The 144179-nt window shown below is 44.8% G+C and overlaps 2 protein-coding genes across 3 annotated transcripts; one reads left to right on the top strand and one right to left on the bottom strand.

Annotated features, from left to right (window-relative positions):
* Positions 1 to 31729: 31729 nt before the first annotated feature.
* On the bottom strand, positions 31730 to 65769 carry SEC61B (SEC61 translocon subunit beta). Its single transcript, XM_068236489.1, has 4 exons — positions 65657 to 65769; positions 62590 to 62687; positions 40817 to 40918; positions 31730 to 32654 (listed from the first exon to the last, which is right to left on the bottom strand). Exons 1-4 carry the CDS (start codon positions 65657 to 65659, stop codon positions 32567 to 32569), a joined length of 291 nt encoding a protein of 96 aa, XP_068092590.1. The 5' UTR covers positions 65660 to 65769; the 3' UTR covers positions 31730 to 32566.
* On the top strand, positions 65748 to 91231 carry ALG2 (ALG2 alpha-1,3/1,6-mannosyltransferase). Of its 2 annotated transcripts, none has more exons than XM_068236488.1 (3): positions 65748 to 65946; positions 69986 to 70317; positions 90177 to 91231. In XM_068236488.1, exons 2-3 carry the CDS (start codon positions 70006 to 70008, stop codon positions 91083 to 91085), a joined length of 1221 nt encoding a protein of 406 aa, XP_068092589.1. In that variant the 5' UTR covers positions 65748 to 65946; positions 69986 to 70005; the 3' UTR covers positions 91086 to 91231. The 2 variants fall into 2 exon arrangements, with proteins under 2 accessions (XP_068092589.1, XP_068092588.1); XM_068236487.1 differs by lacking the exon at positions 65748 to 65946 and adding an exon at positions 66012 to 66126.
* The last annotated feature ends 52948 nt before the right edge of the window (positions 91232 to 144179 follow it).

Below are 144179 nucleotides of genomic sequence, written 5' to 3'. Positions count from 1 at the left end.
GGTCCCAACCGTCGCTACACACACTTCCTCTATAGTGGCAGGAGCTATCTCTCGGTCCCTTTGGGGAACGATTATCTGCCGGTCTGTCTCCTCCACTTCGGACAGCTCAGAGGGAATAACTTCCCAGGACCCTCTCAGCCCGCCCCTCCCAGCTGGTGACCTGCTAGCTAGCCCCCTGAGCCCTTCCGGGCTGCTGTCAAATCGAACAGCCCCAGAGAGCTCAGTGCTGCCTGTCACACATTCCAGGGAGGCTGCAGACGGAGAGGCTCCTGGGCCCTCCGGGCCAGGTTCCGAATTGGATGTGGCTGACCCAGCAACATTTGCCACTTCGGTGGACAGTCCCTCTGCTGTAGACCCGCTAGCGCTGCGGGTTACCACTGCAGCTGAGGGAGTGCCCACATTATACACATCATGAATCACATCACATTTGGTCTTAAAAACATCTGAAGGGGAAAGATCTGGCCTGGTGCCGTCTGCCCCTTCAGTGGGCAATCCATCTGCTGCAGCCCAGCGAGCCCGGCTGGTTACTCCTGCAGCCGACGGAGTGTCCACCTGACACACAGCATTATGTAGCACAACACATATGACATCAGCATTATCCATCTTACACATATTGACATTTAGAACATTACATTCCACATCAACATTATCTGCTGCATTATACCCAGTGCTACCCAGCACTTCACAAGTAGCATCACTAGTTCTTGCTTCGATCGCCTCGATAGTCCGTGCGTCCCAAATGACATTATCAATTTCTGCATTCTTTGTATCAACATGTCCCACTCCAGGCCTAGGCACTGGAGACTCACTAGGGCTGGCTCCTAGTACACAGTCCATAGCCCCTGGGGCCTCGCCAGCATTCCCCACTTGCACAGCATTATCAAACAGTACCTTGCAAGAGTCCTGAACTTCTGCTGGGGATGCAGGCCCCACAGGGTTTGGGGTAGGCTCATACCGGGCCACTAACCGTCCCAGGTCAGTACCCAGCAAAACGTTGGTGGGGATTTTGTCAGTTACCCCAACTTCTTTCAGACCACTGCCGGCCCCCCAATCCAGGTGGACCAAGGCGGTGGGTATTGCTGGGGTGACACCCCCAATTCCTCTGACAGCAATCATTTTCCCAGGTATGTACTGCTCCGGGTTCACAAGCTGGGGATGTATGAGAGTCACTTCTGCTCCAGTGTCTCTCAGCCCAGTGGCAACTGTACCCCCAACCGTGACAAGCTGCAGATTCTCTGCATAGCCAGTGGCATTCCTGGTAGCACACAAAGCCGTTGGGACTTCACTGGGGTTTGAGACCTCACTGGATTTTGGGGCCTCCCTCTTCCTCTCTGGGCAAGTCGTGCTGATATGACCCACCCTGTCACATACAAAGCATTTCCGAGTGTCAGGTTGCTTGAATCCAGGAGACAGCGGTGCTTGCCTCCTCTGGGTGCTGGGTGAAACAGGTTTAGCCATCTGTTCTCCTCTCCAGCTGGGCGTAGTAGTCCTCCGGGACTCAGGTGCTCTATGGGCGGTGTAGGCATCGGCCATTTCCGCAGCCTCATCCACTGTCTTTGGTTCTCGATCCAGCACAAACAGCCGGACCTCAACAGGACAGGTGTGTAGGAACTGGTCTTTTATCATCAGCTCCTGCAGGGCATCCAAGGTTTTGACTGACAGTCCTTTTAACCACTGCTGGAAGGCAGTGCGCAGGTTGCAAGCATGATCCAGGTAACTGTCATTAGGACCTCGCTGCACTGTCCTGAAACGTTTGCGATACACCTCTGGCGTGAGGTGGTATCGCGCAATGATGGCTTTCTTAATTGCCTCAAAGTCTGTTTCTTCCTCCTGGGGGAGACTCACAAACGCCTCCAGGGCCTTGCCTCTCAGCCCTGGGGTGAGGTATCTTGCCCACTGCTCACGGGGCACCCCATACTGCCGACAAGACCTTTCAAACCCCTGTAGGAAAGTGTCTATGTCAGAGTCCTTGTCCATAGCGGGGAACTTATCCAGGGGGATTCTGTGGACTCGCTCACCTTCGCGTTCGGCGGGTCCAGCAGACCGGTTCTGCTGCTGAAGTTTAGCCAGCTCCAGCTGGTGTTGCCGTTCAGCTCTTCCCTCCTCTGCCTGTCGGTGCAGTAGGATCAGCTTTAGGCGCAGTTCAGGATCAGCCGAGTTCAGTAGCTGTAGATCAGCTTCCAGAGATGGCATCTCCCTGCTTGGTGGATCGTCCAGGACATCGTCTCCACTCGCATTCTGTGGCGGGAGCGATTCCTCCTCTGGCGTGTCGTTAGCTGCATCCGCTGACGTTGAAGCACGGGCTCGCTCTGCCTCATCATACTCCTCGAGCGCACGAACTAACTGCTCCTTAGTCTGGCCGCTCACCATCTCGATGCCTTTGTGCTCACACAGGTTGAGTAGTATCTCTTTGTTTTGCCTTGCATAGCTGGATGCTTTCTGAGCCATCGTGTTGCAAAAAATAAAAAGAAAAAAAAAGGGGGGAAGGGAAAGCAAATACCAAGTGTGTATCTTTGAACCAAAAAAAAACATATATAGATTCTGCACTGAGTAGACTTCTGTAGGCTAGTTGCTTCTAGCAAGCTTCCAGCCTTTAGTACTCAGAATAGCGAGCTAAACTGCGTACTAATGTACTAAACGATCCCACCACTGCCAGCCAATTATGTCAGGAACCGGCCCGCGGCACGCCTGCGTATACGGTTCCCGACTGCGGGTTTGAACAGATTGAGAGGGGAAGCAGCCTTAGTCAAGCTAAAACACGGCTGGGACCCCTCAGAACACCTCTCACTGCCACCACTAGCGGTTCGCTAGACACTTCCACTCTGCTGTCGAGTCCGCAGCGCGCACTCCGCGTTTTCGTATTTGGGTCAGCTTTGCGCTTAGGCCAAATACGGGAACGCCACGCACCCACACACACAGTTGCAATCTTACACTGTCGTGAAGCAAAGACCCACTAACAGTCGTTCCGAACGATACTGTTAGCCACTCTGCTGTCGCTACTCGCACTGGCGTTGTTCGTACGTTGGGTCAGCTGCGCGCTTAGGCCAACGTATGACAAACGCCCCCACACACAATGCAATTACAATTTCATACGGTAGTGTTGCTCAAGCGTACAATTAGGCATGAACTTATACACGGTTACACTTCAGTCTCTTCTAGGCTATGAGTGTTAGTTTAGTACGGCAGAAGTCAAACTTATTAAATAATAATTTAATATTCTAGAAAAACATAGAACAATGCAGAACTTAATATATACAAAAAGATTACAAAAAACTAAGTAAAAATGTTACAAGATAAAAGTTACAAAAATAACACACACGGATATTTGCATAAAATAAAAATGGGGATTAAAAAAACGTTACCAGCTTAGGTTAGAACGTTGTTTGACGGGAGGACGCCGTTACGACCAGGAGTCGCGATCCTCCCTAGCTATTCGCTACCTCCGAGAGAAGACCCCGGTGGCTGTCCTGGGCCACCTTAAATAGTCCGAAGTGTCCCCTGGGGCATTTAATGTCCAGCCCCCAGGAACTAATGCAGTTTCCCCGTTTGTGACATCACCGAACGCTTGTCATAATCCTTCTTGTGATATGCACTTCAAAGGGGGTTCCTGTTTTAGGTTCTTGAAGTTTGGCAGGACACAATGTCACCCATTGAACTCTGCAGACATCAAAAAGCTTCCTCCACATTATTTCCTTGGTTAAAGTGTATTTTAGCACATCCATGAAAAGATCGAATTTTGGTTACAGGTAGCAGTTTGCCTGTAATCCTGTTTACACTTACAGATTTCAAAGCAATTCCACTTCCGTTTTTAAAGTCTGTAGAAATTTCCAACGCCTTCCATGTAAATTTCCAACCTTCAGGTGTCCGCTTCCCATCCCCAACACTCTGGCAAGCTTGCTTTGTATGATGGGACAATGGCTGATTCCAGTTCAAAAGCCATGCTGACCAGCCTATTCTTCCTCAATTGGCCGCTAATTAGCAGTACACACAGTTTCCCCGGCTGGACAATGAGGGCAGAGGTAATGTACATTTACATGCAGACTTACATTATCCTTCAGATTACTCTGGCCAGGTGGCCAATTACTACCAAGCACAATACACATCTGAGGTTTTACCCAGTAGACAGAAAAAAAGACAGAAATATGTTCTGTTATTATCCTTAACATTATCAGCACCCCAATATATCACCACACCTCCCACCAGCTGCTTCCGTGCACGGCGCCTTGTGCACAGCTGTGACATGGGACGTGGGATCCCCCCAGCACATCCTCCCCCCTGCCATCGGGGCGTGCCTATCAGTGGGCGCTTCCCGCCCCCTCCCCTCCTGATACATCATGCAGATGGGAGTGGCTTTCTCAGAAACCTGACGCCATGTTGAATCATGGCATGCCAGCCAAGATGGCTGCTATCAATCTCCCGTAGCAACCTCTTAATCCTATACACATTAGGAGAAAAAACAGTTAGAACATACATACAATGTATATGCACACTAAACATTTCAGCAGAAAAAGCTCTTCCCCAAGCTTAGCATACCACTCTATACACTCTCGGATGGAAAAACATCCCAAAAGAGAAATACCAGAAATTCCACCGTGGAGTCTCTTATCTCTGAACCACAGACTCTACCCTGCAGAACATCTCCCCCCCCCCAAAAAAAAACGTACGTCCGAGCCCCATACAGTAGCACCACCCACTATCTCAGCTGTGACTCTAACCGTTGCATACCTTCAAAGCGACCCAGGGACGTGTGCTGCATGCATCTGTATAGCTCCCCGAGAAGAAAAAAACATACTTCCAACAGCTAACACAGTGCCACTGTTATAAACTGTTCTAAAAACGCACAGCTATCTCTCTCTCACTTTTCTCACTACCAGTCTCCTCTCTCTTCCCTCCCTCTCCTTCTCCTCTCCAACTCGAAAGCCTTAGCCCCCCCTTATCTCTCCTGTGGGGGACACCCATATCTGGCAAACCTCCCAGCCTCACGCTGTGACACACGGGAGAAAGAGAAAGAAAAAAAAAACCTGAAACTGCACGCAGCAGCCACTCGCACAACCCGAGAGAGAAAAAAAAAAAAAACAGTAAAAACACACACTTGAAAATTTAGAGAGAAAACACTGCTGGAACAAACTGTCAACATGTAATACCAAAACACTTGCATTATAATTAAACAAATGAAACACTATACTTGCCTGGCTCTACAGACTTGTACCGACTTCCAATCCGATCAGCTGACGGCAAGTTCTCTCCACGAGTCGATGGACCTCGGTGAGCGTTTACTGAGCGTTCTCTCAGCGGATTCTCCGGTCCCGAAGGTAACTTGCTCAAAACCTCTGCCTGGGATACCTCACCACGGAATCCTTTGTTCGGCTAGATTGCATGTACATTACAATCCAAATAAAACAGGTCCATGACTCGTCGCTGATCATCACTCGGATTGCAGTCCGTGTGTTGGCCTCTCTAGCGGCCTCCCACACACCACTTATCCTCTTGATAAGCATTCCAGTCCGCGTCAACTCCGCTTGTGTCGCTGTGGAATATCTTGAAAACTAGATAACAGACTGACATCTGGCCCGGTCCTTGCCTGCCTTTCTGCTAGACAGCGCAGCTGGGTTCACGGCACCAATTGTAATAACCACCTTTTGCTCCAGCACCAGCAAATTCATCAGCAGGAGTTTGCAAACATGACTCCTCACACAGCAAGCAGGAGATAGACTTTTCTCAGGCTTCTTCAATGTTTACGGAGTTTATTCAGAAAACAGATATACAGATAGATACAGTTCATCTTATCCTAGCAAGCAAAGCAGATCTTCATGTTTCTTGGCGTTACCGCTCTTGCCTAACCCCCTGTGGTAGTTAGTCAGGTATTCTTATATCTACTCTATGTTACACTAGACTACCTATGTACAGCATACATCATATCAGATTACAGAAAGGAATGAACATACTTAGAGAAATAATTGGGTTCCAGTCAGCCTTTAGATCTAGTGGGAAAGTCAGAAGCAGAATGAGCTCTGATCGCCCACCTCCGTTTTAATACCGACTAGGAAAGAGTTAAATGTGACATCATATTCGCCCTCCCCTAGACCAGACTATTGGTTGGGCCACCTCGTGGTGTCATAATACCCACCCACTCGATTAATATTTAATGTCACCTTTCCTTTACTTACTGGAATGTGGATGTTTAGTAAATATGGCTGATGTTTATTGTTCCAGTGGCGTACAAGCTGAGGTCAGAGAGACCTGCGGCCTTGTCCACAGAACAGCTTCTTGGTATGTTCTAGGTCTGCTGACAGAACTGCAGATTTTCTCTTTAAGAGAAAATCCCTTAAAGGGCAGGTCTGCTCATCAAGCCTTTTTGACTAACTCAGTCCAAATAACTGAGGCCTACTTAAATTATAACACCGATCACCTCCCCAGTGCATTGATTGCATCTATTTTCCCCTCTAACCACCCCCTGAGACACCCATCAATCACCTCCTGTCACCCTCCCCTAGCACTCCTATCCATCAGATCAGGCCCAATACAACCTGTCATCTAAGAGGCCACCCTGCTTATGACCGGTTCCCAAGTGCAGTGTTTACATCTGTTCTCTACCCTAAACACCCACTAATTACCCATCAATCACCCCCTATCACCACCTGTCACTGTTACCCATCAGATCAGACCTAATCTGCCCCTTGCGGGCACCAAATCACCCGCCTACACGCTCAGATTGCCCTCAGACCCCCCCTTATCGATTCGCCAGTGCATTATTTACATCTGTTCTTCCCTGTAATAACCCACTGATCACCTGTCAATCACCCATCAATCACCCCCTGTCACTGCCACCCATCAATCACCCCCTGTCACTGCCACCCATCAATCAGCCCCTAACCTGCCCCTTGCGTGCAATCTGATCACCCACCCACACCAATAGATCGCCCGCAGATCCGACGTCAGATCACCTCCCAAGTGCATTGTTTACATCTGTTCTCTACCCTAAACACCCACTAATTACCCATCAATCACCCCGTCACTGCTACCCATCAGATTAGACCCCTATCTGCCCCTAGGGCACTCAATCACCCGCCCACACCTTCAGAACGCCCTCAGACCCCAGCCCTGATCACCTCGCCAGTGCATTGCTTGCATCTATTCCCCCCTCTAATCACACTTCGAGACACCCATCAATCACCTCCTGTCACCCCCTAGCACACCTACCCATCAGATCAGGCCCTAATTTGTCCTGATCACTCGGCCAAACCCTCAGATCCCCCTCAGACCCCCTTCCGATTACCTCCCTACCTTTCCCCTCTAACCATCCCCTGAGACACCCATCAATCACCTCCTGTCACCCCCCTAGCACTCCTATCCATCAGATCAGGCCCAATACAACCTGTCATCTAAAAGGCCACCGTGCTTGTGACCCGTTCCACAAAATTCGCCCCCTCATAGACCACCTGTCATCAAAATTTGCAGATGCGTATACCCCTGAACAGTCATTTGAGACATTTGGTTTCCAGACTACTCACGGTTTTGGGCCCGTAAAATGCCAGTGCGGTATAGAAACCCCACAAGTGACCCCATTTTAGAAAAAAGACACCCCAAGGTATTCTGTTAGGTGTATGACGAGTTCATAGAAGATTTTATTTTTTTGTCAAAAGTTAGCGTTTTTTTTCACAAAGTGTCATTTTTCACTAACTTGTGACAAAAAAATAAAATCTTCTATGAACTCGCCATACACCTAACGGAATACCTTAGGGTGTCTTCTTTCTAAAATGGGGTCACTTGTGGAGTTCCTATACTGCCCTGGCATTTTAGGGGCCCTAAACCATGAGGAGTAGTCTAGAAAACAAATGCCTCAAAATGACCTGTCAATAGGACGTTGGGCCCCTTAGCGCACCTAGGCTGCAAAAAAGTGTCACACATGTGGTATCGCCGTACTCAGGAGAAGTAGTATAATGTGTTTTGGGGTGTATTTTCACACATACCCATGCTGGGTGGGAGAAATCTCTCTGTAAATGGACAATTGTCATTTACAGAGATATTTCTCCCACTCAGCATGGGTATGTGTAAAAATACACCACAAAACAGTACCTTTAGGATTTCACAGGTCATTTTGCGACATTTGGTTTCAAGACTACTCCTCAAAGGTTTAGGGCCCCTAAAATGCCAGGGCAGTATAGGAACCCCACAAATGACCCCATTCTAGAAAGAAGACACCCAAAGGTATTCCGTTAGGAGTATGGTGAGTTCATAGAAGATTTTATTTTTTGTCACAAGTTAGCGGAAAATGACACTTTGTGAAAAAAAAACAATTAAAATCAATTTCCGCTAACTTGTGACAAAAAATAAAATCTTCTATGAACTCATCATACTCCTAACAGAATACCTTGGGGTGTCTTCTTTCTAAAATGGGGTCATTAGTGGGGTTCCTACACTGCCCTGGCATTTTAGGGGCCCTAAACCGTGAGGAGTATTGACCTGTGAAATCCTAAAGGTACTCATTGGACTTTGGGCCCCTTAGCGCAGTTAGGGTGCAAAAAAGTTCCACACATGTGGTATCGCCGTACTCAGGAGAAGTAGTATAATGTGTTTTGGGGTGTATTTTTACACATACCCATGCTGAGTGGGAGAAATATCTCTGTAAATGGACAATTGTGTGTAAAAAAAAATCAAAAATTGTCATTTACAGAGATATTTCTCCCACCCAGCATGGTTATGTGTAAAAATACACCTCAAAACACTATACTACTTCTCCTGAGTACGGCAATACCACATGTATGGCACTTTTTTGCAGCCTAACTGCGCTAAGGGGCCCAAAGTCCAATGAGCACCTTTAGGCTTTACAGGGGTGCTTACAATTAGGCACCCCCCAAAATGCAAGGACAGTAAACACACCCCACAAATTACCCCATTTTGGAAAGTAGACACTTCAAGGTATTCAGAGAGGAGCATAGTGAGTCCGTGGCAGATTTCAATTTTTTTGTCGCAAGTTAGCAGAAATGGAAACTTTTTTTTTTCTTTTTTGTCACAAAGTGTCTTTTTCCGCTAACTTGTGACAAAAAATAAAATCTTCTATGAACTCACCATTCCTCTCAGTGAATACTTTGGGATGTCAAAATGGGGTCATTTAGGGGGTATTTATACTATCCTGGAATTCTAGCCCCTCATGAAACATGACAGGTGGTCAGAAAAGTCATAGATGCTTCAAAATGGGAAAATTCAGTTTTTGCACCATAGTTTGTAAACGCTATAACTTTTACCCAAACCAATCAATATAGGCTGAATGGGGTTTTTTTTAATTAAAAACATGTTTGTCCACATTTTTCGTGCTGCATGTATACATAAATTTTACTTTATTTGAAAAATGTCAGCACAGAAAGTTAAAAAAATTATTTTTTTGACAAAATTCATGTCTTTTTTGATGAATATGATAAAAATTAAAAATCGCAGCAGCAATCAAATAGCACCAAAAGAAAGCTTTATTAGTGACAAGAAAAGGAGGTGAAATTCATTCAGGTTGTAGGTTGTATGAGTGAGCAATAAACCGTGAAAGCTGCAGTGGTCTGGATGGAAAAAAAGGGTCTGGTCCTTAAGGAGGGGTAAAGCCCACGGTTCTTTTGTTAGTGGATGAGATAAGTAATGAATTTTTGTTTTACTCTACTTGTATTTCAGTAAGTTAGCCAAGTATTTGCCCGCTTTATTAGATTGAGAATAGAAATTTAATTTGGATTTCTGAAGAATGTAATCATAGTGAAAAGCTTTATGGAGATGAAGATTTCATTTTTCAGCACAACCTGGCACCTGCTCACAGTGCCAAAACCACTGGTAAATGGTTTACTGACCATGGTATTACTGTGCTCAATTGGCCTGCCAACTCTCCTGACCTGAACCCCATAGAGAATCTGTGGGATATTGTGAAGAGAAAGTTGAGAGACGCAAGACCCAACACTCTGGATGAGCTTAAGGCCGCTATCGAAGCATCCTGGGCCTCTCTAACACCTGAGCAGTGCCACAGGCTGATTGCCTCCATGCCACGCCGCATTGAAGCAGTCATTTCTGCAAAAGGATTCCCGACCAAGTATTGAGTGCATAACTGAACATAATTATTTGATGGTTGACTTTTTTTGTTTTAAAAACACTTGTCTTTTATTGGTCGGATGAAATATGCTAATTTTTTGAGATAGGAAATTTCGGTTTTCATGAGCTGTATGCCAAAAACATCAATATTAAAACAATAAAAGGCTTTAACTACTTCAGTTGTGTGTATTTGAATCTAAAATATATGAAAGTCTAATGTTTATCAGTACATTGTAGAAAATAATGAACTTTATCACAATATGCTAATTTTTTTAGAAGATCCTGTAATATATGAGCCTTGACGGATTAAAATGCCTCGAGTAAATGCTTTAAGGGCTGACCAAATAGTTTAAACACCAACCTCAGGGGTATAGTTCAAATGTATAAATTCTTTAATCTCATTGGAAAGTTTAGCCTTGAAGGAGGCGTCGGATAGCAGAGACCCATTTAGTCTCCATAGGGAAGGCTTAGAAACTGATAATTTATCTTCCAACACTAAATGAACAGGAGCATGATCCGACGATAATTTGGAGCCGATAGATGTATCCATAACTTTCTGCAAGAGAATTTTGTCCGTTAAAAAGAAATCTATTCTAGAGTATGTTTTGTGTACTCCCGAAAAAAACGTATAATCGCGTTCTGAGGTACGATGTATCCTCCAAGTGTCATACAGATTAAAGCAGGACATTTGCTTATCTATAAGGGTGGTTCTTTGGGTAGTTTTAGAGGATGAATCTAATCTAATATTGAAGGGCAGGTGTTGAAATTGCCACCTATAAGGAGCTGACCTTTTTCAATAATTTTGACTCTTGCACAAAGTTTTTGGAAGAAAGCTTGTTGACCAGAATTTGGACCATAAAGGGCTACTAGTGACAGCGGTTGTCCATTGATTGTACCAAAAAAAATGATAAATCTTCCATTTGGGTCTGTAATCACCTGAGTAGTTAAGTTACGGTAAGATCTCTGTGGAAGGCCATTAAAACGCCTCTTTTCTTTTTAGTAAAGGTACTGTGGTAGATCAAAGGAAACAGAGGATTAGAGCAGAGGTGGGTATCTCTTTCCAGAAGGTGTGTTTCCTGGGCAAAAATTATCTGGGAGTTATACGATCTAATTTCCTTCCACAGTAAGTGTCTTTTATAAGGGGAATTTAAACCCCTAATGTTTAAAGATGTAAATTTAATAGGCATGGGTAAACCTTAATAACTGCTTGTAATAGGAGATACATACTAATGTGTGTGAAAACATTAAGAGCTAGATTGCGTCTATACCTGAGATTAAAAAACGGATTGCATACACAAGTAGGACATTAATGATAGAAGGGAGTGAAAAACATAACATCAAAACATTGAACACATTATCTAAAGTAGAACATATAGAGTGAAACATAGTTCAGGGTAATCACTCAACTGCGGGACAGAAGTACTCTGTGGTTAACACAGAAAATGGGCTTCTCTAGAGCAGAGGAATGGGAATATGCTGTCAGCGTTGAATGTTTCAGCTGTGCTTTTGTCGGTGCCAGTCAGTAGAAAGCTTGGAGGCAGGGCCAGCTGTAGCAGTAGACGAAGGGTTATCTGGAATTTGGATTTTTAACTGTTTGAAGAGCTTCAGACCGTTTTCGGAATTGGATATCACATAATGTTTATTCTGGAAAGAAAAAAATCAGTTTTGTGGGGAAACCCCACTTATAAGGAATCTGTATTGCTCGAAGTGCTTTAGTGTATGGCTGTAAGTCTCGCCTTTGATTTAACATAGAGACTGACAGGTCAGAGTAAAGCTGGATGTGGGAGTATGGGTCTGGTAATGATCCTGCTTTCCGTATGTAGCTCATCAAGTCATCTTTAATGTGATAGAAAATAAATCTTGCCAGAACATCCCTGGGAATCGTATCCGGAAGGTGAGCTGGTTTGGGGAGGCGGTGGGCCCGATCAATTGAAAGCTCCAGATCAACGGAATCAGGAAGGACAGATTTGGCCAGTGCTTGTAAGTATTTCTTCAACTCAGATGTGGGTATCTGCTCTGATATGCCCCTGAATTTGAGGTTATTGCGGCGACTTCTGTCCTCCAAGTCAGCAGCTTTAGATTTCAGCCATGATATATCCTCTGATTGAGCAGCAGAAGAGTCCACCATGACATTGTGTTCCCTGGTCAGCTCACTGATTTTGTCTTCTGCATAACTTACTCTGTCCCCAATAGAGGTCATCTCAGCTCTAATATCTGCAATTATAGATGTAAAGTCTGCCGTAAGGGACGAGCGAAGTGAGCATAAAATCTCTTTTATAAAAGATTGAGTAGCAGTATAGTCAGAGGCAGGAAATGACTCCAATGAAAGTGGGTTACCCCCCAGGTACTGGTCTGACTGCTCCCCTTGGCTTACCGCATCGATGAAGTCTCTTCTTGGCCTGGATTTAGCCGGGCTGTCTGATGGGGAGGAATGGTGGAACTGTGCGGTGGCCCCTTCTGGATCTTCTGTGTTGCGCTCATTACCGCTGTCATCCTGTGGGAGGATGGGATGGGCGGCGGCGCCATCTTGGGCCTGTTTGTTGTTGCTGGGAGTGCGGGCCTGGAAAAAGTCAGTGACTTTCCTTGGCTGCGGCGGGATTCGCTTCCTCCTCCTCGAGGTGTCGGACTCCTGGGGCATCTCTTCTTCAATTCTGTCGGTGCTGGCTGGACAATAGCGCTTGTTTTGAGCCGATAAGCTGCTCGATCAGCGGGAGCTCAGCTAGGCTGCGTCTTTCCTCCTCAGCACGCAAGCCACGCCCCCCTACCATCAACTAAAGCAAAAGGTAGAATATCAAGGTTCTCACATAAAGTTATTCAATGACTACTCACTTGAGGGTTCGCACCAGAGGCAAACCTTTAATAAAGCCTGTGCAACTTGCATAGATAAAAAATTACGCTTCACACTAGTTTTTCCGCGGTGTTAAGAACAACGGATCCAAGTCGAAAGCAACACAACTTCAGGGATGCAAGGGATGCTGAAACATTTCTTTCACAATACAACCCTGAGGAGCCTGAAAATGCAGAGGGGGCTGAAACAAATACTCAAGAAACCTGTGACTGATCCACTTCAGTAGGTACTGAATACAGTTCATTTTCTTTGCCCAGATACTGGGCCACAATGGCCTCAAGTGTGGAGCTAAACTCTTAAGCGAGTAAGCTATGAGTTTTTATCATAGCCCCAGGAAAGAAGAGAAGTCTCATTGTTCAGTTAAACCCTGGTTCTCTTTTATTTTGTGAATTATATTTGTGTTGCAAGTTTACTCCGAAAATGTAACAATTCATGTTCGATTTATTTACATTTGTGATTATCAGGGGATGAGGGGAAGGGAGGGAGGGATACTATTGCTGGCTCACGGTTTGCTCTCACATGATTTACTCTCTCTGTATGCGCACGTGTTATATAAATCCCCCTGAATCTGCATTATGACTATACGAGTCATCTCTTGGAACATTAAAGGGTTAAGATCTCCCAATAAGAGATCCATGGTGTTACGTCATCTTAAAAAATTGAGGGTTGATGTTGCTCTTCTCCAGGAGACACACTTAGATGTCTCACAGGCAAATTATTTGAAGAAGTGGTGGGTTGGGGCGGTATTTTGCTCTCCAGCTCAGGAGAGAAAAGCTGGCGCTATAACGTTTATTCACAAAAGGTTAGTACAAAGGGTGACAGTCGCCAGTCATGATGCAGCTGGCAGATGGGTCAAGGTCACTTTGAAGCAAGAGGCCGATGCTTTAGACATTTTCAATATCTATGCCCCCAATGAGGATAATGCTGATTTTTTGCAAACCTTAAACCTAGCTATAAGTGCATCAGCAAACACAAATTGCGTTATAAGTGGAGATTACAATACAATTCTCAATCTAAAAGAGGATAGATCCCAAAAACAAGGTCTGAGCTCTTTATATAAGAAAAAAGCCAAACAAATCCTGACTTTTAAAGAAAATTTGAGTTTACAAGACGTCTGGAGAATATTCCATCCCTGTGATCACCAATTTACTTTTTCTCCCCTCCACATGACATGTGGTCACAAATTGATTTCTTTCTGATATCGGCCCCTTTACTCAACAGGATAACTGATGCTGATATCCAAGATCTTGTACTATCTGATCATGCGCCAATCACTGTAGATATCACTGAAACAATCTCTAGAGGTAATGACATTCTTTGGAGGTTCCCTTCTCAATTATATGAAGATGACGAATTCAGAGCCATGATAAAACAGTGGTGGAAGGAATATTCTACAGATAATAGTTCACATGCCAACCATCAATTTTTATTGTGGGAGGCCTCTAAACCTGTTATGAGGGGTAAAATAATATCAATATATTTATCAGGGGAAAAAAGCAAGCACAACATTCATACTTAGAAGCTATTACCAAACTGAGAGAAGCCAATTCTACTTTTCAAGCACATCCCTCAGTAACTAATAAAAACAATTGGCAATTAGCAAAAATGGAGTTTCATAATTGGCTAAAAGCCAAAGAAAGTCTACATAAATCTTACAATACCTTAAAATTCCATAAATTTGGAAACAAAGTAGGAAAGCTATTGAGCAGATTGACAAGAGACTCCAGACAGATAGTGGACATCCCTGCCTTAAAAGACGAACTTAACAATATAACCCACGAAACCCCAAAAAATAAACCTCATATTTTACCAGTTCTATTCACAACTATATACAGAAAAAAACCCTAATCCAGATCCTGATAAAATTGCATCTGAAAGATGCTAATCTGCCATCTCTCTCCGACACAGATCTACAATTCTTAAATGCCAGCATCTCAATAGAAGAGATAGAAATCATGATTAAATCTCTCTCCAATGGAAAAGCACCTAGCCCTGATGGTCTGAGCTCTGAATATTATAAACGTCTACGCTCAGAAATCGCCCCTTGTTTACAAAAATTCTTCAACTCCATTTTGCAGACAGGTTCACCTCCAGATACAGCAAACAATGCCTATATCAAAGTACTGCCTAAATCAGGAAAAGACTTACTACTACCGGGCTCTTATAGGCCCATCTTCCTTTTAAACCAAGACCGAAAACTGTTAATCAAAATCATGGCAGAACGCCTAGCACAACTTATGCCAAAACTAGTAGGCCCTCATCAATCAGGGTTCATCAAACATAGGTCAGCAATATCAAACATTAGAAAGGTGCTCTTAACCATGGACTATGCAAAACTTTATCAGAAATCAACAAAAATGATGCCATTGTATTGCTTGATGCTGAAAAAGCATTTGATAATGTTAATTGGTCATGGTTAAGGGCAGTCTTATCTCAAATGAATTTTTCAGGCCACGTTGTCTCCCTGATCAAAACCCTACACCACTCTCCAACAGCACAAATATTCTCACAAAACTTCTTGTCTCACAGGCAGTGGCGTAGCAATGGGGATAGCCGCCATAGCGTTGCTATGGGGCCCCACGGCAGCCCTACGTCACAGGGAGCCCGCGGCTACCTGTCCTGAGGTTTGTTTTTTTTTGTTTTTATTTTCGCCGGCCGGGTCCCCCCCCTCACCCTGGCGGCGCCCCCGCCGCCTCACCTCGGGTCCCCCCTCAGCGGCGAGAGAGCGGCATATCCAGGAAGCTCTGGCGGGGTAATCAGCCACTAGAGGTTCAGCTGCCTCCGGGCTACTGTGTCCCCACTGTATTGCTGCTCGCACCGCTTCTATTGCGAGCAGCAATGCAGTGGGGACACAGTAGCCCGGAGGCAGCTGAACCTCTAGCGGCTGATTACCCCGCCGGAGCTTCCTGGATATGCCGCTCTCTCGCCACTGAGGGGGGACCTGAGGTGAGAGGGGGGGGGGGGGTGGCCGGCGGGCGGGCGAAAATAAAAATATTAATTATCCTCTCAGGACAGGTAGCTGTGGGCCCCCTGTGACGTAGGGCTGCCGTGGGGCCATCTCTCGCCGCTGATGGAAGGAGGGGGGACCCCAGGTGAGGCAGGGGGGATAAGGGTCGGGCCCCTACCCCACTAACTACTCAGCTACCTCCCCTCCCACCCGGCTACCTAACTGCCCACCCTGCCACCTAAATGAGGCTACCTAACTGCCCACCCTGCCACCTAACTGAGGCTACCTAACTGCCCACCCTGCCACCTAACTGAGGCTACCTAACTGCCCACCCTCCCACCTGGCTACCTAACTGCCCACCCGGCTACCTAACTGCCCACCCAGCTACCTAACTGCCCGCCCGGCTACCTAACTGCCCACCCAGCTACCTAACTGCCTACCCTGCCATCCAGCTACCTAACTGCCCACCCAGCTACCTATCTGCCTACCCTGCCACCCAGCTGCCTAACTGCCCACCCGGCTACCTAACTGCCCACCCTGCCACCCGGCTACCTAACTTCCCACCCGGCTACCTAACTGCCCACCCAGCTACCTAGCTGCCCACCTGGCTACCTATCTTCCTACCCTGCCACCCAGCTACCTAACTGCCCGCCTGGCTACCTAACTGCCCACCCAGCTACCTAACTGCCTACCCTTCCACCCAGCTACCTATCTGCCTACCCTGCTACCTATCTGCCTACCCTGCCACCCAGCTACCTAACTGCCCACCCAGCTACCTATCTGCCTACCCTGCCACCCGGCTACCTAACTGCCCACCCGGCTACCTAACTTCCCATTTCCCACTGCGCACCCTTCTACCTAACTTCCCACCCGGCTACCTAACTGCACACCCATCTACCTATTTGCCTACCCTCCCACCCGTCTAACTATCTGCCTACCCTCCCACCCAGCTACCTAACTGCCTACCCAGTGCAGTGCCTGCACTGCGAATAGTGTGCCAGCCTGCTCAACCACCCTCCCTCCAGGTAATTAATGTTAGCCCACTATAAACCTAACTACATATACTGCATTTTGTGGGGAAATCTGGCGACAATCTGATTGCATTTTGTGGGGAAATCTGGCGACAATCTGATTGCATTTTGTGGGGAAATTTGGCGACAATCTGATTGCATTTTGTGGGGAAATTTGGCGACAATCTGATTGCAATTTGTGGGGAAATCTGCCAAAAATCTGGTTGCATTTCGTGGGGAAATCTGCCAAAAATCTGGTTGCATATTGTGTGGAAATCTGCCGACAATCTGGTTGCATATTGTGTGGAAATCTGCCGACAATCTGGTTGCATATTGTGTGGAAATCTGTCGACAATCTGGTTGCATTTTGTTGGGAAATCTGCCAACAATCTGGTTGCATATTGTAGGGAAATCTGCCGACAATCTGGTTGCATATTGTAGGGAAATCTGCTGACAATCTGGTTGCATTTTGTGGGGAAATCAGATTTCCCCACAAAATGTTTGGGTGGGAGGTCCGAGGTCCGTGGGGTTGGGAGGTCGTGGGGGGGGGGCATAATTTTTTTTTGCTATGGGGCCCAGTCATTTCTAGCTACGCCCCTGCTCACAGTTTTTAATTATCTAAGGGAACCAGGCAGGGATGTCCACTGTCACCTCTCCTCTTTGACTTGCCTCTGGAGCCTCTTGCCAAAAAAATTTCTTCTATATTAGAAGGTATCAAGATAGGATCTGAGACTTTGGTACAAACAATGTTTGCTAATGATGTACTACTTTTTCTTTCCCACTCCCAATCGCAGATTCCAAAAGTGTTCCTGTTGCTTGGAGAGATAGGAAAATTGAGTGGATTCGTGATTAACAAAACTGAAAGTGAACTGCTATGGTTATCAAATTTAGCAAACCAACACATTCCTTCAGGATGTTCAGGCATCAAACTAGCAAATACAGTAAAGTACTTAGGAATCACATTATCCAGAGATTCAACAACTACTTATTCGCTCAATTATAAACCCCTATTATCATCTCTTAAACAGCAACTGAAGCACTGGGAATCTTTATCTATCAATCTCATAGGAAGAGCAGCTTTATTAAAATCAGTAACCTTTGGTAGACTTCTATATCCTCTTCAAACTATTCCATTATTAATTAGTCATAAAGATACAAAAGACCTGGAGAGAGCAATAACGAGATTTCTCTGGTCTGGCAGGAAACCCAGGATAGCATTTAACCTGCTGGGCGTTTCAATTCCCGATTTTTTTCCCCTATAATGTAGCTAGCCTAGCGCTAGCTAAATGTTTCTCCCCTTCCTCCTCTCTCCCTACCACCCTTCTGATCGCCGCCGGCGATCACGCCCATAAGGAAATCCCGTTCTGAACGGGATTTCCTTTGGGGCTTCCCCCGTCGCCATGGCGACGAACGGAGTGACGTCATCGACGTCGTGCCGTCACTGGGACTCCCGATCCACCCCAAAGCGCAGCCTGGCGGCGATTGGCCAGGCTGCGCACGGGCTCTGCGGGGGGACCCTCTTTCGCGTCGGATAGCGGCGGATCGGCGGCGATCGGGGCAAACACGCAGCTAGCAAAGTGCTAGCTGCGTGTTTGAAAATAAAATTTATAAAAATCGGCCCAGCGGGGCCTGAGCGGTGCCCTCTAGCGTCTCTGGATGAGCACAGCTCGTCCAGAACGCTAGGGAGGTTAACAAACTAAAATTACCAAAAGAACGAGCAGGTTTGGGACTTCCTAACATCAGAAGCTATAATTTGGCATGCCTATTTTGTCATGCCGGGAACTGGATATGCAGCACTAATTCCTTTTCAAATACCCAACTAGAAAAAGCATTTACAGAACCTTGGTCGCTACCAGCAATCTTTCATACAAAATTTACTTTACTACCGTCATAAATTAAACATAGTAAAATCATAAAAGACACATGGGTCGATTGGAAAGAGATACAGAAGAAATTTAATTTACCAATGCATATTTCTAAATATATGCCTCTTTGGGGGCCATCCTGGGTTTCCTGCCAGTATATCTCATGCCGGTTTCGGTATCTGGGAGGATAAAGGGGCCCATTCACTGAGCCGATTTTCTGGCCGACCGATCGATCCAGATCGATCGATCGATTGAAAATCGGTTGGCCAATCGACCGATCGATGGCCGATTTCGATCGATTTCGATGGATTTCTGTCGAACTGGCAGGATGGAAAATTAAGGTCGATCTGATGAGATTGCTAATCATTTTGCATTGGCCTTAATGGAAATCTGATGGCAAAAAAATGCCATCAGATCGAATTTCAATAGATTTCAAACTGAAATCTATTGGAATTCTATCCTGGTAAAAAATGTTCTAAAAACGCATCAGATAGATCATCAGATGCATTTCTTATCTATCTGCTGCCAATCTGACGAGTGTATGGGCACCTTAAGGGTTTGAAAAGTTTGGGGCAACTGTTTGACCTAAACAAAGTATCTTGGAAACCTTTTCACCTACTTAGACAAGAATATAATCTGCCTAGACACCATTTTCTGTTTTATGCTCAAGGGAAATCTTATGTTAATAAACAGGTAAAGGATTTGTTGAAGATACAAACAAGCAACAACTTTGAGTTTTTTTAACTTAAACTTAACCAGGAAAACTTAGAAGAAATAGCACTTCACAGCTTCAAATCCTGGACCAAAGACAATGGAGACCAATATATCTCTAAACATGACATTACTGGCAATATCAGCTTTAGGAAAATAATCAAAAACGAAACATGGAGAGAATCACATTTTAAATTCATCAACAAAGCGAAGTATGCATTCGACATAAAATATACTCATCTTCCACAGTATTACCAACCACTATGCCCAAAGTGCCAAGCCCTCTCTGCCAACCTTTTTCATTGTGCATGGGACTATCAGACCATCCGGTCATATTGGATGAAAGTTCAACAATTCATCAAGAAGCTAAGTAAAAAAGACTTACCGCTTTCTCCACATCTTTATTTGTTCAATTCAACTGAACCTCTTGATCAGTCCAACACTTCTGATCTGAGTTTAACAGATACCCCAGCCACACTATATCACTTTATACTGGCAGCTGCCAGAAAAGTGATCTATCCACCATCCATCTGGGACCTAGACCAGGAACTTCTCCACCTATTTAACATAGACAAAACAGATGCTCTTCTACAAAAAGACAAGCTCTCAAAACCTTTCTTTGGAAAATGGAAACATTTTATTGGTTACCATTTTAAGACCACCGAAATACAAACTGATGAAACCCTTCCAATACACAGAATGGTATGCCACAATGGAGTATTTGGGAAAATTGGGCCCCTTACAAATAACATGATACGTTACTAAAGTATAGGTTTTCTTTTTTTCATTCAAATTCATGCAGGGAGGGGAGTAAAACCATGAGCCAGCAAATCTTGTTTAACCATTTACCGACATCCTAACGTATTAAAACGTCATGCTTACCTCTAGTAATGGCAACATGACGTTTTAATAAGTCGCGCATTCCCGCTGCTGCTACCGCCGTGTGCGCGCCGCTACCGCCGCTGTTTCCGTCGGGATCCCGTGCTGGGTGATTGGGGAAGAAGACCGAACGGTCCTCTACCCAATCGCAGTGCCTGGAGTGAATGGACGTGACCGCGAACAGCAGCTACGTCCATTCACATACACAGGAAATGTAACAATTAAATAAAGTGTGTAAAAAAAAAAAGTGAACACTTCCTATAACGAGTGTTCACTAGTGCCATCTTGTGGCCAAAAAGTATATTACATCTACAAAATACATACATTTTCAAGTACATACACTTCATTAATAAAATTACACTTCCAACCCTCCCCCCAAATAAAAAAAAAAACACTTGTAAAAAAAAAATCAGCTTAAAAAAAAAAATAGTTGCCTTAGGGACTCAGCTTTTTTAATCTATATTTTATGGGGGAAAATTAATTTTAATTTATTACATAGGGGCTTGTAATTATGGCCAGAACAAAAAAAAAACAGAACAGAAAAATAACACTTATATTTCAAAATAATATACTGTCGCCATACATTGTGATAGGGACATAATTTAAACGGTTTAATAATCGGGAAAACTGGGCAAATAAAATGTGTTTGTTTTATCCACAGGAGAATGTTTAATTTTAAAACTATAATGGCTTAAAGTGGAACTGTCCTTAAAATTTGACACTGTAAAAATATCTGATGTGTTGCTTAATACTGCTTTAATTAATAAAAATGTATGTTTGCTGTAATATACCAGTCAGATGTCCTTATTTCTGTTACTGCTTTCTAGTGCAGTGTGTGCAGCCATATGTTGGTTGGCAAGTTTACACTGCCATCCAGTTGATTTCTACTTCCTCCAGCCCCTCCTTCCTCAAGCAGCTCCTTTCTCCAATCACATGCAAATTAGCCTGTGATAGTGTACAGTTACAGTGATATCTGGCTGTGCCTGTGTATGTAATGTCTGCTGTGTTTTCCAGCCTGTCATTTTTTCTGCTCTGTATTATTGTCTATCCTCTGTCAGCTTTATACTCTGCTTTTGTGTGTGCTCTGCTGCCAGTGTGATTTTTACACTGTAATCTGCCCTTGGCAGTGCTAGGTTTCATTGTCCATTGAGATCTATTACCTGCCCATACACCACAGGCCAATTCCCGACCAGATTTCAGTACAAAATCTTAGGAAAACATGTTCAATCATGTCGGCAGATTTGACCAGCAAAGACGTTCAATCATGTCGGCAGATTTGACCAGCAAATATGTTCAATCATGTCGGCAGATTTGACCAGCAAATGTGTTCAATCGTGTCGGCAGATTTGACCAGCAAATGTGTTCAATCGTGTCGGAAGATTTGACCAGCAAAGACGTTCAATCGTGTCGGCAGATTTGACCAGCAAAGACGTTCAATCGTGTCGGCAGATTTGACCAGCAAAGACGTTCAATCGTGTCAGTAGATTTGACCAGCAAAGACGTTCAAACGTGTCGGCAGATTTGACCAGCAAAAACATTCAATCGTGTCGGCAGATTTGACCAGCAAAGACGTTCAGTCGTGTCGGCAGATTTGACCAGCAAAGACGTTCAATCGTGTCGGCAGATTTGACCAGCAAAGACGTTCAATCGTGTCGGCAGATTTGACCAGTAAAGACATTCAATCGTGTCGGCAGATTTGACCAGCAAAAACATTCAATCGTGTCGGCAGATTTGACCAGCAAAGACGTTCAGTCGTGTCAGCAGATTTGACCAGCAAAGACGTTGAGTCGTGTCATACACATATGCTCTGTACACATACATACATACATGCTCTGTACACATACATACATATATACACACACGCTCTATGTACATACATACACACACACACACATGCTCTATGTACATACATACACACACATGCTCTATGTACATACATACACACACGCTCTATGTACATACATACACACACACACACACACACACGCTCTGTACACATACATACATACATGCTCTGTACACATACATACATACATACATACCTGCTCTGTACACATACATACATACACACACACGCTCTATGTACATACATACACACACATGCTCTATGTACATACATATACACACACGCTCTATGTCCATACATACACACATGCTCTATGTACATACATACATACATACATACATACACGCGCTCTATGTACATACATACACACATGCTCTGTACACACACACGCGCGCTCTATGTACATACATACACACATGCTCTGTGTACACACACACACACACACACACACACACATGCCCTGTACACATACATACATATGCTCTGTACACATACATACACATCATACATAAATACACACATGCTCTATATCACATACATACATACACACATACATATACACACTGCATGCACACACAAACACAGCACCTCTCCTATAGCAGCAGTCAGCAGCATTTCCTGTCATCCACCTCTCTCCAGCGTCTTCAGTCTCCCGGAGGAAGGGGGGCGGAGACTGACATTCCTCTCCACACTGAGTGCATCAGTGTGTAATCAGCCCCGGGGAAGCAGAGAGCTCACAGAGGAGGGAGGGGTGAACAGGCTGTAAACAGCCCAAAACAAAGTATCCCAGTGTACTGTGCTTCAGTGCCGCGGCAATGAACGTCATAGAGGGAATGGGGGAATTCATGTATGTTATATTATAGAGTTTATTGAAATATTGGTTGCCATATATACTAATGTTTTTGCCTACAGTTTTAAACGAGGTTTGCAATGGTTTAATTTGATATTTAGAGGTCAGGTCCACTTTAAAACTGTGAAATAATGATTTTTTTCTTTTCTGTTTTTCTCATTAAAACTCATTTAGAATAAAAAAATTCTTAGCAAAATGTACTATCCACAGAAAGCCTAATTGGTGGCGAAAAAAACGAGGTATAGATCATTTTCTTGTGATAAGTAGTAATAAAGTTATTAGGGAATAAAAGGGAGGAGCACTGACAACTGAAAATTGCTCTGGTCCGTTAGGATAAAAACCCTTGGGGGGTGAAGTGGTTAAATTGTTCATTCCATTTAAAAAAAAAAAACTTTGACAACAGGGGAAATGGGGAAGAGAAAAGGGGAAAAACTAAGATAAATAGGTAAAATATAAGAAAAGAAAAAAGTCACCACATCTGTTTTATTATCATAGCAAGTCTATAAAAATACAGCGGAAATACATGGGCACAGAGTTTCATCAAGGTTGATTCAGAATAGTATATTTTCAACAAATATTGTTCAGATTTGATATTGCTCTTTGTTCTACTGTCTAATGTATGACTCATGTATAAGGATGATATTTTTATACTGATTGCTGTACTTGCTACATTTTTGTGGTTATATCCTGGAAATACTCAAATAAAATGTGTTTCAAAAAAAAAAAGAAAACCGTCCAGCAACCAATGCCCAATTACTTAAAAAGTAACGAGGCCACTTGGACAAAGAGCGGTTTATCCGTTCGAAACGGCGACAGTCCGTTGTGACTAGAATTGGGCTGCAATGGAGGCGTAACCTATTTTGGAGGAAGTCCTCATGCCATTGTATGCAGCTAAGAGCTAAACTTATTACCAAGAGCTATAGTTACATTCTGGGAGTCCGGATGTCATGGCTATTTTTATTCACTCTTTTTCGTGAATAAATATTCTGCTTTTTAAGAATTGGCAAGTGCTGGTCATCTTTACTTTTTTGCATGTTTCACAATGCCGTGAGGTGGGAAACTTTGGACAGACACCTGTGGCTGATATACAGTAGCAATCAAATTAGGCAGGCACTAAGTTTGGTGAACTGGGATAATGTACTACAAGGGAAGGACACTGAAGGGAAATGGCAAGCTTTTAAACGTATTCTCAATCAATATTGTAGTATGTATATCCCATATGGAAACAAAATGTCTAGGAATAAAAAAAGGCCTCTATGGATGAATAGAAAGGTTAGGGATAAAATGAAGAGGAAAAAGAATGCCTATAAGGTCCTAAAACAGGAGGGGACTGAGGCTGCACTAAGCAATTATAAGGAGTGCAATAAAAATTGTAAAAAAGAAATTAGGCTGGCAAAGATCGAAGCTGAAAATCAAATCGCTAGGGATATCAAATCTAACCCAAAAAAGTTTTACAAGTACATCAACTCTAAAAAAAGAAAGGTTGACTGTATAGGAATCCTAAAGGATGAGGGTGGGAACTCAATGGTGGACGACCAAGGTAAGGCAGAGTTATTAAATGCTTTCTTTGCTTCTGTCTTCACAAAGGAAACAGCACTGTTGCAAATTACAGAGGCAGAAGAGTCTCAATCTTCTAACTGTAATATTAAATACTTAACGCAGGAAGAAGTAAAGGCAAGACTAAATAAATTAAAAATAGACAAGGCACCTGGCCCGGATGGCATGCATCCTCGGGTCCTAAGAGAATTAAGTTCAGTTATAGCTAAGCCCCTTTATCTTATCTTTTGTGACTCTCTTGCAACTAGCAGAGTCCCAGTGGATTGGCGTACAGCCCACGTTTTCCCATTATTTAAGAAGGGCAAAAAATCTGATCCAGGAAATTATAGACCTGTAAGCTTAACATCAGTTGTATGCAAACTATTTGAGGGGTTACTAAGAGATACTATACATGACTTCATAGTAGAAAATAATCTTATTTCTCAGCATCAACATGGGTTTACTAAAGACAGGTCCTGTTTGACTAACATGCTCAGCTTTTATGAGGTAGTGAATGCCAATATGGATATTGGGAATGCTGTAGATGTGATATACTTGGACTTTGCAAAGGCCTTCGACACTGTTCCCCACAGAAGTCTGGTGCAAAAGTTGAGGATGCAAGGACTGGGGAAGAGTTTGTGTGCATGGATAGGGAACTGGCTAATGGACAGAAAACAAAGAGTTGTGGTCAATGGATCGTACTCAAAATGGGAGACTGTTAGCAGTGGGGTCCCACAGGGGTCTGTACTGGGTCCAGTGCTCTTCAATTTATTTATTAATGACCTAGTAGATGCAGTAGTGAGCAATGTTGCTATTTTTGCAGATGATACAAAATTGTGCAGAATCATCAACTCTCAGGAAGATAGTGTCATATTGCAACAGGATCTGGATAGGATGGCTATATGGGCACATACATGGCAGATGAAATTCAATGTTGACAAATGTAAAGTCATGCATTTTGGTCGTACCAATGGTCTAGCACCATACAAAATAAATGGGATACAGTTGGGAACATCAAACTTGGAGAAGGACTTAGGAGTACTCATCGAAAACAAGTTAAATAATCATACTCAATGCCAAGCCGCTGCAGCTAAAGCGAACAAAATTTTGGGATGCATTAAAAGGGAAATAAAAACTCGAGATGCTAGCATAATATTGCCCCTGTTTAACTCTCTAGTAAGGCCACATCTAGAATATAAAATTCAGTTCTGGGCACCACATTACAAAAAAGATATTGCAGTTTTAGAGCAGGTGCAGAGACGAGCTACAAAATTGATACGTGGGATGGAAGGTCTCGCTTACCAAGAAAGGTTAGATAAACTGGGTTTATTTAGTCTAGAGAAAAGACGCCTTAGAGGAGATCTAATTAACATGTATAAATACATCAGAGGGCAATATAATAGCTTGGCGGATGAGCTTTTTGTCCCTAGGCCTTCTCAAAGGACTAGAGGACATGAGATGCGCATGGAGGAAAAACGTTTTAGCCATTTATTTAGGAAAGGGTTCTTAACAGTAAGAGTGATTAAGATGTGGAATGCATTGCCACAGGAAGTCGTTATGGCAAACTCTATACCTGCATTTAAAGGGGGCTTAGATGCTTTCCTTGCGTTGAAAGACATCCATGGCTACAATTACTAGGTTATGCCTAATGATGTTGATCCAGGGATTTTATCTGATTGCCATCTGGAGTCAGGAAGGAATTTTTCCCTTTTGGGGCTAATTGGAGCATGCCTTGTTGGTTTTTTTTCGCCTTCCTCTGGATCAACAGGGGTATGTGGGGGACGGGCTGGAGTTGTACTTTGTACTGGTTGAACTCGATGGACGTATGTCTTTTTTCAACCAAAATAACTATGTAACTATGTATGTGAGCCCTTTGGAATTATATGGATTTCTGCACAAATTGGTCATAAAATGTGATCTGATCTTCATCTAAGTCACAACAATAGACAGTCACAGTCTGCTTAAACTAATGTCACACAAATAACTAAAAAGGTTTCCATGTTCTTTATTGTAAACATTCTAAGTGCAGGTGGAAAAAGTATGTGAACCCCATAGAATAATGACATCTCCAAGAGCTAACTGGAGTGAGGTGTTAGCCAGCTGGAGTCCAATCAATGATATGAGATTGGAGGCGTTGGTTACAGCTGCCCTGCCCTATAAAAAACACACCAGTTTTGGGTTTGCTTTTCCCAAGAAGCATTGCCTGATGTGGATGCCTTGCACAAAACAGCTCTCAGAAAACCTAAGAATTGTTTTTGAATTGACTTAACATAAAGCTGGAAATGGTTATAAAATGATCTCCAAAAGCCTTGCAGTTCATCATTCCATGGTAAGACAAATGCTGTAATTATATGACTGATGCAAAACGTTTCGCTGTAACTGCAAGCTCCAATTGAACTAGGATGTATGGCTCTGGATATCTGCACTTTTGTTCTATCTGCTGCACTTTTTATTACAAAATAAAATTTCATCTATAGTACAACCGTTTTGCGAAGGCACCTGATCTCCCATCACAAACGACAATGGGAGCAAAACATAAGCAACACACAAAGTCAAAGCCACCCTGCTCCTGGTCCAGCTTCTTCAGCCACGTCAACATCTGCTGTCCTTTTCCATTCTAAACCACCCCCCACTCCACCTCTCACCTTAACCAGTTCCTGCTCATCTGCCCACAGTCAGGATTATTTGAAGGATATTTTTGAGCAGAAGAAGCTGATGTCCCGAGTCACCCCCGTGCCCGGTGTCTGACAGCTGGCTTGTCGGAACTCTTATCCCACCAGCTGTTACCATTCCAGTTGGTGAACTGAGGCATTTCAAACATTTGTTGCAGATCAAAAAGAGAAAAGCTGGTCTGGCACTGTAGCTTTAATGAATATCAACAAGCGTACAATGGTGGGAACAGTGATGTAGCAAAAAGTAGTACATAAATCTCACAAGTACTTATCGTGCTGCTGCTGAGGTGAGGGAGACGTCTGTGGGCGCCAGTGGGTGCACGGCCTTACGACCGTTTCACAGTGGGGTGAGCCTTGCTTCTTCGGAGGCCTATGTGCACCGAAGAAGCAAGGCTCACCCCACTGCGAAACGGTCGTAAGGCCGTGCACCCACTGGCGCCCACAGACGTCTCCCTCACCTCAGCAGCAGCACGATAAGTACTTGTGAGATTTATGTACTACTTTTTGCTACATCACTGTTCCCACCATTGTACGCTTGCTGATATTCATTAAAGCTACAGTGCCAGACCAGATTTTCTCTTTTTGATGTTCTATGATACTGCTTCATTACGGTCTAGAGCACGTAGCACCTGCTGAGGGGTTACATTACAGCCAGCTCGGGAATTCTTCAGCATCCACGGGCTCACATTGAGTGCCTGCCTAACTTTTTCTTGCATTGACAAACATTTGTTGCAATTGGGCCACTGCAAGCACTCCTGTCCGCTCTGAATTCACAGGTTGATCAGTGGCTGACCCCGCACCAACTGGAGATTGGAAAAGTAGTGTGTGACAACAGAAGCAATTGATGGTTGCATGGAAATCGGGCAAGTTAACACGTGCACTGCATGGCACATGTTCTCAATCTTATTGTCCAACGATTTGTCTCTAAGTACCCAGGCTTTTAGGATGTCCTCTGGAAGTCCAGGAAGGTGTGTGGCCCTTTCAGATGTTCATACACAGCAATGACGCACCTCGCTAAGATTCAGCAGCAAAACAACACGTCAGTGAGGCGCTTGATTTGTGATAGCCAAACTCACTGCAATTCCATGCTCATCATGCTGTTTGAACAAGAACAAGCCATCGATAAGTATCTGTATGACCTGGGTGCTAGGACAGGCCCTGCGGAGCTGGGGACTTTTTAGCCACTTTACTGGGCGAACTTCATAAACTAAAGCTCTTTGCGGTTGTTTGTGGTGTGGTAAATGTGGCGTTGGTCTGTCAGTGTTAAATGGGCCTAACCCTTACACTACCTGATGGACATGTACACATACCGGACGTTTTAAAGCAGCAATTTATTCCACAAATGTAGCAATGTACTGTGATTTCTGCCCTTTAGTGATTGAAATACGACTTTGCATCAACTACATAATTTTTGGTGGGACTTTTGCCATGGACCACCCTCTGACATGCCACGGTCCAAGTGTTAGGCTCCTTGAAACAACTTTTCCATCACTTTTGTTGCCCAAAACAGTAGCTACAGCTATATCCTAAGTTTAGTTAAAATGCACCCCTAGTGTGCATTAAAAACAAACAAAAAAAAAACCACAGGTACACGAATGCTTAAAAGTTAAAATATCCCAACACTATGGCCTCGATTCATAAAAGTGCTGTCGGTAAAGTAAATCCGTGCGGGGAAACACCGATGTCGGTATTTCAGCCTTCCGGGTGGTCATTCATAAAAATGTTTCTAGTTGGGATAGGAGTGCGGAGATATCCCGCTGTAGGCTAGCGTTAGGCTGTCGGAAACATGAGAAGCTGGCCGAGTCCCTCCGTGCGGTGTTCTCTCTGCTGCTGCTTGGGAGGTCTGTCCCATTCACTTGCATGTACTCCGCACACTTCTGGCCACATCCGAGGTAGCGGTAATCCCTGTCTGCATACCGCTTCCTCTAATCTTTATGAATTGACATTTTGTTACTTTTGTTAAGATAATCACCGCACAAGGCGGTGATTTATCACTCTGCTCAGGAATGTCGGCTTTTCATGCGGAAAAAGCCTTTATGAATACAGATCTTGCTATGTGCTCGGTAACGTGAGCGGTTTTCAGCATTTCCGCATGCGGGAATGCTTTATGAATCGAGGCCATTGTCTGTTTAATGAGATTCACTGGAACCCTGTATCAGCTGGGTTCCAGTGCACAGTTCTGCACCCTTGCAGAAAATGGACCTGGCCTTTTCTATGCCTTTTTCTGCAAGCTGGCAGAGCTACACAATGAAACCTGGCTGATATGGGGCTCTGGTGAATCTTAGACAGCTTACTGGGGCAATCACGTTGGCAATGACAGGCTGAGATGGCTGAAATGCAGTGCTAGATCATCCATAAGGCAACTTAGGCAGTTGCCTAGGGCCTGGAGAGAGACTAATTTCCAAGTTAATGCTAGCTCCCACCACATCTTACCAAGAAAAAAGGTGGCCATCAAGGATGGGCCCAAAGTTGTTACTTGCCTATTTCACCTTAATCTGTCTCTGGGTTAGAGTTTTACATGTACACACCCTTAGCTCTTTGTAAAATGGCTCCAGGCCAGGATTACGTTTTTTTCTCCGCTGATCTCCACTCCCACAGAACCTTATATCAAGCTTTTTATTTTCTCTACCACTTTCTTGCTCCCTTTTCTTTCCGCTATTTGTTCCCTTTGTATACCTTCTTTATTTTCTCCCATGTCTCCTCCAAACAGAACTGTTTTGCCAAAGCAAAATCATGTATGGTTAAGGGGCCCAGTTTGTCACCCTGCCTAGGGCCCTGCTTGGTCTTACTGAAATGGGTAGAGTGTCCGCTTTCTGGCCAGGAGCTTTTTGTTCCCAAAAGCAGATGCCATCTTAATATAGCTTTAAAATTCCTAAGCTTTGGCAGAGATGAGATGTCTTTTATGTTACATATTTTCAATCAACAAGATTGTTATATGCAAATGAGGAGTTGGAGTCAAGAAGTCCGTGGAATCAGAAACTGAAGAGTCGTGTTGTATGATTTTTGTACCGACTCCACAGTACTTGCACTGCTTGTAGTTTGTACATAATGCTGCTGTCAGTCTGCTAATGAACCAAACCCACTACTGCAAGATAATAGTGCTCAATCTACAGGTTAACCCCCAAATTGAGAATGCTCTTCAAGACTGCCCTAATGACATTCAAATCCTAACACATTATAAAGTTCTGAACCAACGGATTTATTGCAACTGCATCATACCTCCCAGAACCTCAAATCACTGGGATTGATACTTTGGTCATCCTGTGACAACCTCAAAACCTTTGGGACCAGAGTCTTATATCATGCCATTTCTACTCTTTTGGTCTCTCTCAGGACTCATAACTCCTACACACTCCATATTTTGTGCGTAGGGAGGAGACTCCCTCAAATGAAATTGTGCCAAACTTCAGCCCCACAACCCCGTGGTTCCTGAGATAGGGTATATCAAGGCTGTACTTCATTGGAGGGCTGCAATTTGGCACAGAGATGGCTCAGGGGGTTCCCTCCCTAACCTCAAAATTTGGAGTGTGTAGGAGCAAAGAGCTGACTTGAGGAAGACGCTGTGCATTGAAACATGCGGTCAGACTAAGGTTTACAGAGTCGGCTGCACAAGAGGGAGACTTCACTTTACGCCAGGCGGTGGGGGAAAAAAAAAAAATTTCACACTATCCTAATGGCCACGGTTGATTGCAGAGGTGGAAGGAATTCCCTCAACTGAGTAGATAAGCCTAAATACGTTTTATATCTTATACGTGCAATACTTTAAGAGACACTAAAGCAAAAAGAAAGTTACGATATTATGAATTGGTTGGTAGCAAAGAAAATATTCTCATTTTTATTTTCAGTTAGCGTTTTTTTTTTTTTTTTATAACATTGCATCATTCTCTAATATTTGCAGTTTACACACTACTCAGCATTCTAAATGATTTTACAGAGCAAGCCAGTGAACTATTGACCTGTCCTCTAGAGAGAGAAAAAGGAATTACAGTGACTGACAGTTGAGATAACAAGCTTCTGAAGACAGAGCTCTCTGCGACTTTGAAAGTGGTGGAGCTCAATGGCTCTTTTGCATAGATAACAACTGGAGTTTAACTCTTCCTGTACTGTATACTGTAAACAATATTAGACTTATGTCTTTGCTCCTAATGTTTTATTTTTTAGCTGTACCGATCGGCGTTAAGTCCTGGGGCTTGCTTTTGCAGGAGATCGGACGCACATCTCCGCTTCAGTCTCCCAGCGGCCATCACTGCTCGGAGACTGTTAAGACGGCGAAACCGCCGTCTAATTACCCCGTACAGCTCTGCGATCTCAGGCAGCGCTGTACTAGGGATAGCCGTGTGACACGGCTGTCCCCTCCCTAGGCTGGGAAGTGATCGGCTGTCATAGGCTGAAGACTATGAATGCCGATCACACTGATTGGTTGGCGGGGGGAGGGAGATTAAAATAATAAAAAACATAATATACACAAATGTAATCTAAAATCAGTAACAAATATTTGTTAAAAAAATTATAAAGTAAACCTGGTGCATCCATGTTCCAGGAGCATCTTGTGCACGTTCTACACCAAATTGTGTCCTCCTGTATCCCCCATGTCTACCCGCAGGCCATCGTGATTGCTGCCTGTGTCACTTCCCTAGTTACAATGTAGCAACACATTGTTTCCTATGTAGTGTACATATTGTACGCTAATAGGATTTGCTCAGAGGGGACATAGGGGACATTAGGGGGAAAAAAAAAAAATTAAAGTATGTGTATGTGTGTGTGTGTGTGTGTGATGATTTTTTTAAAATTGTTTTCTTAATTATTCCCATTAAAATGCATTTATAATAAAATAATTCTTAACATAATGTATCACCCAAAGAAAGCCTAATTGGTTGTGGAAAAAACAAGGTATAGATCATTTCTTTGTGATAAGTAGTGATGAAGTTATTGGGGAATGAAAGGGAGAAGCGCTGAAATGGGAAAATTCCTCGTTCAGAAGGTGAAAAATAACTGTGGGCTGAAATGGTTAATCTTTTATCAGTTATTGAACAGTTACCAGCTTATTTGTATACTTGAAGAAGAAGCCATTAATATATTGCATATTTAATGAATGTCCACAGATTCACATTTCTATAAATCATCCAGATGGATTAGACAGTTACCAGTTTATTTCTGTACATATCAGAATAAACCATATTTTTCTTATAAAATTCTTCAGGTCTCAAAAAAAAAAAAAAAAAAAAAAAAAAATATATGTGCTGTGACCACATATCACATATCTTCATAAATACAAGATGGTTGTTCTCTGAAGAAGTCCAAAGCATATTTGGTCCAAAGCAGGCTTGAGCACATGAAGCTTTAAGATCGTGTGTATTTCCCCCAGATATGCAGCATGAAAACAGAAGCAATGAAAAGAAGACTCATCACCAGTACTGGAACAGGTCCCCTGTTAAATACATATAAAAAAAAAAAAAAGTTATCACTTGTGTTTTTCAATTGAAGGTGCTGAAAAAAATAAATAAAAATAAAATACTGTGTAGTCACACTTCCTGTGATGGGATGTCATCAGTAAGTTATTAGGATTCTGTTCCTTTCTTTAGGTTTTGCAGGCCACTGAGTAACAAACTGAATATAGATGGCTGATATCAGTGTCATTACCCTGAATTCCCATACAAATCCATCTAGCACTACTTTTTTTTTAGCCAACCCTTGATTGGTCACCGATACACCTCCAGGACAGCAGGGCTGCTGCTAGTACTAAGATGGTGCACAAAGAAAATGGGCGAAAAGGCGCTCCACAAGATTGCTAGCAAAGTACTTCTTGACAGCCACCTCCGCTGCCGTGACCAGGATAGATCCTTTTCACCTTTCAGATAGCCAGTCATACAGTGTAACGGCGCCAGGTTTTATGCTGTTTCAGGCAGTCAAGCAATTCACTTTACTCCACCTCCAGAGTTGTACTCAAATCTGCATACTTCCTGTGTGACTTGTTTCACCAGAAAACAGAAAAGCAGAAGGCCGAAACTAGTCGTGACGAGAGCGGGCTGGGCACCAGTGATCGATTGTTCATGTCCTTAGTACCACAAGGGTGGGAAGCGATATGTCCAGAGGGGGTCCTATACTGGCATAGGACCCTCTTGATGTAAGAGATTTTTATTCCGATTTTTTCGTGCCTTGTATGGAAAATTAAAGTGTTATTGTTACCCACTGAATTGCTTGACTGCTTGTAAAGTGAATTGCTTGACTGCCTGAAACAGCATAAAACCTGGCGCCGTGACACTGTATGACTGGCTAGTACTAAGATATCAAAATAAAATGACGTGGAATCCAAAAGCCCTCTGAAATCAGAACACAAACAGTTGCTTTACTTTGCACTGCTAGACTTAAGGTGAGCACACACCAAACAATTTTCATGCAATCTGATTGTACAATTTTGATACAATCTTACCAACATCCATGTAGTATAACAGCACTAGGTGATTGATTTTACAGCCAGATTGCATGAAAATTGCATGGTGTGTGGTCACCTTTATGGTGCCCATACATAGTACAATGTTTTTGATTAGATAATTTTGTTCGATTATTCCGTTAGATGGAATATAAAGATTTTTCCAACTTGTCAGTTCAGATTTTTATTGATAAAAAAAAAAAAAAAAAAAAAAAAAAAAAAAAGGGATAGCACCTTTAGAGTTTGCAAGTGGATGAGAGTTTAAAGCTAAATGCGGTCTTCTGAGATTTTCTTTTACCGTATTTTTCGGACCATAAGACACTCCGGACCATTAGACGCACCCAGGTTTAGAGGACAAAAACCAGGAAAAAAAATGTTTTACTAAACCTGGTGCATCCATGGAGCAGGGGCATCTTGTGGATCTTCTCCTTACCTTAACCACTTCAGCCTACAGCTTCGAAAATCTTATGCATCCAAGCAATGTTCACCTCCCATTAATTCGCTAATAACTTTATCGCTACTTATCAAAATTGATCTCTATCTCGTTTTTTCCGCCACTAATTAGGCTTTCTTTAGGTAGTACATTTTGCTAAGAGCCACTTTACTGTAAATACATTTTAACAGGAAGATTAAGATAGAAATGGAAAAAAATCATTATTTCTCAGTTTTTGGCCATTATAGTTTAAAATTAATACATGCTACAGTAATTAAAACCCATGCATTTTATGTGCCCATTTGTCCCGCTTATTACATCATTTAAATTACGTCCCTATCACAATTTATGGCGCCGATATTTTATTTAGAAATAAAGGTGCATTTTTTCAATTTGCGTCCATCACTATTTACAAGCTTATAATTTTAAAAAATTTAATAAGATACTCTCTTGACATGTATATTTAAAAAGTTCAGACCCTTAGGTAACTATTTATGTAGTTTTTTTTTTTTTTAATTGTAATTTTTTTTATTTATTTTTTTAATGTAAAAATGTATTTGGGTAATTTTAGTTTGGGAGGTAAATAGCCAATTTTAGATGTAATATAATGTATTTTTTTATTCAATACAGGTATGTGGGTGCAGTTTACTATTTGGCCACAAGATGGCCACATTCAAAAAATTCCTGGATGCGAACGATGTCGCATCTAGGAACTGAAAAGAAGAGAAGAAGTTTCCTGGGGGCAGAAATACCACGCTCTCTGATGAGAAAGCGTCGGTATTTCTGCCGGGGACTTAGATTGGTGAATGGGAATTATATTGCCATTCACTGATCCGGGAGGAAGCGGGAGCGCGCGCGGGCGCGCGCCCGATCGCGCGCACCACACGGCTGCAGCACCAGTGCCTATCTGGACAGATATATGCGTCCAGATATGGCGAAGTGGTTAATTATGTCCCCCTTTTGTACTTTGTGTGTCTCCTTTCTGTCCTCTTCTGCCTTGCCTGTGTCCTCTGTCCCCATGTCCTCATCTCTGCCTCTGTCCTTATATGTGCCTGATGTTTTCCTATATGTGCCTGAGATTTCCTCATCCCTGCCCCCTGCGTCATTATCTCTTCCCCTGGTGTCCTTTATATTTGCCCCCAGTGTCCTTATAGCTGGTCCCTGTACTTATAGCTTCTCCCCCTGTACTTATAGGGGGTGGCGGACAGCGTGCGTGCATGCATGCATTGTGCCCGGCGCCGCCCCCAGCTATGACGTTGCGGCTTCTGCCTCCTCAACTGCACCGCCTCTCTCCTCCCCTGCCTTTTGATTCGCCAGTGGCCGGCAGCAGAATCTGATAGCTGCCGGCCACAAAATTTAATGCGATGCGGCCACTTGGCTGCGATCTACCGGTAGATCGCGATTGACCTATCGGGCACCCCCGCTGTAATTATTCACAGCCGTTGCCGTGAAGCTCAAAATTGAGATCAGGTGCATCTCGTTTCCCTTGATCGTTCTTGAGATGTTTCTGCAGCTTAATTGAAGTGCCCCTTGGCATATTCAGCTGAATAGACATAATTTGGAAAGGCGCACACACACCTGTCTATAGAGTATAAGGTTCCACAGTTCATGTCAGAGAACAAACCAAGCATGAAGTCAAAGGAATTGTCTGCAGATATATGATTGTGTGGAGACTCAAATCTGGGGAAGGTTACAGAAATATAGTTTTGCTGCTTTGAAGTTCCCAATGAGCACAGTGGCCTCCATCATTCAGAAGTGGAAGAAGTTCAAAACCACCAAGAGTCTTCCTAGAGCAGGCTGGCCATCTAAACTGACCGATTGGGAAAAAAGTGCCCTAGTCAGGGAGGTGACCAAGAATCCGCTGGTCACTGTCAGAGCTCCAGAGGTCCTCTGTGGAGAGAGGCGGACTTTCCAGAAGGACAAAGGAGTGGCTTCAGGACCACTCTGTGAATATCCTTGAGTGGTCCAGCCAGAGCCCAGACTTGAATAAGATTATTCATCTCTGGGGAGATCTTAAAATGGCTGTGCACCAACGCTTCCCATCCAACCTGCTGGAGCTTGAGAGGTGCTGCAAAGAGGAATGGGTGAAACTACCCAAGGATAGGTGTGTCTAGCTTGTGGCAGCATGTTTAAAAAGACTTGAAGGTGTAATTGCTACCAAAGGTGCATAGACAAAGTATTGAGCAAAGGCTGGGATTATGGGTTTTTTTTTTTTTTTTTTTTTAATAAAACTTGAAAAAAACCACAAGTAAACTTTTTCATGTTGTCATTATGGGGTGTGTAGAATTCAGAGGAAAAAATAAAATTTAAACCATTTTGGAATAAGGCTGTAACAGGAAATGTGGAAAAAGTAATGTGCTGTGAATATTTTTGGATGCACTGTACATTATAGCCATGCCCTAGTCCCTGCATCCACAGCTTCTGCACTAGGCTACTGTAGGAGAACATAATCCCTTTGCAAAGTACACCAGGTCTATTACTTTCCCAAGATCTATAATTGAATTCACCACTTCATAAAGACTGACAATATTGGTCATACAAGACTTGTTTTCAGTAAACTCATGTTGACTATTTGGAACGATATGAAATGATTATTCTAATTTTGTATAGTATCCCTTGAGACAATTTCAGTTTATAAGCAACTGATGTTAACTTTACAGGTTTATAGTCTCCTATACACATACTCGTGTTTCCCTGGAAATGAGACAGAGATAGATAGATAGATAGGACAGACATATATATATTACAGACCAAAAGTTTGGACACACCTCATTCAAAGAGTTTTCTTTATTTTCGTGACTCCAAACTATGAATTAACACATGTGGAAGTATAGTACATAACCAAAAAGTGAGAAGCAACTGAAAATATGTCATATTCTAGGTTCTTCAAAGTAGCCACCTTTTGCTTTGATTACTGCTTTGCACACTCTTGGCATTCTCTTGATGAGCTTCAAGAGCTAGTCACCTGAAATGGTTTTCACTTCACAGGTGTGCCCTGTCAGTTTTAATAAGTGGGATTTCTTGCCTTATAAATGGGGTTGGGACCATCACTTGCTTTGTGGAGAAGTCAGGTGGATACATAGCTGATAGTCCTACTGAACAGACAGTTAGAATTTGTATTATGGCAAGAAAAAAAGCAGCTAAGTAAAGAAAAACAAGTGGCTATCATTACTTTAAGAAATGAAGGTCGGTCAGTCAGTCTGAAAAATTGGGAAAACTTTGAAAGTGTCCCCAAGTGCAGTCTCAAAAAACCATCAAACGCTACAAAGAAACTGGCTCACATGCGGACCGCCCCAGGAAAGGAATACCAAGAGTCACCTCTGCTGCGGAGGATAATCGCAGGTTAACAGCAGCTCAGATTAGAGACCAGGTCAATGCCACACAGAGTTCTAGCAGCAGACACATCTCTAGAACAACTGAAGCATGGAGGAGGTGTGATGGTGTGGGGGTGCTTTGCTGGTGACGCTGTTGGGGATTTATTCCCACAACATCTTGCAGCGGCATGCTATTCCTTCTAGTTTGCGTTTAGTTGGACCATCATTTATTTTTCAACAGGACAATGACCCCAAACACCTCCAGGCTGTGTAAGGGCTATTTGACCAGGAAGGAGTGATAGGGTGCTGCGCCAGATGACCTGGCCTCCACAGTCACCCGACCTCAACCCAATCGAGGTTGTTTGAGCTGGACCGCAGAGTGAAGGCAAAAGGGCCAACCAGTGCTAAGCATCTCTGGAACTCTTTCAAGACTGTTGGAAGACCATTTTAGGTGACTACCTCTCGAAGCTCATCAAGAGAATGCCAATAGTGTGCAAAGCCGTAATCAAAGCAAAAAGGTGGCTACTTTGAAAAACCTAGAGTATGAAATTTTCAGCTGTTTCACACTTTTTGGTTATGTACTCTACTTCCACATGTTTTAAATCATAGTTTGGATGCCTTCAGTGTGAATCTACAATAGTCATGAAAATAAAGAAAAAAAAACTCTGAATGAGAAGGTGTGTCCAAACTTTTGGTCTGGTATGTATGTATGTATGTATGTATGTATGTATGTATGTATGTATATTTTCAGAGAAATTTGGGGAATCTGGAGTCTGTTTCATAAACTGAGGAGTCGGGGTTGTATGGTTTTTGTATCGACTCCACCACCTTCTCTGGATCATCATAACTTGCCATACTCTTAATTCCAACTTCATAATTGACTCCATTTCTATTTCATTTTTTACAACTTACATTTACCAAGAGACTGGTACTTACCAACCCTTAGGGCCCATTTCCACTATCGCGAATTCGCATGAGTTTTTCGCATGCAAATTTGCATAGCAATACAAGTGAATGGGACTGTTTCCACTTGTCAGGATTCCTTTGTGTTTTTCTGTGCAGAAAAAAATTTGCACGGCAGAGCCATCATAATTCGCATACAGCTATGCGAATCGCATACAATGTATTTAATAGGAAATTCGCATGCGGTTTGGGTATGCGAATTTTCATGCTAATTCGCATGCAAATTCGCATAGAAACAATGGAAAACAAAAAAACTCACCAGCACTGCCATGGTTAAATTCGCATACATCGTCATCCATGCGAATTCGCATGAAAATTCACAGACCCGCATGCGAAATTCAGATCCGCATGCAAATTTTTCCCGCGATGATTCCCACTGCACAAGTGGAAATGCAGCCTTATAGTTCTGGGTCTCGTAGCATCTTTTAAAGGGATCCAAGCAGCTCTTGGCTTCAAATAGCTGCAAGGGCTGCAATTGTTCAGAAGCTCACTCCCCTGCTATTTTACAACTGCTATTATCCAGGCTAGGTGTGAAATTCTTCAACTGTAACTGATGTTTTCTGTTTGAAGTACAATGGGGGTTTGTTTGTGGTCAATTAAGTCTAAAGAGGTGATTTCTTATCTGTCTTCCACCATCTCCTGCTCAGGGACCGCAGGTCCTTTGCGGACGGACAAAGTGGCTATTTAACCCTTAGGTGTAAAAAAAAAAAAAAGAGGTAAAATTAAAGTTTTTTTTAATAAATCACATTTTTAGAATGCATTTTTATTTGCTATAGAGCTGCCCTGGGTGTTAAAAATGATGCTCGGTTCACTTTAAGTGCAGTTCTTTTGGGGGTGTCTGTTTTCATTAGTGAAAGGTGTATCTGCCCTGCTGCTAGAGTTGGGCGAACTGTTAGCGCAACTGCAGCCGAACTGTTTGGCTGCCCAACCTGTCATGTGGCTGTGGCTCTTACTACTTCCGGGTCGCAATGACCCGGAGTAGTACGTCTGCGCTGGCCCGGCGGAGCGCGTCCTAGATCGCGCTCCCGTTGCCGGGCACTCTCTGTGCATGTGTGTGACGTCATGAGTGACGTCACACACATGCGCAGAGAGTGCCCGGCAACGGGAGCGCGATCTAGGACGCGCTCCGCTGGGCCAGCGCAGACGTACTACTCCGGGTCATTGCGACCCGGAAGTAGTAAGAGCCACAGCCACACGACAGGTTGGGCAGCCGAACAGTTCGGCTGCAGTTGCGCTAACAGTTCGCCCAACTCTACCTGCTGCATTCTATTTTCAATTGATTTTACATGTATATTGTAGCTGCCAGAACACCATTTACATTGACTTTTTATGAACTGTAAATAGGGCTTATTTTTGGAGTAGAGCTTTTTATTTCAATCATTGAAAATCCTGAAAAAAAAAAAATATATACTAGGGCTCATTTTGGGGGTAGGTTTTATTTTCAGGAAAATGGGGCACTCTGCAAAAGCATCTGAAATGATCATTACTTTGCACCATGAGACTAACTTTTCAGGGGCAGAAAAGCAATTTCAGTGAGGTTTAAAAGCGGATTGTAAGCAAAAAGAAAAAAAAAAGTGCTTGAAAATGACCTGCATTAACTTCTATAGCTTAGGGTATACCTTTAATTCATTGTGGATTTTAAATTACACCACAAATTTTCATTTTTTGGCCTGTAGGAAGAAAAGTCTTGGAAAAGTAATACCTTTTAATGACTAACTGATAAAGTTAAATAATGCAAGCTTTCTGGGATCTAGTCCCCTTCTTCAGGCATATTTCCAGATGTAAGCTGAAGTAAAAAACACTGATGCAGGTAAATAGTAAAACACAAAGATGGCAGTTGTGCTGGTTACTGTTTAGCAGTTAGATGTCAGGAGATCAGCAGGCTGGAGCCAGTGAGCTCATGCAAGCAAACATGAAATCTAGCAGGTTTCTGAAGATCATGAAGCCAAGTCAATCATGTTGCATAAGGAGTCATCAATCCCATTTCATTTCATTTTTTTGCCTGGACACTTTAAGCCAATTTGCCCTTCATGTATTTGAGACAAGAAGCGTCTCAGGCACCATACTTACCTAGGCCTTCCTTAAGGCGCCATTTCCTTGGGTGGCTCCTGTCCCCCGCAATTCAGCTCTGAAAGCCTGGCCACATTGCGCCTCGTCATGCATGCACAGCCTGACCAGCCGCGCTCCCGGTCTCGCTCCCGCGGCCGGGAGTGTTCTGCGCAGAACACTCCCAGGGACGGGAGCGTGCCTGGCCGCGCGATAAAGCACAACTCGGCCAGGCTTTCAGGCTGAATTGCGAGGGACAGGAGCCATCCGGGGGAAACAGAGGAATAAGCGGCCTCAAGGAAGCCAAAAGGTAAGTATTGAACTGGAGGTGCTTCTCGTCTCGGGTTCCCTTTATTAAGCTATAACATTCTTAGTAAGTTCTACATTAAAACAAAACCACTTACACTTTCAGACCCGGAGAGTCTTCTGTATAGAATCGCCACATGCCCCCTGTTCCAGCAGATGTAGTCCGTCCAGAACTCCTTGCACTACTGCTGGTAGTTTTTCTAAAGAATATAAATAGAAGGAGCAGTGATTATTCCACAGCTCTAAACTTAGAAGGAAAAACTATATAGAGCTATAGATTTGCATGAAAAACATATCCAGTTGCATGGTTTTCTTTTTTTAGAGTAGTGATTGTCAATGCAGATAATTCCTAGTACAAATTTATGCAGCTTGAAAATAGACAAACCTTGGTTGGAATTCATTTGGTCCACTTTCAAGCGGCATTAATTTGTACAATCCTGCATCAACTTAAAATTATTAGCATCTCATTGACCATCCCTAAAGAGGAAATTATTAAAGAGACTCTGAAGCCCCGTTAAAAATCATGTTTTTATATTAAAAACCTCTTAAGCATGTTTGCCCAACCTAAAACGACGCATCCTCGCGGCTGAAAACTAAATTAAATCACCCCTAACACCCCTGGTAAAATCCACGACTTTCTTGGTCGTGGATTTTGCTGCCCTAAGGAGGCAGAGCTTCCAGCTGCAGCTCTGCCTCCGCGCGCATCAATCCACGCGTATCTCCGCCTCTCCCCTGCCCCTCTCAGTGAAAGAAGACAGAGGGGCGGGGAGATGCGGAGATCCACCGCACATGGCCGTGTGTAGAGGAAGAGCTACAGCCTAAAGCTCTGCCTCTCAAGGAAGGAGCCCCGCAATAAGACCCAGGGAGTTTAGGGCGATTAATTTAGTTTTCAGCCGCGAGGTTTCAGCATTTAAGGTTGGGCAAACATGCTTAAAAGGTTTTTAAAATAAAAACATGATTTTAAGAAGGCTTCAGAGTCTCTTTAAATCCATTTTCCTAAAGCACTCTGTACCTTGAGGCTGCTTACACACCAAGACGTTACAGGCGCACGTTAGTGCGCCTGTAACGCTCCCCCAACGCACAGCAATGTAACACAAGTGGGCTGTTCACACAGCCCACGTTGCGTTACATGTAACGCTGCACGTTCTGTGCAAAGTGCAGCATGCTACGGCGTTGGAGCGGCTATAGCTGCGTTAGACTGTTTGCACATGCGCAGTGGGGGGAGGAGAGGAGGCGGGGAGAGCCAGCTACAGTAGCCGCGCACATGGCTACTTAATATTCACTGCACTGGCGGGCGCTGATTGGCCGGCGGGACCACGTGATGCGGAGTGTCTCGCTCCGCACCACGTGGTCCCGCTGGCCAATCAGCGCCACTCTGGGAGACATTATAGGACTCGAGCCGCCTAACGCGGCTCACTCTACCGTCGGCTCTTGCAGCACCATACGTTGTGTTAGGTGCACGTTATGCGACCTTAACGTGGCACCTAATGCAACGTCTTGGTGTGCAAGAAGCCTAAAACAAGACAAGACAAGACAAAAAAAAAAAAAAAAGTTAAAATTTTCTTGCTGAGTGGCTCAATGTATTATAAACACAACTATGTTAACTCTTTAAATCATCACTCGGGGCTGTGTTAAAAACGTATCCCCCTCTGAGTTGTTGCAATTTGGGGAGTAGATGGAGATGTTTAAATCGTGCACCAGGTATTGCAGGAGGCCAAATTAACTTTTTTCTAATTTGAGCTCCAGCCAATTAGTCACCCAAGTGCTGCTATAGTCCTAATTCTCATTAAAAACTATGGCGGCGCCCAATTGATTGGTGCAGTATTGCGCCAAAATTACTTATCCACTTCTTAAAGTGCCTCAATGATATTAAGGTTAGGAGACTGAGATGGCCACTCCAGAACCTTCACTTTATTTTGCTGCAGCATATGTCCCATGCTCAGCTTCCTGGCTGTTAAGTGCAAATTTTCCTACAGGTTTTTGACAACTTACTACATTCATAATGACATCATTTCTGACCAAAATTCCTGTGCTTTTGCAGCTCATACATTCCCAAAACATCAGTGATCAGCCACCATGTATTGCAGTAGTAATGGTGTACTATAGGCCTTGTTGACGTCTCCAAATGTAGAGTTTATTGTTGAGGCCTAAAAGTAAAATTTTAGTTTCATCACTCCAAATGACTTTGTGCCAGATAGTTTGAGGCTAGTCTGTGCTGTTTGGCATATTGTAATTGGGATTTTTTTTTGTGGTATTGGCATAGTAATGGCTTTCTTTTGGCAACGTGACCATTCAGCCCATTTTTCTTCGAGTGCCTCCTTTTTGTGCAGTTTGAAACTGCCACACCACCTTTTTTTTTTTAGAGTCCTGTATTTCACCTGAAGTGATTTGTGAGTTTTCCCTTGCATCTCAAAACAGTTTTTCTAGGAGCCCATAATTTTCAACGTCTTAATTAGAGCTTGAACACTGCCAAAGCGGATCACTGGCGTTTTGCCGATGGCTAGTGCACCACGATTTACATGCAAAGTGCAATGCACTTTTCCATTAGCGCATTTTGATTTTTCAAAAATAGCAAACGTTGCACTGCATGCAGCAAATGGAAAAATAAGCTTTGGCAATTACAAATGCATTAGCGATTGTGCTTGCCGGTGGAAAAGGGCCCTTAAAACCATTTTATGTCAAGTTGTGTGCATGTTATCAGGCTAAATCAGACGGATCAGTTCATTTCGGAGCGCGGCTCTGAGAGCAGAGCGCCGAAGCTGGGCGCGCCATAGCAGCAATGTTATGCTGCGCGGGGCGCGTAGTAGTAATTCGGGGCTCCGGCGGCTGCCAGACGCCGCATTACATCGCGCTCTGAGTTGCGACAACTCATAGGGGGAATAGTATTTAATGCCGCCTCTGAGTTTTGCGGCAGCAGTGAGAGCCGTCATTTGGCTCTCCCCGGGCCAAATTGAGCGGCGCCGAGTTAATATGTACTCAAATCAGAGGGCATGTAAATTTTGATGAGGGCCATTTGGGTACTTTGTGTAGCGATTTTGATTTAAAATAGAGTAAACAGTTTGCCAAACCGCTTCAGCCAACCACTAACCCCCAAAAAAAAAAAGTTTGTGTCTTCTCATGTTCTATGAAAAATGGTTAAGGGCTCTTTCACATCAGAGCTTGCGTTGGAGAACGCTCAAAGCATACGTTTTGTTGTATGCGTTTTAATGCGTTTTGATATGCGTTGCACTGCAGTGAGTGTGCGTTTTTAATCCGTTTTCAATGCGTTACAGCACATAGAAAAACGCAGGTAATTTTTTTTTTCTTTTAGGTTTCAACTTTCTACATTGTTCCTCTGTTGCATTCTGGGACTGATTGCCTGCGTTAACGGATTAAAAACGCATAGTGTGCGTTTTACATTGACTAACATTGTAACGCATAAAGCTAGCGTCGGCCGAAAAACTGCGCCTGGGTGCAGTGTAACGCAACGCACAAAAAGGCTGCGTTATATGTGAAAGCTAAAATGAAAGTCTATGGGCTTTCATTTCACCTTGGGTAACGCAAACTTTACCCTTTGCGTTGAAACGCAGAAAATCTGCCCTAATGTGAAACCAGTGTTAGTTACCTGGTAACATCCTTTTTAGTAACCTCCAGGACAGGTCCACCATGAGACGACATAGGCTCCTCCCAGGAACAGGAAACGTTCCATTTGAGCACTCTATAAATTTTAAACCGACCCCTCTAACCTCAGTCAACCACAAGAACTGTTAACCAAAAAGAGGGTCATTATACCATGTACACATATACATAACTACATACATACATACATACATATACACATTTTTATTGTGTATGGAAATGTATTTATATATATATCCCGTTATCCGGGTGGGTTACGGACCTGTCCTGGAGGTTACTAAAAAGGATGTTACCAGGTGACTAACACTGGTTTTTCCAGTAACCTCCAGGACAGGTGCACCATGAGAAGATGAGCAAGAAGATCTTACCAATTCTAGGGTGGGCCGACTGCCTGTAGAACTTTCTCCCCAAAGGATTGTTGTCTTGCAGTCATCAGATTCACCCTGTAATGTCTTGAGAAGGTGCCCATACTTGACCACGTAGCGGCTCTACAAATTTCTTCTGGCGTAGCACCCGCTCTGTAGGCCCATGATGTGGCAGCTGCCCTAGTTGAATGAGCCTTAACTGTACCTAGCAGTGTAGATCCTGCTAACCTATAGGCCTCTTCTATACATATTTTTATCCACTTGGCTATAGTTCTTTTAGACATCTTTCTACCCTTTGTAGCTCCTGTGGTATTGATAAATAGAGCTCTTGATTCTCTGAAATCTGCTACTCTATCCAAATAAGCTATAAGGGACCTTCTGACGTCCAAGGATGGTTCTTCATTGAATGATGGTAGTACAATTTCCTGTGACCTATGAAATTTTGTAGCTACCTTAGGAAGGAATTCCTCACATGTTTTTAATATCACCTTGTCCTTAAACATTAGACAAAAGGGTTCGTCACAGCATAAAGCTTCCAGCTCGCTCACTCTTCTGGCTGAATTGCTACTAAAAAAATTACTTTCATTGTCAATTGTCTTATCGGAATTTCCGTTATAGGTTCAAACTGGTCTCCCTTTAAAATTCTTAATACTAAGGATAGATCCCAAGAAGGAACCTTCCTATTGATTATAGGCTTCTTTCTTTCTATAGACCTAAAGAACTGAATAATAAGGGGATCGTTTGCTAACTTTATGTCCAGATAAGTAGATATTGCCGTCACCTGTACCTTCAATGTACTGAGAGCAATATTCTTCTCTACCCCGTCCTGCAGAAATTCTAACACTGTGGGTATCACTCCTCCGGAAAATCCTGATTGTTCCTTCTACATGTTGAAAGTCTTCCAGTACTTTAAGTATATTTTCCTGGTTATCTTCTTTCTACAGTCCAGAAGTGTACTGATAACTCTTTCTGAAACCCCTCTCTTCCTTAAAGGAGACCTCTCAGAAGCCAGGCAGACAGGTTTAGATTTGGTATGTAACTTACACTTCCTCTCTGCACCTGAGACAGCACTTTCTTGTGAGGGAGTCTCACTGGTCCCTCCAGCCTCATCTTCAGGAGAATTGGATACCAGCTTCTCCCTGGCCAGTCTGGAGCTATAAAGATTAAAGTTGCTCTGGTCTGCATTAATTTCTGCAAAACTCGGGGTATCAGTTGAATTGGTGGGAACGCATATGCCTTCTTGAAGGTCCAACTTTGACTGAGCGCGTCCACTGCCTCCGCCCCTTCTCCTGGATTTAAGGAATAAAATCTTCTGCATTTTGTGTTTCTCTTGTTCGCAAAAATGTCCAGCTGGGGCCGACCCCATCTCCTGACTAAGGTTCTGAATACCTTCCTGGATATTTCTATCTCGGAATTCGATAGTCTGTGTCGGCTTAGAAAATCCGCCTTGTAATTCAAGGAACCCTTTAGGTGGACTGCTGATAAGGATAGGAAATTGTCTTCCGCTATCGTTAGGATTTCTATTGCCAGGTCTAGAAGCTTTTTTGACCTTGTCCCCCCTTGGCGGTTTATGTAGGCTACTGTTGTCGTATTGTCTGTCCTGATCTGCACATGTTGCCCCTTCAGTAACTGTACTGTCCATAATAATGTCTCTTTTACTGCTCTTAGCTCTCTGTAATTTGACGACTGGTGCCTTATTAGTCTTGGCCAGAGACCCTGGAACATCTTCCAGTCTAGATGAGATCCCCATCCTAGGAGACTTGCATCCGTGGTAATATATCTTTGTGTTGGGATTGTCCATAATCTTCCTTCGGTTAGAATCTTTTCTGACGTCCACCATTCTAATGACTTTAATACTGTCTCTGGACATGTTACCTCTGTTTCCAAATCCTCCTGCTTCTTGCTCCAGACTTCCATCATCCAATATTGGAGTTGTCTTGTGTGCAATAACGCCCACTGGATTGCAGGGGATGTTGACGTCAGAAATCCTAGTATTCGCATGACTTCTCTTATTGTTAGATTTGGATATGTTATACAATCTTGTATTATCCTCTTTAACTTTGTCATCTTTTCTTCTGTTAAGTACAGCCTTTCTTTTTCTGAGTTTATGACTACTCCTAGAAACTGTATCTTTGATGTCGGTTCCAATACCGACTTCTCCCAATTTATCAGCCAACCGAGAGCTTGAAGTTGATCCAGCACCTTCTTCGTGTCCTCTTTTGCCTGTTGATAAGAGTCTGCCACTACTAGTAAGTCGTCTAGATAGGGAATTACCAGAATTCCCTTTACGTGAAAGTCCTTTATCACCTCCCCCATTACTTTCGTGAATATGCGGGGTGCTGATGAAATGCCGAAGGGCAGGACTCTGAACTGGAGGTGCTGGATTGAATTTTTCCGTTTTACCGCAAATCTGAGAAATTTTTGTGATGACTCTCTTATTGGGATATGCCAGTAGGCGTCCCTCAGATCTATATTCGTCATGACGCAGTTGGGGGTTAACAAGTTTCTCACAGAGAAGATCGATCCCATCCTGAATCTTTGATAAGTCACAAACGGGTTTAAAGGTTTTAGGTTCAAGATTAACCTGAATTTGCCCGTCGGTTTCTTTACTAGAAAAATCGTAGAGTAAAATCCCTTGCGATGTTGATCGCAAGGAACCGGAACAACCACTTTCTCCTCTATCATCCCTTATGATGCCTTGTAAGGCCTGACGCTTTTGTTTGTCCCTTGGCAGAGGAGTGGAAACAAACCTGTTTCTTGGAAGTGATTGAAATTGGATCTTGTACCCTTGATTTACCAGACTGAGGATGAAATAGTTTCTGCTTATTTCCGTCCATTGATAATTAAATTGTGTTAGACGACCCCCAACTCCTTCTTTGGCGTCACTTTTTCTCTTGGTTTTCTGGGTTCCGAAAAGGAAATTTCCTTTTCGTTCCCTCTCTATTGATAGCCCAGGGTTTCCTTTTCTGCTGAGGTTTATCCCTGCTTTCCTGTCTATTTCTTCTGAAGAACCTCTTATTCTGTATAAATTTCTTTTTCTTTGGGAATCCCTTCTTTCTATCTCCTGTTCTCTCCAGTATCTCATCCAGCTGGGCCCCAAACAACAGGTCTCCATCAAAGGGTATGTTACACACCCTTGCTTTTGAGGCCTGACTGCCTTCCCAATTCCTTATCCATAAATTACGTCTTGCGGAATTAATTAAAGCAGAAGTTCTTGCATTCACTCTTATGTTTTCTGCTGCTGCGTCTGTTATGTAATCCGTAGCCTTTGACACCACATCTAATGACTCTAGGTGTGCTGTCACAACAGCCTCCTTTAATGTTATTTAACATTATTTATATTCTTTGTATTAGTATATTCCAGTCCCCCTGCAAGATTTAGTTATTTAGCATTTCCCAACTGTAACTCCCTGCTCAACAGCCTTGTCTAGATGTTTCTGCAACAGTTGAGTTCAGTTAGTGAGGAGATCCTGCTGTGCTTGTAGTCGCATCATATTTTTAACTATGAATATGCTCTAAAAAACATCTTTGTATGCTTTCAACGCAAGTAAAGATACTACAGATTATACTTGGGAGTCATTATTTCATCGCGTAAACTGCCTGTGGAGGTTTCCAAATCAGTGTGGAGTTGTACTGCTATACAGACTGGGTCTTCTGGAGTATGCCTCACACATAAAGCGGGAATTCGAAACAGAACAGTAAAAATATGATATCTGCAAGAAGGTAATGGGATTTCCTGTCAACTCATCAGTAAAGGACTGATCTGCAATACGATAAAGGATTACCTAGCTACACATCAAACACAAATCTACAAAGAGTAAATAGACATTCAGCAAAAAAAGTACAAGAATTGCCTGTCTGCCTTCCTACAGTGAATACAGTGAGTACAGACTGCTTCAGAAATTGTACATTTCTTCTGTTTGGGACTATCGCTATTAAGTTTAAAAAAAAAAAAAAAAAAATCACCCAGTGATAAGATTCATAAGCATCATATCTGCAACCATAGAGCATGTCTATTTCTATGCATTCTATTAACATGGAAGATGAATTAATGCTCGGTCAAGATGATTCAGATAAACATGTTGTACTACCTGAGAGACCAAGGCGGTCAATACATCTTTCTCTAAAGGCAAGAGAGAGGTATGAAGCAGAAAGTGAAGGAATGTTCCATAGTCTGTCTGAATTGTGGATAAAAACGCTGCAACACATATCTGATATTGAGAAGACTGGCAGTAATGGAGAGCAATTAAACAATGCACTTACAAGACTTAAGAAGACATATGAAAATTACAGGAAACTCTCTGAAAAATATTCTTCCTTTCTATCGCAAGTTAGTACAGAACAAGCGTCAAAAGAGTTGGATGACTTTACCACTGCTGATCAACAGAGACATGTTGCGTTTATGGAAGCCAAGTTACAGTTAGAGAATAGGATAGCAAATTTGATCGAAACTACATCCTGTACCTCTATTTCTTCTAGACACTCAAAAAAACTGTCAGTGCAAGCAACCTCTCACAGATTTACTAGATCAAGCAAATCGCTGCAGTCACTCTCCCAGAGGTCAGCATTAAGCATTCAGTTAGTCAAAGCCCGTGCAGAAGCAGAGGCTGCGAAAGCACAATCTTATTGCTTTGAACAAGAATCGACTCTTAAAGCGGACGCAGCACGCAAACAGGCAGAAGCAACACGTGTGCAGGCAGAAGCACAGGCAGAAGCAACACGTGTGCAGGCAGAAGCAACACGTGTGCAGGCAGAAGCAACACGTGTGCAGGCAGAAGCAACACGTGTGCAGGCAGAGACAGAGGCCCAGTTAGAACTTCTGCAAAAGAAAAGAGAAGAAGCAGCAGCTCTAGCAAGGTTAAAGGTCTTCGAACAAGCTGTGGAAGAGGAAGAAGGAATTAATTACCCTAGCCTAAAGTCTGCTGACGATCCTGCTAAACGAACTTTGCAATTTGTTCTGAACCAGAACAATGGATATACTCCCCTACTTACAGCTGAAGTCTCTGCACCTACCTGTTCAGCAAGTAAACAGCCAGAATGCATATCGTTAAAACATGAATCTCAGTTTAACACTGTACCTTTGAAGGATTCTGCTATGCTGTCCAACACTACAAGTCCAAGAGAACAAATCTATACACCTTGTCAGACCTCAGCAAGATATAATCACAAAGAAATATCACAACCAATTGGAACAAATCCTATGAATTTCATAACACAGTCTTTTTCAAGCTCCCATGCTCCAAACATTACACAGATCAAACCCTCGCCTGGAGTAAACGCATCTGCATCTCCATTCTCTACATCACCACTGGAACAGCACAAGCCACATACTGTCTGCAGTGGTGACGCATTTCCACGTACAGAAATAAAATCAGAAAAGTCTGAAATTGAAGAAGTTGGCAAGTATATGATTCGCCGAGAGCTTCTTAACTCTGGACTAACGAAATTTGATGATCAACCAGAAAACTACAGAGGTTGGCGAGCTACATTCAAGACTATAATCCAGAACCTGGAGATTGAACCTATAGGAGAACTTGACCTACTTATCAAATGGTTGGGACCGCAGTCATCAGAACAAGTTAAAAGACTGAAATCTGTTCATTGCGATGATCCAGCAACGGGTCTTAACATAGTTTGGGAGAGATTAGAGAGAGTTTATGGATGTTCTGAAGCTATTGAGCTTGCCTTATTCAAGAGACTTCGAAACTTCCCAAAACTGTCTAACAAGGACAACCACAAGTTTCAAGAATTAAGCGACCTTCTTCTTGAAGTAGAAAGAGCCAAGGCAGACCCACACCTTCCAGGTCTTGTCTACTTGGATACAGCTCATGGTGTAAACCCAATTGTACAGAAGTTGCCACCGAATATTCAGAGTGAATGGGCAAAGAAAGGATCTAAATATAAACAGGACTATAAAGTATCCTTTCCACCTTTTTCTTTTTTCTCCAAATTCATTAGAGACATAGCTACTGTAAAGAATGACCCAAGCTTTTTATTTTTTGATACTACAGTTCTTCCTTCAACATCTTTAAATTGCGATACTCAAGGCAAGTTTAAGGACTCACGGAACTCTGTCTATGTCAAGAATACTGGAATCTTCTCAAGTTCTCAAGACTCTGATTTTAAACCACAGCAAGTCAAGGAAAATGATCCTAGGTATCAATGTTCTATTCATAACAAGCCACACCCTCTTAGAAATTGTCGTGTGTTTAAACAAATGCCCTTTGAAGAGCGCAAGTCTTTCCTCAGAGAACACGATATTTGTTATAGATGTTGTGCATCTACAGACCACTTTGCTAAAGACTGTAAAGTTCCTGTCAAATGTTTTGACTGCAACAGTGATAAACACATAACGGCTTATCATCCTAGTTCTCCCAAAGAAGTGCTTCAAACTGCTCAAGCCTCAAAGACCACACCAAGTTATGGCGGGGAGAGTACTGAGGAAATGACAGCATCTGTATCCACAAAATGTACTGAGGTATGTGAAGAAGGATTCCACAGAAAGTCATGCAGTAAAATATGTCTGGTCAAGGTATATCCAGAAGGACGACCACAGAGCGCAGTGAAGATGTATGCTATCCTTGACGACCAGAGCAATCGTTCATTAGCAAGTCCAGAATTCTTCAACGTGTTCAATATTCAAGGAGAAACCTGGCCCTACACTTTACGAACTTGCTCAGGCCTGGTTAAGGTATCTGGAAGAAGAGCACATGGTTTTGTGGTAGCATCTGAGTATGGAAACACAGAATTTTCACTTCCAACACTTATCGAATGTGATCAGTTGCCAAACAATCGAGAAGAGATCCCTACACCAGAAGCGGCTCTTTATCATCCTCATATGAAACACATAGCCAGTTACATTCCACCGCTTGATGATGATGCAAAGATTCTCCTTCTTTTAGGCAGAGATATCCCAAGAGTCCATAAGGTGCGACAACAATGCAATGGACCAAATGATGCCCCTTATGCACAGAAATTAGATTTTGGATGGGTCATAATAGGAGATGTTTGCTTAAATACATTTCAAGAGTCTTATGATGTGTTCTCATGCAAGACCAGCATCAGAGAATCTGAATGCACCTTTCATTCACTTAAACATCCTTTTAACTTTCAAGTTCAGGAGAGTTTCAGTTTAAAGACTTCATGCGATCTACAAAAGCAAATCAGTTGTAAGAACAGTTCTCATCAAGACTTTGGTGACACTATATTCCAAATAACTCGTGATGACAATAAGACAGTTCCTTCCATTGAGGATAAAGAGTTCATAAACATCTTGAATAATGAATTCTTCAAGGATGAAACTAACAGTTGGGTAGCTCCTTTACCGTTTCGTTCACCAAGAATTAGGCTTCCAAATAACAAGAAACAAGTTATTTCTAGGCTAACTTCACTTAAAAAAATTCTGAAGAACAAACCCGATATGAATGATCACTTTATAAAGGCAATCACTAGCGATGATGGAAAGGTTCGCAAGGTGAAAGTGAAGACAGCAAGAAATGGTAGTGTTAAGACTTTGTTTAGACCCATCACGGAGACAGTCTTACTCCTGCCTTCAAATGAAGATGTCTTATCTACTCGATCCAAGGGAACAGCCTGATATGCCTTCGAGTCTACTGAGTTACATCCTTTCTCCAGTGATGGAAGATTCTTCAAAGATCTGCATTCAAGAATTAATGTTTATGTTTTATGTTTTCTCTCTTCTCTACAAGTCTTAATTATACTTATAGTTTTCAATGTTAAATTGTATTATATATAGTGGTATCTACCGATACCAAGCGGGGAGTGTGCTGTCACAACAGCCTCCTTTAATGTTATTTAACATTATTTATATTCTTTGTATTAGTATATTCCAGTCCCCCTGCAAGATTTAGTTATTTAGCATTTCCCAACTGTAACTCCCTGCTCAACAGCCTTGTCTAGATGTTTCTGCAACAGTTGAGTTCAGTTAGTGAGGAGATCCTGCTGTGCTTGTAGTCGCATCATATTTTTATCTATGAATATGCTCTAAAAAACATCTTTGTATGCTTTCAACGCAAGTAAAGATACTACAGATTATACTTGGAGTCATTATTTCATCGAGTAAACTGCCTGTGGAGGTTTCTAAATCAGTGTGGAGTTATACTGCTATACAGACTGGGTCTTCTGGAGTATGCCTCACACATAAAGCGGGAATTCGAAACAGAACACTAGGATCGCCTCTTTAGATGCTCCTCTCTCTACTTTTTCTTCAACGTCTTTTACCCATAAGGCTAATACCCTGGATACACATGTTGTTGCAGCTGCTGGTCGAAAATTTGCTCCTGCTGACGTCCATGCTTTCTTAAGTGCAAACGCCACCTTCTTATCCTGTGGATCTTTAAGATATCCCAGATCCTCAAAAGCTAATTCGTTATCCTTATTAACTTGAGAGAATTCTGCATCAAGTCTAGGACATCGATCCCATACTTTGGCATCCGCTTCAGCGAATGGAAACCTCTTAATAAACCCCTTAGACATGAACAACTTTCTATCTGGGTATTTCCATTGACTAAGAATAGTATTCTTTGTAGATCTATGTACCGGAAATGTAAGTGGCTCATCCGGTTCCATTTCCTGGTACAATCTATCATGTAAAAATATCTCTTCAGATTTCTTTGGTTCAATTTTTAAAGTCTTATTGATCGCCAATATCAGTTGATCAGTCTCATCAGCCGGAAATCTGAATCTAGACACCTTCCTTATATCTGATATACTCTCCATACTCCAGGCTGAAGATATTTCAGATTCATTATCCTCCTCCTCCTCCCCTTCTTCAGCCTCTTCATCTTCAGAGGAAGAAATGATAGGTCTTTTGGTGGAGGATTTACTCTTACTCTTTGCTGGCTGTTCAGACCTTGTTTCACCAGTACAAGGTACAGGAGTTGCCAGTGCAGCCGTACTAGCGCTAGCACTAGACGTATCTGTAGGTGGGGTCATAGCAGCAGAAAAAACTTCCTTTAAGGATTTAATTGTATCAGACATTTCTTGTTTAACTGCTGTCATAATCTCCTCTTTCAAACCCCCTGATTGCTCTTGAATTAATTTTACAAAACAAGGTTGGCAGAACTGTTTAGTGTACGTATGGGCAAGTTTTGTGTCACAGAGCGGGCAACGCCTCCTAGGCCTTGAAGGGTCAGTAGACTGTGCCCTATAATAAAACACAATAAAAAAAACCAAACGTCAATCCTCTGCCTACAACTTTAGCTATAATGACACCCAGGTGCATAAAATTCTCAGAGCGTGATTAGAGTAATCATCCGTTCACCAGAATGAAAAAAGGTACATGTATATCAATAAACAATACATAAACCTTAACTGAGGTACTCTGGGGAAAAAAAATATATACAATATATGCATAGACAAAAGGCTTTCTAAATTCGTAATAAGACATCTAGATGAATTAGCAACAAAGTGACTGCCAGATGTCCCAAAATATATGCATGTATATACATACTAAGCCCTGCATAAATTCAAACCTCAGACAGACGTAATATATACATGAATAAGTATCCTCTGTCAAGTAAGAGACCTCAGATCAGACGCTTAAGCAGTATCATATGCTATCTGTCGTAATATCTATAATCAGATCAGACCTCAGCATAGACGCGGTATAGGGCTCCTCGGCTCATACCATAAAGGTCACCAAGCCTTCCGCCCATCTTACCTTTCCCGGCTCCTGCTTAGCATCCATCCTGCTCCGCTCGCACAACGAAATGCCGAGCCATGCAGGTATCCGGCGTCTCTTCACTCACGCGACCGGAAGTGACGTCGCGTATGGGCGTAGTCCGCTCTACGAGCGCCGCCACTGAGGGCAACCCGATTGCCAATCCCTCCGGACGCCCAGGATTGCCCCACGTCACTTCCGGCGCGCCACAGCCTCCGCCAAGAGAGAATCATGGACGCCGTTCGCGTCCTCGGAACCACCACCACCCGGGCAGCCAAGACGCATCATAAGAAGGTAAAACAGCCGACCTTCTTACATCGGACCCCCATCCTCTCCAGGCAGGTCCACCATGCGTCGCCAACCAAAGGTCCCCAGCACACCTGGCTAGACGGACCGGCGAGCGACATAGAGTACTCTTTTCCTGGAACAGGAAACGTCAACTGAGGTTAGAGGGGTCGGTTTAAAATTTATAGAGTGCTCAAATGGAACGTTTCATGTTCCTGGGAGGAGCCTATGTCGTCTCATGGTGGACCTGTCCTGGAGGTTACTGGAAAAAGAGCCCTAAGAACATCATGAATTCTGCAAGGACATGCAAACGTATTAGCACAACTGTATAACCTGTGGATTCCCTTCAGTGTAAGCAAAGCATCTAAGCGGATTAGCGAATGCAAAAATAAAAAATTGTCATAACTTCTTGCAGTAAAGTATTCCACACTTTAGAGCTCTAGAATCTTTTCCTGTTTTCTGTAAGTAAAAAAAAGGTAAACAGGGGCCTGATTAGGCACACGGTGAGGGAAATAAGTATTTGATCCCCTGCTGATGTCTGCCCTCTGACAAGAAATGACCATTATAATTGTAATGGTAGGTTTATTGTAGCTGTGAGAGATAGAACAACAATAAAGAACCCTCAAAACGCATTGTCCAAAAGTCAGAGCTTGAGGTGCATTGTAATGAGTGAAAGAAGAAGTTTATGATCCCCTATCAAGAGGACTTGGTTGTTGGTAATAACAGAGGTCACATGTTTCTTGAAGTTGGCCACCAGATTTGCAGACATCTTTGGAAGGAGTTTGCCTGTTGGAAACACAAGTTTTTTTTTTTTAGGCAGATTTACTTTCCAATCGATTTTCCGATCGTGTTTTATTCACTTGGCTGGTCTGCATTTTTTTAAGTGCCCATTAGGGAGTACATTTAGAAGAGGCATACCGTATTTTCTGTTGTATTATGCTGGGAATACATGATAAGTCTTCATCAGATTTACAGGCCGATACATTTTCAGATTGATTTCCATTCACTACTATGAGAAAATTGATCATAAAAATCAGATTGGACCTGTTGGAAATGATCTATCAAGCCATCTATCTGCAAAAAAAAAAAAAAAAAAAAAAAAAAATCCTCATGGTATGAAGGATGATGTTTGGAAATTTGAACCTTCAGTTCCCTCCACAGATTTCCGATTGGATTAAAGGACAACTGAAGCAAGAGGCATATGGAGGCTGCCATATTTATTTCTTTTTAACCATTTAAGCCTTTTAGACGTATAGGCTACGTCCAAAAGGCCGCATGTGTGCTCCCGCAGCCGATCGCACGTGTGAACGCGCGCTCCCAGGCCGCAGTTTGTTAGCCCAGGGATCAATGAATCGGGACATGGTGCCTGATCCATTGATCCCTTTCTCTAGCAGAAAAAGCGACGGCTTCTCTCGGAAGCTTCACTCTTTCTGCCTCTTACGTCCCCCTAAGCGTAGTGACGTAATGTAAATAAACTCATGGTTGCCATCTTGTGACCAAATAGTAAAACTACATCTACATGTAAAAAACAGAACAAAAACACATATTTACATAAAACTTTTTTTACTATTTACATCCCACCCTCCCAAAAATACCCAAATAAAATATTTAATTAAAAAAAATAAATAAAAAAAAAAAAAAGTAAATATTTACCTAAGGGTCTAAACTTTTTAAATATCCATGTAAAGATGAAATATTTCTATTTTTTATTATAAGCTTGTAAATAGTGATGGATGCAAAATGGAAAACATGCAAATAAAATATTGTCGCCATACATTGTGATAGGGACATAATTTCAACGGTGTAATACCCGGGACTATTAGGCAAATACAATACGTGGGTTTTAATTATGGAGGCATGTATTTTAAAACTATAATGGCCGAAACCTGAGAAATAATTAATTTTTTTCTTATTCTTCTGTTAAGATCGGGAGACCTTGGGGGCCACCGGAATTACTGCATGATGATGTGTTTCCCTCTTCATGCACTGAAGCTGGCATGTTCCCTGAGTTTTTCCAGCAAGATGGTGCACCATCACATTATAGGTGTCAGGTATTCCTAAATGAACAGTTTCCTGGAAAGTGGATTGGTCATCGTGGGCCAGTTGAATGGCCCTAAGGTCTTCCAATCTGACCCCCTTAGACTTATCTTTGGGGGTCATCTGAAGGCAATTGTCTATGCTGTGAAGATACGAGATGTGCAGCACCTGAAACTACGGATACTGGAAGCTTGTGCTACCATTTCTCCTGCGGTGTTGCTCTCAGTGTGTGAAGAGTGGGAGAAGAGGGTTGCATTGACAATCCAACACAATAGGCAGCACATTGAACACATTTTATAAGTGGTCAGTGTCACGGAACAGCCGTGAGAAACGCGGGCGAATTGGAAGGATCCGCACAGTCCAATTTCTGATCGCTCTCTGGCTAAATTTGTGCAGCCATTGCAGTAATCAAACAGACATCCCTGGTTTTTCTTTTTTTTTACTAAAGACAGTCCTTTCCCTCCTCCCCCCCCCCCACAAAGGCAGGAGCCTGCTGCAGCTGTCTCCGGCATCAAGCTGGGCTGATGGCCCATCCATCAGATGAAGCTGATAAGCAGGATGGCAGAACCAATCTAGTTGGGAAAGGTTAGACACTCTGGCTACAATCCCAGCAGGGGAGCTGACACGTAGCTTGCTGCCCCCAAACTTCAAAGGAGCCTTCGCCTGGGAATGACCCGCTGTAAATCACAGATGTATATCATATTCCATAAACTGCTATATGTGTCATATTTTCTGTGTTGCCAGGCTGGCAGACCCTCCAAACTAACAGAGCATGATGGGCCCTGTCTGGCGCTGGTTCTGGGGAAGTTTCAAAACATTCTGAGGTAAAGACTGCCAGTTAGGCAGTTCGAAAGTGCCCTGATAATACCACGGGGGTCCAACCCCTAATGTTTGGTATCAGGCTGCTGGGTAAATCGAGACGGACCTGAAAAGGTTAGTAAATCTGCCCTGACCTGTACAGTTCTGTGAGATAGAGCTCATATATGGTTAGATATGATTTCTGGTCCCCAGGACAAGGGGAGGACTCATCTCATATTCTAAGGGGGTGTGTGGCTCCCGCCCTCACTCCCTCCTACTGGATCAGGGGCATAAGAATGGCAGAGGAGCCAAACTCAGTGTCCTCCACCTTGAAACACCATCTTGATCACATCTGTGCCAGCTGGAGGATATGCCGGCATCCACCTGGTCTGAACTCTGAACTGAAACAAAAGGACTTTACCAAGGACTTTATGATTCTTCCCACAAAAGGACATCTTTCCATGAAACTAAGTATTTTTTCTCCTTTTTTGTTTTTCATGCTGGCTATTGTTTCAATAATTGTTGATTTTAAGAATAGTCTGTATATATTAATTATTTATATTGCCCGTGAATAAAGACTTTATCAAAGTCATTCACTGTTCCGCTACCCTGCTTCTCAGCCGCACAAACAACCAGACTTCTGAAGAGATGCTACTGTTGTTACTAGCCAGACAGAATAGAGTGTGTTTAACCGTTTTTATTTGCAGGACTAGTCAGTCAGTCGGGTCCACTGGCCCATACCAGTGGTGGTGGCAGATACCCTGAGATAGTGTGTAAGTTGTAATTACCGTAACTTCACAGGCTCCCTTCTGGTCGGGCTGATGCCCAAATTCCTGTCGGTTTCTGCGCAAAGATCGCGACCGCAGCTTGCATGGTCTGTGTGCTGAAACCGATTGGAAGGCAATTTGCGGTCTGACCACTAGGGCTCCTGTGACAGTCAGAAACTTGTTAATAATCCATGAAAAAATAAAGTTGTGTTAAAACCAAGCACACCATTGTTTTTCGTGTGAAATTCCCAATAAGTATGATGTGTCACATGACCCTCTTCCTATTGAAAAACAAAAGTAGGATTAAAAATGGCTGACTTCTTTATTTTCATGACTATGAACATTGTAGATTCACACTGAAGGCATCCAAACTATGAATTGTGTGGAAGTATAGTACATAACCAAAAAGTGTGAAACAACCAACAGAAAATATGTCATAGTCTAGGTTCTTCAAAGTACCGTATATACTCACATATAAGCCAAATTTTTGATCCCCAAAAATGTGCTCAAAAGTCCCCCCTTCGACTTATATCTGAGTCATATGCAATTTAGGTGTGCAGACCGACTGCTGCGGGGGCCCCCGAGTGCATACTTGTCAATTTCCGGAAAGCTGATCAAGCGTGGATTTCGCATCAGGCAGCGGGGATGAGCGAGGAGAGGAAAAGGTCAGATGGCAGGGATGAGCGGGGAGACATGTAGAGCTGGAGCTGTTGCGGTGGGATGAGCGGCTGTCCAGCGGACACAGCAGGCTTCCGATATTCTGCAGCGGCGGGCGGAGAAGAGGCGAGCTGACACGCATAGAGCAGCATGCACACAGGACGTGCAGCGCTGAGCGGCCGTAGCGAAGCCTGTGTGACGTCAGCTCTGACTGTCTCATCCCTGTGACACCCTCTAGCAGCGTCTTGAGACGTGGGAGAGAAGCAGCCTGCTACTAAGAGAAAGCTAAAGCAGGCTGCTGCACAGAAGGGAAATTTTTTTTTTTTTTTTTTTTTTTAAACCCGCTAAGGGGAAGAGGGGAAAAAAAAAAAAAAAAAAAAAAAAAAAAAAAGCTGGCACTTGAGATTACAAAATTACTAAAAACGTCTGTATGCAGTACATGTGCTCACTGTAATCTTAAAGAGAACATGAGGTGTGTTTAAAGAATGTTATCTGCATACAGAGGCTGGATCTGCCTATACAGCCCAGCCTCTGTTGCTATCCCAAACCCCACTAAGGTCCCCCTGCACTCTGCAATCCCTCAAATCACAGCCTGTGAGGCTGTGTTTACATCTGTAGTGTCAGTCTCAGCTGCTCCCTCGCCTCCTGCATAGCTCCGGTCCCTGCCCCCGTCCCTTCCCTCCAATCAGCAGGGAGGGAAGGGATGCAGGCGGGGACTGGAGTTCTGCAGGAGGCGGGGAGAGCAGCAGACTGACACTATAGAGATAAACACAGCCAGCTCTGACAAGCTGTTTGTTAGCAGCGTGGCTGTGATTTATGAGGGATTGCAGAGTGCAGGGGGACCTTAGGGGGGTTTGGGATAGCAACAGAGGCTGGGCTGTATAGGCAGATCCAGCCTCTGTATGCAGATAACATTCTTCAAACCCAACTTGGGTTCTCTTTAACAGTGAGCCTATGTACAAGTTCTGCATACAGCCGACTTGCAGATTGTCCTGGAGATTTATCCTGCCTAACAAGATCTGCCTGCCATCAGCCCAGTATAGGGTCACAGATTTAGATTTACATTATTATTATGCAAGATGTCTTTTAGCTGTTCGGTGCCACTGTCATCTTTACCCTCCTGCCTAGGTCTCCAATTTTAGGCTGTATTGCATGTTCACATTTATAATTATGTAATGTATACATACCGTATACTGAAGTGATGTCTAAATTAATGTAATTTTATTGGCATTTACTTTGATTTTTGACACTCAGGAACCACTGCATTCCCCATCCTCGGCTAATATGAGGGTCATTCATTTTTTCCTGATTTTTGAGGGAAAAGTGGGTACTTTGGCTTATATGCGAGTATATACAGTAGCCACAGTTTGCTTTGATTACTGCTTTGCACACTCTTGGCATTCTCTTGATGAGCTTCAAGAGCTAGTCACCTGAAATGGTTTTCACTTCACAGGTGTGCCCTGCCAGGTTTAATAAGTGGGATTTCTTGCCTTATAAATGCGGTTGGGACCATCAGTTGCGTTGTGGAGAAGTCAGGTGGATACACAGCTGATAGTCCCACTGAATAGACTGTTAGAATTTGTATTATAGCAAGAAAAAAAAGGAGCCAAGTAAAGAAAAACCGAGTGGCCATCATTACTTAAGAAATGAAAGTCAGTCAGTCCCAAAAAAATTGGGAAAACTTTGAAAGAGTCTCCAAGTGCATTCTCAAAAACCATCAAACGCTACAAAGAAACTGGATCACATGCGGACCACCCCAGGAAAGGAAGACCAGGAGTCACCGCTGCTGCGGAGGATAAGTTAATCCAAGTCACCAGCCTCAGAAATCGCAGGTTAACAGCAGCACAGATTAGAGACCAGGTCAATGCCACACAGAGTTCTAGCAGCAGACATCTCTAGAACAATTGTTAAGAGGATACTGTGTGAATCAGGCCTTCATGGTAGAATATCTGTTAGGAAACCACTAAGGACAGGCAACAAGCAGAAGAGACTTGTTTGGCTAAAGAACACAAGGAATGGACATTAGACCAGTGGAAATCTGTAGTTTGCTCTGATGAGTTCAAATTTGAGATTTTTGGTTCCGCCCACCTTCTCTTTGTGCGACACAGAAAAGGTGAACGGATGGTCTCTACATGCCTGGTTCCCACCGTGAAGCATGGAGGAGGTGGTGTGATGGTGCTTGGCTGGTGACACTGTTGGGGATTTATTAAAAATTTAAGGCACACTGAACCAGCATGGCTACTACAGCATCTTGCAGCAGCATGCTATTCCATAAGGTTTGCGTTTAATTGGACCATCATTTATTTTTCAACGGGACAATGACCCCAAACACACCTCCAGGCTGTGTAAGGGCTATTTGACCAGGAAGGAGTGATGGGGTGCTGCGCCAGATGACCTGGCCTCCAAATTCACCAGACCTGAACCCAATCGAGATGGTTTGGGGTGAGCTGGACCGCAGAGTGAAGGCAAAAGGGCCAACAAGTGCTAAGCATCGCTGGGAACTCCTTCAAGACTGTTGGAAGACCATTTCAGGTGACTACCTCTTGAAGCTCACCAAGAGAATGCCAAGAGTGTGCAAAGCAGTAATCAAAACAAAAAGGTGGCTACTTTGAAGAACCTAAAATATGACATTTTCAGTTGTATCACACTTTTTGATTATGTACTATACTTCCACATATGTTAATTCATAGTTTGGATGCCTTCAGTGTGAATCTACAATGTTCATAGTCATGAAAATAAAGAAAACTGTTTGAATGAGAAGGTGTGTCCAAACGTTTGGTCTGTGCTGTGTATATATATTATACTTCAAAGCATAAAAGAGATCCTCGCCTCTATGCAGAGAGCGGCTCACCTTATTGGATGGCTGAAAAGGCCAATATTGACAGCTCAGCACACAAGCGTACTAGTGGATAAACCACTATTGATCTATCCTCTACTCTCACATCTGTGTGGAAGCACCGTCCAGGGATCTAGTATGGAAGCTGTTGAAGAGCTCTGCAAATGAGTCCTCGGCCGGATCAGGCCATTTGCACCAACAGGTAGGTAACAAACCTTTATTGGACAAAAAAATAAAAAAAAAAATACATGCAGTGGCCTGACAGCCAGGGATCACCCTTGTTTCATCAGAGGCAGTTTCACAATGATTCCTTGTCATCTTTACCAAACTGCCTCTCCTCCTTGGAAAATGTCAGACCATTGCATGCATTCAATTTTTTTTGCCCAATAAATGTTTGTTACGTACCTAATGGCAAAATAGCCTGATTTACTAATATCCCGATCCAGACGTGGACTTATCTGGAGAGCTTCAGCAGCTTCCATAGACGGTGCTTCCACACAGACGGGATGATCGAAAACCGATCAACAGTGATTTATCCACTAATACGCTTGTATGCTGAGCTGTCAATATTGGCATTTTCAGCCATCTAATAAGGCGAGCCGCTCTATGCATAGAGGCGAAGAACTACAGTATTCTATACTTTTAAACAGTAATAGCACTTCCTTTTTTTTTTACAATTTCCCAGCTGTATTGTGGTACTCTAGGGATGAACAGTTGCATACTTGAGATTTTAACCTTGGAACTATTTAGAGTGTGCTCCAAATGAGCTCCCCCATGGACTAGGGGTTTGATATACAATTTTACCTAGATAATGTATTTGCCTTACCTTTGTCTCACAGTAGATCCTGCAGCTCTGGGTGAAACTGCTTTGCTTGGGGATCGACTAGAAGCACCAACATTTGTAGAACTTGCAGCAGGTCCAGGCTGAAATATAAACAAACATTAAGAGAATTTCAGCTGTATTTAGGGGTTTCACAACTAGTTGGTGGGTACATCAAAGTTTTAATGCATGACTTATTAGTAACAGGTGAAACTATTGTCATACATTTAATGCACACTTTAGGTGCTCTAAATAAATTCACTGCAAAAAGCTCAAGTACCCCACAGCCCAATCCAAGTACCTCTGGGGTAGCTGTACCACGAGCTGAAAATAACTGGTTACCACTGAACATTGGTCATGTGACCAGTGCCCAGATTTTCAAAGCCAATTTATACAGCTACCAGAAAAGTAGCCTCACCATTTAAGCAAACTGCAACCCTGCTCCTTTTGACTGTTGGATATTAAATACCTTCTATCAGTGGCTTAGCTACAGGCCCTTGAGCCCCAGAGCAAATGTTATACTAGGTCCCTTTAGCACTGTATGTGAGAGCCTGTTTCCACTAAGTGCGGAATGCATGTCAATGGAGTCATTCCCATCAAATGTGAATTGTCAAATGCGGCGCAATGCAGAAAAAATATGAACTGCATGCTACAGATTTATGCACCACGCATTCATTCCCCATGTAATGACTGTTAGCTACATACTAAAACACACACAAAAAACAGTAGAGCTATAAATAGAATAAAGCTGCCATGGATTACAAGCATGCCCAAAAACAAACAAGAAAAATAATCCACGTGGCATACACAACTATACTCCCTTCACAATTGAAAACATGTACTAAAATCAAGTTTATTGGAAAAATTTCAAACTGGTATAAAAATAATTAAAACCTAGTAGCCAGGACAGGAGATGTGATACAGTCACCAGTAAATAAATGTAAATACACTTGGCAATCAAAAATGCCAAGTAATAACCAGGAAACAGAAGATCAAAGGGGTCTGACTTCCTGGACTCCTGCATATTACTTGGCATTTTGGCTTGCCCCTTTGATTGTCATGTGTATTACTGGTGACTATGTTAAATAGTCACAGCCCCTGTTCTGACTACTAGGTTTTAATTGTTTTTATACCGATCTGAAATTTTACCAATAAACTTTATTTGTGTAAATTTATCATTTGTGAGTGTGGTATAGTTTATGCTAGATGGATTTTTTTTTCTTGTTGATTTTGAGCCATATATGAAAAGTTGCATAAAAAAAAAATTGCATACAGAAAAAAACACATGTGAAATGTAATATGCTAGTGGAGACAGACCCTAATAATTACATGATAAAGATGATAAAAACCAGCTGTCCATGGACAACCACTTCCTGAAAGGTGCAAGAAGAATAAAATGAATGATTTGTTAAATGAACCGAGCACCAAGGGGAAATTTATTTTCAAAATGAACCTCCCCATAAGAATGTACTTGCATCAATGGACTACAACTTCCGGTATGCATTGCAGCACACACGCTCACAACACTGGCTGTTGATACAAACTGCAATCGCTGAGGCCAATCTGAACAAAACATGGCGAAACACAAATGGAAAGGGCGGCCCAGAGGAGCAGCACCCCGTAAGTAAAGGTGCTCATCCAAACGGCATAAAGCCGGACCCTGAGCAAATGATAAAAAACAAAATTTACAATTACCTGGGGCTTCCTCCAGCCCACCTTAAGTCACGAGGTTCCCCGGCGTCCTCCTGGCTCCTTCTATGGTCCCGGTCCGGTTACAGGACGACTTCGGCCTGAAGTTGTCATGTCTGATTCCCGCAGGACTCACACCAGCCGGCGTGATGGCGCTATACACGGAAGAGGGAACCAGAAGTCGTCCTGAGACCTATGCGCCCTGTGTAAGCTGCTGCATGATTAACTGAGGGAATGGCCTATCACCTGTGACTTGCTTCTGCATAGCTGCAACATTACAGAATCATACCGCTGCACAGAAATGTGAAAATGAGGAGCACACCATCAGTACTGTACCTGCATTAACTTGTGATAACTACGCTTCTTGCGCAAGCTCTTGCAGGATTATTTTATGAGCATTGTTCATTTTGATCTAGCTTAGACACTGTATGTGTCTGCTTACTGAATCATTGAAAAGAAAAATGACTCCAAATTATTACAGTACTATGGTATTCTCTATGCACTTGAGTATGACCATTTCTGATATACTGTCTTTGTGATAAAGTGGCTTTTAAAAAAAAAAACTAATATTCATCTGATCATTCTGCACAATTACCGAAATACTATGTAAATGGACACCACGAAAACCAAAGCCACAAATGTAGCAAAAACACAGGTCACTGACACAATTTCTGGTCAACACTACAAACTTTGTTATGTACTACTGCATCACAATGCATCTGTAACAACCTACAGACAGTGCATTTGTTTGCATAACTTGCAGATTGGAGTCAAATATAGGAAGAACTATAGCATATAAGCAAAGATTTTTTTTTTTTTTTTACATCTGAAAAGGACACCGAAAAGCAAATCTTAATTTATCATCAGTTCCGTCCACCGGTTCCCACACCACATACAGAGTACAACATGGGCGCGCGCACACACACACACACACACACACACACACACACACACACACACACACACACACACACACACACACACACACACACACACACACACACACACACACACACACACACACACACACACACACACACCAGCTATACTGTTTAGGACATCAGTAACCAGCCTCAATAATCTATTTTGTCATTAGATAATAATCATTCATCCCTGTCTTAGGTGGTTTCCAGTGTATTCTCTCTTTATTTCACCATAGAAAATGGCAAACTCACACTAATCAAGCATGGCTAGTACTAATCAAACTCAACAAAGCTTGATCGAATTGTCTCAACTTTATTATGTATTAGCACGACAGCCCCCCTTCCTTTAATATATCGTTATTCGCCCACCAAAATGAATAAACCTCCTATTTTAACGCCAACACGGACAGAACAATGAAGAGAAAACTGCTGTTGCAAGAAAAAAAAATCGAAAACTTTACCATTTTGCTAACGTTTCCAAAGGACTAGCCACCAGATCAGCCTGAGGATAGAAGAAATGTATCACAGCCGCGTCACCTCACTACAGAAAAGAGGCTACGTCTCCGGAAACCTATGTCGGCAACCAATCACTTGCTTCTATTACCAGTTCCAAGAGCGCTGTCGTGCTTCCGTTCAGTGAACCTATATGATAGAGGGAACCTGAAATAACGCTCAGCTCGTCTCCTTCTAATTCTTTCAATGTGAATGACGGCAGCCATTTTCTAAAGCACAAAAGTTCACATTGTTAATGGTAAGTTACTCCACTAAGATGGCTCTTATATTCAGACAGCAGCAATAGCATAGGGATGTGTCAGACTGGAGTAAGGGACACGTCAGCGGTGTGGATGAGTGCACTGCACAAAATGAGACGATGAAATGAGAGCCGTCTGCATGATAGATTACTAATCAACTGAAGCAACACAAAAACGTGGTAGGCTGGCTAATTATACAAATCGTGAGGAGTGAGATTGGTAACTTATCAAATTGTGTTCCAAATTGATGTATGTGTCTGGCAAAAAGTTTGCCTTTTGGCATAGCTCCCAACTGTCCTTTTTTTGGAGGTACAGTCCTTTTAGCAAGGAAATCCCCGTTCTTTAGGGCTTAATTTCACTGAATGCACTGTGAGCCGCATTTTGGATCATATGATTTTGGCATATTGGAGGAACACTGCAAAATGTAAATTGCAATGCCCCTTCTCCACTACTGCATTTTTGTTTCCGTGCATTGCCCCGGAGCAGTGCTTTTCAGCGCTGCTACCTTTGGGCGCAGCCAGCGCCGCCATAGACTGTAATGGGAATCAGTCTATAGCGGCGCTCAGTGAGAAAGCGGAGCCGAAGTTGCTTAAAAAACATAATAATTCGACCTCCAGCAATCGCTGGAAGCCGAATTATTTCATTCCCCCACTATCCATGGCGGCCTGGAGGGGGAATAGTAACTTAAAACGCCCCGGACTTGTGCAGAAGCAGGACCAGCCATATAACAGCTGGATCCTGCGCCCAAGTGTACCAGCGCCAAATTCACATGTACGCGCATTGCCCTGCATTTTCTAGGTAAAGCTATATACTCACCGCAGCGATGCAGGAAGATGGATCTAGCGATGTCCCTCCACAACGAGCGCTCCCCGATCCATTTACCTGCCAGCAGGGCCGAGGCAGTGGCGAGAGAGGCTCCAGCATCAGGGTGCAGTGTAGGAGGGGGCGCACGACTCAATCAGCTATCATTCCCCTATTGTGTTTGGAGCAGAGATAAATAAGAAAAGGGGATACATGGCAGGGACTGCAAGCCAGATAACTATTGATTAAGGTGTTGGGGGCCCTGGGGATGGAGGGGCACACTTTGGTGTCTCAGCTTTGGGTGCTGGAGGCATACATTTGAAATCGGCGCAGGGCACAGGATACAGCAAGTATATGGCTTAGCCTGCTGCTGCACAAGTCCTGGGCATGTTAATTACTATTCCCCCTCCAGGCCGCCATGAATAGTGGGGAATGATATAATTCGGCTTCCAGCTATTGCTGGAGGCCGAATTATTGTGTTTTAAAAGCAACTTCAGCTCCGTCTTCTGATGGCGCCGACGTTACTCACTGAGCGCTGCTATAGCTGTAATTCATATTACAGTCTATGGTGGCGCCGGCTGCGCCCAAATCTTCCTGCGCTGAAAAGCACTGCTCTGGCTGAAGGACCTTGTTCCGGCTCTGCCTGCCGGCAGTTATGTGCCACATCACACAATAGGTGCAAACGAGACTTCAAGCAATCACGGTACTTTGGGCGGAGTTGTCAGGGATCTTAAAGATCAAATCCGCTGTGACAATCGTTATCTGTGCGCGTCGCTAAAAGTCATTAGGCTCCCTGCACACCGCAATTGATTTGCGATTCCGATTTGCAATTCTGATTTTTCCCTGAATGTTATAAACATAAAAAACAAAGCATGCAGCAACGATTAAAAATTGGAATATAAATCGCATGTAAAAAAAGATTAAAAATCAGCATTGGAAACGCATGCTGTGTGCAGGTAGCCTTAGGCTCCCTGCACACTGCAAATCCGTTTTCTGTTTCCGATACCGATTTTCAATTCCGATTTTTCCCTGAATACATTCAACCGAAAAACGGATTAAAAAACGCAGCATGCGGTAAAGAGTAAAAATCTGAGTCGGAGGTAAAAAGAGAGATAAAAAGCGGAATCGGAAATGCATGCAGTGTGCAAGAGGCCTTAGTGTGATTGCGCGCCTGTACCCATTTTTCAAGATTGTGGAAACGATCATCAATCAAAAAATTGGCAGGAAAATCACTGAGTGGGTATGGGTCTTAATAGTTCTTACCAGCAGGTCTGTGGGGAAATACCGGTAGTTGGGATCTCCCAGGCTACCTACTCAATAACTTTTTCTGTAGTATTAAAAATGTATCAGGTGACTATAAACCATCCCAATCCTACCCACAATGCACAATGATTTGAGGTTTTACACAGTAAATTACCATATATTGGGTTCTGTAGAAAAGTTCCAAAGTCCAGCAAACAGAGTTCAAAAGGCTCTAGACTACATGTAATTGGATGTGAAGTGAAAAATAGCACCAGGTACTTATAGGTAATAATAATAAAAAAAAACGTAATAAACGATACATCAATGCAATCATTTAACGATAAATCAACGTTCTCTCTTTTCATTTTGAATTTGCAAAATTTAAGTCTAAAATAATGTTTTTTTTTTTAACCGCCTTGTTACTGTACTTTTATTACAGGCAGAAAATATTGCAAGTTTCTTTCTGTTTTAAGAAGGCAAATTTCACCAAGCATTGCTTATTATTAGGAGGGCTTTTCGGTCTCTTTTGTCCCCCTATACATTCCTAGTGGTTTGGGTCATGCTGAGCTGCTTCGTTACTCTGTTGTACTGGTCCAAGCCCTATCCCATACAGCCATATCAATCCCTGTCATGTACTAATGAGGACCAAAAGCCAGAAACGGGCTGTCTACATGTGGAGTTGATGTGGCTGTGTAATATTAAAAGCTATAGGCTTGCTATACACCCGCGGTTCTGGATGCTTGCCAGGCTTACGGGGGTGAAAAGATAATTTGCATATTCAGTAGTGGTGCATTGTGGGTAACCACAAATGTTCACTGTTCACTTAAAGACAACCTGTAATGAGAAAAACATCTCCTGGGGAGTACTCACCTGGGGTGGGGGAAGCCTCCGGATCCTATTGAGGCTTCCCCTGTCCTCCTCGGTCCCACGGCGGCAGGGATAAAGTTCCCCGAACAGGGGGGTGTAAATATTTACCTTCCCGGCTCCAGCGCAGGCACAGTATCGGCTCTCCGCTCGGTGATAGACGGAAATAGCCGATCGCTGTCAGGCCGCTCTACTGCAAAGGCGCAAGTCTCCTGTGCCTGCGCAGTAGAGCGGACCTGACAGAGATCGGCTATTTTCGCCTATATCTGTGCGTAGAGCCGCAACAGCGCCCCTGCTGGAGCCAGGAAAGGTAAATAAATCAGCGCTTGTCGAGGGAGGATTGCCGGGCACTTCGGGGGAGCCAGTGCTGGATTGCCTGCAGCTATAGGGGATTGGGAAGCCTCATTGGGACCCTGAGGCTTCCCCCTCCCGAGGTGAGTACCCCCCAGGGGAACTTTTTTTTTTTGTTACAGGTTCTCTTTAAAGCTGAATTACTGCAAGTTTCTTTCTGTTTTAAGAAGGCAGATTTCACCAAGCATTGCTTATTAGTAGGAGTGCTTTTCGGTCACTTTTATCCCCCTATACATTCCTAGTGGTTTGAGTCATGCTGAGCTGCTTGGTTACTCTGCAGGAAACATTGTGAATTTGAGCAGTTACTTCAGTCATTAACTCGCTGCCATTTTGCTACTGAATAAAAAAACCATCAATACAATCGTAAACCTTAGCCAGTAGATTTAAACTAGCTACACTAGATTAAACTTAGCCGAGAAGGCTGATGACGACCACCTCTACTGAGAATCTGGCCCATATGTAATTACATTTTTCTCCTGACTTTTTTCCAAGGTGGTAGTTTCAAACTTGTCAATCGAGGGCCCTTTAAACCATCATCAAGCAAAAAAAAATACTCATTAATTTTGATAGTACTCTTTCATTTACTTTTTGGTACAGATACAGTAATAAAGTGTAACACCACACTGTTCCACAATCCTTTACTTCTGGTTATAGCTCATTTCAAGCACTTCTTTTGTCTTTGTATCATTTGTTTTGAAAAATATTGTCATGCTCATGTTAGAATTGTTTTAAAATTCATTGATTTAAACAAATGTTTTTTTTACTGTGTGTTTCTTCCAGCTTATGTGTTATCAGTAGTTATGGGACCAACTGTGCTCTTCATTCATCCAGACCTAGGGATTGGAGGGGCTGAGAGACTGGTTGTAGATGCTGCTCTTGCCTTGAAATCTTGTGGCTGTAAAGTACAGGTGTGGACAGCCCATTATGACGTCAATCACTGTTTCTCAGAAACCCTGGACTCTGGGATACCAATTCAGTGCTGTGGAGATTGGCTTCCTCGAAGTATTTTTGGAAAGTGTTTAGCTCTATGTGCATATATTCGCATGATATTCCTGGCCTTTTATATAGTATTTCTCAGTGGTGAGCAGTTTGATGTAGTGTTTTGCGATCAGGTATGTTACAGTTTTCTTGAAATTTTATTTTTCTGTTTTTTTTTACTTTTGTTTACTGTATTTTTCGGAATGTAACACACACTTTTTCTCCCCCAAAAATGGGGAGAAAAAGGTCCTGCGTCTTATATTCCAAAGGCAGGGAATCCCCGACTTCGGAACCGCCCGCTGATAGGAACCGCCGATCCGCCGCATTGTCTGGGACTCCCTGCCGTGTCCCCCTGTGTGGTCCGCTTGCCCCCCGCATGTCTCTGCTCCCCCTTGGCAACAATGACCTTCCTATGGATTCCAGTGCTGTGTGGCCCTCCTCCTCCAGGATGTCAGCGCTACACCTGTAAAAAAAAAAGTTAGCGGCAGAGCGGCTCACCTACCCAGATGCTGCGATCTGCAGACATCTCGCGTACCACGCGGCTTCCCCTAGTGACAGCTCCTGTTAATGACTCATTGAGTAATGGGGAATCACTCATTGATTTATTAACAGGAGCCGTCACTAGGGGAGCTGCGCGGCTTCCCCTAGTGACGGCTCCTGTTAATGACTCATTGAGTCATGGGAAATGACTCATTGAATCATTAACAGGAGCCTGTTAATGATTCAGTGAGTCATTCCCCATGACTCAATGAGTCATTAACAGGAGCAGTCACTAGGGGAAGCCGCGCGGTACGCTAGAAGTCAGCTGATCGCCGCCGCTGAATAGGTGAGCCGCTCTGCCGCTAACTTTTCTTTAACATGTGTAGCACTGACATGCTGGAGCAGGAGGATCACACAGCGGACCACACAGTGCTGGAATCCATTGCTCTGCTGTAAAGCTGAAATTGTTACTAAGGCTGAGTGGAGACATGGGGGGGGGCGGGGGTTACATGAGGACCACACAGGAGGGTTGAATGGGACACTTAAACACACACAAGGGGGGCAGGAGGGGACACAGAGACACACACACACACACAGGGGGACAGGAGTGGACACAAGGGGATTGGAGGACCACACAGGGGGGCTGGAGGACACACACACAGGACAGGAGGAGACACATGGGGCAGGAGGACCACACAGGGTGGCAGGAAGGGATGACACACACAGGGTGGGAGGAAGGGACATATAGTGGACACAGGATGACAATAGGGGAGAACATGTACAAGACGCTCCTGGAACATGGATGCACCAGGTTTAGTATATACTGTATACATTTTTCCCCCATGATTTTTGCCCTCTAAACCTAGGTGCGTCTTATATTCCAGAGCGTCTTATATTCTGAAAAATACGGTATATGTTACTGAATTCCTTATTTTCTGATCTTTTATGTTTTGTTGTAATATTTGGAGTCCTGCTTAGAACTCCAGGGTCAACTGTTAGATGGCAATGAATTAAATTTATGCTCTTAATCTAGAGACCTACAGCTGTAGGCATCAGGAGCCAGTAAACTTTTGCTTTCCATACTTCACTTTTGCTGTTAACCAGAATGAGCAAAAGTTCTATTGAGGCCTGGGACCCTCTACGCCCGTTTTGCGGCAATCGCAACGTTTGCGCCAGTGCCATGATTTCACTGAGATTCCTGGAGCGATTGTGATTTGTGTACTGTAGCCACTGATGTGATCAGGGCTGTGGAGTTGGTGCAATTTTGGGTACCTGGAGTCGGTGGTTTCATAAAACTGAGGAGTCAAAATCAGATGATTTTTGTACCAACTCCATAGCCCTGGTAAGTATTAACCACTTGCCGACCGCCCACTGTAGATTGGTGGCGGCAAAGTGGCAACCCCAGGACCACGTAACGCCAATTGGTGTCAGGTCCTGGGACTCTTCCGGGCCCGGGATCGCTTGCAGTGATGCGCGCGCATCCGCCGGCAATAGGCTCCGCCCACACGCGACGTCAACCCGCCGGCAGATCGGAAGCGCCGGTGGGTTGTTAACCCCTGGATCGCCACATCTAAAGCGTATAATACGCTTTGTAATGTATACAAAGTGTATTATACAGGCTGCCTCCTGCCCTGGTGGTCCCAGTGATCGAGGGACCACCAGGGCAGGCTGCAGCCACCCTAGTCTGCACCCAAACACACTGATCTGCCCCCCCCCTGCCCTCTGATCGCCCACAGCACCCCTCAGACCCCCCCCCTCCCTGCCCACCCCCTAAGACCCCTGTTTGCACCCAATCACCCCCCTAATCATCCATCAATCACTTCCTGTCACTATCTGTCAATGCTATTTGTTAGATTAGTCCCTTAACTGCCCCCAGGGGGCTCCTTATCACCCCCCCACACCCTCAGATCTTCCCTAGGCCCCACCCCCTGTGTACTGTATACATCTATGCTCCCCTATAATCACCTGCCAATCACCCATCAATCACCACCTGTCACTGCTACCCAGACCCGCTCTGATCAACTCACCAGTGCATTGCTTGCATATATTCTCCCTTGTAATCACCAACTGATCACCTATCAATCACCCAGTCACCCCCTGTCACTGCTACCCAGCAGATTAGACCCTAATCTGCCCCTTGCGGGCACCCAATCACCCGCCCACACCCTCAGATAGCCCCCCAGATTCGCTCTGATCAACTCGCCAGTGCATTGCTTGCATATATTCTCCTCTTTAATCACCTACTGATCACCTATCAATCACCCCGTCACTACCTGTCACTGCTACCCATCAGATCAGACCCTAATCTGCCCCTTGCGGGCACCCAATCACCCACCCACATCCTGAGATAGCCCCCCAGATCCCTCTGATCACCTCCCCAGTGCATTATTTACATCTACTCTCCCCTCTAATCACCCATCAATCACCCCCTGTCACCACCTGTCACTGCTACCCATCATACCCATCAGATCAGACCCTCATCTGTCCCTTGCGGGCACCCAATGACCGGCCCACACCCTCAGATCGCCCTCAGATACCCCCGATCACCTCCCCAGTGCATTGCTTGCATCTATTCCCCCCTCTATTCACACCCTGAGACACCCATCAATCACCTCCTGTCACCCGTTAGCACACCTACCCATCAAATCAGGCCCTAATTTGCCCTGTGTGGGCTCCTGATCACTCAGCCAAACCCATAGATCCCCCTTCCGATCACCTCCCCAGTGCATTGATTGCATCTATTCTCCCCACTAATCACCCTCTGAGACACCCATCAATCACCTCCTGTCACCCCCTAGCACTCCTATCCATCAGATCAGGCCCTAATCTGCCCCTCTGCGGGCTTCTGATCACCTGGCCAAACCCTCACCCGCCCCACCGCAGTGACAGAATTCTTTTTTTCTGATCACTGCTGGTATGACTTAATTGTGGCGAGACCAACCGTTATGCCACACAATACGCAACCGCCAATCCAAGAAGCTATTATGCCCAGCCTTTTCAGTGGAAGCCACTCCAAGATTCCGAATGAAACATTTTTTGGGGCCTTCTCCTTAACATAGGTCTAGTCAAAAAGAATGTATTGCGGTCTTATTGGTCTACGCACCCAATACATCACATGCCCATGTTCTCTGCTGCCATGTCCAGGTCACGATTTGAGAACATCCTGCGCTTCCTGCACTTCAGTGCCAATACAACCTGTCATCTAAGAGGCAACCCTGCTTATCACTGGTTCCACAAAATTCGGCCCCTCATAGACCACCTGTCATAAAAATTTGCAGATGCTTATACCCCTGAACAGTCATTTTTGAGGCATTTGGTTTCTAGACTACTCCTCACGGTTTTGGGCCCCTAAAATGCCAGGGCCGTATAGGAACCCCACAAGTGACCTCATTTTAGAAAGAAGACTCCGCAAGGTATTCCGTTAGGTGTATGATGAGTTCATAGAAGATTTTATTTTTTGTCAAAAGTTAGCAGAAATTGATTTTTTATTGTTTTTTTTTTTTCACAAAGTGTCATTTTCCACTAACTTGTGAAAAAAAAAAAATCTTTTATGAACTCACCATACACCTAACGGAATACCTTGGGGTGTCTTCTTTCTAAAATGGGGTCACTTGTGGGGTTCCTATACTGCCCTAGCATTTTAGGGGCCCTAAACCGTGAGGAGTAGTCTAAAAACCAAATGCCTGAAAATGACCTGTGAATAGGACGTTGGGCCCCTCAGCGCACCTAGGCTGCAAAAATAGTGTCACATGTGGTATTGCCGTACTCAGGAGAAGTAGTATAATGTGTTTGGGGGTGTATTTTTTACACATACCCATGTTTGGTGGGAGAAATATCTCTGTAAATGACATTTTTTTTTTTTTTTTTTTTTTTTTTTTTTTTACACAAAATTGTCTATTTACAGAGATATTTCTCCCACCCAGCATGGGTATGTGTAAAAATACACCCCAAAACACATTATACTATTTCTCCTAGCTATACCACATGTGTGACACTTTTTTGCAGCCTAGGTGCGCTAAGGGGCCCAAAGTCCTATGAGCACCTTTAGGCTTTACAGGGGTGCTTACAATTTAGCACCCCCCAAAATGCCAGGACGGTAAACACACCCCACAAATGACCCCATTTTGGAAAGTAGACATCCCAAAGTATTCAGAGAGGGGCATGGTGAGTCCGTGGAAGATTTCATTTTTTTTTGTCACAAGTTAGCAGAAATGGAAACTTTTTTTTATTTATTTTTTTTTTGTCACAAAGTGTCATTTTTCGCTAATTTGTGACAAAAAATAAAATCTTCTATGAACTCACCATGCCTCTTAGTGAATACTTTGGGGTGTCTTCTTTCCAAAATAGGGTCATTTGGGGGGTATTTATACTATCCTGGAATTCTAGCACCTCATGAAACCTGACAGGTGCTCAGAAAAGTCAGAGATGCTTCAAAATGGGAAAATTCACTTTTTGCACCATAGTTTGTAAACGCTATAACTTTTACCCAAACCAATAAATATACACTTATTGGATTTTTTTTTATCAAAGACCTGTAGCACAATACATTTGGCCAAAAATGTATATAGAAATTTTACTTTATTTGAAAAATGTCAGCTCAGAAAGTTAAAAAAAATCATTTTTTATTTTTTTTTTACAAAATTCATGTCTTTTTTTGATTATAATAAAAACTAAAAATCACAGCAGCAATCAAATAGCACCAAAAGAAAGCTGTATTAGGGACAAGAAAAGGAGGTAAAATTCATTTAGATGGTAGGTTGTATGACGAGCAATAAACCGTTAAAGCTGCAGTGGTCTGAATGTAAAAAAGGTGTCTGGTCCTTAAGGGGTTTTATGACTGCAGTCCTTAAGTGGTTAAACTAAGGAGTTGGAGTTGAGGAGTAGGAGCAATGTTGGGTACCTGAAGTTGATGGTTTCATAAACTGAGGAGTTGGATGGTTTTTTTTGGGTTTTTTGTTTTGTTTTGTTTTTTTCCCCGACTCAACAGCCCTGGATGAGATTGCTATGGAACTAGTAGGGGTCCACTTGTGTAGTGCAAAACTTCTAGTGGGTCCCAGGTTTTATGGGTATTTCAGCAAGATGATGGCTTCTTGACTACATCTGAAGGTCTCTGAACCTAGGTCAGTAAAGTGCAGTTATGGATCACTTTCACTTCCGAACATTTCCTATATCTATCAGCTCCTTCCTAATGCCTGACTGAAACCTTGCTCAAAAGGTAACCCCCTTATTTCCTTGTTGCCTAACCCTCTTCCCCCAAGTCCTTCCTTAAGACTAACCCCAACTACTTTTCCTGGGGGCTAACTCGAACTGCCCACCCACCTTGTAGTCTTTCTTGACTAATAACCATAAGGCCTTGTGCACATTATCACTGTAGTGTATGGGACAGCCATGCGTTTGGGCAAAAAGTGCGAGCAGCATGCGTTTGTGGACCGCACTGGTCCACAATGCATGTAGTGTGAACATCAGACAGTGCAGTCTATGCACATCTGATGTCGTGCGTGTCTGCCGCCTGCACATGTTGCGAAATGCGGACGTATTCCATTTTTTCCTAAAATCGTGCAGGCCTATCGGACATGCCGGCAAAATCTCATGCTGTTGAGGCCAATTGGGTGCATGTTGCTAACGGTGTGCGATATAGTGATGGAACCCTTGGCTGCTGTGCTCTCTGGTCAATGCCCGCATTCAAATACTTTTCCTGTCCGCTGTTGCCGAGAGTCCGCCACACTTCCGCATTTGTAATGCACGTGACTGTCAGCATATAGCACGTGAGGAGCATGTGTGACTTTACACACACGCCCCACGTGCTATAATGATGGCAGCCACATGGGGTGCCAATTCAGAAGTACATCGGACACTCTTTGGCATCTGACAGGTAAAGTATCTTAATGCATGGGCACTGGGGGGGCAAATATAAAATTTGGGCGGGCAGCTGCCAGTTGCAGCAAGGCGGTGTCATGAGGCCGAATCCCAAAAGATTTCATGCTGAAATTGATTGTGAATCAATCTGAGGTGCATGGGCAGCCAACAAATCTCTCACTGATCAAAATTCAATCAGAGAGAGATCTGTCTCTTGGTCGATCTGCCCATACATAGCTAGATGCATGGACACCCTAAGGGCCCATTTACATTAGAAGCGCTTTTCTAAGCATTTTGCGATTGATTAGTGGTTTTTAAAATCATTCACGTTCATTAAAATCGCAGAAAAATCGCTCCGAATTTTGCATACGCGATTGCAAAATTTCCACGATTTTTACCGCAGTTTTAATGAAAGTGAATGAAAAGAGCCTCTAGTGGGAATGGGCCCTAAAGGACAACTGAAGTGAAAGGGCTGACATTTTTTATCTCCTTTTAACTACTTTGGTCTCCTGGACGTACTAGCTACGCCCAGGAGGCCATGTGCGCGTCCGCGCGCTCCCGCGGCCGATCGCACGCGTGCTCCCGGCCGCGGATCGTTAGCCCACGAATCAGTGTATCGAGCTGTTTTGCCCGATCACTGATTCCTCTCCCCCGCAGAAAAAGCGACAGCTTCTTTCAGAAGCTCCGCTTTTTCTGGCTGTTGCGTCTCCCGTGCGTCCCTCTAAGCGTATGCTACGCTTAGAGTGACGTCATGTAAACAAACTCATCTTGTGGCCAAAAAGTAATACTACATCTGAAATTTAAAAAAAATAAAAATTAACACACATTTACATTATAAACACATTGTTTACCTCCCACCCTCCCAAAACTACCCAAATAAAATGTTTAATATAAAAAAAAAAAAAACCATTACAATAAAAAAAAAAAACATGTAAATATTTACCTAAGGGTCTAAACTTTTTAAATATCAATGTAAAGATGAAATATTTCTATATTTTTTTTATTCTAAACTTGTAAATAGTGATAGATGCAAAACGGAAAAAATGCACCTTTATTTCCAATTAAAATATTGTCGCCAAACATCGTTATAGGGACATAATTTTAACGGTGTAATAAACGGGACATATGGGCAAATACAATACGTGAGTTTTAATTATGGAGGCATGTATTATTTTAAAACTATAATGACTGAAAACTGAGAAATAATGCATTTTTTCCGTTTTTTTTCTTATTCTTCCTGTTAAAATGCATTTACAGTAAAGTGGCTCTTAGCAAAATGTACCCCCCAAAGAAAGCCTAATTGGCGGCGGAAAAAACAAGATATAGATCAGTTCATTGTGATAAGTAGTGATAAAGTTATAGGCTAATTAATGGGAGGTGAACATTGCTCGGATGCATAAAGTGAAAACGACTGAAGGCTGAAGTGGTTAAGCAAAACCAGTTGACTGGCTGTCCTGCTGAACCCCTTATACTTTTAGCCATAGACCCTGAACAAGCATTTAGCAGATCAGGTGTTTCTGTCAGATCTGACAATATTGGCTGCTTGCTTTTTTCTTGTGTGATTCAGACACTGCTGCAGCCAAATAGATCAGCAGGGCTGCCAGGCAACTGGTATTGTTTAAAGAGTAACTGTCGGGCATAACATCAAAAGTCAAATCTTTATTTTTATCTGGTAAATGAATAATAAGGATGCTAACTAGGCAATCCAAAAGTCAAAAAGTCATTTTTATTTTTATTCTGCATAAAACATCATCATTCTCCAGTTTCCCTGGCTCTTATTTGGTACATCTGCCGCACAAAGGAAGTTGCAGGACTTGCTGGGTTTTCTTTTTTTTCTTCTTTACTTTGCCCTCAGACTTAAAGGGACACTGAGCTCAACTTAAAAATGAAAATAGTACTCATCCGGGGCTTTCTCCAGCCCAGTGCTGGTCGGGAGGTCCCACGACGGCGTCCTGGCTCCTCTCCTAGTCCCCACTCCGGAATGGCTGCCCAGCGGTAGCCCGGCGACACTCGGCAGAGTGTCGGGCTCCATCTTCCGCGTATAACGCGGCTGACAACACCACGCCGGCCGCCTCGCGTCATCACAGCGGCCGACGATTAAAGCGCGCATGCGCCGTACTTTCACGCCGGCCACCGTGATGGTGCGAGGCGGCCGGCGTGGTGACGTCAGGCGCGTCATATGCGGAAGAAGGAGCCCGACACTCGCCCGAGTGTCGCCAGGCTACCGCCGGGCAGCCATTCCGGAGTGGGGACTAGTAGAGGAGCCAGGACGCCGTCGTGGGACCTCCCGACCAGCACTGGGCTGGAGAAAGCCCCGGGTGAGTACAATTTGCATTTTTAAGTTGAGCTCGGAATCCCTTTAACTAATGCAGCCTGATTAGCTGAAACCTCTTTCCCTCCCGGTTTCCCCTCCCACACCTGTTTCCCTCTGATTGGCTAATATTTCTCAATGCACTTTCTACTGCAGAGCTGAGTGGGAGTGTCTGAAAACTGGGAGGGGGGTGAGCAATGATACACAGACAGAGTAAGGGAGGAAATGATGTCAAGATTGGCTTCAATATAGACACAGACAAAATGGAAAATCCCTAAGAAGAATTTTCTCTTTTTTTGCTATAGGAAAATCACTAAAATTTTTCTGATTATAGCATGGCTGACAGCTTCACTTTAAGAGTAGAGAAGGAAGGTCCGCACCAATGTCTCCACAGTCAAAGGTTTATTCAGGATATATCCAGATACAATTGAAAGCATGTGACTGACATGTTTCGGTAAAACATGTCATGTTTCCCAAAACATGTCAGTCACGTGCTTTCAATTGTATCTGGATATGAGTGACACAGACTGGGTGATGGGGCTGACGGAAGCCTCAGGTGAGTATAAATCCTTGTGCTAGCTTTGTTGCAGGTTAACTTTAAAGAGAACCCGAGGTGGGATTTAATTATGTTAGTGGGGCACAGAGGCTGGTTGTGCACACTAAGACCAGCCTCTGTTGCCCCATGGTGTGCCTCCAGGACCCCCCTGCGCGCCGCTATACCCCCCGCAGTGCTAGCGACACACAGCGTGTCGCCAGCACGTTTACCTATGCCTGTCTGTTAGCGCCGCTCCTCCGTATCAGCGCTACCCGCCCGCATCCCTTCCCTCCCGCTGATTGGAGGGAAGTGACGCGGGCGGGAAGCGCCGATACGGAGGAGGTGGGGGAGCGGCGCTAAGGCATAGGTAAACATTGTGCTGGCGACACGCTGTGTGTCGCTAGCACTGCGGGGGGTATAGCGGCGCGCAGGGGGGTCCTGGAGGCACACCATGGGACAACAGAGGCTGGTGTTAGTGTGCACAACCAGCCTATGTGCCCCACTAACATAATTAAATCCCACCTCTGGTTCTCTTTAAAGGGATACTTAAACAGCAAGTGACACTTATGCTAACCTAGAAAAAAAAAAACACATTTACCGTATTTTTCGAACTATAAGACGCTTCGGACCATAAGATGCACCTAGATTTAGAGGGCAAAAATCAGGGGAAAAAAAATATACTAACCCTGGTGCATCCATGGTGCAGGGGAATCTTGTGGAGCTTCCTATTTTATTTTTAGCATGTTTTATTTGCCTGTGTAAAGCTGACATGAAGGCATAGAGGGAGATCAGCAGTGAGTGGCAAGCATGTGAGCATAGCAGAGAAGCTGTGAGCACCATATTCAGGGAGAAGAACTAGCAGCATTTAATTGTCTGCACCCTGCATATCTAAAGCTGACTTGTCTGGTAAAGCGATAGAGAGAGATGAACAGCAAGTGAGAAGCTATGTGAACATAGCAGAGAAGCTGTGATGTGAACATAGCAGAGAAGCTGTGAGCACCATATTCAGGGAGAAGAATTAGCAATGTGTTAATGTGTCTGCCCGCTGCCCACTATAAAAATCTTACATGTCGGGTGAAGGGAGAGATCGCTGAGCCGCTAATATAGCAGTGTGAGTTGCGGTGAGGCTGTGAGCTTTGTCGGGGGAGAGGATCCAGCTGATTTTATTTGTCAGGACGCTGCTACCATAAATCTGACATGCCAGTGAAAGGTCAGAGGGAAATGAGCTACGAGTAAAGAAACGTGCATAGCAGAGAGGCTGTGATCTTTATACACGAGAAGAACTAGCAGCTTTCCATTGTCTGCACGCAGCCTATCTATAGCTGACATGCCGAGGTGAAGGGACACAGAGAGCTGAGCGGTGAGTGTAGCAGCGTGTGTATCACTCGGCTTCTTGCAAGTTGCTACACTCACTGCTCAGCTCTCTGTGTCCCTTCACCCCGGCATGTCAGCTATAGATAGGCTGCGTGCAGACAATAGAAAGCTGATGGTTCTTCTCGTGTATAAAGATCACAGCCTCTCTGCTATGCATGTTTCTTTACTCGTAGCTCATTTCCCTCTGACCTTTCACCGGCATGTCAGATTTATGGTAGCAGCGTCCTGACAAATAAAATCAGCTGGATCCTTTCCCCCGACAAAGCTCACAGCCTCACCGCAACTCACACTGCTATATTAGCGGCTCAGCGATCTCTCCCTTCACCCGACATGCCAGAGTAGGCAGCGGGCAGACAATTAACACATAATTACCATCTTCTCCCTGCAGGCGGACCTCACAGACACTCCGTCTCCAATATGCTCCGTGAAGTTGCCGCGGAGACAGTGGACCAGCCTAAATTTGTAGCATTTGGACTAGAAGATGCACTCACTTTCTCCCCCCGATTTGGGGGGAGAAAAAGTGCGTCTTATAGTCCGAAAAATACGGTATAAGTAGATTGATACTAGTTCTACTTAAATAACAGATGTATTATTACACTGTCCACATTATGATTCCTGTGAATTGTATAAAGGAAAAGCAGAGAATCCTAATCAAGGCAGTTTCCATCTTTGTTACCTTTGACCTCCTGAAATAATTTCCTCCCTCACTTTTTTCTCCTCTTGCTAATTGTGTATTTGATATCCACCCTCCTCCCAGAGTCTTCAGACACCCCACTGAGGTCTATACTAGGAAGTGCACTGTCTTATGTCATTAGAATGAGGTGGAACTAAAGGGAAGAGGCGGAATATATTATAGATAAAAAAGACCCCCAGCATGCAACTGTTTGGTAATGGCACTTAAAGGTCCAGTGCTCCTAAGGTTTGTGATAACTCCAAACCATAACAGCAGAAAAAGTTTTGAATGCAGGATTAGCATCTTTATCACGTAATACACTCAGACCAGTTGCTGTTGAAATTTGATTTTTATGTTGACAATCCCACTTTAAGTGACTTGGGGAAAAAAAGGGTTTTACTTAGATGGTGCTTCTACCATCCCCCTGCAGCTATCCTGTGCCTGCGCAGCCACTCACCTATGCTCTGGTCCGCCCCCCCCCCCCCCCAGCGGGTATGTTTTGTTTTCGCCAACTCGAAGGGCCACTGCACCTGCGCAGCCCTGGCCAAGCGTATCCTTGCATGCATTTTCATCCGCAATAGTGTCCTGCGCCTGGGAGGCAGGACTATTGCACATCACCATTTCCTCTTGCACAGCACCCTGTAGCAGAGTGTGCCTTCAGGGTAATACGCATAGCTCTTCCCCCCAAACAGTGACGTGTTTCCTGCTGGACAGGAAGTACCTCACTTTTTTCGGCCAATCGGCACATGCAAGCTGCCCTGCCACAGCAACCATCTAAATAGAATTTTGTGGTGCCATTGACTCCAGTGCAAATGCCTGCTGCGAGGTATTGCTTGGTCTTGCAAAGTCTGTCGCTTCCACTTTCGCTGCATCATGTTGCACCGTGGATAGTGTGGGCAGTCTCATAGATAGATATCGGAAAATTGATACTTACCTTCCGTAATTTTCCTTTCCTGGATCAAATGGGTATTGGCTCCCCCCCGAATCCTGATAGGACAGATCACCTATAAGTTTTCCAGAACCACCCCCCTCCAGCCATTCTGGTGAATATCAGTCCTCGAATGGACAAGAGGGAGGGATTCGTATGCCGCCATCGTTTGATCCAGGAAAGGAAAATTACGGAAGGTAAGTATCAATTTTCCGATTTCCTGGACCAAACATGGCGGCATAGCTATGGGATATAACAAATCACACTTGAGGGAGGGAATTCTGCAACAAATTAACACTTTATTCATACTGACAAAACAGCTCTCCCAAAGTCAACAGATGACAAGGAAGCAGGATCAACATGATAATGTTTTAGAAACGTATTTACAGAGGACCATCCTGCCGCTTTACAAATAAATTCTACAGACACCTTTGAAAAACAGGCCCAGGAAGCAGACATGCCCCTGGTGGAATGGGCACGAACTTCATTTGGAACAGGTAGTTTCTTCAGAAGATAAGCTTTCTGAATAGCCTTAACCAGCCAAGAGGCAATAGTCCTGGAAGTCACCGATCTTCCCTTCCTAGGGCCCCTAAAGTTAATGAACAGGTGCTCTGAATCTCTGAACGGAGCTGTAGCCTCCAAATACACCCTAATAGATTGGCCTACATCTAAGGGATGACAGACCCCATCAGACAAAAAAGTAGGTAGGGAAAGTTCCTGGTTTATGTGGAACATTGAGGCCACCTTTGGTATATAATGAAAAACTGGCCTAATGATAACCCTGTCCTGGAAAAATTCCAATAAGTTGCTGGAGCAACCGAGAGCTTGGAGATCTGATACTCTCTTTCCAGATGCCATAGCGGTTAAGAAGACTGTTCTCAGCGTTAACTCTTCCAAGGATAAGGCTTGCAGAGGGAAGAAAGGCGGTGAAGACATGACCTCCAACACCAAAGAAAGAACCCACTTTGGAAAGAAAGGCTTCCTGGGAGGACGGATTTTCAGAATTGCCTGGATAAACTGCATCACCAAAGGGTGAGTAGCCCATCGATGACCTGTTAATGTTGACAGGGCAGAGACTTGAACTTTTATTGCCGCCACACTAAGGCCCTTTTTCCACTCCTGTTTGAAGGAAATCAAGGATGTGCTGGACTTCCGGATTCATGCTATCAAATCCTACTCCTAGTGCGTAACCCACAAACTTTTCCCAAATACGGTAGAAGGTGGAGTTTGTGGAAGGTTATCTTGCCTTCAGCAGGGTTTCAATTACTTGGCTGGAACACCCGATGTCTGCATACCTCTTCCTCTCAACCTCCAGGCTGCTAAACTCAGCTCTTTGATTCTCGGATGCAGGAGATTCCCCTGAGACAGAAGGTTTTGATTCGTTGGTAACCTGATTGGATCTTCCATGCTGAGAAAGGTTGCCAGGGCAAACCACGGTCTCCAGGGCCAGAAGGGAAGGATAGCGATGATCGTGCATGACTCTCTGCACAGCCTCTGAAGGAATCTCGGAATGAGAGGAAACGGAGGGAAGGCGTATCCTAGTGTGAAGTCCCATGACTGAACCAGACAGTCCACTCCCGCTGCAGAGGGATGATGAAAACGGGAGAAGAACTTCTGGACCTTCTTGTCCTGCGGTGAAGCCCATAAATCTATTTGTGGCTGACCCCACCTCTTGGTTATCTTGACAAAGATCTTCTTGTCCAAGGACCACTCGTGGGGATCCGCAAATTCCCTGCTCAGATGATCCGCCAAAGTATTCTGCTCCCCCGGTAAATAGGTTGCTGACAGGTCTGACAAGTTTTTTATCGCCCAGGTCATGAGATGGGTAGTCTCCTGGAGGAGGGACCGACTCCTTGTCCCCCCATGCCGTCTGATATAGGCCACTGTTGTTACATTGTCTATCTTCAGCATTACTGATTTCCCATAGACCAGGTGCTGAAAGGCCTTCAACGCCATGAATGCCGCTCTTAATTCCAGGAGTTTGGAAGGTACCCCCTCCTGTACAGACCTCCATCTGTCCTGTACATGGATACCGTTGCAATGGGCTCCCCAGCCCCTGATACTGGCATCCGTTGTAATCACTACTGGAGGATCCATCTGAATTTGACGATAATTTCTCAACTTCTGCTCCTTGGTCCACCAGAGGAGGGACTTCTTTACCTCTAGAGGCAGGAAAAACCTCTGACACAGGTTCTTCCTGTTCCAGTGAGCTAGGAAGAAGCTCTGGAACCTCCTGAGAAACCAGTGGGCCCACTTCACCATTGGTATTACCGATGACATAGTCCCCATCAGACTTAGACAGTACTTTGCTGATACACTTGAGACCTGTAGAATCTTCCGAACTTTGTTCTGGATCGCCCATACCTTCTGGTCTGGTAAGCAAATTTGGTTCTGAACTGTCCGGAACCTTGCTCCTAAAAATACTAGGTCCTGGGAAGGCAAAAGTTGGCTCTTCTTGGTGTTGACCAGCCAACCCACATGCCGGAGTAAATTGAGTAAGATCTCTTGATGTTGTAACAAGCTCTGGTAGTCTTGGTGGAGCAAAAGGATATCGTCCAGGTAGTGATAAATTCTCAATCCCTGGACCCTCAGATACGCAATCACTGGAAGCAGTATCTTGGTGAAGGTTCTCGGCGCTGTGGACAGGCCGAAGGGTAGGCACCGGAACTGGTAGCATCTTCCTTCCACTGAAAATCTGAGGAACCTCTGGAACTCTTTCCTTATGGGGATGTGCAGATAGGCATCCGATAAATCCACAGTTGACATCCAGTCTCCCACCGTTATCATAGAAGTTATTGACTGTAAGGACTCCATTTTGAAGTGTTTCACTCTTATATGCTTGTTCAGGAACTTTAGATCGAGAACTGGCCTCCAGCCTCCTGAAGACTTTTTTTTACCAAGAATAGTGGAGAAAAGATTCCCTCCTGACTTTCCTTGGATGAAATGGGAACAATAGCTTCCTCCCTTAATAATGTCTGTACGAAATCCATCAGGACAAGATATCGCTGTTTGTCCTGAGGAATCCTTGTGGATGTGAACCTGAAGTGAGGAGGCCTTCTGCTGAACTTCCAGGCGTGTCCTTCTTTTAGGGTGTTCACTACCCAAGGGTCTTCGATTATTCCCACCCAAGACTTCCAGTAAAGGTGCAGCCTGGCTCCCACCTGGGAATCTTGAGTGGACGTCCCATCAAAAACGCTTTTGACCTTGATGGGCATCGGACGAGGCCTTGTTCTTCAAATTCCTCGCAAAGGTGGCCTGGGTGCCCTTCCAGTTTCTGTTAAACTGCCTATTTGGCCTGTAAGATCTTGATTGTTGAAATCTGTTACCAGGATTCCTTTTAGGCGCCTGTTGCCTAAATGGTCTCTGTTTCCGGTCCTGTGGAATCAAACCTGACGTCCGGCCCGTCACCTTCGAGATTGCATTATCCATCTGAGGGCCAAACAGGTATGCTCCATCGAAAGAAAGCTTGCACCAGTTTGCTTTGGAAGCTGAATCCGCTGACCATGGTTTTAGCCAGAGAGCCCTTTTGGCCGTCACACTATATAACATCGACCTTGCCGCAGACCTGATGACATCGATTGCTGCCTCACCCATAAAGTCTCCATTCAACTTCAGTTCCTCTAGTGCTTTAATTATTTCCTGCTTGTCTGCACCTGAATCCAAGGCCGATTCAATGTTGTCCACCTAAACACGGGTAGCCTTTGCTACAGAGGTTAAAGCGACAGCTGGTTTGCACGCGGCTCCTGCCGCTAAGAAAGGTTTCTTGACATCTGTGTCAATCTTCCTATCTGATGGTTCTTTGAAGGCTATAGCATCTTCCATAGGCAGCATAACATGCTTAGCCAATCTGATGATTGAGGCGTCTACCACTGGCGCAGAATCCAGAATCTTTGTATCCTCTTGTCTTAATGGGTACAGTTTCTAGAATCTGTTATTAAAGTGAACCTCCGGACTAAAAATCGACTCAGCAGAACTGAAAAGGCCTGGTGTTTCTTTAACAATTTCCAAGCATCAGAACTTTGTTTCTCTTATCCAAGCCTCATTTTTAGCTGCATAGAAGAAAACTGCCCGGGCTTTTTTCCCCTGATGCTGTGCAAAGCATGATGGGATTTCTGATATTGTTGCTCTTGTTCTGCTGTTTTGGTGCAATTTTTTTTTTTTTTACATTTTGAATTTGACATTTGAAGCCTAGAGTGTGCAGCTGGGAGGGGTAATCAGGACACAGGACAGTTGGAACTGTGTCTCATGCTCCCTGTCACCTCCTTTCAACCAAAAAGATGGCTGCCCCCATGACAAAGATGGCAGCCCCCATGAATCACAAACATTTGCCTGTTCTTTTAAAACAGGGTGGGTAAAAATTATATTACCTATCTATTCTAATTAACATAACTAATGTAACTTAATGACAGTATGTTTGTTTAGGCTGAAGTTCCCCTTTAAGTGATGCCTTCTGCTCCACCTTGCTCCATTCTTTCATGATCACCTCCTTAATGATCTTCATAAAAGGGAAAGCTTTTGGCTGCTGCTCCAGGTGTGGATAATATCTATCCGGTTCCTGAGCCGAACTTTCCTCTTCCTGCCAGTCAATGGCTGATTTTATAGCGGACAGGAAGGCTGGAACTAGGGTGAAGTTAAAACCTCCCTGTGACCCTTCCTCCTGAGAGAGGGGGTCCTCTACTACAGCCTGAGGTACTGCAGCTGCCGCCGGCTGTGGAGGCAACATTCCTTGAAAGGTCTCCTGGACTGCCTGTTGAATAAAGTCTAGGACCTGCTGATTATCAGTGTCTCTATCTCTCCCTAATTCTGTAAAACAAGACTCACAGGCCCTCTTATCAGGCATAGCCGGCTGTGTACATGACCAGCACTGGTTCTGAGTTGGCCTCTGAAATGGCTCAAGGGCATCTGATTCTGGAGAAATATTCCAGTCTTTACGAGCCCTTTTCGGGGATCTGTAGTCATAACGTCCCCTCTCTCTGTATGGAGAATAACGGCTCCATTCAGGAGTCCGCCTTCTTCTAGAGTCCCTGGAATGTCTTTGCCTAGATCTTGATCTGGAGCGGTAATCCCTTCTCCTTGAGGAATCTCTGTACTGCCTTCTGCTTCTCCGACTCCTGCTCCGAGACCTGCTCCTTCGATCTCTAGAAGACTTCTTTCTTTTAGCTGATCTGTTGCGGGAACGATGGCTCCTGCGTCTATCCCTTGATCAAGATCGCGACCGTCGGGTCTTAGATGGGGAACGGTTCTTGGGCACCGCTTGATGACTTCCTCCTTCCCCCGGACTGTGTAAACATGAACAAAACATATATATGTGTATGTTCCAATTTCCTCCCCATAAATCAATAATCAAGGGGAACTGCACTCTTTTAAAACACTTTCCCAGAGGAACCCTGTGCCAGGATATTAAAACTTAACACCCTTGTGTGTAAAATAGAAAGACTGCATTTAGCAGTCTATACCTCTCAACGACCACCTCCTCTGCATGCCCAACAGCATCCATCTCTCTGTTTAAGAGAAAGGATCAGGCATATTACAACCAGGCTGACACAAACCAGGCAAATAAAATCCATCAGGCAATGTCACTCGCTCTTTACCTTTGTCCAGAAGACCGGTGACCGATTTACAGGCCGGGTGCCAGAAGTATCTCCCACACAAGAATCTGTAGCCAAGGCTCCAGGAACGTTCACCGCAGCTCCTCCGCGCAGAGACGCCAGGAACCATCGGCTTGCGCTTCCTGAATGTCCATATGCGGAAGCTCGGCCAATCAGAGCTCAGTGACACCAAATCTCGCCTCTCACGAGACTCTACGTCACTATGCGCACACAGAGGGGTCAGGCGGCGCCATCACCGAACAGGGCAAGCCGCACCTCCAGCCGACATGCTGGTACACACAGAGGACGCCATTAAACCCTGGCTGAACCCGCTGCACAGGTAAGCTCAAGCAACCTTAAAGGAAAATAAACGAATAGAAAAAAAACCCAAAACTTTAGAAAACAAATACAGGTGAAACTGTCCATTCGAGGACAGAAAAAAAGAATGGCTGGAGGGGGGTGGTTCTGGAAAACTTATAGGTGATCTGTCCTATCAGGATTCGGGGGTGGAGCTAATACCCATAGGTATGCCGCCATGTTTGGTCCAGGAAAGATGGATAGATAGATACAGTGGCTTGCAAAAGTATTCAGCCCCCTTGAAGCTTTCCACATTTTCTCACATTACTGCCACAAACATGAATCAATTTTATTGGAATTCCACGTGAAAGACTAATACTAAGTGGTGTACACGTCAGAAGTGGAATGAAAATCATACATGATTCCAAACATTTTTTACAAATCAATAACTGCAAAGTGGGGTGTGCGTAATTATTCAGCCCCCCTGAGTCAATACTTTGTAGAACCACCTTTTGCTGCAATTACAGCTGCCAGTATTTTAGGGTATGTCTCTACCAGCTTTGCACATCTAGAGACTTAAATCCTTGCCCTTCTTCTTTGCAAAACAGCTCCAGTTCAGTCAGATTAGATGGACAGTGTTTGTGAACAGCAGTTTTCAGATCTTGCCACAGATTTTTGATTGGATTTAGATCTGGACTTTGACTGGGCCATTCTAACACATGGATATGTTTTGTTTTAAACCATTCCATTGTTGCCCTGGCTTTATGTTTAGGGTCGTTGTCCTGCTGGAAGGTGAACCTCCGCCCCAGTCTCAAGTCTTTTGCAGACTCCAAGAGGTTTTCTTCCAAGATTGCCCTGTATTTGGCTCCATCCATCTTCCCATCAACTCTGACCAGCTTCCCTGTCCCTGCTGAAGAGAAGCACCCCCAGAGCATGATACTGCCACCACCATATTTGACAGTGGGGATGGTGTGTTCAGAGTGATGTGCAGTGTTAGTTTTCCGCCACACATAGCGTTTTGCATTTTGGCCAAAAAGTTCAGTTTTGGTCTCATCTGACCAGAGCACCTTCTTCCACATGTTTGCTGTGTCCCCCACATGGCTTGGGGCAAACTGCAAATGGGACTTCTTATGCTTTTCTGTTAACAATTGCTTTCTTATTGCCACTCTTCCATAAAGGCCAATTTTGTGCAGTGCATGACTAATAGTTGTCCTAAGGACAGATTCCCCCACCTGAGCTGTAGATCTCTGCAGTTCGTCCAGAGTCACCATGAGCCTCTTGACTGCATTTCTGATCAGCGCTCTCCTTGTTCGGCCTGTAAGTTTAGGTGGACGGCCTTGTCTTGGTAGGTTTACAGTTGTGCCATACTCCTTCCATTTCTGAATGATCGTTTGAACAGTGCTCCGTGGGATGTTCAAGGCTTTAAAAATCTTTTTGTAGCCTAAGCCTGCTTTAAATTTCTCAATAACTATATCCCTGACCTGTCTGGTGTGTTCTTTGGACTTCATGGTGTTGTTGCTCCCAATATTATCTTAGACAACCTCTGAGGTCATCACAAAGCAGCTGTATTTGTACTGACATTAGATTACACACAGGTGCACTCTATTTAGCAACTAGCACTCATCAGGCAATGTCTATGGGCAACTGACTGCACTCAAACCAAAGGGGGCTGAATAATTACGTACACCCCACTTTGCAGTTATTGATTTGTAAAAAATGTTTGGAATCGTGTATGATTTTCGTATTGGTCTTTCACGTGGAATTCCAACACACACAGCCACTTTTGCAAAGCGACACATTTATATGTAAAAGGGGGCTAAAGAGCACTTTGGATTAAGCAACTAGAAATTGCTACACATTTCTACATTTTGTCAGAACTATATTACATTTTTTTGTATTGTTCTAATTTTTACAATTTCTGTTTTGCTTCACTTTTTTTTTTTTTTTTAAGGTGTCTGCTTGTATTCCTGTCTTCAAACTGGCTAGGAATAAAAAGCCTGTTTTATTTTATTGCCATTTTCCTGACCAACTCCTTACTCAGAGGATTTCGCTAATTAAGAAGATCTACAGAGCTCCCATTGACTGGCTGGAAGAGACGACAACAGGCATGGCTGATTGCATTGTTGTCAACAGTCAGTTTACTGCTAAGATATTCCAAGAAACATTTTCGTCATTATCACATTTAAAACCAAATGTCTTGTATCCATCACTTAATGTTAGAAACTTTGAGTGTAATGTTCTTGATGATCTTGGTGAACTTGTTCCTAAAGGGAGAGAGATTATATTTCTCTCCATCAATAGATATGAGAGGAAGAAAAATCTTAATCTTGCTCTTGAATCTTTATGTGTTCTACGTGACAAGCTGAGTACTGTGGACTGGGAAAATATTCACCTAATCTTAGCTGGGGGTTATGATGAAAGAGTTAAGGAAAATGTTGAACATTATGAAGAGTTGAAAAACCTTGCCGCAAATTATAAAATTGGTAGCCATATTACTTTCCTAAGATCATTTTCTGATAAGGAAAAACTTGATCTCCTTCATAACTGTACCTGCATACTTTACACCCCGAGTAATGAACATTTTGGAATTGTGCCTGTTGAGGCTATGTACATGAAATGTCCAGTAATAGCTGTGAATTCAGGTGGCCCTTTGGAATCAATTGTGGACAATGTGACTGGTTTTTTATGTCCTCCTATAGCTGAGGCCTTTTCTGAAGCCATGGAAAAGTTTGTCAAAGACCATACTCTTAAAACTACAATGGGGATGTCTGGACATGCCAGAGTTAAAGAAAAATTTTCTTTCGAAGCATTTTCTGACCAGATCTATCATTATATATGTATGTTAACTGGTTATCAATGATTAATGTTTTGTTTGAAATCAGTGGAATGTTAAACTTGAAATCTTGTACAAAATGTAGGAATACAGATTTGCTATACTTTATGTGAGAGTAGGTAGGTATTATTAAATTATGCTATGGTACCTAATACACTTTTTCTCAAGTTGTATGCCCTGAGTTGTTTAGGTTATTCATTGTGTAAACCGGAATGATTATTTGTTTACTGACTCTTGCTATTTATCCTGAACCACCAGCAAGGTTCAGAATAAATATGTTTCTAATTTGCTTAAGTTGTTTAGTTCGTATTGCATTTTAGTATTGCCTTCTAAAAACAAAAAGTAGCAGTTGTCAGTAATTAAACACCCATAATGCTTGACTTCAGGGCAGTTCACTGAGTTCAGCAAATCCTTTTTCTGCCATTGGGCTCTATTCACAAAACTTATCATAGATGATTTATTTATCATCTAATTGATAAAAATAACCTTTCAGCACATTTACAAGCAAAATAATCACTCAAAGTATAGCAAGTTGTTCCTGATTAACTTCATTCATTTCAATATTACTTTTCTTAAGCTAATTATATATATATATTGCTCTTTGGAAGTTTAAAAATGTAACGTAAATAAAGTGAAAATGGGTGAAAAAGCTTTGTGAATCATGCCCACAATGAGCCAAGCACGCTTCTAGAACTGCAGGTTCAGAGTGGACCTATATTGGACAAAACTAAAAATGACTATCTAAAATAAGCCAAACTGTGACTGTAAAATAAACTCTAAAAACAAAAAAATAATCTGTGAGGGCTTTCACATTGGAGGCGTTTTTCCTCCTTTTTTATGCGCAGGCGATTTTTAAAAATCGCCCCCCCAAACGTTTGTGCAATTAAGATCTATGAGAAGGTTCATATCAGCGCGGGTCGTGGACTGTTCGTTCAGTAAAGCGGTGCGTGGACCATTTTTGAGGCAATTCTGCCTTAATGGAAGATATAGGAGAAACACAAAACGCTCATAAAATCGATTTGTGCAACGATGACGTTAGCGTTTTTAAGAATAAATACATTGTATTTATTCTTTTCCGGTTCAAAGAGTTCACTTCCTGACTGACGTCAGGAAAAAAGCAGAGCATGATCTGGTCCGTGATACTGTGCAGACGCACTGTAAGTGCTTGTCAGCCACCTTTAGGGAGATGCAGCACTGGAACGGCCTGGTGGAGAAGGATGGGAGAAGCCTCTGGATTACCCACTTTTTTTCCCTGCAGGTATTCTTTAAAACATGATTTTTTGGGGGGTATTTACATAGCACTGACATTTTCTGCAGCACTTTAAAGTATATATTCTTGTCACTAACAGCCCCCCCCCAGAGGGGCTCACAATTTTATCCCTTCAAATAGTCCTATGTCTGTCATACACAGATTGCATAGAGAAAGATTGCTGCATTATTGGGTAAGTAGGAGGAGCTTTGTGCCAATCCCCTTCTGAGACAGGACTTTGGGAGTTTATTACACAGATGGCATGCCAGGTAATTGTAACTTTTAGGTCAGATCAGACCCTAATCTGCCCCTTGCAGACACCCAATCACCCACCCACACCCTCAGATAGACCCCCTCTGATCAACTCGCCAGTGCATTGCTTGCATATATTCTCCCCTGTAATCAGCTACTGATCACCTATCAATCACTCATCACCACCTGTCACTGCTACCCATCAGATCAGACCCTAATCTCCCCCTTGCGGGCACCCAATCACCCGCCTACACCCTCAGATAGGCCCGCCAGACCCCCTCTGATCACCTCCCCAGTGCATTATTTACATCTGTTCTCCCCTCTAATCACCCCTGTCACTGATACCCATCAGATAAGACCCCCATCTGCCCCTTGCGGGCACCCAATGACCGGCCCACACCCTCAGATCGCCCTCAGACCCCCCTGATCACCTCCGCAGTGCATTGCTTGCATCTATTCCCCCCTCTATTCACACCCTGAGACACCCATCAATCACCCCCTAGCACACCTACCTATCAGATCAGGCCCTAATTTGCCCCGTGTGGGCTCCTGATCACTCGGCAAAACCCTCAGACCCCCTTCCGATCACCTCCCCAGTGCATTGATTGCATCTATTCTCCCCTCTAATCACCCTCTGAGACACCCATCAATCACCTCCTGTCACCCCCCCTAGCACTCCTATCCATCAGATCAGGCCCTAATCTGCCCCCTGCGGGCTTCTGATCACCCGGCCAAACCCTCACCCGCCCCACCGCAGTGACAGAATTTTTTTTTCTGATCACTGCTGGTACGACTTAATTGTAGCTGAGACCAACCGTTATGCCACACAATACGCAACCGCCAATCCAAGAAGCTACTATGCCCAGCCTTTTCGGTGGAAGCCACTCCAAGTTTCTGAACGTAACATTTTTTTGGGGCCTTCTTAACACGGGTCTAGTCAAAAAGAATGTATTGCGGTCTTATTGGTCTACGCACCCAATACATCACATGCCCATGTTCTCTGATGCCATGTCCAGGTCACGATTTGAGAACATCCCGCGCTTCCTGCACTTTAATGCCAATACAACCTGCCATCTAAGAGGCCAACCTGCTTATGACCGGTTCCACAAAATTCAGCCCCTCATAGACCACCTGTCATCAAAATTTGCAGATGCTTATACCCCTGAACAGTCATTTTGAGGCATTTGGTTTCCAGACTACTCCTCACGGTTTTGGGCCCCTAAAATGCCAGGGCACTATAGGAATCCCACAAGTGACCTGATTTTAGAAAGAAGACACCCCATGGTATTCCATTAGGTGAGTTCATAGAAGATTTTCTTTTTTGTCAAGTTAGCAGAAATTGATTTTTATTGTATTTTTTCCACAAAGTGTCATTTTCCACTAACTTGTGACAAAAAAAAATCTTCTATGAACTCACCATACTGCTAACGGAATACCTTGGGGTGTCTTCTTTCTAAAATGGGGATACTTGTGGGGTTCCTATACTGCCCTGGCATTTTAGGGGCCCTAAACCGTAGTAGTCTAGAAGCCAAATGCCTCAAAATGATCTGTGAAATCCTAAAGGTACTCATAGGACGTTGGGCCCCTTAGCGCACCTAGGCTGCAAAAAAGTGTCACATGTGGTATCGCCGTACTCAGGAGAAGTAGTATAATGTGTTTTGGGGTGTATTTTTACACATACCGATGCTGGGTGGAAGAAATATCTCTGTAAATGGACAATTGTGTGTAAAAGAATAAAAAAAAATCTAATTTACAGTTATTTCTCCCACCCAGCAAGGGTATGTGTAAAAATACACCCCAAAACACATTATACTACTTTTCCTGAGTACGGGGGTACCACACGTGTGACACTTTTTTGCAGCCTAGGTGCGCTAAGGGGCCCAAAGTCCGATGAGCACCTTTAGGCTTTACAGGGGTGCTTACAATTTAGCACCCCCCAAAATGCCAGGACAGTAAACACACCCCACAAATGACCCCATTTTGGAAAGTAGACATCCCAAAGTATTCAGAGGGGCATAGTGAGTCCGTGGCAGATTTATTTTTTGTTTGTCACAAGTTAGCAGAAATGGAAATTTTTATTTCTTTTTTTTTGTCACAAAGTGTCATTTTCCGCTAACTTGTGACAAAAAATAAAATCTATGAACTCACCATGCCTCTTAGTGAATACTTTGGGATGTCTTCTTTCCAAAATGTGGTCATTTGGGGGGTATTTATACTATCCTGGAATTCTAGTCCCTCATGAAACCTGACAGGTGCTCAGAAAAGTCAGAGATGCTTCAAAATGGGAAAATTCACTTTTTGCACCATAGTTTGTAAATGCTATAACTTTTACCCAAACCAATAAATATACACTTATTGGATTTGTTTTTAACAAAGACATGTAGCACAATATATTTGGACAAAAATGTATATAGAAATTTTACTTTATTTGAAAAATGTCAGCTCAGAAAGTTAAAAAAAATCATTTTTTTTTTTTTTTACAAAATTCATGTCTTTTTTGATAAATATAATAAAAACTAAAAATCACAGCAGCAATCAAATAGCACCAAAAGAAAGCTGTATTACTGACAAGAAAATTAGGTAAAATTCATTTAGATAGTAGGTTGTATGACCGAGCAATAAACCGTTAAAGCTGCAGTGGTCTGAATGGAAAAAAAGTGTCTGGTCCTTAAGGGGTTTTATGACTGCAGTCCTTAAGTGGTTAAGCTAGAATTTTTTATTAACTCAAGTCTACCCAGGAAAGTTAAGGACTGCACTTGGGGACCAGGATGTCACCTTTCAGTGTGGTCACTGTGGCCCCTCTAGCTGTATGGCCCCTGTGTCTCCCTGGCTGTATGGCCCCTGGCTATGTTGCCCCTGTTTCCCCCTGGCTGTGGCCCCTCTAGTTGTGTGGCTACTGTGTCCCCTGTGTCACACTGGGTGTATGAGCTGCAGCAGCCAGCATCTGTGTCCCCTTCCCCACACTGCTACAGCCCTCCTCCCTCTGACCACTATGGAAAGGGGCTTCCCTCCCCCCAGCACCTTGTCACAAAGCCTCCCTCCCTCCCAACACCATGGAAAGGGGCCTCCCTTGCTGTCTCCCCAGCAGTTTTCTGCAAAGCCCCCCCCCCTCCTTCAGACCACTACGCAAAAGGGGGGCCGCTTCGTCTCTTCCCCCCCCCCCCTCATCTAATGCAGCATTAGCGCTGAAGCGGACACCATAACTCTCCTTTGTGTGATGGTGGGAGGGAGGCTTTGTGGAAAGCTGTCTGCTTAAATACTGGCAAAGGAGAGAAAAAGAGGCACCCCCACAATTCCTGGCTATAAGTTATGAAATTTAGGATGGCTCAAGTATAAGGCGAACCCCCCCTCCCCCCCCCCTTTTTATACTTTGAGTCAGTCCTAAATTTCTCAACTTATTAGGTGGGTATATACGGGCCCTGAAAGGAAAAAAAATACTTCCTGACTCCAGATGGCAATCAGATAAAATCCCTGAATCAACACCATACAAATTTGGCAATAGTTCTGCCTCTTTTGTTTGCAAAGAGAGGACAATCCCTAAACCGTGGACCAGCATCTGTGTTCTTTTGTAGCATGGGCCAAAGCCTACTCACAATGCCTTTATTTTTCTGGACAAATGTCCATAATGAAGAACAAATGGCATTCTACCTGTGTTTTTGTTCCTTCCACCTCTCAATTTCAACAGTGTCTCTATCTAAAACCACAACCTTTACACTAACTTTCTGCAAGCTCATGCGATCAAAACTTTTCTACACAGAATTATTAACCAATCTGCAAGCAGCCGTGGGGTACTCCGTGTCAGTGGATGACATTTTCCGAGCCCCTTAGCAATTGGCCTTTTGGAAGCGTACGAGAGATAACGGCGCCGGAGACTTGGGCGCAGGACACAGCCGATATATGGCTGATCCTGCTGCCGCACAAGTCCGGGTCGTGTTAATTACTATTCCCAATCCAGGCCACCATGGATAGTGGGGGAATGAAATAATTCGGCTTCCAGCATTTGCTGGAAGCCAAATTATTGTTTTAAAAGCAACTTCAGCTTCGTCTTCTGACGGCGCTGAAGTTACTCCCTGTGCCTGCTATAGCCGTAGTTCCCATTACGGCCTATGGTGGTGCCGGCTGCGCCCAAGTCTCCTGCGCTGCTGCGCCCAAGTCTCCAGCGCTGGATTCAGCGTGTTCGTTTTGGAATACTTTTTTTCAGAATTTCATCATGCTATCAATCCACAATGTTATTCCTCTCTGTGGGTTTTCTGAACAGTTTCATCCAAAATTTGCCCTAACCCTTGCTGATTGTCACATTGAGAAAGTTATTGCTCACTCCAGAACATTCAGACATCAATTTAATGCTTTAACCTCCTTGGCGTTCAGTTTCTGCTGGATTTCTGTGCAAAAAGTGATCCAATTAATGTTCCTAACCTTTTTTCCTGTAACTTAAAATGTGTCAAGCAGGGGTCTAGTGTACATTTTGAGTCCAATAAAAGCTTGAAACACTAAATTTCAACATTGTTCCCCCAAATCTCTGATCTTTTATACTTCCAAGCTGCAGCTGCTCAACATGCACGAATACAAAAAGTAAAGGTGGCCATACATCTAGAGATGATGAGCAGATTCAACCAAAAGACAAATCTTTCTCTAATCAAATCTGATTAGAGAGAGATTGGTTGGCTAGCCATACTCCGCAGGCTCATTCCCGATAAATTTCAACATGAAATCGCTCGGGAATCAGCCGCGCCTGTTGCCTCGTCGCTGCCCGCTCAATGTAAAAATGTACTCCTGTGTGTTCATTTATACGTTACCTGTCCTGTGTCGCCCACCACATGGTGCCCATCTGTCTTCAGAATCCCCTGCAGATTATTGTAGGTAGGTAGCCAGATCTAGGTGCCCCCAGTACAGGATAGCTATGTACAGGTGTCCCCCAGTACAGGCTCCAGTATAGGCTAGGTAGGTACAAGTGTCCCCTAGTATAGGCTAGGTACGTACAGGTGTCACTCAGTATAGGCTAAGTAGGTGCAGGTATCCCCCAGGATAGGCTAGGTAAGTGTCCCCAAGGATAGGCTAGGTAGGTGTCCCACAGGATAGGCTGCTTAGGTGCCCCCCCAAGATAGGCTAGGTAGATGCCCTCCAGGATAAGCTGCTTAGGTGCCCCCCAAGATAGGCTAGGTAGGTGCCCCTCAGGATAGGCTAGGTAGATGCCCCCAAAAATAGGGTAGGTAGATGCCTCCAAAGAAAGGCTAGGTAGGAGCCCCCCAGGATAGGCTAGCTAGGTACAGGAGCCCCACTGTATAAGTTAGTTAGTTGCAGGGGCTCCTGTACACGATATGCAGCATTAGAAATAAGAGGCATAGTGGTTCCCGATTCCCCCCCTAATCCCCCCGATGCAACCGCTATACATACCAAGCCTCGTTCTAGCGGGTGCTATAACCTTCACAGTTCCGCATATGTTCCGGAGCATATCGTGTACAGGAGCCCCTGCACCTAACTAACTTAAACAGTGGGGCTCCTGTAGCTAGGGAAACCCCCTGAGCGGCATAATGCTTTCAGCAAAAATTCCTTGCACGACACAGTGTCGGGCATACCGCTCAGGAGGTTAAAGAGGAGGGGACACCGAGAGTCCAATATAGTGTAGTATGTACTGGTATAGGTAGGCAGTGCTGGGCCGAAATTACGCATTAGCGTAATTACGCATCGTAATTCACTACAAATGCACCGTAAGCATTAAGTGTAAGGTTACGGTATTACGCGTAATTAATTACGCGTAGACCGTAGGTTACGTTGTTACGCGTAACAAATTACGCGTAAGACAGTAAACTCCCATTGAAATTACACAGTCTGCCGTAATCGCGTAATATTACGCTCCCGTATAATATAAAAAAGCCGCCGACTTTAAGGGTTAATAGCAAAGCTCCCTTAAGTGCTAAGAGCCTCAAATTTGGAGAATATATTAAGGAGATCAGAAGGAATAAGAGGAAAATTTTTTTTTTCAAAAAGACCTTATAGTTTTTGAGAAAATCGATATTTAAGTTTCAAGGGCAAAAATGTCTTTTAAATGCGGAAAATGTCAGGTTTTTTTGCACAGGTAACAATAGTGTTTTATTTTCATAGATTCCCCCAAGTGGGAAGAGTTTTACTTACTTCGTTCTGAGTGTGGGAAATATTAAAAAAAAACGACGTGGGGTCCCCCCTCCCAGACCTCTTTAACCCCTTGTCCCCCATGCAGACTGGGATAGCCAGAATGCGGAGCACCGGCCGCGTGGGGCTCCGCACCCTGACTATACCAGCCCGCATGGTCCATGGATTGGGGGGTCTCGGAAGGGCAGGGGCAGCCAAGCTTTCCCCTCCCCCTCCGAGCCCTTGTCCAATCCAAGGACAAGGGGCTCTTCTCCACCTCCGATGGGCGGTGGAGGTGGAGGCCGCGATTTCCTGGGGGGGGGGGCTCATGGTGGCATCTGGGAGTCCCCTTTAAAAAGGGGTCCCCCAGATGCCCACCCCCCCTCCCAGGAGAAATGAGTATAGAGGTACTTGTACCCCTTACCCATTTCCTTTAAGAGTTAAAAGTAAATAAACACACAAACACATAGAAAAAGTATTTTAATTGAACAAAAAACATAACCACGAAAAAAGTCCTTTAATATTCTTAATTAACCATTAATACTTACCTGTCCCTTTAAAAGCCAGTTCCCACGCAATATCCTCGGAAATATACTAATCAGTTACAATGTAACAAAGTTGTTATAATGTAACAACTTTGTTACTTTGTAACACCACCGCACCCGACGTCACTCGCCGCCGCCGCTGCTGCATACCCGTCTGCGCTGCACGGACCGACAGAGCTCTGAGCTATATAGCTCAGAGCTCTCGAAAGCATCTTTGTATTTGGGCTCCAAGGAGCCCCATTGGTCCTTAGCAGACCAATGGGGTTCCTTCTGATTTGAAGGAACCCCATTGGTCTGCTAAGGACCAATGGGGCTCCTTGGAGCCCAAATACAAAGATACTTTCGAGAGCTCTGAGCTATATAGCTCAGAGCTCTGTCGGGTGAAGGACGCTAAGTCCCCGCCGGCTCTGCTGCCCTCCCCGCCTCTCCCACATGTCACCTATATACATGCTGGCACCCATGGGTGCCAGCATGTATATGGGTGACAGGTGTGGGCGGAGTGGACGGCGGGAGCCGGCGGGGACTTAGCGTGTATGCGGCGGCCGGCGGGTGAGCGGCGAGTGACGTCGGGTGCGGTGGTGTTACAAAGTAACAAAGTTGTTACATTGTAACAACTTTGTTACATTGTAACTGATTAGTATATTTCCGAGGATATTGCGTGGGAACTGGCTTTTAAAGGGACAGGTAAGTATTAATGGTTAATTAAGAATATTAAAGGACTTTTTTCGTGGTTATGTTTTTTGTTCAATTAAAATACTTTTTCTATGTGTTTGTGTGTTTATTTACTTTTAGCTCTTAAAGGAAATGAGTAAGGGGTACAAGTACCTCTATACTCATTTCTCCTGGGAGGGGGGGTGGGCATCTGGGGGACCCCTTTTTAAAGGGGACTCCCAGATGCCACCATGAACCCCCCCCCCTGGAAATCGCGGCCTCCACCTCCACCGCCCATCGGAGGTGGAGAAGAGCCCCTTGTCCTTGGATTGGACAAGGGCTCGGAGGGGGAGGGGAAAGCTTGGCTGCCCCTCCCCTTCTGAGACCCCCCAATCCATGGACCATGCGGGCTGGTATAGTCAGAGTGCGGAGCCCCACGCGGCCGGTGCTCTGCATTCTGGCTATCCCAGTCTGCATGGGGGACAAGGGGTTAAAGAGGTCTGGGAGGGGGGACCCCACGTCGTTTTTTTTTTTTATATTTCCCACACTCAGAACGAAGTAAGTAAAACTCTTCCCACTTGGGGGAATCTATGAAAATAAAACACTATTGTTACCTGTGCAAAAAAAACTGACATTTTCCGCATTTAAAAGACATTTTTGCCCTTGAAACTTAAAAATCGATTTTCTCAAAAACTATAAGGTCTTTTTGAAAAAAAATGTTTCCTCTTATTCCCACTGATCCCCTTAATATACCCTGTGAATTTGGTATTCCTAAATTTTAAGCAGGCTTTGCTATTAACCGTTAAAGTCGGCGGGTTTTTAAATGTATATATTTTTCCTTTGAAACTTTAACATCGATTTTCTCAAAAACTATAAGGTCTTTTTGAAAAAAAAATGTTTCCTCTTATTCCTTCTGATCTCCTTAATATGTTCTCCAAATTTGAGGCTCTTAGCACTTAAGGGGGCTTTGCTATTAACCCATAAAGTCAGCGGGTACCTAACATTGATCCATGCGTCAACTTTTCCGCTTGGCAGCATGACCTTACGCATTAATTGCTAATAGGATTTTACGCGTAAGCCTATAACGTAACAACCTGAATTACGGTATTCTTACGCGTAATTGCGTAAGGGCTATGCGTAATTACAGACATGTACCGAAATTGAATGTCTATGCCGTAAGCGTAATTCCGTAATGCGTAATAGCGTAAAATTACGCGTAATGATCCGTAAGCGTAGCTTTTTCCATTACGCCCAGCACTGTAGGTAGGTAAATGTAGAGTAGATAAAAAATACAAACCAGGGTTACCTCCAAGGTAACCAATGTAAATGCAGGTAGGGAGATTAGACCTGTCCCCGCTCAGGATTAAGAAGGCGCTCTCTGTAGGTCAGAAGATAAGGGGTAAGACACCCCTCCACCTGGGATGGACACTGGATTAGTATACAGCAAACAGAGGCGCCAAAAGAATAAAATTCACTACAAATTTTAAAAAGCTAAGGAGGCAGTGGTGGACCCAGGGCCGGGCCAAGGCATAGGCTGGAGAGGCTCCAGCCTCAGGGCGCAGTGTAGGAGGGGGCGCACAATTCATTCAGCTGTCATTCCTAATTGTGTTTGAAGCAGAAAGAAATAAGAAAAGGGGATACATAGCAGTGACTGCAAGCCAGATAACTACATATAAAGGTGTTGGGGAGGTTGTGGGCCCTGTGGCACCTCTTAGTCTAATGGCAATCAATGTGTGACGGCTGGGGTGGGAGGGATGGAGGGGCGCACTTTGGTGTGTCAGCCTTGGGTGCTGGAGGACCTTGTCCCACCTCTGGGTGGACCTACTTCCTTGAAGCAGACACATAGACTGTCAAATTCAAGAAAGACAAGTTTATTTACATATTTCGAATACAATGTTGCAACGTGTTTCACAGGTGTGATCCTGCTTCCTCAGGCAATAAAAACGGGGGGTATGTAACTGTAAAAACCAGAGACAATTGGCTGTATCAGACACATGTAAATGACAAATTTGTGAATATGATAATATATGGGGGCATGTGTTATGGTATGAAATCAAAAGTGGCAAGGGAGGGGAAATATACAAAATGATATAAACAAATATACTGTACTATGGTGTAGTATGCTGGCACTTTAAATACAACATGATACAGCTAATTAGCCAATAAAAAGGCCCAGAAGGCCACTGTGTCATCAGGAGGGGCGGTGCGACCTATTCGGGGCACCACATGTAGTATTGCAAATGCATAAGAGCATATAATATGCCGCAATGGCCCGTGATGTCATTAGAAGGTGGTGGTGCAACCCTGACGTCACGCCGCGTGAAATGTGGATTGCGGAAGTACACGTCCAAAAGGCTGCCGTCCTCCTGCACATGCGCAGTCACGTGTTTGCGGCCGCTCACGCCATCTTGAAATTGGGCAAAGTGCTGCCGGCTAACGCGATGTGTCTGGCACATCAGAAAAGCAAGTTTAGTGTCCCACTGTGTGGATTGGCTAATGTTGTAATTTGGTAGCATAACAACATTTGTACAAGAAGGCAATTTATAATTAATAAGGAATATAAATCTATAACAAGTTAATGGTAGGTCGGGACCAGGGGTGCTCTGGCCATTTTGTCACTCCAGGCAAGGAAACCTGTGGCGCCACATCCCCTGCAGCATTTCACCAGAAAATAATCATATTACAGTAGTGGTTCAGTGCAATACTACGAGCCGCCTATCTACCGCCACTATACCACTGTGTCCAATTGTAAAAATGTACTGTTTGATTGTACTTTACATTTTTGCCATGGATTGATTGAAATTCTGATCGATGTGGGTGGCTGATAATCGCCAGATTCAATCATTTTGAAATAATCTGTAAAAATGAATACATGTATTGACAGCTATAGGCTAGGGTTACTAATAACAAGATTGGGTGATTCAATTGTAAGGGTAAGATTGGGGGGGGCAAAGTAGAGAGTAACGAGGAACATTTCTAATTACTTTTCTCCTGGCAGACTCAAAGTGCTGACTTGTTCAGTAGGCAGTAGCAGTGTTAGGGAGTCTTGCCCAAGGTCTCCTACTGAATAGGTGCTGGCTTACTGAGTAGGAAGAAGCAGAGATTTGAACCCAGGTTGCCTGTGCCAGAGGCAGAGCCCTTAACCATTACACTATACAGAGAGAGGAGGAAAAGTACTTTTATTTAGCTTTCTTTTAAGACAAGAAGACAGCCAGCACTAGGGGAAGAGGGGAAACACAGGTTAATGAGGGAGAGAGGAGGAGTGGAGAGATACTGAGAATAACCTGAGATGGAGCAGAGAGCTTATCTGTATTGCAGTCCCATATCACACAGAGGCTACTTGCCTGTAATAGGACTCATGTCCCTGCCAGTCTCTCACACAAGTCAGAAAGCAGCCCTCCTGGAGTCTAGGGACTGTCTAAATATTTTCAACCTGTGAAATACCTTATCTAGCTGACTACATGCAGTCTTTACAATGGTGAGAGAGCAGAGAGAGTTTTTTTTTCTAAGGACACTGTAGGAGGCAAGCCTCTCTTCTGCATCATGCTGTGTGTACATTTACCAGCTTGCTGTCAAATTGTACTTTTATTTCCCTCAACCAGCCTAGTTCTTCACATTGCCTTATACACTGTACCAGCAGCCTGGGGCAAAATCTCCATCCTTCCTGCCAGTCCGTTCTGGAATGCACACAAAGACACCATCATCTCAGGACAGGGGTCACACAGACACACTCCAGATCCCTAGATAACACTTATATTAGGGAATGTCATACAAAGTGTTGTAGACAAAAGGTTTGTAGATTGCTTATTTGAGGCTGAGCAGCATAGGCTTTCATTAGAACTTTTTCTCTCCGTTCCCTTAATTTTCAGTCTCTAAGGACAGGGAAAAAACTTTTTCCCCCTCAAAGCCACCTCTATAAATCATGCGCTCTAGGCAATTAGCTTATCAGCTGGTCTCTAGAGGCGCCTCTGGTCGGGGCTGCAGAAGAGGAAGCAGTAGATTTGGGCGCATGAGACAAGTGGACAAAAAGGGCGCCCCATTCACTTCCATTATAAATATCGTTTAATGGGCGCCGAACAGGGAAAAAAAGGCGCCGGAGATTATTAACGTTTTAACAAACGGCGCCCAGAGATTTTTAAGGATTTATAACTATGTTTGTGATGATTTAACTTTACAAAATGAGCCCGTGACGAATAACGTTTATGAAGATACTAAATCACTATTTCTAAAACATTTCTAAAACATTATTATCCACCCAAAAAAATAATTTACATTTTTTTATTTACATTTTTTATTTATTAATGTCTGTAAAACATTATTATCCATAGGGGGTCTTAGGTTTAGGCACCACCAGGGGGGTCTTAGGTTTAGGCACCAACAGGGGGGTCTTAGGTTTAGGCACCAACTGGGGGGTCTTAGGTTTAGGCACCAACTGGGGGGTCTTAGGTTTAGGCACCAACTGGGGGGTCTTAGGTTTAGGCACCAACAGGGGGGTCTTAGGTTTAGGCACCAACAGGGGGGTCTTAGGTTTAGGCACCAACTGGGGGGTCTTAGGTTTAGGCACCAACAGGGGGGTCTTAGGTTTAGGCACCAACAGGGGGGTCTTAGGTTTAGGCACCAACAGGGGGTCTAGGGGTTAGGGATAGGTACAGGGAGGGTTTTTAATAAACGTACATATAAGTTTCACAAACAGGGAAGATTAACGTTTTAAGAATTGCGGATCTCATACACATTATTTAGTGATTTATAAATTCTTAAAACACTATTTCTAAACGAAATTCTACACAATATTTCTATAAACGATATTTCCATTTAACGTTTATACCACGCGCCCTTTTTTCCCGACGCCCTTTTCGTACGTACGCTGCAGAAGAAGATCCTTGATTCCCTTTTAAAAGACATAGGGAGTGTTTTGGTGCCATCTAGCGAATAAAAAGTATAGATTCGTATCTAATGATAAAATACATGAACATAAGACAAATAAAACAAGTAAAAAGCATTATGAACTGTCAACAGGAAAAACAACAAAATATAGTGCATTTTCAAAATAATGATGATTTCAAACAGATGTATCATATTCATGGTGAAAAATTATATCAAGGCATCAATATCTACATTAACCCTTTCTGGACCAGCACCCTCTGCCCCCTTAAGGACCAGAGGGTGCTGGTCTAGCAAACCACCGCTTCCCGACGAATCGCCGCAAGTTACCGTCGCTCCCGCCGTACACGGCGCTCTGTCCGCGCCGCAGGCTGCTCTCTCTGCCATCGCTATGACGGCAGAGCGCTGTGCGCCGGTCAGGAGCCGCTTTCATTGGCTCCTGACCCTGTCACTCAATGTAAGCCAAGGGGAACGGCTTACATGAATGACAGGGCCAGGAGCCAATGAAAACGGCTCCTGCCCGGCTCACAGTGCTGTGCCGTCATAGAGGCGGCAGGGCATCACATTGCGGCGGGGGCAGGGACGAATTAACCCAGTAAGCACCTCAAGCAGCTGCTTGGGGCCCCAGTCTGAGTTTAAAGGGCCCCATCAACGGGTAATGCAGCCCTTCACTGTTCCTCCTTCTCCCTATTGAGCATCGGCAGGCAAGAAATCATACTGTGACTCAGCAGCTGCTGCAAAGTTCACCTGCAGCCCAGGCTTTCCTACGCACAGAGCCTGTCGCTGGAGGAGAGCAGGGAGCTAAAAAGAAGTCAGAGGGAGCCGGGTAGCGTGATCAGCTGTTCAGATCAGCAGACAACAGACGCACAGAGGTCTCGCTGAGCTGAGGGGCAACAAGTCAGGATCCCTAGGGCAAGAAGACCTCCGTGCACAACGTACTGGGGGGGAGGAGGAGGAACGAATCAGCAAAAGCAGGTAATTTTAAGCTTCCCTCCCTTCTTCCGACGGCAAAGCAAGCAAGGGAAGGAGAGACACGAGTGCTCAACAAACACAGTGCAGCATTTCCTCCCCCTAATGTCAGCTCACTGCGAGGGGATGGGGAGTACTAGAGGCTTCACACTACACAGGCAGCTGCAGAGTACGATGCCTGCTGTGAGTGCAGTCAGTGTCACTGTGCATATTTGTGAGTACCTGAGCTGGAAGTTGTGTTGTTATTTCCCCATTGTCTGCAGCTGACTTTTCAATTTGCATTGCTTCACCCCATACTGATTTCTCCCCCACCTTGTTGACCTCCTGCCCTTTGGCTAGCACCTAATTTTTTTTTTTGCCTTATCCTACCCTGATTTACTTCATCCTCATCACAACCTCACATTTGACTAGTGTTGTGCACTACGAATAGCTACAAGTAGGTAGCTACTCGTATTCAAAATTTAAATTAGCGCTGCCTGCGGTAGAGGAGAGGTTTAATGCCACTGCATTAGCCGCTGCGTTCCCCATCGTGTTCCATGTCACTCCTTTGCTTATTTTTACAATCCGGAAGAAGAAAGCATGTGACCGACGTGAAGCACATTGACTAAGGCATGGGTAAGTTAACCCCCCTCTGCCGCAGGCAGGGCTATCTAATTTAAATTCCGATTATGAGTAGCTATGTACTTTTAGCTACTTGTAGTGCACAACACTGCTTCTGCCTGCCCTCCATATTTTCTTTCCTCACACCAACCTGACTGATCTCTCTCAACTTTGGCTGCTTGCTCAGTTTTAACTACCCCTCTCAATTTATACATCTCCCCCAGTTGTTTTTCCTCAGTTCTAACGTTCTTCTTCCATCCTCACTCAACACTCACTTAACATATATCGTTAGTGTGTAATAAATATATATATATTAGAGTGGGCCCCAAATCTGCTATTTTGCTTAGGGCCCCATTCGGCCTTAATCCGGCACTGGGCGGGGGCAGAGCGGACCGAGCGACGGGGACGGGCTGGGGCACGCGGTCAATGAGACGTAGAGTTTACGTCCGGTCAGGACCGCAGCGCCCCCTGCCCGCCTTAGATTTATACTCGCTCGGTCCGCAGGTAGTTAAAAAGTAATAGATGAATTGTTGTTACATGGATCTCTGGGTGAGTTAATAATACATATAAAATTAATAAGAACAACATAAAATGAAGTATGCTAACCACAAGAAAATTTGTGCGTGCTCAACACCAAGCTTAACCCTTTCAAGTCTGGCTGTGCAAATCTGGCTAAATTGGCTTATCATGAGGCATTGCTCATGCAAAAATGCATTTGCTTTCGCATGCCAAACTTTGCAGGGTCGAAAACTAATACCGCGAAGCGGTTGCCCTGCGGGAATTAGTTCATGCTACATAGCACTATCCAGGAGAGCCACGGGGAGGCTTCCCAATGCCACCATAATGTGAGCCAGCCCTGAGCCCTCAGCTTGGGGTGACCCATACTTCATTCCTTTCCCATGCAGTGCCCCCAAGTTTATGCGCAGTAGCAGAACGCAATGGACGTTAAGGTAAGTGCCTGTTTTTAATTTTTGGGAGGTGGGTGTGGATGCCCCCCCCCCCGGCGCTGGCCACGCTTGGGGGGGTTGTCCGCGCCACCCAGCCTCCCCTTCCGAGGTGACGCTGTGGTCCCTAGGCAGTGAGAGAGCCTGGGGCCCCGCAGTCACCCCGGTTGTATGGGGGCATTGGGAAGCCTCCTCGTGGAGCTCCTGGAGAGTGCTATGTAGCATGAACTAATTCCGGCAGGGCAACCGCTTCGCGGTATTAGTTTTTGACCCTGCAAAGTTTGGCATGCGAAAGCAAATGCACTTTTACATGAGCAATGCCTCATGATAAGCCAATTTAGCCAGATTTGCACAGCCAGACTTGTAAGGGTTAAGCTTGGTGCTGAGCACGCATACATTTTCTTGTGATTAGCATTTTGTAGTCTCTACCCTTTGGAGGCAGGTGGTGGATGGCTTGCTCTAGGTGGTGTGAGCCCTGGAGTGGGCTGTCTGTGCCTGTCCTCCCCCCACCCCTTCTGTAGTGTTGTGTGCGAGCCAGCCCTGAGCCCTCAGCTTGGGGTGACCCATACTTAATTCTTTTCCCATGCAGTGCCCCCAAGTTTATGCGCAGTAGCAGAACGCAATGGACGTTAAGGTAAGTGCCTGTTTTTAATTTTTTGGAGGTGGGTGCGGATGCCCCCCCCCCCTCCCCCGGCGCTGGCCACGCTTGGGGGGGTTGTCCGCGCCACCCAGCTTCCCCCTCCGGGGTGACGCTGTGGTCCCTAGGCAGTGAGAGAGCCTGGGGCCCCGCAGTCACCCCGGTTGTATGGGGGCATTGGGAAGCCTCCCTGTGGCGCTCCTGGATAGTGCTATGTAGCATAAACTAATTCCCGCAGGGCAACCGCTTCGCGGTATTAGTTTTTGACCCTGCAAAGTTTGGCATGCGAAAGCAAATTCATTTTTGCATGAGCAATGCCTCATGATAAGCCAATTTAGCCAGATTTGCACAGCCAGACTTGTAAGGGTTAAGCTTGGTGTTGAGCACGCATACATTTTCTTGTGGTTAGCATAAAATGAAGTATGATAATAATAACAACATAGAATACAATATAAGAGAGAGGACTGGTTAAAAAGAACAGTATAGTTTTTAGTGAATTTTTTCCAGTTGTTCATTTAAACCATCTGGAGTTAAAGTTTTTAGTATTTGTATCCAGTACATCTCGCGTTTCTTTAAAAGATCAAAAGCATCCAGTTGGGAACCGTGTGTGGTTTCTATAAGGCCTGGTTCACATTAGCGTTTCAGCCAAAAAGGATCTGGTGAGCGGATCCGGTCTCCGTTTCACCGGATCCGAATGGCTATGTCCCCGGCCTGGTTCACATTGAAAATGGAAAGTGAAAACGGATCTGATCAATGATTCATCCGATCCATTTTCACTCAATTTCGACAGCAAATACATACCTAATCTTCTGTAGCAGCTGGCGGTAGAGGCTTCCTCTTCTTCCGCTGTGGCTACACAGCACGTCATGTAGTCACGATGCAGAAAAAGACTGAAGCCTCTACCGCTGGCTGCTACAGAAGATTAGGTATGTATAAACCCCCGTTCGCCCACCTGCCCGGCTGCTGCACCCTCCCATCACTCAGATTCGCGTCGGCACAAGTGTGAAGAAACGTTCCGTTTTACATTGCCCTAAATGCTGCAGCATTTTTTGTCTGGATCCGTTCCGCTGGGCAGAACAGTCCGGGAAAATTAGGGTCTGCAGCATTTTATAGATCCGGGGACCGGAGCGTATAGAACGTATCCATACCAACGGAGAAATGTGAATGGATCCATAGGTTAACATTGGATCCATTCACATCCATTCGGTTTGTACAGTATATGTTCCGGTTCCGATCCGTAAAAAAACGCTAATGTGAACTGGGCCTAAGAGTGATGTGGAAAAAGTCTGGATCACTGTGCAGGGGGTAATTTTTGAGTATATTTCTTTTATGTTGTCTGATTCTACTATGAGCCAACTGTGTGGTTCTCCCCCCACGTATTGGAGCCGACGGGCAGGAAATTACATAAATTACGTAGCTAGAGCTACAAGAGATAATGTTCATTGATTTGGTACTCAATGTATGTGGTGCTAGAGATGAATGAGTTTGTGAGATGAATGAATTGGCATGTCAGACATTTTTAATGATTACAAGGGAAGGAGCCTGATTCTTGGGATAAAATGGTGTGGGGACTGGAACACTGGGGTTGTCGTAAATGACTGGGAGGTAGAATGTTGTATGTCAGGGAAGGAATAGGAGGAAGTAATGGACAGAGAATAAGGGTCTTGGAGAAAGATATCCCACCTATTCTTGGGAATTGTAAAAATTTGGACATTAAATCTAGTAATGAAACGAGGGTGGGAGTCTGTATTAGGTCAGGTATCAATGGGGGAGGAACTGGTGTGATGTTAGGGGTTTTGCTTTTGTGTCGAGTGTCTTTGATTAATTTTTGGGGGTATTTGCAAACCAAGAATTTCTGTAAGGATATTAGATTGGGCGTCGTATTCTTGTATGTCAGTGCAATTTCTGTATAGTCTCCTATATTGGCTATATGCAGTGATGCTCGAATGTAACCAAATTCGATTTGAGTACATTCGAATTCGGGTCCGGGTCAAATTCGCGTTCAGCCGTGATCACGACCAGTAGAATTCGATTGAATTCGATCCGTGATCGATAATTGAATTCGGGTATTACCCCAAATTCGTGATCACGAATTCAGATGGCCTTAAAACTAATTTTTTTTTTTAAAGGGAAATCACAATTAACCAGTTCCCGACTGCCGTATGTACAATTGGCGGCCGGGAAGTGGACCCCGCAAGACCGCCGCATGTACAAATGGCGGCGGTCCTTGTACGGGCATGGGCGGCGCGATCGCGTCATTCGTGACGCGACTGGCTCCGCCCCCCTCGCGCTGCAACCCGCTGGCCGTTCGGAAGCGCCGGCAGGTTACTAGCACCTGGATCGCCGCATACAAAGTGTATAATACACTTTGTAATGTATACAAAGTGTATTATACAGGCTGCCTCCTGCCCTGGTGGTCCCAGTGTCCGAGGGACCACCAGGGCAGGCTGCAGCCACCCTAGTCTGCACCCAAGCACACTGATTTTCCCCCCTGCCCCCTGATCGCCCACAGCACCCCTCAGACCCCCCCCTTGCCCACCCCCAGACCCCTGTTTGCACCCAATCACCCCCCTAATCACCCATCAATCACTCCCTGTCACTATCTGTCAACGCTATTTTTTTTATGCCCTAAACTGCCCCCTGCTCCCTCCTGGTCACCCCCCCACCCCTAAGATTCTCCCCAGACCCCCCTCCCCCCTGTGTACTGAATGCATCTATCCCCTGATCACCTGTCATTCACCCATCAATCACCCATCAATCACCCCCTGTCACTGCCACCCATCAATCAGCCCCTTAACCTGCCCCTTGCGGGCAATCTGATCACCCACCCACACCAATAGATCGCCCGCAGATCCGACGTCAGATCACCTCCCAAGTGCAGTGTTTACATCTGTTCTCTACCCTAAACACCCACTAATTACCCATCAATCACCCATCAATCACCCCCTATCACCACCTGTCACTGTTACCCATCAGATCAGACCCTAATCTGCCCCGTGCGGGCACCCAATCACCCGCCTACATGCTCAGATTGTCCTCAGACCCCCCCCCCCCTTATCAATTCGCCAGTGCAATATTTACATCTGTTCTTCCCTGTAATAACCCACTGATCACCTGTCAATCACCCATCAATCACCCCCTGTCACTGCCACCCATCAATCACCCCCTGTCACTGCCACCCATCAATCAGCCCCTAACCTGCCCCTTGTGGGCAATCTGATCACCCAGCCACACCAATAGATCTCCCGCAGATCTGACGTCCAATCACCTCCCAAGTGCATTGTTTACATCTGTTCTCTACCCTAAACACCCACTAATTACCCATCAATCACCCCCTGTCACTGCTACCCACACCCTCAGAACGCCCTCAGACCCCAGCCCTGATCACCTTGCCAGTGCATTGCTTGCATCTATTCCCCCCTCTAATCACACCTTGAGACACCCATCAATCACCTCCTGTCACCCCCTTGCACACCTACCCATCAGATCAGGCCCTAATTTGCCCTGTGTGGGCTCCTGATCACTCGGCCAAACCCTCAGATCCCCCTCAGACCCCCTTCCGATCACCTCCCCAGTGCATTGATTGCATCTATTTTCCCCTCTAACCACCCCCTGAGACACCCATCAATCACCTCCTGTCACCCCCCCTAGCACTCCTATCCATCAGATCAGGCCCAATACAACCTGTCATCTAAAAGGCCACCCTGCTTATGACCGGTTCCACAAAATTCGCCCCCTCATAGACCACCTGTCATCAAAATTTGCAGATGCTTCTACCCCTGAACAGTCATTTTGAGACATTTGGTTTCCAGACTACTCACGGTTTTGGGTCCGTAAAATGCCAGGGCGATATAGGAACCCCACAAGTGACCCCATTTTAGAAAAAAGACACCCAAGGTATTCTGTTAGGTGTATGACGATTTCATAGAAGATTTTATTTTTTGTCAAAAGGTTAGCGGAAATTGATTTTTATTGTTTTTTTTTCAAAGTGTCATTTTTCACTAACTTGTGACAAAAAATAAAATCTTCTATGAACTCGCCATACACCTAACGGAATACTTTGGGGTGTCTTCTTTCTAAAATGGGGTCACTTGTGGGGTTCCTATACTGCCCTGGCAGAGTAGTCTAGAAAACAAATGCCTCAAAATGACCTGTGAATAGGACGTTGGGCCCCTTAGCGCACCTAGGCTGCAAAAAAGTGTCACACATGTGGTACCGCCGTACTCAGGAAAAGTAGTATAATGTGTTTTGGGGTGTATTTTTACACATACCCATGCTGGGTGGGAGAAATATCTCTGTAAATGGACAATTGTGTGTAAAAAAATCAAACAATTGTCATTTACAGAGATATTTCTCCCACCCAGCATGGGTATGTGTAAAAATACACCCCAAAACACATTATACTACTTCTCCTGAGTACGGCAATACCACATGTGTGGCACTTTTTTGCAGCCTAACTGCGCTAAGGGGCCCAAAGTCCAATGAGCACCTTTAGGCTTTACAGGGGTGCTTACAATTTAGCACCCTCCAAAATGTCAGGACCGTAAACACACCCCACAAATTACCCCATTTTGGAAAGTAGACACTTTCAAGGTATTCAGAGAGGGGCATGGTGAGTCCGTGGCAGATTTCACTTTTTTTTGTCGCAAGTTAGAAGAAATGGAAACTTTTTTTTTTTTTGTCACAAAGTGTCATTTTCCGCTTACTTGTGACAAAAAATAAATCTTCTATGAACTCACTATGCCTCTCAGTGAATACTTTGGGATGTCTTCTTTCCAAAATGGAAATTTGGGGGTATTTATACTATCCTGGAATTCTAGCCCCTCATGAAACATGTCAGGTGGTTCAGAAAAGTCAGAGATGCTGGAAAATTGGAAAATTCACTTTTTGCACCATAGTTTGTAAACGCTATAACTTTTACCCAAACCAATAAATATAGGCTGAATGGGTTTTTTTTATCAAAAACATGTTTGTCCACATTTTTCGTGCTGCATGTATACAGAAATTTTACTTTATTTGAAAAATGTCAGCACAAAAAGTTAAAAAAATCATTTTTTTTGACAAAATTCATGTCTTTTTTGATGAATATAATAAAAAGTAAAAATTGCAGCAGCAATCAAATAGCACCAAAAGAAAGCTTTATTAGTGACAAGAAAAGGAGCCAAAATTCATTTAGGTGGTAGGTTGTATGAGCGAGCAATAAACCGTGAAAGCTGCAGTGGTCTGAATGGAAAAAAAGTGCCTGGTCCTTGAGGGGGGTAAAGCCCACGGTCCTCAAGTGGTTAAATAGGTGTAATAAAACAAAACAAAACAAAAAAAAAAGATGGAAAACTTTTTTCCTGCATTTCTTGTTTATTCTTCTTCACCTTCTTCTTTTTCTTTTCTCCATCTTTTTCTTCACCGTCTTCTTTTTCTGTTTTACCATCTTCTTTCTCATCACCATCATCTTCATCATCTTCTTCTTCACTGGCACCTGGTTTTTCTTCTTCTTCTGGGTCATCCTCACTTGGTTTTTCATCTTCTTCTTCACCTGGTTCTTCATCATCATCATCATTATCATCATCATCTGGTTCTTCTTCATCTGGTTCTCCTCTTCCTCCTTCATCCTTTTTTTTTGTGTGTGTGTTCATATTCTTCCTCTTGTACCCAACTTAATGTTTTTTCCCTTACAGAACTGAACTGTTGTAAAATTTGTTCTTCAGCAGCATAGCTAAATTTGTAGCGTAATAATAGCTAGTGATACATGGCAGCAGCGCATAATTCTGCAGACCCTGGTGGCGAGAACACAGACAGCAGGAGGTGAAATGTGACAGCAGGAGGAGGAGTGACGTGTGGCAGCATGCAATGTACCACGGCTGTAATAAACACCATACAGCAGGAGGTTCTGGACAGCAGTAGTGAAGCCCTCAGATATTTTTTTTTTTTAACAAAAAAATGTAGCTATTGTAGTGGCGTAATAGCTAGTGGCACATGGCAGCAGCGCATAATTCTGTGGACCCCAGCGGTGGGAACACAGACAGCAGGAGGTTAAATACAGCAGGAGGAGGAGGAGTGACGTGTGGCAGCAGGCAGTGTAACGAGCCATGGTCCCTAGCTTTGGTACCACGGCTGTAATAAACACCATACAGCAGGAGGTTCCAGATAGCAGTCGTGAAGCCCACATTGTGTTCAATACACAACTGGGACAGCACAGTTTTCAACCCAGACACCTCCGAATATTTTTTTTTTTTTTTTACACAAGAACAGAAATAGTAGCTATTTTGAGGGTGTGTTAAATAGCTAGTGGCAGCCAGTAGCACATAACGGAGTGGACCCTGGTGGTGGTGGGAACACAGACAGGAGGTTTAATGCAGCAGCAGAAGGACATACACTGCAGCAGGCAGCCTAGGCCCTGGCACCTAGCGGTGGTACCACAGCACCTAAAGAAAAACCAGGCCAAATTTGCAGGGGACTGAAGGTTGATATTGTTAAAAAAATAATTCCCAGGCACCTCATGTCCTCCTGTTGCCGACAACAGGTGCCTGGAACGTGCCTTCAATCCAGGCCTGGTTAATCTTCAGGAATGTTAGTCTGTCCATGGACTATGTGGACAGACGAGAGCACTTCTCCGTGATCACGCCACCGGCCGCACTGAAGCACCTCTCTGACAGCACGCTGGAAAGGGGGCAAGACAGGACTTCCAGGGTATACTGCGCCAGCTCACTCCACATCTGCATGCGCTCGACCCAGTACTCCAAGGGGTCCACAGGCTCCTCGTCGCAGGTGTCAAGCCCACTGAAGGACCCCATGTAGTCATCCGCCATCCGGGTCAGGCGCTGCCTGTGACTTTGAGAGGAGGATGCTGCTGCACGCACCTCCTCTCTCGGCTGCTCTACCGTCAGGTAGAGTGCCTTTGTCAAGGTCCGCAGGTCTCCTGGGCACCTGATGCTGCTGCTGGCTGCAGGCACTGGACATGGGACAGGGGGTGGAAGACTGAGGGAAGGCTTCCTCCAATCGCCGAACAAGGATCTCCTGCAACTCCCTTGTTCGCTGCTCATGGTCTCCAGCAGGCAGGAACTGAGCCACCTTCCCCCTCAGCCGTGGGTCCAGGATCATGCTGATGCAGGTGTCCTCCCTCACTTGCATCTGCCTAACCCTGGGGTCTGTGCGCAGGCACCACAGCATGTCCCTTGCCATGGTGAACGGCGGTCCGTCCAGCAGAGACATCAGGGTCAGTGGCCTCAAGTTCACTGTCTTCCTCTGGCCCCTGAGCCTCTTCCTTCTCTCTCCACCCTCTCACCACTGCTGCTGCGCTCTGCTGTTCCCCCTCAACAGCACATCCAGCACCTCCAACTCCTCCTCCTCCAACAACCCAAATTCCTGCGCAGAAGTGGACTGCGCAGGCGGCTGCTGTTCCAGCTGGTTCAGGGCCTCCTCTCCCACATCCATCAAATTGCAAAGTGCCTTGTCCAGCAGACAAACAAAGGGCACCCACTGGCATAGGGATGACCGTTCCTCACTCACGAGGTTGGTTCCCTGCAGGAAGGGAGCCAACACCAAGCAGACCTGCTGCATCTGCCCCCACTGTGCGTTGGAGATGAGCTGGAGTTTGGTGGTGCCGGCGAGAGTGCAATCAATGATGTAGTGGTGGACAGCCCTCCTCTGCTCAACCAGCCGCTCCAACATCGCCAGGGTGGAATTCCAGCGAGTTGCCACATCGATGACAAGGTGGTGTCGTGGCAGGCCCTCGCGCTGCTGAATGTCGGCCAGGCTTGCTGTGGCAGTGGCTGAGCGACGGAAACTGCGAACAATTTTCCGAGCCGCTTCCAACACATCCTCCATCCCCTGGTAGGTGCGCAGGAACTTCTGCACCACTAGGTTCAGGACATGGGCCAAGCAGGGGACGTGGATCAAGTGTCCCCTGGTGATGGCAGCCAGCAGGTTTGCCGCATTGTCAGACACCACCAATCCGACTCTCAGGCCTCTGGGGGTCAGTCACGTCTTCTCCTGCTCCCTCAGGTAGCGGAGCACATTGGCTGCTGTCAGACTGTTTTTCCCCAGGCTTCTCATCTCCATCAGCACTTGGCAGTAGCGGGCCCTAACACTGCTGTTGATGCGGGGTCGTTTGTGGGAGCTGCTTCTTCTCCCCTGACCCCACGTGGTGGCACCACATAGTGGACAACTGGTGCCGTTGCTGCTGCTGATGCGCCCGAGGATGGACCTGCTGCTTCCTCGCTGGCGCATTCCACCAGGCTGACCCAGTGAGCCGTGAAGGACAGGTAGTGGTCTGTCCCAAAACGGCTGCTCCAGGAGTCCATGGTGATGTGGATCCGCTCACTCAGGGCGTGATCGAGCAAGCGGCCCACGTTCGCTATACCAAACCGGTGCTGTGCTGGGATCGCCGTGCGGGAGAAGTAGTGGCGGCTGGGGATTTGCCACTCCGGGATCCCAAACTGCAGGAGCATTCGTATGTCACTCCCCTCCTGCACAAAGGAGTATGGCAGGAGCTGGGAGCACATGGCCCAGGCAAGCAACCTGTTCAGCACCCGGATGCGCCTGTTGGCGGCAGGCAGAACCTTGGTCACACCGTGAAAGGGCTCGCTGAGCAGGGTCTGGCGGTGTTTGCCTGCACGGGAGGATGAGGAGGCCACTGTGGAGGGAGCAGATGAGGCCACTGAGGACTGGCTGCCCCGGGGGGAGCAGTGACTTTATGCACTCCTGATGCTGATGCTGGATGAGCAGGAGGGTGGGATGCTGCTGCTGCTGAAGTCTGTGCAGTGGCTGTCTGGCTCCGACCACTGCCTGCGCCACTGTCCTTTACCTTCATAAAGTCACTGTAGTCCTCAAAATGTTTTGTCTCCAAGTGGGTCTGCAGGCACGAGGTACCCAACTTGTTGAGATCGTGACCTCTGCTCAGGCGGGCACTGAAACTGTGGCAAACGGCACAGGTCTTGTCGTCTTCGCACTCAGTGAAGTACCGCCAGACTGGGGATTTTAACTTGCCCTTCCCGCTTGAGGGCTGAGGAGCTTTTTTGGCTTTGGAGGGCTGTTTTTTTTGGGGGGGTGGGAGGAGCTTTGGTGCGGGTGGTGGTGGTAGCGGCTGAAGCAGCAGGCTGTGGATCCTGCCTTCCACGCCCTGTGCTGGCCGCCTTGCTGCTGCCGCACCTCTGTGCCAGAGACGCCTCCGATGACGTGCTGCCTTCACCCAACTGTGCTGGTGGTGGCACATAGGGATGGTCCCCCACCTCATCATCATCATCATCATCCCCAAACATCTCCTCTGAGCCCTCAACCAACTCCTCTGTCCCAACATCCCCTGCATCAGGCCCTTCCTCCTCCTCCGGAAATTCCACTTGCGCCGCCAACAACAAACTCCTCCACCTCAAACTCCTGCTCCTCCTCCTTGCATTCCCCCAACATCTCCACATCAAACTGGGCAACCACATCCATCAACTCGCTCGCGGTCCCGGGTGTTTAGAGCGTGCTCAGTGAGGGCAGGCTGGCCGCTGGGGTCGACATGACCTCAAGCGGTGGTGGAGGGCGGCTGCAGACCGGTGTGCTGGGGGTGGCACTGATGGCGCTGGAGGTTTGGCTGTAAACGGTGGCTTGCTGCTCCGCCATCATTTCCATCACAGCCTGTGCCTGACTCTCCGCAATGTGCCGGGGACAACGACCTAAGGCAAAGATGGGCTCAACACGCTGCTGCTGCACCTCTGCTCCCTCCTCCACAACTGTGCGGTCAGTGGCTGGCCGCAGACCAGTCAATGACCTGCCGGCAGTGGCTTTGGCAATGGCACTGCCTCTCCTGCTGGTGCCTCTACCTCTGCCAGTCATCGTACAGTTATACAAATACAGTAAGAAAAAAAAAATCTATGTAGAAAGGGCGGGAAACGGTGTAAACTTTAATAAAGAGTCTGGGTTGGTGGGTGAGTGACCCTCCCCCCCCCCCCCCCACACACACACACACACCAAACAAAAGGTTTTTTTTTTTTTGTTAAATACTAGTAGACAGACAGTACTAGTAGTGTAGCCTAGGCAGTTACAGATCACAACAGCTGCTGGCCTGTACAGTAACTAACACAGTACTGAAGCTAATAAACTCAACGACTAACAGTGGAAATTAAGTAAAGTAGTACGTAGGTAAATAACAACTAACTATAATCCCTAGTAGTAGTAGCGTAGTAGACTAGTGGTCGATAACTAATGCGTGTGACCGACAGTGGCAATCAAAGTCTGTCACACACGGAAGCAATCAGTAGGGTCAGGCAGAGATGTGACAGGCAGTCACAGATCACAACAGATGCTGGCCTGTACAGTAACTAACACAGTACTGAAGCTAATAAACTCACAGACTAACAGCAGAAATTAAGTAAACTAGTACTAACTAACTATAATCCCTAACCTACTTAAGATAGTAGTAGGCTTAAGGGGCCCATACACCTAACGATTTTCCCGCCGAAATACGGCCGTTTCGATCACAGTGATCGAAACGGCCGTGAAATCGCCGCGCACACCGCTGACAGAACGATGGATTTCCGTCCGAAATCCATCGTTCCCGTTGACTCCCATCGATCCATCCGTGCGGAAGATTTTTCTCGGTCGCCGGCGGGTCGGAAACGGGTCGGGAGTGCGTTCGAATGCCCGACGACCGACGCAATACAGCGGGTATACATTACCTGCTCCGCCGGCGCGAGTCCCCTGGTCCACCGCTGTCTTCTCCGCATGGTCCCGACATCTTCTCCGCATCAGCTTCCGCATCCCGGCATCCGGCATAACTTCCTGTGTCAGAGGGCGCTCTATTTGAACTTCCGCTGTCACTGGAGTGACAGAAAGTTATATGCGGATGCCAGCCGGGAGCCGATGCGGAGAAGATGCCGGGACCAGGTGGAGAAGACAGCGGTGGACCAGGGGACTCGCGCCGGCAGAGCAGGTAATGTATGCAGGGGGGGGGGGGGGTTTGGCAGTAGCAGCGGCAGCTCCACAGATTGTGATCGGTTTCAGGCTGAAATCGATTCACAATCTGTTTGCAGTAAAGGTGGCCATACGATCCCTCTCTGATCAGATTCGATCAGAGAGGGATCTATCTTTTGGTCGAATCTGATGGCAAATCGACCATTGTATGGCCACCTTAAGGCTACCTAGGCTAGCAGGCCTAGCCTGCACACAGACCTAACACTAGCCTAGCAGAGTATACAGTATATACACTACACTAGCTGACTGAACTATAACAATCAACTCACTAGCTATCTATACAGCAATATAATATATGAGTAGAGAATGTGGTTAGGATGTAAATCACTATGTTTAACAGGTGAAAAGCACTTGCTCAGACACGTAGCAGCACTGGAGATGCTCTCAGTACCGCTCAGTCACACAGCAAGGACGGGCTCCGCAACTTGGCCGCCGCCTTATATAGAGGAGGGCCAGGCTCTCCTCTTCTGATTGGTTGCTAGGGCCTCGGCTGGGGGCCTTCTGATTGGCCCAATGACGTCATCACCTGGATACCGAAGCTGAATTTATGATCACAGGTTAAAACCCGTGATCACGGCCGAATTCGAGAGGCACTATTCGGAAAAATTCGAATTCGGGAGCAGGATCGCTATTCGAATTCGGCAAGCATGAAAATCTACCCATGATCACGGGTAGAATTCGAATCCGCGAATTTGGAGAGCAACCCTGGCTATATGGTGTGTTTTTGGGCCAGGGGCGGTGGTGAAAGCTGTGGGAGTGGATATATATGTTGGAAACTACTGGCTTAATGTAGGTTTTGGTTTTAATTTGGTTCAATTCAATGTACAGTGTGAGATCAAGGAACTCTATAGACACAGGGTGGTGGTGGGAGGTGAATTTTAATCCTGCGGTGTTGCATTTAGGAATTGTATACACTGTGGGACCAGGGCTGTATCTCCTTTCCAAATGAAGATCAGATCGTCAATGTAACATTTGTAGAAATTATATTGTTTAACCTTTTCGGGACCATGTGCATGAGATCCTACGCCGCACTTGTGGCTGTTCTAGCCTGATGCGGCGTAGGATCTACGCCGGCCCGAAATTTCCGCTCCCGACGCGATCGTGCGCACCCGGAGGGGGAGATCAAGCTGTCATATGACAGCCGACATCTCCCCCGAGTGATCAGCAGCCATCGCGTATGGCTGCTGATCACACGATCACTACGATCGCCGTCGGATCGTAGTGATCTGTTTGACAGCTGCGGCAGCAGGGGGGGAAAGAAGAGGATCCACTCACCTCCCTGCCGTTCCAGCGACGATCGGCGCCCCCCTCCGCTCTGGCCGGCATCTCCGCTTCATCTGACGTCAGCGCCGGGTCCCGGCTTGATGACGTCATCAAGCCGCGACCCGGAACTGCTCGTCAGATGAAGCGGAGATGCCGGCCGGAGAAGAGGGTCCCGTGCGGCTCATCGCTGGAGCCTGGAAGGTAAGTGAAGGCTGCTGGCAGAAGGGGGGGCCCAGGCCACCAAGGGGGGACACAATGCCCGGCAGCCACACACGGGATCCGGCCGCCTGACCCCCACAAACGCGCGCACCCCCTTCCCGCCAAAAATGCCTGGTCCTTAAGGGGGGGTAGGTGGCCGGTCCCGAAAAGGTTAAAAAAGGAATTGTTGTGTGACATTTTTTGATGTTGCCTATGGCCAGATTTGCATATCGGCGTAAGAACTGCCCATAGTGGTTCCACTTGTTTGTTGGTATATTTTATCCATAAAAGTGAATACGTTATTGTTCAAAATCAATTCGGTGCATTGGATCAAAAAGGATTGTTGGGTCTGTGGCATAGATGGATTGGAGGACAGAAAATGTTGGACAGCTCTCAGGCCAAAGGAATGGGGGATGTTAGTATACAGAAAAGTAATGTCACAAGTGAGCCATATGTAGTCTGACTGCCAAGTGATGGTTTGGAGGAGTTGTATTAGATCTTGTAGGAAGAAGTGAAGGGTTTGAACATGTGTCTGTAGGTGTTGATCTATAAAACGGGATAAGTGGCTGGTAACGGAATGGATGCCGGAAATGTTCGAGCTACCTGGTGGGTTTTGGAGATTTTTGTGTATATTAGGTAAATAGTAGAAAAAGGGATTATTTGGGGGAGAGTTAATGATAAAGTTTTTTTCATTTTTGTTTATGATATTATTAAGAAATGCGTTTATGAATGTTTTTAGAGTTTTATTTAATTCATTGGTGGGGTCAGCTGGTAGAGTTTTGTAATATATTGGGTCATGTAGGAGGCAAGCTGCCTCCTGTAGATAAACGGCTCTGTTGAGAATGACAATCCCTCCCACTTTATCGCTTGGTTTGATGAAGAGGTCTGCATTGGTTTGTAACGTTTTTAATGCTGATCTTTCTTGTCTCGTGAGATTGGATTTGGAAACTGGATTGCTGGAGTTCATTTTTTTTTGTAAATCGCTGAGAACCAGAGAATAGAAGGTGTCAATAAAGTTACCTTTAGATACTGTTGGATAGAGCCTGAATCTGCCTTTCAATGTGGTAGTAATGTATTTTTCTGTGGCTAGTTTACTGGGGAAAACAGAATATGTGGGAAGTAAGTCATTGTTGGTGATGATTAGGGCAGTGGCATATGATTGTGGTGGAGGGGCATGTTTTTTTTTCTTGCAAAATTACGTTTGAGGGTGAGTTTTCATATAAAGGCATTGAGGTCAGAAAAAAGCTCAAACATATAGGACTGGTTGGTGGAAAAGAAGGAGATGCCTTTTTCTAACAGGACAATTTTGTTTTTGGTGAGATTATGTTTTGGATAGGTTAAAAATACATTTGGTTTGGGAAACAGAAGGGAACGTATTCACTTTTATAGATAATACATACCAGTAAACAAGTGGAACCGCTATGGGCAGTTCTTTTCGCCCCCTCCATATGTAAATCTGGCCATGGGCTATATGGAACACCCAAAAATGTCACACAACACGGGCGTGGCTTGACACTGATCCAGGATGGATGCACACTGCTAGAGCTCTGGCCAAAGTCCCCAGAGATCTACTCTTAAAGCGACCTTCTTGTAAGATGAGAAGAACCACTCAATCCCAGATCCAGACAAGATCCTCGGGAGACACCCAGAACCAAGACAGGAAGATTATACCTGAGATTTTTCGGCCACAGCCATCCAAATCACAACCTGCGCATACCTCAAAAATGGTGCTGGAGAAGGTGGGGCCCTCCTCTCCCATCTCGAGTGCAAACTCTCACGATCCTAATGCAAAGGACTGTGAAGGTATGTCCCGAGCTCCGACAATGAGGGATTTAAGAGAATTAGCAGCGGAGATTAAAGCGGCCTTGACGGTGGCAATAGCTGAAGTAAGGGAAGATGTGGCTGATATCTCCACGGGATTCCACACCATGGAAAGGGCTGGGGAACTACATGCATCAACAGAGCCCTGTCTCTCCATAACACACTGCTCATCGATGCTAATAGACGAATCGAGGACCTTGATAATAGGGGAAGAAGTTGCAATCTCCGTGTGAGAGGCCTATCCGAGTCAGTCCAATCTGACCAGATTGTCCCTTCCTTGACCTGCGAGCTTTAATGGCTTACTAGACAAGGAAGACCACATTGAATTTGTATGCACACACTGTGCATCACGGCTTAGAAGCAATGATGGTGACCCCCCCACGTGATGTGGTGTGCTGTCTGCAGTCCTTCCCCTTAAAAGAAGCTATCTCTAATGCAGCCCGGGAATAGGAGAAAATAAAGTTCAACGAAGAAATAAAGTTCAACGAGACGATGATTATCTGATGGGCGAGTATTTGCATCTTTCACTACCTTTTCTTCAATGACTATATTGTTTCCGTTATATCCCCTGTGGCCCTGAACTATGGACTGAATGCTTAGTCCTGCTGAGAACTGGGCCATTCCTGCCTCTTCCTCCCCCTACACATGCACCATGCCTGTTCACTTGATATATCGCCAGTTATTTGGTGTTTAATCTAACTTCACTCTGTTTGATCCCTCTGCTAGACTCGGCTGGGTGCATTATATGGCGGTTTGTACCCCCCCTCTTGCCACTTAATCGGTACCGATATTCACCCTTTGCTGGCACTTATTTTCTGATGTTCCCTCATTTTGCTAGTCTACTGATATACTGCATGTACCTGTTAAATTAATATAGTTATGACTGTATATCTTATACCACATGTTCAGTTTAACTGTATTTTACTGCGTTGGTACTAGGGATGTTCAAAGTTCTCTTATTTATTGACCGCATTTCAAAACTGTCTCCCCCTCACCTATAAGTGGCCCTCATTGTGCCTTGTAGTTGCCCCTCATAACTGCCTAGGTTGATTCTGTCTGTAAACTTTTAATTTTTCATATTTATGGTGGCTCTGGAGGTCCACCCCCTCAACTGCCGTAAGCTTTGTTTTAGAAGTTGTGCACGATGAGGCGGGTCTGCCTCTTGGGCTTCCGTTTTAGGCTTCTCACATTAATATGTAATCTCACACATACTGCAAGCCCACAACCTTGCCAACTTAACATAGCGAATATGGACCCTTGTCTGTGTCACATATAATTGTACTGAAATATGTCAGCCACAGAATCTTAAGCATCCTGGTGGTTGTGGGGCTCGGGTCTGACTCCTCAATTGCCGTAGCATTATTTTAGATGCTGGGCATGAGAAGGCGGGCCTTTGCTATGCACTCAACATGCTGATTTGGATGTTAGTATCGCCTGCTCTGGTTATACGGCTAGCCTCTGATCATGCTATATCTATCCTGAAAAGGATTTAAGTAACTCATATTTTATATTTGCCATAGATCTGTTCACCATAATGAACATAATTGTTTTCTGGAGTTATGTTTAAATTGGCACTGAGGAATCAGCATAGCTGTTTTCACTCTCTGTTTAGCTAGTGGATTCAGGGCTTTCCCCTTCAACTGCCCGTAGCTTCACATTAGAGGCTATGCCCTCCCCTCCTGTATATAAAGCGGCAGCCATGATGAAAAGCTTTGTCCTTGCTAGACTGTGGCACTGAGAGGATCATCTCCAGGCCATTTGTTGTTTCAGCAAGCACATTTTTTGTCCAAACCTAGCGTTTTTACTCCTAACAGTGCTCTTATACTGTACTATATACTTGTATTCAGCTAGCTAGCCAGTGAGTGATTACTAAAGTTAGCTGTAGTTCAGTGAGAGAGTGTAGTGATTGCTGCTGTGCTTAGTGAAGTGCAGGCAGGCAGGTTCACTGATTCTATCTACTACTGCTCTATTACTGACTGTATACTTGTATTTAGCTAGCCAGTGAGTGATTATTAAGTTAGTTGTAGTCAGTGTAGTTCAGTGAGAGCGTGTACTGAATACTGATTGCTGTGCTTAGTGCAGGCAGCCAGGTTCACTGATTCTTCTGCTCTATTAGTGACTGTATATCCTTGTATTTAGCTAGCCAGTAAGTGATTAACTTCAGTTAGCTGTAGTCAGTGTCAATGACAGTGTACTAATTGATTGCTGTGCTTCGTGCAGGCAGGTTCAACTTCACACTGATTCCACTGCTTTATTACTGTATACTTGTTAGCTAGCAAAGCCAGCCAACCAGTGTCAAAAGCCAAAGCCAGCCAATCAACTTCAGTTAATTGCAGACAGTTACTGCCACTGTTGTTTATTCACTAAGTTTAGTCAGTGAGTGACATTGTACTGTTCTATTAGTGCACTGCAGGCAGACCGCTGTCCACTACTTTTTGTGTTCTATATTTTACTGTATCTGACACTTGTATTCAGCTCATAGCCAGTGATCAACTTCAGTTATTTGCATTCACTGTCACTGGTCAGTCACTAAGTTTAGTCAGTGACATTGTACTGTGCTAGTAGTGCAGGCAGACCGCTGTCCACTAATTTTTGTGTTCTATATTTTACTGTATCTGACACTTGTATTCAGCTCATAGCCTGTGATCAACTTCAGTTATTTGCATTCAGTTACTAAGTTTAGTCAGTGACATTGTACTGTGCTAGTAGTGCAGGCAGACCGCTGTCCACTAATTTTTGTGTTCTATATTTTACGGTTTCAAAAATTACACACTGCGCGCTGGCTCTCAACCCACTGGTTCGCCTCCTCTGTATGTAAAATAATTGTTTGTACCCAGAGGCTGGCGCTCACAGCACTAAGCGAAATCAAATATTATTCATCCCTGTATGAGGAAAACTAGGCATACTAAAATGCATTAGGGTTGCTGTTTTTAGTATGCCTAGTTTTCCTCATACAGGGATGAATAATATTTGATTTCGCTTAGTGCTGTGAGCGCCAGCCTCTGGGTACAAACAACTATATTTTACTGTATCTGGCACTTGTATTCAGCTTATCGCCAGTGATCAACATCAGTTATTTGCATTCAGTCACTAAGTTTAGTCAGTGACATTATACTGTGCTAGTAGCGTGCAGCCAGTTACTTTGCTGTGCGCATAGTGCAGTCAGACTGTGGCGCTGTCCAGTGATTTTTGAGTTCTATTACTGTATTCAGTATTTGTGAATTGCGCTGTCTGCACATTTTTTTTGTTCTTTTCTGAAAAATCAATAAAAGCCCCCCTGTTATATTTTCTGTCTGTTCCCAGGCCCACACGCGTATTGACTGTAAAAAACAGCACACTTTCTCCACCTTGAAATCTTGTGCATAGTATACAACATGTCTAGCAGGGGTCATGGGTGTGGCAGGAGAGGGAGTGCCATTGCCTCCGCCAGTTCTGGGAGAGGTCCACGGCCAGGGAGAGGGCGCTCAGCTGTAGGGGGTGCAGCAGAGAGGCATCTATCCGCAGCACAACCTGGGCCAAGTCAGCCGACACCGGTGTCACCCATTTTCAGCACCTTGGCTCGACCCCATGTGGGCGTTCACGAGCCTGATTCACAGGCATTGATCGACATGATGGAGGAGCAGCTCATCATGAGTTTCTCACAGACCTCCGCTGTGAGCAGCACTCCCAGCAGCAGCAGCCAACGCTCCACGCAAGTTGTTACATCCACCTCAGCAGCCAGTGGTCAGCAGCCCTCCCCGGATGAGAGCGTTGTGTCCCTCAGTCCGGCATCTGGGTGAGTATTGATGGCTGCCGTTGAGTAGATGATGGGACCTGATGTGGAGGAGGAGGTTGGGCTCAGGCCAGCATCCCAAGTTTATTTTGAGGACGATGAGGGGTCTGTGTCTGGGGATGTTGGGGTGGCAGAGGTGGTGGTGGGGGGGTGGGGGGTCAGGAGAAAAGTTCTATTATGATGAAGGTGATGATGATGATGATGATGATGATGATCAGGATCATCTGTATGTGCCTCAGGCCCCGGAAAACATAATGTATCTTGTTTTTACGTACTAAAGTCTGTGCTCCCAACGCCACGGTCCATGGATAGATACAATTTTGGGCACAATTCTCATGCTGTGGTGCCACCAATGAGGGGCCATGCCTTTCTGTGCTGCTGCTGCTGAGTCTTTAGTCCTCCTCCTGCTTTTGCTGATATTGGAATTTAATACTAAAGTCTGTGTTCCCACTGCCAGGGTCCATGGATTATTATTGATGTCCCAACTCGCTGGAAATCAACTATGGCGATGTTGGAGCGACCGTTGCAGCACAGGACGGCTCTTACCAAGTACATGTATAGTGAAGAGAACCAGCAACTCGAAGTGATTATCACCACATCTCAGTGGACACAGATGCAGCAAGTGTGCCTGGCCCTGACTACCTTCCTGCAGGGAACCAAGATAGTGAGCCGGGAGCAGGCATCCGTTTGTGAGTGGGTGCCCTTGGTTTGCCTGCTGGACACGTCAATGTCTGATCTAATGGAAGAGGTGGAGGCAGCTGGATCAGGAGCAGTCAGCACAATCCACATCACAGGAGGAGGAGGAATTGGAGGTCCCTAACCTGAATGCTGGGTGGGAGCTGCAGAACGCCACTGGCATTGTACGGGGGTGGCGGACTGAGGTGGAGGACACTCCACAGAAAGAGGACGACGAGCATGTCCTCGGGGACGAAGATGTTGTTGCCAATGCTCACCTGTTCCCCATGGCTGTGCACATGTTTCGCTGCCTTCGCAAGGACCCCCGGGTGATCCAGATGCGTGAAAGGGAGGACATCTGGATCACCTTGATGCTGGACCCACGTCTGAAGGGGAAGCTGGGGGAGTTTATGTCGCCATCTACCACCGAGCAACTCACAAGGGAGATACAGGAGGCCCTTGTGTGCAGACTCTTGGAAGCACTCCCCCAGCCTTCCACCCCCACTGTTGCTGTTCTGTCAACCCAGCAACAGGTGCCTGTGGCCGCCACCAGCTGCAGCAGCAGCCGGCGCCCCCGAGACCTGGTGAGCCTAAGCAAGAGCTTGTATGCAGTGCAGCTGCCAGAGCAGAGGTGCCAGACACAGCATCCTTCTCCAACCAGCACCAGTAGCGACTGATCAGCATGGTGTCTGACTACATGGGGTCATTCAGTGGGCTTGACACAGACAGCCCTGTGAACCCCATGGAGTACTGGGTCAAGAGACTGGCCCAGTATGCCCCGGAAGTCCTTTCCTGCCCCCCTTCCAGTGTCCTTTCCAAGAGATGCTTCAGTGCGGCCGGTGGCGTGGTCACCTAGAAACGCTCTCGGCTGTCCACCGCCTCTGTGGACAAACTCACCTTCCTGAAAATTAACCAGACTTAGGTGGAAGGTGAGTTCCTGGCCCCTGCTGTCGGCCACAGGGGGACATGAAGTGGCTGCTGGAATTTTTTTTATAAATGCCTGCCTTTCCAAAGCAAGTTACAACCTGCCTTGTACTTGTATTTGGCCTGGTTTAGTTCATTTTTTGCTGTGGTGACACCAGTGAGGTGCCGTGGTCGTTCTCTGCTGCCAGGCTGACTGCTGAGTTGTCCTCCTGCTGCCGCTGATGTTCCTCGATTAAAATACTTAAGTCTGTGTTCCCAACACCAGGGTCCATGGATACTTACAATTTTGGGCACAATTCTCGCGCTGTGGTGCCACCAATGAGGGGCCATGCCTTTCTGTGCTGCTGCTGAGTCCTTAGTCCTCCTACTCCTCCTGCTACTGATGTTGTATTTAACTTCAAAAGTCAGTGTTCCCAACACCAGGGTCTACAGATACTTCAAATTTTTGGGCACAATTCTTGTGCTGTGGTGCCACCAATGAGGGGATATGCCTTTCTGTGCTGCTGCTGAGTCCTTAGTCCTCCTCCTCGCTGCTCCTGATGTTGAGTTTTACTACTAAAGTCTGTGTACCCACCGCCATACTCTACTTCTGTGCTGCCGCAGAGTGCTGCTTAGTCCTCCTGCTGCCACCTCTCATATCTTACTATTGAATGACAACAGCAGTCTGTGTACCCACCACCAGGGTCCAGGGATGCTACAATTTTTGGGCTGATTTATCATGCTGTTGTGCCACCAGTGAGGTTCCATACTCTTATTTTGTGCTGCTGCAGAGTGCTGCTTAGTCCTCCTGCTGCTGCTTCTCATATCGTATTGAACGACAACAGCAGTCTGTGTACCCACCACCAGGGTCCACTGATGCTACAATTTTTGGGCTGATTTATCGGGCAACTTTGCTGCCATGTCATTGCTATCGATGCAAGAAAAAACAAAACATTTACAAAACCCTCTCTGGGTGCTTTTGTGGCATTGCCCACTCATCATCCTCCAGTGGTACCACCACTGCCAGGTGCCATTTGGGACTCGCCATCACCTCTGCGATTGATTAAAGTGTATTTCCCTGTTTAAAACCAATTATTACCAATTCATAGCCCCATTTAAAGTGTTGATGTAACTTTAAAATCCATTTTCCATTTTCTGTACTGTAATATGCTTGATTTTATACTGGAACATGTGAGTTCCTTCAGTTGTCAGGTTATGCAGAGTGAGGCTTTAAATGCATGTCCTTTTTGCTGGAATTGTGATCCATCTGTTGAGGCTGTGCCAATTGAGGACTGCTTGGAAATAACCACAAGTGAGCTTGCTGTCTTATAATCTGGACGGCAGAGTATCAGGTGAGAGGCCACGTGTGACTTTGTGAGTGTCTATGTGCACTGGAGGAGAGTGTGTTAACCTTTGTGGTGTAAGGTGCTTTTATTGCTGTCTGTGACCTGGCAGCTAAAATATATGGTGAGGACCTGTGATACCTATTCAATCGGTGGATGCACACACAGATGTCATTCAGCACTGGGTGTTGTTGGTATAGAGACAATTGTAGCATTACAGTACCATGCTATGTTTTTTTCTTCTTTTTTGTGTTTCTATTATCTGAGTGATATCACTGCAAGAAGGCGGAGTTGATGCATGAGAGCGCAGTATCCAAGAGAAAGTTGGATTACACAGTACATGCTTGATGAATGATATTGCGATCCATGGACACATATACCATATTTTTTGCCGTATAAGACGCTCTGAAATATAAGACACACCCAGGTTTTGAGGGCAAAAAAAGAATATATACTAAACCTGGTGCGTCTATATTCCAGGATTGTCTTGTAGGTGTTCTACCCCAAGTAATGTCCTCAGGAGTCCCCCCTATGTCCTCAGGTGTCACCCATGTGTCCTCAGTGTCTCTCATGTGCCCTTAGGTGTCCTCAGTGTAGTCCTCAGGTGTCCCCCGTGTTGCCTCCAGGTGTCCCACGTGCCCTCAGTGTCCCCCATGTGTCCTTAATATAGTCCTCAAGTGTCCCCATGTGCCCTTGGGTGTTCCCAGTGGGCCCCCAGGAGTCCCCCATGTGCCCTTAGGTGGTCCCAGTGTGGCCCCCAGGTGTCCCCCATGAGCCCTTAGGTGTTCCCAGTGTGTCCCCCATGTGCCCTTAGGTGTCCTTAGTGTAGTCCTTGGGTGTTCCCAGTGTGGCCCCCGGGTGTCCCCCACGTGCTCTTAGGTGTTCCCAGTGTTGCCCCCAGGTGTTCCCCATGTGCCCTCAGATGCCCCCAACGTGCCTTTAGGCATCCCCAACTCCCTGTGTGGCCCGCTTCTTTTCCCTGTGTAATTAGTGTGGCGGCGGCATGTATGTATCAGAGTTGCCGCCGGTATCACTGCCGGGCTCCCCGCGCGGTCAGCGTGCCCAATCTCCTCTCCCCGCATATGTGCGCTCCCCCCGGTGTCCGCGCCTCCCCCGCTTGTGTGTCCGCTCTCCCCCGGGCATAGCGGCAGTCATACTTACTCCAGCCGCTCTCCGGGAATGCAGACCTGGTCTCCTCTCTCGTCGCTCCTCTAGTGATGGCTTCTGTAATACACATCATTGATGAAGCCATCACTACAGGAGCGATCCGAGAGGAGACCAGGTCTGCATTCCCAGAGAGCGGCTGGAGTAAGTATGACTGCCGCTATGCTGACACCGAGGGTGGGGGGGGAGGGAGCGGACACACAATCGGGATCAGCATCAGGATTAATTTGTACAAAGAGATGTAGTAGGATAGAAAAGCGGTTTGTCTGATTGGTGGAGGATATAGATTTGATACGACTGGTCATTGCCTGTTTTCGCAGAGCTCATGCTAATAGTTTTCCACATTTGTTTCCTGTTTCATAGAATGTTCTGACGTATAAAATTTTTTCTCTTGGTTGAGAGACCAAAATGTGCGCTCACTCAGACTCCACTAAACAATACTAAACTATATAATACAAACACATCCCCCAAAAAATTAATGATAATATAAAACATACATAAACAATTCTAGTCCAATATTACCGTATTTTCCGCCATATAAGACGCACTTTTTCTCCCCCCAAAATGGGGATAAAAAGTCCCTGCGTCTTATACGGCAAATGCAGGGAATCCCCGACTTACAAATGCCCGCTGATACGAACCACGACCCGCCGCCATGTCAGGTTTCCCTGCATTAGCTTACTGTGTGGTCCGCTTCCCTTCCCCGTGTAGTTAGTGTGGCGGCGGCATGCATGTATCAGAGTTGCTGCTGGTATCACTGCCGGGCTCCCCGCGTGGTCAGCTTGCCCAATCTCCCCTCCCCGCATATGTGCGCTCCCCCCTGGTGTCCGTACTTCCCCCGCTTGTGTGTCCGCTCCCCCCGGGTGTCAGCATAGCGGCAGTCATACTTACTCCAGCCGCTCTCTGGGAATGCAGACCTGGTCTCCTCTCTCGTCGCTCCTCTAGTGATGGCTTCTGTAATACGCGTCATTGATGAAGCCATCACTAGAGGAGCGACGCGAGAGGAGACCAGGTCTGCATTCCCGGAGAGCGGCTGGAGTAAGTATGACTGCCGTTATGCTGACACCCGGGGGGAGGGGCGGTCGGAGCGGACACGCAAGTGAGGGCAGCGCAGACACCAGGGGGGAGCACACATATGCGGGGAGAGGAGATTGGGCAATCTGACCGTGCGGGGAGCCCGGCAGTGATACCAGCGGCAACTCTGATACATACATGCTGCCGCCACACTAATTACATGGGGAAGGGAAGCGGACCACACAGCAAGCGAATGCAGGGAAACCCGACATGGCAGCGGGTCGTGGTTCGTATCAGCGGGCATTTGTAAATCAGGGATTCCTTGCATTTGCCGTATAAGACGCAGGGACTTTTTCTCCCCATTTTGGGGGGAGAAAAAGTGCGTCTTATACGACGGAAAATACGGTAATATTGGACTAGAATTGTTATATATGTTTTATATTATCATTAATTTTTTTGGGGATGTGTTTGTATTATATAGTTTAGTATTGTTGAGGTGAGTCTGAGTGAGCACACATTTTGGTCTCTCAACCAAGAGACAATTTTTTATACGTCAGAACATTTTCTATGAAACAGGAAACAAAATGTGGAAAGCTATTAGCTTAAGCTCTACGAAAACAGGCAATGACCAGTCGTATCAAATCTATATCCTCCACCAATCAGACAAACCGCTTTTCTAATGAAGAAATAGCTTAGAAATTCATATCCTACTTCACCTCTTTGTACAAATGAATCCTGATGCTGATCCCGATTGCATCCCCTCTTCTAGACAACAGCTAATTTTGTTTCTAAATATGGGCTGAGGAAATTCTCTGAGGAGGAGGCAACTGATCTAGATTCCCCCATAACGGAGTTCTTTGCCGCACTTAAATCCATGAAACCCAGGAAATTCCCAGGCCCCGATGGGTTAACCACCCAATACTAAAAACACCATGAAGGCAATTGGTTTTATCTCTTACATTAAGAAACACTTTATCCCAGGGATGATGCTTTCCACTGATGCCAAAAAGGCTTTTGATCGCATTTCTTGGGACTACATGTTCGTGGTCCTAAGGGACCTGGGGATTCCTCCTATATTATTAACGTGGATTTGGGTGCTATATCGCAACCCCTCAGCCAAAGTCAAGGTCAATGGCTTTTTATCTCAACCTTTAGACATATCCAGCGGGACTAGGCAGGGGTGCCCTTTGTCACCTCTGCTTTTCATTCTCATTCTTGAACCCTTCCTTAAAGAGAACTCGAGGTGGGTTCTAACAATGCTATCAGCATACAGAGGCTGGGTCTGCATATACTGCCCAGCCTCTGTTGCTATACCGATCCCCCCTAAGCGACCCCTGCGCTCTGCTTTGCCCCCATAAATCATCAGCCGAGCTGTTGACACACAGCGTGTCGCAACCGGCTGTTTATCTCTGCATCTGTCAGTCTCGCCGCTCCCCCGTCTCCTCCATAGCTCCGGTCCCCGCACGTGTCCCTTCCCTCCCCGCTGATTGGAGGGAAGGGAGGCGGTCGGGGACCAGAGCTATGGAGGAGGCAGGGGAGCGGCAGAGACTGACAGATGCAGAGAAACAGCTGACTGCGACACGCTGTGTCGACAGCTCGGCTGATGATTTATGGGGGCATAGCAGAGCGCAGGGGGGCTTAGGGGGGATCGGTATAGCAACAGAGGCTGGGCAGTATATGCAGACCCAGCCTCTGTATGCTGATAGCATTGTTAGAACCCTCCTCAGGTTCTCTTTAACTTGATCAGGTCAGACCCCTCCATCAAAGGAATCCCAATTGGCGAAAGAGAATTTAAGGTCTCTACTTTCACAGTTGACCTTCTATTTTTTATTAAATCTCCAGTCATGACTCTTCCCTGCCTGATGGCTAGATTTGAGGAGTTTGGCAGAATCTCAAATTTTAAAATCAACTTTGCCAAATCATAAGCTCTTAATATCACATTAGCTCCCCCTGACTTAGCCCACCGTAAAGCGAATTTTTCGTTTAGGTGGGCATCAGAAGCAATCAAATATTTAGGTGTCCTACTACCTAAAGATCTAAACAATCTCTTCTCCTTTAATTTTGCTCCTTTAGCTACTACCCTGACCCAAGACTACTAACCTGACCCAAGATCTAGAATCCTGAGGATCCAAGCCACATCTATCATGGTTTGGACGTATTGCCTCAATCAAAATGAGCCTCCTACCCCGTTTTCTTTATGTCTGCCAGACTCTTCCAATTTATCTATCTAGACCAGTGGTTCCCAACCTTTTATGAGGTATCGCCCCTTAGGGGGAGACGACTCACCCCTGTCACCCCCCTTCTCTTAGTACGGTATACCCTTATTTAAATGTAAGAAGCATGTTGTTGTAAAAATAATAGACTGAATTATTCTGTTAAATGATTTATTACTATATACAACAAATAATTAACCAATGTAAGATGTATCCAGAATTCTTCCTCTCATCAGTCTCATCTCATGAGTTTGAGCTCAATTTAAAAAAAAAATCTGTTCTCTCAAAAAACTGCTTTTACGATTTTGATGAAATTTAAGTATTGTCCTTTTGACCCCGAAATGAATTACACTCCCACATATCTGTAAATGGTACAGTTCAAAGTATTTTTTCTTTTAGCTACTCACGGTGCTAACCCGTATACAACAACCACGGAATGATTACATTAAGAAAGACATTTTCTTAGCTGTGTACAAATACCTAAACTTAATCGTAGATTGTAGAATGAGAGTAAAAAAGTTGCGTCATAGAATACCCTGAACCAATTTTACAAAATGTTTATAATTTCAATTTAATTTATTTACCTTTTTAACGGCTCCCTTGCGCTTGGTGGACTGCAGTCAAAGCCTGAATATCCGGCTGTATGTTGGTCAGGTGAAGGCGCAAGACGTATGACAAACTGGGGTGAGTGTTGGGATTGACACGAAGACTAGATGTGTACGCCAGGTGGTGGTGCCAGTGGAGGGGGTAGCGCTGTGACCTTGCCAGCTAAAAATAGCCGGTGACTCAACTACTTTGCGCCAATTCCCTTACCGGCGCGTGACCAACGAGCCCTGAGGAATTACGCAACTCTATCATGCACACTTGCATATTTTATACAGATCATATTTTTTGCCCATAATTTTCTTAAAAACCAGTGACACTTAAGATTCTACTCTACAGAAGAGTTAGTTTATTTTTTTATGCCTTTTCATACTGATCGCCCCCCTGTCGCCCCCCCACAAATTTATCGCCCCCCTTAGAACCCAAATCGCCCACCGGGGGGCGATCGCCCCCAGGTTGGGAACCACTGATCTAGACAATTTGTGGCTAAGATCTAATCTCAGATCAGTAAATTAATTTTGGGGGAAAGGAAACCACGACTCAAAATGTCCATACTAACCCTGCCTAAAATGATGGGAGATGCGGGATTACCCGACTTTTACAAATACTATCAAGCTGCAGTTCTGAGCCATTTGTCGGATTGGTGTGATATTTCTTCTTCTAAACACTGGGTCTACATAGAGCAAGCTCTTCTATCCTGTCCCATTTCGGCTTCTCCGTGGATTGACACCTATCTTAGAAAGCAAGAGACCTCTAACCCATTGAATACTCTTCACCACTGACTTACTGCACACCCTCATGAGACAGGGAAAGGCCTCATCTTTGTTAGGACCTATGACTCCCGTGAATCACAATCCTGCTTTTCCTACAGGTTGCTACTCCTCATTTCCCTGCAAGTGGATCCCCTCTCTTAGCCAAAGTTCAGAGATTTTCTATCCGGAAATTTGCTAAAATCCCTGGAATTGCTCCAACAACTCACCCAATCCCAAAAATTCCCATTTTGGGCTTACCTTCAACTACAGAGCTTTCTCAGAGACCCAATTCATAAAACTCAGCTTTCTAGACAATTAACAACTTTTGAACGTTTTCTCTCAGAGAAACACCCTCATAGACATACGATTTCATGGCTTTATGACTGGTTGGTGACCGAAAGAACACTGATACCTTACCCTACCAGTCCAAATGGGAACGAGTTATGGGGAAATCCTTCACCGAAGAGCAGTGGCAGGTTATCTGGATGATGAACCATAAAGGGACTTCAAATGTCTCCACACAAGAGCAGGGCTTTAAAGTTTTAACTTACTGGTACTCCCTCTTAAGCAAATTTACATCTGGAATGAGTGATGGCTGTTGGAGATGTGACGGGGAAGGTGCTGACATGCTCCACATCTTCTGGAGCTGCCCTAAACTCCAGACTTTTTGGCAACAGGTCCATGGATTGATTGAGGAAATGTCCTCTATGAAGGTCCGTCTGACGCCAGAGTTCTTTCTTTTACACTCGGGGACCTTCTCCTTAAAAAGATACAAAAAGTCTATTCTACCACAAATCGACCTAGGTCGACCATTCCCTTATTGTGGAAACAACCTCAACCCCCTACTGTTGCTCAATGGCTCTTTAGGCTTGAAAGAACGGCTCAACTAGAAGAAACTATTCTACTCTCACAAGATAGAACTGAGTAATTTACCTATACGTGGGCGGGCTGGGAAATGTTTAAGTAGTCGGACAAATACAAAAGCCTTTCTTCTGAGAAGTGACTACCACCCTCTGTCTCCACTTCTTTAACAGCTTTCTCCTTCTCCCCCCCCCTTTACACTTTACCCTTTTATCTTGTCCTCTATCTTTCAGGACTCCACAGTTAACACCACCCAGGAGCTGGTGCTGACCAGTGCTCGCAAACCTACATGTTAGCCATATGACGTTCACTATTATTCATGTCAATATGCATGTTGTTATTATTATGATTATGAATAGAATTACATTTAATGGCTTTTTTATTTGAAATGTATCACCATGTAACCAATGCTATTCTATTGTTTTTGTACCCCTGCATTATGGCATTCTGCTCTTGTTTTATCAAGTTGTTGTTCTCTTTTTTTCAATAAAGCTTAAAAATGTTAAAAAAAAAAGTCACACAACAATCCCTTTTTAAACAATATCATTTTCTACAAATGTTACATTGATGATAGTTACATAGTTATTTTGGTTGAAAAAAGACATACGTCCATCGAGTTCAACCAGTACAAAGTACAACTCCAGCCCGTCCCCCACATACCCCTGTTGATCCAGAGGAAGGCGAAAAAAACCCCACAAGGCATGGTCCAATTAGCCCCAAAAGGGAAAAATTCCTTCCTGACTCCAGATGGCAATCAGATAAAATCCCTGGATCAACATCATTAGGCATAACCTAGTAATTGTAGCCATGGATGTCTTTTAACGCAAGGAAAGCATCTAAGCCCCCTTTAAATGCAGGTATAGAGTTTGCCATAACGACTTCCTGTGGCAATGTATTCCACATCTTAATCACTCTTACTGTAAAGAACCCTTTCCTAAATAAATGGCTAAAACGTTTTTTCCTCCATGCGCAGATCATGTCCTCTAGTCCTTTGAGAAGGCCTAGGGACAAAAAGCTCATCCGCCAAGCTATTATATTGCCCTCTGATGTATTTATACATGTTAATTAGATCTCCTCTAAGGCGTCTTTTCTCTAGACTAGACAAGACAAAGACAAGACAAATAACATTTATATTGCGCTTTTCTCCTTGCGGACTCAAAGCACCAGAGCAGAGCAGCAGCCACTAGAGCGCGCTCTATTGGCAGTAGCAGTGTAAGGGAGACTTGCGAAAGGTCTCCTACTGAATTAGTGCTGGCTTACTGAACAGGCAGAGCCGAGATTCGAACCCTGGTCTCCTGTGTCAGAGGCAGAGCCCTTAACCATTACACCATCAGCCAACTGCTAAATAAACCCAGTTTATCTAACCTTTCTTGGTAAGCGAGACCTTCCATCCCACGTATCAATTTTGTAGCTCGTCTCTGCACCTGCTCTAAAACTGCAATATCTTTTTTGTAATGTGGTGCCCAGAACTGAATTCCATATTCCAGATGTGGCCTTACTAGAGAGTTAAACAGGGGCAATATTATGCTAGCATCTCGAGTTTGTATTTCCCTTTTAATGCATCCCAAAATTTTGTTTGCTTTAGCTGCAGCGGCTTGGCATTGAGTACGATTATTTAACTTGTTGTCGATGAGTACTCCTAAGTCCTTCTCCAAGTTTGATGTTCCTAACTGTATCCCATTTATTTTGTATGGTGCTAGACCATTGGTACGACCAAAATGCATGACTTTACATTTGTCAACATTGAACTTCATCTGCCATGTATGTGCCCATATAGCCATCCTATCCAGATCCTGTTGCAATATGACACTATCTTCCTGAGAGTTGATGATTCTGCACAATTTTGTATCATCTGCAAAAATAGCAACATTGCTCACTACTGCATCTACTAGGTCATTAATAAATAAATTGAAGAGCACTGGACCCAGTACAGACCTCTGTGGGACCCCACTGCTAACAGTCTCCCATTTTGAGTACGATCCATTGACCACAACTCTTTGTTTTCTGTCCATTAGCCAGTTCCCTATCCATGCACACAAACTCTTCCCCAGTCCTTGCATCCTCAACTTTTGCACCAGACTTCTGTGGGGAACAGTGTCGAAGTCCTTTGCAAAGTCCAATTATATCACATCTACAGCATTCCCAATATCCATATTAGCATTCACTACCTCATAAAAGCTGAGCATGTTAGTCAAACAGGACCTGTCTTTAGTAAACCCATGTTGATGCTGAGAAATAAGATTATTTTCTACTATGAAGTCATGTATAGTATCTCTTAGTAACCCCTCAAATAGTTTGCATACAACTGATGTTAAGCTTACAGGTCTATAATTTCCTGGATCAGATTTTTTGCCCTTCTTAAATAATGGGAAAACGTGGGCTGTACGCCAATCCACTGGGACTCTGCCAGTTGCAAGAGAGTCACAAAAAATAAGATAAAGGGACTTAGCTATAACTGAACTTAATTCCCTTAGGACCTGAGGATGCATGCCATCCGGGCCAGGTGCCTTGTCTATTTTTAATTTATTTAGTCTTGCCTTTACTTCTTCCTGCGTTAAGTATTTAATATTACAGTTAGAAGATTGAGACTCTTCTGCCTCTATAATTTGCAACAGTGCTGTTTCCTTTGTGAAGACAGAAGCAAAGAAAGCATTTAGTAACTCTGCCTTACCTTGGTCAACCATCATTGAGTTCCCAACCTCATCCTTTAGGAGTCCTATACAGTCAACCTTTCTTTTTTTAGAGTTGATGTACTTGTAAAACTTTTTTGGGTTAGATTTGATAACCCTAGCAATTTGATTTTCAGCTTCGATCTTTGCCAGCCTAATTTCTTTTTTACAATTTTTATTGCACTCCTTATAATTGCTTGGTGCAGCCTCGGTCCCCTCCTGTTTTAGGACCTTATAGGCATTCCTTTTCCTCTTCATTTTATCCCTGATCTTCTTTTGGATCTGATCTGATCTTCATTTGGAAGGGAGATGCAGCCCTGATCCCACAGTTTATAGAATTCCTAAATTGCAACACCGCAGGACTACAATTCACCTCCCACCACCACCCTGTGTCTATAGAGTTCCTTGATCTCACACTGTACATTGAATTCAACCAAATTAAAACCTGTTATTTTGAGAGTATGTGAATAAATTTATCTTGTTGAAAATTTACAGCTTCATGTCTGCTTAGGGTTGGTGAGTCCACCACTACCTCCCTAACAATTTTAACAATTTTAGCATATTGTATCCTTTTGGCGCCTCTGTTCACGTTCTGCAAATTAAAACCAAAACCTACTTCAAGCTAGTAGATGCCAACAATTATACCCACTTCCACAGCTTTCACCACCGCCCCTGGGCCAAAAACACACCATACAACCAATATAGGAGAATATACAGAAATTGCACTTACATACAAGAATACAACTCCCAATATAATGCCCTTACACAGAAATTCTTGGCTTGCAAATACCCCCCAAAATGAATCAAACGCCCGACACAGAGCCAAAATCCCAAACATCACACCAGTTTTTCCCCCGTAGATACCTCACCTAATACAGACTCACACCCTGGTTTAATTACTGGATTTAATGCCCAACATCAACAAATTTGTACAATTCTCAATAATAGAATACAGCATTCCAGGAAAATAACCTCACATCAGCTGTGAAGCATGAGGTGAACGTATGGTTTGGTGATGCTTTGCTGCATCTCATTCTACTGTGTATCAGAAGGTGTCTGAGGAACATGTGAGACCATCTGTAAGAAAATTATAGCTTATATGGAACTAGACCCTGCAATACAATCATGACTCAATCTATTAGTAAATCCACCACAAACTTGCTGAAAACCGAGAAAGAACTGAAATGATACAAGTTAGGTTTATTATTTTATTTTATTCTAAGCTTGGATGCCTCATAATCTTCCTTTTCAAGAAATTAAACAGTGCAATCAGTGGAATAAACATGCATGGTATTGCTACCAACAGAATGCAGATGGCTATAACCCAGTTTGGATAATCTTCTACAATCTTCTTAGGAAATTCCACCTGTATGACAGCAAAACATGGAAAGTTATAAACTAAATATAATTATCAATATTTAAGATCAGGATTTTGTGAACTAAACTTACTTTTCACACAGAATAAGTAAAATATGAAAAATCTTTTAACCAATGGTGAATTATACCAAGAACTAGCTTTGTAAATGAATATTCAAGAGAAATGGTGGTTTCTGCTACTTTATAAATACTACTGCCACTTTTGCAGGTCACCTCCAAAATTTTAGACTAAATAATTATAGTGTCTGCAGCATGGCCTGTGGAGCAGTTTTTAAGTTAAAATTAGTGTTGTTATCTTACATTCATTACATACCGTATTTTTCGGACTATAAGACTCTCCAGACCATAAGACGCACCTAGGTTTAGAGGGCAAAAACCAGGGAAAAAAAGATATTCTTAACCTGGTGCGTCTATGGTCCAGGGGCATCTTGTGGATGTTCTCACCACAATTATTATGGTTTTCTTGTACTTCTTGTGCCCCCTTGTACTTCCCTTTGTCCTCTTCCTATCCCCCTTGTGTCTTCCTGAGTCCCCATGTGTCTCCCTGTTACCTTCTCAGTTTGTGCCCCTATGTCCTCTGCTTGTCCCCGTGTCCTCAGCTTGTCCCCTATGTCCTATGCTTGTCTCTCTGTGTCCTCAGCTTGTCTCCCTGTGCCCTCAGCTTGTCACCGTGTCCTCAGCTTGTGTGTTCTGCTTGTGACCCTGTGTCCTCTGCTTGTCCCCCTGTGTCCTCTGCTTGTCCCCCTGTGTCCTCAGCTTGTCCCCATGTGTCCTCAGCATGTCCCCCTGTGTGCTATGCTTGTCCCTCTGTGTTCTCAGCTTGTCCCCCTGTGTCCTCTGCTTGTCCCCGCCCCCCGCAGTGTAATTAGCAACATCTGTACAATCTGATTGTCCCCGCTGTGTAGTTAGTGGCAGCCATGTATAACCCCCCCCCCCCCCCCCGCAGTGTAATCAGCGGTATCAGTATAACCCGATAGTCCCCGCAGTGTATTCGCCGCATCAGTACAATGCCATCGCCCCCCGCTGTGTAATTAGCAGCCATGGCTCACCCGATCCTAGAAGTCCGCGCTGCTCAGAGACCTCTCCTATGCGTCATTCTTCCCTCTAGTGCTGGCCGCCTGTAATGATGCGACATGAAAAACCGGCACTAGAGGGAAGAATGACGCATAGGAGAGGTCTCTGAGCAGCGTGGACTTCTAGGATCGGGAGAGCCATGGCCTAATCGTATTATACCGATACCGCTAATTACACTGCGGGGGGCGGTTACACATGGCTGCCACTAACTACACAGCGAGGGTCAATCAGATTGTATGGATTTTGCTAATTACACTGCGGGGGGCGGGGACAAGCAGAGGATACATGAGGACAAAGAGTGGACTGCACAGGGAGTCCCTGACATTGCGGCGCAGCGGCGGTTCGTATCGGCGGGTGTTCGTAATTGGGGGACTCCCTGTATTCGGACCATAAGACGCAGTGACTCCCCCCCCACACACACTTTTGGGGGAGAAAAAGTGCGTCTTATAGTCCGAAAAATACGGTAGTTTGGTTAAAAAAAGACATCCGTCCATCAAGTTTTACCAGAAAAAAATTAAAAATGGTATGGCAATGTATTGGACCCACACAACATTCCTAGAAGCAAAAAACCCTTACAAGGCTTGGGCCAATTAGCCTTTAAAGGACAAAGGAACGGAAGGCCTTGCCCTCAAAAAAGTGCCACCAGACAAGAATAACAACAACTCTTCCTGCATGGCTAGACTCTTCTCTACAACCCACAAAGCATTGCAGGTATCACTAACCTTCTATATCCTGCACATTACACTCATTAAATAATTATGTTAATTTCAATTATTTAGAACAAGAGTTCTTTAAATTCAGCAATAACATACCAGAAAAACGCAAAATGCCCTACAAAAAAGGCTTAGAAAACGCATGCCTAAAAACGCACCGCGCAACTAAGTGCGGGAGGTGCCAAAAAGGTGTACAAAAACTCCAAATTTTTGCGTTTTCGTTTTTAGGTGTGAATGAGGCCTTATAGTTTTTCCTGTGTGCAACCTAGTGGGCACTAGGCAGCAAAGCAGTCTCTTTCCCGCTAGGGGTAGTGGCCCATCATTCTGGTGAAGACCCCTGGTCACTTAGACCCTGTACTTGGGAGACTCTCACCTCAGAAGGAAGGTCAACAGATCTCTTATCACAAGTTATACCTGACCGTTACATAGACATGGTGTCCCCATACATAAAGTCCCCTCAAAGGCATAGAAAGGTGTCCCCCAGTTTCGGTATTCCACCCCAAAGGTAGCTAAAGGTGTACCTCATCTATATTGTCCCCCACCCCAAAGGCATAAAAAGGTGTACCCTAATTTAGGCCCCCCAGAGGTAGCCAAAGGTGTCCCCATATATGTAGACATTCCTCAAGGCATACAAAGGTGTCCCCTAGTTTAGGTATTCCCCCTTCAGATATAGGCAAGGGTGTCCCTGTACATATAGTACCCCCCAAGGCATATAAATGTGTCCCTCAGTTTAGGTATCCCCACCCTCAGAGGTAGCCAAAGGTGTCCCTCATAAATATAGTCCCCCACCCTAAAGGCATACAAAAGTGTCTCCTAATTTAGGTTCTTCCTAAAAGGTTGCCAAAGGTGTCCTTGTGTATATATAGCCCCCCCCTCCAAAGGCATTTTGTATCCCTTCCATCTTCAGTTTGGGTAATAGTGTGAATTTGTTTATATATTTCAAGTCTATGGCTGGTGTCCTATCAACCACTTTCTCATGGACCATAAATATGGGGGAAGTAGACACTAATGATGGTCATGTCTAGGAGAACTTATGGAGAAGGTGATAGATATGTAAGTCTCTGATTTATAAATCTGATGGTCAAGATCACTCACTAGTTTCTTCTGCCACCCAAATATTTAAGAAGATGCTTAGTCTGGGTATCCTTCTGAAGTCTTAAAAAACAACAAAGGAGGACTGGACACCCTTCCATAATGTTTATTTAGTGGTGTTCCTGGTTTATAAAACTTGGCTTTCTTTAATGTATTTCAGTTGTCCTGCCATTTTCTATTATATCTTGACTTTTTGTCCTGACGCATTTTTAATCCAGACTTCCCTCCTGTAACTTAAATTACAGCTTTATCTAATTTTTCACAAGGGATGGCCTTTCCATCAATGGGAATTTTGCACCAATTTGTTCAGTTGGCCCAAAATTTCATCCATGTGGCACATTTTGTAGTAGCTTGAGAAAACAGATCTTGCAGTGTCTGATAATATTGATGGTTGCTTCTCCTACAAAATCTTCTGAATCTTTAATTTGTCCATGTATCTAATTAAGGTGTCTTGATTATTATTATTGTTGTCTTTTGGTTTCCAGATTTTCTGTTCAACCTTTAATTGGTTGAGCCATTCCTGAAAGGTCTTTGGGCAGGTCTGCAGGCTTTACAAGCTAGGAAAGCTTTCTTGGATTTCCTTGAATTACATAGAATTGACCATTGGCAAAGTAATGTGTTTTGCAATCCTCCTGTTATAGGCATCCACAACAAGAACATTATCCCAGAAAGAAGATACTTCTTTTTTTAACTGCCTGTAATACTTTTTGTGTTTCCCTTTGGGAGATAAGGATTCATTTTGCCATTCTAATGCTGTTTTAACTGCTTACACATTTACTGTGCCAAGGCAAAATAAAAATGTAAACTGATAGTTCACTTTCCTCTTCATCTTCTGTTGTTGGAGAAGCCAATGGAGTAGTAGGCATAGGCAGGTCAGAGGTGGAAGATAGTGTTGCTATCCACGGCTTTGTGATCATGGGTAATCTGTGATCACGAGCTGTTTTTCCTAATCACAAGGTCGGATTCCGAATTAGTGATCGCCTTTCGATCAAGGATTCAGTTCCGAATGCACTTGTGATCGTGGTCCAAATCCTGATTGTGATCACGGATTTAGCCGTGATCACGGCCGTGATTATTACCTCTAAACCTGCAGACTTTAGTGGTTAATAGCAAAGCCCCCTTACATGACATACACCAAATTTGCAGGATATGTTAAGTTCGCCAGCCCACCGTAGGTCGGGAGGTCCTCCTGGCTCCTCTCCCGGTCCCTCCGCTGCATACAGCACCGGGCCCGTGCCGGGTGTCAGGCTGCCGCTTCCGTATCTCGGTCGCACACGCGTCATGTCATCACGGCGGCCGGCGTGACAGTACTGCGCATGCGCTGTGGACGCCGGGGGACCTCCCAACCTACGGTGGGCTGGAGAAAGCCCCAGGTAAGTAGCGATTCGATTTATTTTTACTGCTCGGGGTCCCTTTAAAATATAAACAGACAACATTGTCACAGGTTAACAGGAAGACTTCACTGGAACATAAGGATTCATTGGATAAGTAGATTTCTATCATTATGACAGCAATTTAAAGGGACACCGAGCAGTGCAGAAACTATGGAAAGATGCATATCATTTTAAAGCTCTCTTTCTCCTCTTTCCAATGATATATAAACCGCCGCCCTACGCCTTTTAGTTTTCGCTATTTTCGCGATTGAAATTGCAGCGGCCACGATTTCAATCACAAAAATAGAGAAAACTAAAAGGCGTAGGGTGACGATTTAGGTGTCGCCAGAAAGAGGAGAAAGAGAGCTTTAAAATGATATCCATCTTTCCATAGTTACTTGTATTACACAGGGCGACACTTTCCCCAGTGTCAGCAGCTCCATTCTGCTGAATGA

This window comes from Hyperolius riggenbachi, chromosome 5 (genome assembly GCF_040937935.1).
Source record: "Hyperolius riggenbachi isolate aHypRig1 chromosome 5, aHypRig1.pri, whole genome shotgun sequence".
Lineage (NCBI taxonomy): Eukaryota > Metazoa > Chordata > Amphibia > Anura > Hyperoliidae > Hyperolius > Hyperolius riggenbachi.
This window is presented reverse-complemented; position numbering and strand designations above follow the sequence as displayed.

Bases quoted from the DNA above. Each gene is read 5' to 3' on its own strand.
- ALG2 (XM_068236488.1), top strand. From the start codon at position 70,006: ATGGGACCAACTGTGCTCTTCATTCATCCAGACCTAGGGATTGGAGGG. The intron at 70,318-90,176 runs GTATGTTACAGT...TTTTTTTTTAAG, and splicing joins ATGTAGTGTTTTGCGATCAG to GTGTCTGCTTGTATTCCTGT.
- SEC61B (XM_068236489.1), bottom strand. The intron at 40,919-62,589 runs GTAAGGCAAATA...TATATTCTTTAG, and splicing joins GGATCTACTGTGAGACAAAG to AAAAACTACCAGCAGTAGTG. The intron at 32,655-40,816 runs GTAAGTGGTTTT...TGTATTTAACAG, and splicing joins GACTCTCCGGGTCTGAAAGT to GGGACCTGTTCCAGTACTGG.